The sequence below is a fragment of the Ornithodoros turicata genome, chromosome 5, assembly GCF_037126465.1.
Source record: "Ornithodoros turicata isolate Travis chromosome 5, ASM3712646v1, whole genome shotgun sequence".
Lineage (NCBI taxonomy): Eukaryota > Metazoa > Arthropoda > Arachnida > Ixodida > Argasidae > Ornithodoros > Ornithodoros turicata.
In genome coordinates, this window is record NC_088205.1 from 34,407,185 (window position 1) to 34,551,363 (window position 144,179).

The 144,179-nt window shown below is 45.9% G+C and overlaps 3 protein-coding genes, 2 long non-coding RNA genes and 1 pseudogene across 5 annotated transcripts; 3 read left to right on the forward strand and 3 right to left on the reverse strand.

Annotated features, from left to right (window-relative positions):
* Positions 1-7,519: 7,519 nt before the first annotated feature.
* LOC135394338 (uncharacterized) lies at positions 7,520-7,968 on the reverse strand. Its single transcript, XR_010422849.1, has 2 exons — positions 7,898-7,968; positions 7,520-7,842 (listed from the first exon to the last, which is right to left on the reverse strand). It is a non-coding gene; the product is annotated as an uncharacterized LOC135394338 (long non-coding RNA).
* Positions 7,969-8,257: 289 nt separating this feature from the next.
* On the forward strand, positions 8,258-78,405 carry LOC135394336 (lysine-specific histone demethylase 2-like). The gene is made up of 15 exons (XM_064625030.1): positions 8,258-8,573; positions 8,854-9,084; positions 15,019-15,108; positions 15,160-15,391; positions 18,996-19,167; positions 23,382-23,557; positions 23,652-23,882; positions 26,538-26,722; positions 37,315-37,505; positions 50,245-50,303; positions 54,657-54,857; positions 63,351-63,548; positions 69,683-69,823; positions 70,653-70,928; positions 78,255-78,405. Exons 2-15 carry the CDS (start codon positions 8,900-8,902, stop codon positions 78,351-78,353), a joined length of 2,436 nt encoding a protein of 811 aa, XP_064481100.1. The 5' UTR covers positions 8,258-8,573; positions 8,854-8,899; the 3' UTR covers positions 78,354-78,405.
* LOC135394337 (uncharacterized) lies at positions 63,997-66,201 on the reverse strand (annotated as a pseudogene).
* A 1,405-nt stretch (positions 78,406-79,810) lies between the features above and the next one.
* LOC135394340 (biogenesis of lysosome-related organelles complex 1 subunit 5-like) lies at positions 79,811-84,152 on the reverse strand. The gene is made up of 4 exons (XM_064625032.1): positions 83,999-84,152; positions 83,771-83,853; positions 83,520-83,708; positions 79,811-83,451 (listed from the first exon to the last, which is right to left on the reverse strand). The coding sequence occupies exons 1-4, from the start codon at positions 84,021-84,023 to the stop codon at positions 83,278-83,280; spliced, it is 471 nt and encodes a 156-aa protein (XP_064481102.1). The 5' UTR covers positions 84,024-84,152; the 3' UTR covers positions 79,811-83,277.
* A 3-nt stretch (positions 84,153-84,155) lies between these two features.
* LOC135394339 (small ribosomal subunit protein eS8-like) lies at positions 84,156-93,826 on the forward strand. Its single transcript, XM_064625031.1, has 6 exons — positions 84,156-84,257; positions 84,708-84,814; positions 91,035-91,134; positions 91,195-91,370; positions 93,466-93,595; positions 93,679-93,826. Exons 1-6 carry the CDS (start codon positions 84,254-84,256, stop codon positions 93,786-93,788), a joined length of 627 nt encoding a protein of 208 aa, XP_064481101.1. The 5' UTR covers positions 84,156-84,253; the 3' UTR covers positions 93,789-93,826.
* A 44,688-nt stretch (positions 93,827-138,514) lies between these two features.
* LOC135395499 (uncharacterized) lies at positions 138,515-139,763 on the forward strand. Its single transcript, XR_010423125.1, has 3 exons — positions 138,515-138,598; positions 139,175-139,235; positions 139,622-139,763. It is a non-coding gene; the product is annotated as an uncharacterized LOC135395499 (long non-coding RNA).
* Positions 139,764-144,179: the final 4,416 nt, after the last annotated feature.

The following is a 144,179-nucleotide window of genomic DNA, read 5'->3' on the forward strand; positions in this document are numbered from 1 at the left end:
GTCGTAAGCACCAAACATCCCTTGGGCCCTCGGCTTGAGGAGTGACCGAGAGAGCAGCAGCGGCGAAGAGAGAAGAAGAGACGCGCGAAGACCGCGTGTGTACGTTGATGTGTAATGTGCCTGAAATAAAAGTTAACTCGATCCACTACGCCCTCAACCCCTACCATCACGGCCTCACATCTGGCACAGTCGACACCAACATGCGGAAGACACCCAGCCCCCGCCACATATATAGCCGCCTTCCAAAGCCTTCGGTGAGTTCTGACGTTACGCCTAAGCCTAACCAAGCGCCATGTCTCTTTTCAACTGGCCGGGAGCCACTCCCGACGAACTGCACGCCTTGACAGCCGATTACTTGAAGACGGAGCTGGATCGTAGAGGATTCCAGACGACGGGTTCCAAAGACGAAATAGTGGAGCGTCTACATCGAGCAATCGAGTCTGAGCGGACACATCAAGTAGACACCACCGACATCCCACAAGTGTCGACGCTTCCCATTACCGCTTCATCGCAACGGATACTACAGCACTTTTAGCGGCCTGCATTCAGCAAAACGCCGAGCTCATCGAAATGCTGCAGGGCTCTGGACGTCAACAGCCCATGCAAGTGGCAACACTACCAGACTTGTCAGCGTCCATTTCTACGTTTGAAGACAGTAGGAACGCATCCTCTAAGCGATGGGTGGAGGAATTAGAAAAAAACTCAACAACTTGCAGCATGGCAGGATTCGACTGTACGTGCCATCGCCATCAGTAAACTACGCGGCACCGCAAAAAACTGGCACCTCGCAGCCGGACACAATTTCGGCACGTGGGAAACCTGGAAAGCCGCCTTCCAGACGCAGTTTAGCGACGCGATGACGATCGTGGAATGGCAAGCCAAAGTTGCAGAACGCATACAGGGACCGCAAGAGACTCTTCATCAGTATAGCTTTTCTAAGCTAAGGGTTCTAGAACGCAGTCCTGTACCCCTGACGGATCAACACAAGATTGAGTATCTTCTGCAGGGAATAAAAGACATAGCGCTAGCGACGTCGATATCAGCGCAACGTCCAAAAACCATCGACGAGTTCATCGAAATTGCGACACAGTTGGACAACACACTTGCTCACATAAAAACGCGGCCTACAACCTCCCAGCTTCAGACAGTGAGTCGTTCTCCGACGAGCGTGCTTCCTGCAGGTGGTGCAACTGGGCGACAAACATTCCCACGCACTGATGGACTACAACAACCGAGACATGATAAACGCCGCATCACAACACTGCCTGAGGAACAGCAGGAAGTTCGCTACACAACCATCACTGAAAAGTATGGGGCGCCAGCTTTTCGCCGGGGACAAGATATTCGTGATGCCACCTGCTACAAATGCAAACAAAAAGGGCACTTAGCAGCACACTGCCCAAGCCAGACTACAGCAGCGCAGCGAGAGACCAAACCTCAGCTACCCGCTCTCCCAGCTTGCCACAGTCACCTATTGGAGGGATCGCAACTAATGTGCCCCATGTTGTCAGCAGCAATTGACGGATATGGGCCTCTTTACGCATTCCCTGACAGCGGTTCTAAGATGACCATAATCTCAGACAAAATTGCTGAAAAACGAGAAGTCATTCCATCGAAAGGACCGGCTCTGTCGGTCGTGGGAGGAGGACAGGTCACCCCCGTGGGAACATCACAGATCGCTGTTACCATCGCCGGGATTAAAGGAAGTGTATGGGCAGCCATCCTTTGCCGGAACGTTCTACCATTCATCCTTGGTGAGGACTGGTTCCTTGCAGCTCAAGCTGAGCTCCACGTAAAACCGCCTTACCCCTCTGAAATCCGCCATCCCACGTCCGGCACCACGGTATACTGCGAAGAGCGCCTGGTCCCGCAGATGCTTGATGCCGTTATCCTTCAGTCACCTGGATTGAGTGCGTTCATCAACTCATCAGTTCAAAGCAGTGGTCTACAATCCGACCCTGTTTTCGCAGACGAAAAGAGCCACTGGACAGCGCTGGAATGCCCAAAAGACAAGTCACAATCACAGGCCAACTCGCCAGCAGAGCCTCCTGCAGAGCCTTTTCTTTCTGACATCACACTGGGCCCTCAATTAACAGAGCCCGAACGGTCACAGCTCAGACAAGTTATTGACCAGCATGCTAACGCTTTTGCCAGAAATGAACATGATCTTGGATATTATACAGCTACTCAGCATGAAATCCAACTATAGTAGAGGGAGCACAACCTTACAGCCGACAGTCTTACCACTATTCCCAAGACGACCGCCGTTATCTAGAAGCTGAAACCACTCGACTCCTGACCACGTGTATCATCGAAAGATCAGCAAGTGCCTGGGCATTTCCCGCTGTAGTAGTAACTCGTAACAACAAAAAGAGACTCTGTGTCAACTACATTCATCTAAACCGTCTCACAGTACCAGTTGCTCAACCCCTGCCAAGAGCCGAAGACCTCATGCAGGACGTCAGCGGATGTGCGTTGTTTGGCACACTAGACCTCAAATGTGCCTACTGGCAGATAGGCCTCAAGAAGGAGGATCAACACAAGACATCGTTTATGACTCACAACGGAACTTATCAGTGGACACGTATGCCGTTTGGCCTTCGTAACGCGCCAGCAACCTTTCAGAAGGCTATGTCAAAGATCTTGGAGGACCTAGAACCCCGCCACCCAAAGTGCGGTGTTCGAGTGTATCTGGATGACATCCTGTTGTTTGCACAAAATGTTCAAGAATTCCTCCAGCTCCTTCGGGAAGTGCTGACGCTGATACTGAAAAATGGACTAAAAATATCGCCAACTAAATGTTGCCTCGCCGTGACATCTATTAAATTTCTTGGCTACATAATATCTGGCACTGGGAAATCTCCTGATCCTGCCAAAGTTGAAGTACTTTTACACACCCCTGCACCTACAACAACCAAGGCAGTTCTCTCTTGGATTCAGACTGCTGGATTTTATAGAAGGTTCATTCCAGGATTTGCCAAAATAGTCTACCCGTTGCAAGCCATCGTCAGATCTGGAGAATACAAGTGGACTGAGGAATGCGAACAGGCCTTCCAGACAATTCGCAAGTCACTGACCAGTGCACCGGTCCTGGGACATTTCAACCCCAAATCGCCCAAAACAGTGGCTACAGATGCCTCCGGCATTGCGCTAGGCGCTGTGCTTTCCCAACAGCAACAGGGAAAAGAAGTAGTTTTAGAGTACGCCAGCCGGTCATTGACACAGCATGAAAAACACTTGCACAGCAACGTACTTGAATGTTTGGCTGTACACTGGGCCGTAACCCTTAAGTTCCGGTCATACCTACTGACAATCAAATTCTGCATACTAATCGACAATTGGACAGTTGCATGCCTCACTTCAAGCATGAAGCCGTCCAGACGATTTACATCCATGCTTATGGATCTCACGGAATTTGACTTTACAGTACAGCACCGTCCCGGCCGTATGAACGCTGTAGCAGACCTCTTGTCTCGACTATCCTGTGCCACTTTAACACCTACTACTTTGAGTCAAGCGCAACAAGCAGACCCCGAACTTAAGCAGATCATGTCAGATCTTCAACACTCATCAGAGAGCGACAGCTCATTCGTTGTAATTGAGGACATCTTGTATCGTCGAATGAACTCTGGTTCACTCGCCATTGTGCTTCCAAGGGGCATGCGACAGGCTGCTTTGGAGTTAACCCATGACGGAAACGGTCACATGAATCATGAGCGCACGCTCGCAAAAGTAAAAGCTCGTTACTGGTGGCCACAAATGCGAGCAACTGTGAAGGACTATGTAACCGCTTGCCACACCTGCCAGGTATACAACAGACCAGCCAAAAAGTCTGTGGGCCTGATGGGCAAAATGCCCACATCAGAAGTTCCATTTAGCATTATAGCCATGGACCATATAACGATGTCCGAGGATAACAACTCATGCTATATATTGAATCTGGTGGATTTCGCCACAAGGTACATCGTGCCAGCGCCCGTGCCCAACACTTCAACGAAAGCTGTAATTGCTCATTTACACTTCGTGTTCTACCAATTTGGAACGCCAGACCACGTTCTCACAGACCATGCCAAGTGTTTCGAATCCAAGGACTTCACAAACTTCTTGAAGCACCACGGCATTGTACTGCACCACTCAGTGGCATACCGTGCAGCAAGCAACGGCATGGTGGAACGCAGCAATGCTACACTAGTCGCCGTATTGAGGAAACTTTGCCAGCAACACCCTCACGAGTGGGAGAAACATGTGCGAGAGGCAGCATTTGCCATTAACACGTCAGTGAACGCCTCCATGGGATTTTCACCCTTTCAATTGCTCCATGGATTTACCCCTAAGCTTCCACAACAACGTGTACGACCCAGAGATGAGAGTACCCTCGAGGAACGTCTCAGCCAACTAAGTGAGAACCGGGCATACAGCGCTCGCGACATCTGAAGTAGCCAGTGACGCCCGCAAGGACCGTTACGACCGCACTCACCGCCCCAAGGAAGTCTCCGTTGGTGACATCGTCTGGCTACAACGCCAGGAGCCAGTACTGGACATGTGTACTAAGTTTGCCCCTCGATTTAAAGGCCTGTACAGAGTAACTGAGAAGAAAACCCCTTCTACGTACAAAGTTACTCGGCTCAATACAAATTCACTTCGTCATACGCCTGACGAACGTGTCGTGCATATAAGTCAGGTAAAACCATACCGGCCGCCGTATCAAGACCCTTTACTGTTCAGTCAACATGACCCATCATCAAACTATCACGGGAGCGAACCACTAGCTGATACTGCCGCGGACACGCCTACCCCTTCGTGCGAGACACCCGCACCACCGGAACATGGAGCACCATACACCTCCCGAGAATCCTGCGCCTGTGCAACCACGGCGAGTGATTAAAATTCCGCGCCGTTTTCAAGACTACGAACTGTCCAGTGACTGAACATTATTAGTTTTGTTAGAGTTCCTAGCACTAAGCATTGCGTAATTCATTGTAATGTAATCCATTGTCAAACGCACCTCCAGCCCGAGAGGACTCGGCAATTTAAAGTGACAGTCTGGTCGAAAACATAGGTCTGGGAAGCACCGCCTTATGATTTCTAATGCTCCTCACAACAACTGTGCAAAATATTTCAGAAGAAATCGTATCGCACGATTTATAATCGACATTTTTCTATGCCGCAGTTGGTCCCGAGTAAAGGCCGCAGCGAGGTCTCGCGTGACGTGCATAAGAGCAATGCCGCACGTGACTTGCGCATGCCTGTTTGCGCGATAGTTGATTGTTGCGTGCTAGCATTTGTCCATTATGATGTTTTTGAGTAGCAATCACGCGTTATGTAGACTAAAATGCAGAGTAGCGTCAATGTAAACACAGGTATCACGACGTAGCCTTCTGTTCAGTACACTCATAGACAAAAACACCTCTCTGCATTCCCAGCAACGGCGCAGTCCTCCGCTCCACTTTGTCCATTGGGGACGTCATACTCACGTGACGGCTGACGTACATAGAGTATCCTTGGGGCAAGGAGTATTCGAGGGAGAAAAACGAAACCGGATGTTTTGAGATGAGTCTTTTTTATTTGATATCTCGAAAACCACGCCGTTTTGTGAGCTGAAACTTTCCACCCAGCATGTAAGCTTCCGTGACAGTTGGAAAAAATCAACTTCCGGTTTTCCCGGACTGTCCCTTTAAGGGAAGGTGGGATGTGAGGAACAGGCGCCACGTGTCATAAGCGCCAAACATCCCTTGGGCCCTCGGCTTGAGGAGTGACCGAGAGAGCAGCAGCGGCGAAGAGAGAAGAAGAGACGCGCGAAGACCGCGTGTGTACGTTGATGTGTAATGTGCCTGAAATAAAAGTTAACTCGATCCACTACGCCCTCAACCCCTAGCATCACGGCCTCACATACGAAAGCCATTTGAACAGCATGATTCGCCACTTCCGCGTTCCCAGTCCGCCATCTCCGTATGTGCCTTCGCCTTCGTCTCCCTGACCTTGCTCATGCAAGCTGCAAGCCGCGGGGACTCCCCTGGTTCGCCGCGTTCTTATTGGTCAGATTCCCTGTGACGTTGCTAAAGATTCTCAGCAGGGAGTTCCGCTTGACGACCGCATCCGTCGTCTGCTGTAGCGCCGCTTACACACGAATTATGCAAAAAGTATTCCGTCGATCGGAATGGGACTTTCAGAGTCATGGTCAGTGAAGGACGGGGAATCTCATTTCACTGTGGTTTCGGAATCGATCTGTGGTCGATGCGACTTGATCGGATAGATTGCTGCATAGAGTTTCTTGTTTCGTCGGGCTGCCTCAGTTCAAAAGCAAACAAATAAAAAAGCAGTGGAGGCCAGCCGCGGTGATACCTGCAACAAAACAACTGATAACGAGTGACTCGTGTCCTTGTCTCCGTATCGCATCCCAAGCACTGACATTAATAGCGTCCTCGATAAACTTGCTCCGGAATTGCCCCGAAACCACAGTGCTGCGTGGCGCTCTACACCGGCGGTGCCCTGGGCGGAGGCATTATCGAACATGAACCTGCACTGCACTGGTGGATCTGATGGATACTAGCATGCGCTAACTAGAGATCTGTACTCGTTGTGGTTCGTAGGCTGCACGACCCGTATAGCGAGAGGCACCTGGCGAGCGGCACCGATCGAATGCGATGCTGACGATGACTGTCTGCTACTACTTGCCCGGCTACACCTGGCTACTTGCCGCTTCCGCCTTCCTCCGTGCTTCCGGCAATCGCGATGCTTCTTGGGATTGCACCCTGGCGCTCGGCCGATTTCCTCGGTGTGGGTTCGGGGCAACTCAGTGCTGCACTGAACGGGTGCACTCCTTTAATCGAGGACGTTGAGTGCGCAACAGTGCAGTTTATCGAGGATGGCAAGCCGCACCAGGTCGCACCGGGGCGCACTGGTGCAGTTTATCGAGGACGCTATAAGTGTCTTCGATTGGGCTGCACTTTTTGAATGGTGCAAGTAGTTGCATTCTTTTCGCTTGCACCTCCTGCACCAGATCTGAACTGGATTATTTGCGTGCTGCACTTTCCTGTTGAAAAGAAAGGTATTACTAATAAAGTTCCTTTCAGCTGGAAAGTGCAGCTCCCGAAAACCCGTCTTGCGTGGAGTTCAAGGTAGTGCAGTCCAGTGCAAGTGAAAAGAATGCGCTTAGTGCAACTTCTGCCGTTCGGTTCGGCGAAGGTGCAGCCTTTGCACTACACTTTCTCATTCGATTCAAAAAAGTGCCGCAGGAGTGCAGGAAAATGTTGCACCTCCTCATACCACCGTGCAGCCCCAGGCAAAAATCTGGAGTGGGACCACTTCAAAGTGGTTTATTGGACAGGTCCCACTTTGAGTGTGGGACCACTTAGTGACTGGGACCAGTTGAAAGTGGAACCAGCTTCACGATGGTCCCACTTGAAGTGGAACCAGTGGAATTGATCTAGTGGTCTCTGCTAAGTGGTCCGGGATCCGACCACTTAGCAGCTGGGACCACTGAATGCATGACCGAAAATAATGCGTAGAAATGCACATATTGCTCAAGTAATTACCGTTTATTCTGCTAAAAGCATACACTGAGCAGAAAGAAATAATCAATACATCTCTACATTTACATACCATGTAGTATAAGTATAAGTCTGATCACTCACTGTGTCTAGACAAAGCATATGCCTGACTGTGCTATGCACTCACGGACCACAGGGAGCTTTCGTTCGTTGGCCACCTCACATCTTGTATTTTCTTAGAGAAGATGACACGACACTCCTGTTTTCCATGCAGGTCGCGACATACACCCCATTCCTCTTCACCGCACGTTCGGAATCTTATCCTGTTTCTCTTCAAGTTCCCCCGAAGTTTCTAAAATGAAACATCTAATTAATAGTAATCAAAACGTCACGGTCATCACTCATACCTGCAAACATTCGCGACGTGCAGTCCGATTGGCGTTTCACAGTGCGTTCTTGCCCCTACACCGTTTACGTCTTCTTGGCGCCAAAACTCTTCCGGGAAATTGACAATGTGTTGCACACGAACCATTGTCATCGCATTGTCTTACAAAGCGCACTGAAACACACGTAAATACTGCCGATACGTAAATACACGAAAACTTGCCGATTGGCACACCCGTATTTCTAGCCCACCATACTGGCAGCTTCCCAGAGCTTAAGGCCGTATCTAACTTACGGCCATTTCTTAATGACAAAACTTTAAAGGCCGTATATGTGCCCGTCTGACAGAGGTATAACCACTGGGTATAACGTGAAGCGGCAACCTCTCCGCTCTCCGGAACAACTACTGTGCAACAGCCAATCCAATCCAATCTTTGAGTAGCCAATATGGCGACGCCCAATGTGTTGATCGGACGCCGTTGTGTTGTTAAGCGTCGAAGTACTGGGAGCTAAATTTCGAGCTCACCACACCAAAAAGTTTCACCAAATCGTTATTTGGACGGTGACATCTGCTTGCGGCATGTGAACACGTATTTCAAGCAGTTGTAAGAACACGAGGAGCAAGACTTTAACAATTGAACGCTGTCATAACTTCCGTACTGAACAAAACCAGTTTATATTTCCTGTTCTTCGCCTCAGGTAAGAAATTTGCTGTTTTACTGATGTGGAATGTGTGAGTTGTCCTCGTTCTCCTCACTCTATCTCAACAAACGCGCACGTCAGAGCAATTGAGGATGTCCACCTGTCAGGACGGCGGTGATTCTGTGACAGGTGACGGCGTTGCTAAGAAACACAGTTCGGGAAAATGGGATATCTTGAAATGGATGCGTAGGGCCAAATTGGGGACCACGGAGTTGGTATTCTAGAGCGGGCTACACACAGTGCAGTACAATTTCATCGTGACATGCGCACTGCGCAGGCGTCCTTGGCTGCAGACAAAGAAGGCGAAATCTGCTGCCGGAGGGATGCCGAAGCGACGCCACAGCGGCAGCGGCACTCCAGACTCGCAGGGCTCGAGAACTTCGAGTCGTGTGGCTAAGCGCCAGTCGACGGACTCCAAGTCCGGTGAGAACAATGTCGCACTGCGGAGATGTGAGAAGGCCCACTGTGGGGAGCCAAGGCCCGTCTGCTTTGCTAGGACATCAAAGAGGTATTGTGTAAATTGCATTTTTGGTAATATGCCACAGTCATGCATCTGTTGACATATCTGGAGTTTGATACAAATTGCTTGGTATGACATGTGACATATGATTTTGTCTACTTTTAAAGAGCACTTTGATATGTCCTTACCATACCACAGGTATCATGTTTAAAGTACATCCCACCAGAGCACCTCACTGTTGTTGTTTGCTCAGTTATTCAGTTCCGCCGCTTTAATATAATCCTGTTGTGTGCAAAATCAAAGGTTCCTCCAGTGCTGTGCTCACGCATTCAACAATCCATTAGCTCAACCTGATGGTGATGGAGGTGATAATCTTTTAGGCTTCACCGTCTTGTATTCAGTGAACTAATTCACGCAGCTCTTTTTAAAATCATTCCATTTGCTGCTCGCTCCTGACTGCTACACTTCAAATACTCATTGTTATTGAGTTATTATGCATCAAAAAATGAATTATTAAGCTGTAGGATTCTAATTTTAAACTGTGTAATTATAATCTTTCTGTAGTAACCCTGCTTAGGGCCCATTCCACTTTTCGTGCTAATTCGGCAACCGTGATCACGTATTGTTTATGATAAATGTGTCCGTTTAATAGTCCGTATAAATAGTTTTCAGTCTAGTCTTGATCTACATATACCCAAAGGAATGAATTTCAAAATAAAGAAAGAGAAAGTGACTTTCTTGCAACTGAGGTGTCTTATTGACCCTTCTGGGAAATCATGTCAGCAGTGTGTTGGCATTGTACCATCTATGAGGAATGTGATCATCCATACTGCCCTACATTCAACAAAGGAGACACTGAGAGGTGACACTTTTTCAGTTTTGTTTTAAGACCTGTTGAGGCAAAAATGCTTTGTGGTATTTTATGCTTACATATCTTAATATGATATGCCTCATAATAGGAAACAAAAACAGAGAAGAAACACTGTCAAGGAGCCCGCGATGAGGGAATCACACACGTAACATAAAAACGGTTAGGAGCAACTGCTGGCTCCTAACCGTTTTTATGTTACGTATGATATGCCTCCTTAAAGGAACATGGAAAGGAGAGTTGATTGGCTGGAAACCGTTTTTAATTTGTCAAGCTGTGTGTAAAAATCATTCTCGTAATATATTTCAGCTGAAAAATGTTTTGTTACTGTGCAATTCAATTTGTAAAATCGCTCCAGTGGCAGGAGACTTGTGCGCTCGAGCCACAAGCCACACCCGATTGACTGTGACGTCAGATGTTAAAAGTGCTCTCATTCGCTATGGAAAATTTGTCTGCTTCGGACGTGGCATGCTCCTTGTTGGCAGTTATTCATCATGTTCTGTTGGTTTGAGGCATAAAACAGAGGTGCAAATGAACAATAAAACATTACGCTCATACTGGTAATGCGATCGTGTGTCTTATAGTCATTGTTTATTTTTATTTAAGTAACGAAGACTGCCAGCATCTCACATGAGGTGACAGGCAATGTGGCGGTTTGTGCTGTTCGCGAAATGATGCAACGTGACGAGGCCCTCCTCGTATTCGTTCCTGGAAAACAAGACAAAGTGTGTGCTGCAGCTTATTGAACGATCATAGTTCAACGATCGCAACTTTCATTCACACTGCACCTGTACATCTCCATTCCCTTTTGGAGGAGTGCTGACCTCAATCCACATGAGTTCTCGGTTTCGTAGCACCATGTATTCCTGTCGTGCAACCGGAATGAACCGGAGAAGGTTCATTCAGGTGGCAGTAGACTGATCAGGCGACCAAGTTTCCAACACCATGTTTAGTAAAAAAAAATGCAGCCGTCTCTGATGCACATACGTCTAGCAGCAAAATAACGCGCGCGAAAGGCGATCTGCAGTCGGCCGCCGCCACCTTGACAGGTGTCGGTGTGCAGCAGAGGTCACTTGCGAGCCCTAGGAGTGGACGCAACGTCACATCGTGACGTAAGTGCCCATCATTTGTCACGTGTCTTCTACAAGAGTAGGAGAGAGCTCTCTGCATTCGTAAGAATTAATCGACTGCTGCGTGAGATATTTTTCTGGTACGCACATATTTCTTTGAACATATTTCTTGCGTGAAAGTGCTATTTAGTGGTCGGACATTCCATCACGATCAAAAACTTTTTTTTTCTAGGCCTTAGACTGATCCTTTAAAGGTGAATAGAAAGGGCTTGGGAAAAGACAAATTTCACGAGTAGTAGAAATTAGGATTACAAGCCCCAGGATACATATTTGCACAAAAAGTGTGAGTGCAGTGCACAATCCAGGTGCACAAGAGAGCTTTCAGTCTCGCGGGTCGGAAAAAGCTACCTCCTTCAGCCTCCAGCCTGAGACGTCATGTCCTCTGCCCCATAGTGAGATGCGCACCTCCTTTTTTCTTTCTTTATTGTTACGCTTGTATGTGGCACTGCTGCCCGTGTCTGACGCAGAGCAGTTGACCGGTCCCCCCCTCGCTGTGGCGGACTATTCTCGGCAGCCAATAGAATGCTCGATGATTACAACACACACGTCACAGCACGCTGGTAGGAGCTGGGAGAGATCGCCACCGCTACGCATATTCTCGTAAATTACGAGGGGTGTTCAAGTCAAACAGGGACTTTTCATTTTTTGCAAAAGTAAAATGAACTTACAGGCAAGAAATTAGAGTTATTTTTCAATGTAATCTCCAGCTGCACTAATGCACTTGTCCCAGCGTTTCACGAAGGCTTGGATGCCAGCAGTGTAGAAATCCTTACCGGCGCGTAGCCGCCATGATCGAACCGCATTCTTGAGCTTGTCGTCGCAGCTGAAGTGGCGGCCCCCAAGGAACGCGTTCAGTGGCCCGAAGAGATGGAAATCGCTGGGAGCGAGGTCTGGACTGTAAGGGGGATGTGGCAGCTACTCCCAGCCAAGTTCCTGTAAGGTGCGTGTCGGGAGATGCGTGGTATGCGGGCATGCATTGTCCTGTAGGAGGAGGACTCCTGTGATGATGAGGCCCAGCCGCTTTTGCTTCAGCACCTTATGCAGATCCCTGAGAACCTGCCAGTAATATGCACTATTGATGGTGGTACCACTGAGCAGAAAATCAACATGAACAACACCAGCCCTGTCCCAAAAAACTGTGACCATGACCTTACCCGCAGACAGGGTGCTTCGGAACTTCTTGGGAGCTGGCGAGCCCGGTAGCTTCCACTGTTTTGATGCGCGTTTAGACTCAGGAGCGAAACAGTGCACCCACGTTTCGTCGCACGTGATGATCCGATCAAGGAACGGCTGTCCTTCAGTGTCGAAACGGTACCTTAGCTCTTGGGAGACTCTCCAGTCTTCTTGGCCGGTCAAACACGGAGAGCTGCCTCGGGACACAACGGGCACTAACTTTCCGAAACTGGAGATGTTCCTGAGTGATAGTGTTCAACGTTCCCACGGAAAGGTCCGTCTTTCGAGCCAGTTCGAGACATGTCATCCGCCGGTCCTTGTGGATCAGGCGCTCCACAAGTTGGATGTTCTCAGGAACTCTGACACTGGGCTCTGAGCCGCCCTGGCCTGGATTGCCCTGCACTGAGGTATGGCCATCTCGGAACCGTTTGCACCACTGAAACGCTTTGCTGCGGCTAAGTGTATCGTGGCCGTACTGAACCTGAAGTCTTCTGTGAATTTCAGATGACTTTACGCCTTCATTCACGAGAAACTTCATGACACTTCGCAGTTCGATGTGCACGCTCACCTCGTTGTTGGCCATCTTGTCTAGCACGTGTCTTCTGTTTTGCACAAACTTTGGACCACCACGTGGTGAACGCGGAGGCCTGTCCCGTGTGAAAATGACGAAAAAGAAGTAGCGCGAGCCATTTGTACACTCAGGAGACAGAAAGTCCCGGTTTGACTTGAACGCTCCTCGTAATTCCTCATGAATGAAGCTCTTCCTTAAGGAAATATTTTGCGTGGCAGTTGCTGAAGGTAGTATGTACCATGCGGTAAAAAAAAATATTTGCTATATGTTCGAGGTGCCTTCATGCCCCTTTAGGTAAACTTCAAGGTATAGTGAGCTTCTCCTACAACTTCTTGATGATTGCTATGGGATACTCTGCTTCACATTCTATTGGTTTCGGCTTCCACAAAGTCTGCTTGGGTAAAACGAGATCAAGTGATATTCCTCACTATCATTCCTCAGTGATCCCACGGTTAATGGGCCACCAGGACCACCTTCATTAGTTCTCAGTTAATATATGCGTATGAAGATAAATAGTTGTAAATGCCTCACTTCAGGATGTACCTTCCCCGAAGTTAGGAAGAACCTGATAGGTAGGGTGAGGAAAGTGAAAACTTCACATTCCTGCCATTTGTTCACTCAATTTGTGGCCCAACACACAGCCTGTGGGATTTTTATGTCATTACAGCGAGAGTCCAGGCCAAACGAAGACTAAACAAACTGTCACATGCTTTCTTGCTGGGCTCAGCAAAATATTTTAATTAAATTGCCAATTATTTATAATTGAATTTGATAGCCAGTGCGTTTACTGGCATTGAAAATTGTTAAAAATTGGGCTGTTCGGTGTAGCATGCTTTAAAAGCGTCAACAACAAGTCAAAGGATGACACAACACACAAGCACAGACTGACGAACAAGGATTTTTAGGATTCAAGGATGAAATACCCATTTTTTGGAAGCCTAGAAATGGGGGTTTTGGTAGAAACGTTTTCTGTTATGTCTTGCGTATGGCGAGCACATTAATGAAAGTTTGAACTGGTTTAGATTAGGGATGGGCCAACTGAAACCTAGGCGAATCCCAGTGCCCAAAGTGGTGAATCGAATCTTTGGAATCCAATCCAGCAACCATGTTTGTTTGTTTCTTTTTAAAATTGGCGCCTCCAGATTTCAGAGCATGTGGAGTCACTATATGCTCAGTTGATGACCCCCATCTGGCAGCAGTGAGGGCAGTTGCACTTTGTCTGGTGAAGACAAAATCAATGCCTACTTGTCAGAATCACTGCTTCCGCCCTGTGCAGACATCTTCAAGTACTGGAAGGACAACCAAAAATATCCCGATTTGAGGAAACTGTCGAAAAAGTTCCTGATCACACCCCCATCGACAGTAATGTGAAACAGAGTGTTCAGCACATCGGGTGTCATAGCTGATAAAAAAACGCAGCAGGCTAGACCCTGAGCGGGTGAGAATGTTGGTGTTTTTGAACAAAAATATGCATTAATTTAAAACTTTCAGCTGTGTTGTCTTCTTTGTTTGTTTATAATGCTCTGGACTGGAAGAGTTCGGGCAGGAACTCTCGCATTACAAGTTTAAAAGTTACATGGTTTTGCTTTTGATTGGTTCTTAGTTTTATGGAAAGAATTCAGGCTCGAGAGTTTATGTATTTCCTGTAGTCGATGAACAACATGTTAAATAAATTACATTTAAGAAGTATGTGGGTAAGTTTTCTCCTGAAAGTGAACTATTATTTAATTAGCTTTTCATTAAACAAATACTATATCAAATTCTGCTTCGAAACACTTTTCAGTAGAAGCGTTTTTTTTCCCTGTCTTTTTCAAACTCTTTTTTAAGAAAGGATTCAAAAGATTCGCGGATTCGCAGAACCTTCCTTTGATTCGGATTCGGAAAATTCTGGATTCGTCCCATCTCTAGTTTATATCATAACAAGTAAGATAAACACATCTAGAACCAGAATTTGTTGTAGGACATTTTGATATACATATTGAGAAACTCACATGATGTGGCAAATTTCCTCCACACATCGTCTCTAGCTCCCTGCCAGGATTCATTATCATTACGTTGTCCGAAAAGCAACCACTGGAAACGCTTGTTTTACAGAGTCCCACTTGATGCTAAACGGCATTGTAGGGCTGTAGGAATGCAGTCAATCTGAAATATGAGCGGCAAACTTAGAGCGTAAGATGAAATGTGTGCTTCTAAATGCTCTTCTTCCATCAACTGGTAATCCAAGTATTTGTGTATAGGTGCTGCGGAGATGGCTACACATCACGGTGGTACCACGTGTCATCTGGAGAACATTTCTGCAATGAATGTTTTGAATACTACTACAGAAGGTGTGGCCACTGTGTGTGTGCGTCACTTATCTAACGAAAGTAGCATTTCAGCTCCAAGCCTGGTTACACAGAGTACCTCAAGTGGCGAGAACATTGGACACACCATGCAAGGTCCGACGCTTCACTCCGCAACTTTATGGGAGACCAGATCTTGCCCTTTTGGGTGCAGTGCACATCATGTCAGAAGTGGCGTCGCCTTCCCAAGGGGGATGTGCTCACCCCGGAGGTGGTGGACACCTTCACCTGTTCAGACATTCCTTCCTACGATGAAGACGATGCCCAGGTAGTGTTTCATTTTCGTGCAGAATCTGGGAGTGACAAAAAAAAAACGTTGTGTGTAGTCTCTGTGGTTGTTCTTCTTTTTCTTTTTTTTCTATGGTTCTCGATCGTCCAGAGATCGACAAGTTGACTTAAAATTGTTGACAATCTGGGTTTGTGCAAAACAGCCTGTGTTTGCGATGCATGCGAGATTGGCTAAATGCTGATTTTATTTGTTTGAATATCCACTAAGTATTTCTCTTTCATTCTACTGTATACTAGGCATTGTAGAAGTCACTAAGAAGAGAAGCTCTCGTTATTCAGGCAAAATTTTAGTCTGAATAGTTACATTGTAAGTAGGTGTAAAATCAAATCTGAAATTTCTAACCTAGTTTGTAAAAGCAAGGAGGTGCATTGAAAATGTAGCAAATTTTCACGAGCACACTCCACACATTTTGGACGACACATGATGTAACGAGGCAACTTCTATGTAGAAGTTATGGTGCATTCTATGCATTTACTCACTTGCTTGGGCCGTGCTCGGAGCGAAATGTATGCTTATGAGCTTCATCATTGAAGTGAAGGACAATTCAGGCCTAGATGAGCTTCAGCCATCACTATTGTTGAGAAACAATGTGAGCAGCAAATCTCTCGCTCTTGTGGAGAATGAGGTCACCTTTCTGCGAAGGGATTTGGTGCCTCAGCCTGGGTAGGATGTCTTCGTAATAAACGTTACTTGAAGTTGAACGTCTGTGTTCCTGTCGCATTCACTATGTTTCACCTAAATCAATGCGCTCTACTAGTCCTTTCGAGAAATGAATAAATTGGAAGCAGATTAGCCGCAGGCCAAATACCACGGGTGACATAAACCCGCAATTTTAGTAACTACCCCCAAGCGGATGCTTCGGTGCTGCGGGTCTTGTCATCCTTACGTGTGTTCTCCCTGCATGGAGAGCATTGTCGTCACAATGCCCCATCGGTGGAGTCTCCTCCATGTCCTCAGGCTTGAGGTGCAGAATGTGGGTTGTTTGTAATGCAGGAGGTATTCAGTCGAAGTAGATTGCAGGATTCTACTTGGTAATTGATGTTGGAAATTCTGAGAACAACTTTGTGCAGTACTGAATGTACAGTACAGTATAATACCATAAATGTACAACAATGTACATCCAGCTGGAAGCTTCACAAAGGATCATTATGGTAGGAGGAGGCAAGCTAGCTGATATAGACATAAGCAACACAACATCAGTGCTTCATCTGTGTAGGGCCCCCCTGCACTGAGGGTTTTTATCGCTTTTAGCAACACAATATTTCTCTGCATACAAGGAAAAACTGGGCTGTGTACGGTGCAGATTCAAAACCTTTGAGAGATGTCTGCAATGGTCTGTTGAGGTTGAAGGATGACGAGAGCCCATTTACAGATTTTTACGTATTTGTGGTTGTAGAATGCTTTGCGCCTAGCGTGCATTTCCATGCATGACAACTGGACACGCATGACTTCGTGTTGCGTGCGGGAGGCACAGTGATTTGCAAAGTACATCGAAATTATACTTGAAGTTAAGTCCCTGGTACCGTTGGTACTTGAAGTACAGTAGAAAGCACCAAATTGCCGATCGACGTAAAGGGATGGTTGCATCTGTTCCAGTCGATTTCGAAACTATAGTGTCATTTTATTCCTTCTGGACCATGGTATCGAAAACCCCACGCGAAATAGTGGCGTGGCGTAGTTTAACTGTTATGCGATGGAATAAATGGCAAGAGCAGATGACGGATGTTGAGAGTATTCCGGAATTTCCTCTCTGGAAAAACGAGAAAACGTAGCTCCCTAAGAACCAATGAGGGTGCGACCTTGAGAAAAGTAATGCCGTGGGTGGCGTCTCATAGAGTTGTGGGCCGTCTGGACGGCGCCTTTCCTCCTCTGAGTGCCACACTCTCACTCTCCGCTTAGAGAGTGCTTTCACGCCGTCAGAACTTCTGTGGCCGTGGAAGCAGCGCTGATATTTAAAATTTGCTTATTTAACCCCTTCATGTCACATTGTTGTTCAGAAAATTACCTGAAAATGCCAAATTTTTAATTGCATAGTTCGATTCCTAGTACATAAAAATCACTGTTTGCAAAAGCTTCTGCGTGATACAACCAAAATTTCCATATAAAATATGTGTGCAGTCATGTCTCGCTTATCTGGAGTTCAGGTATCCGGAAAATTCCTTATCTGGACTACATTGCTGGGAACAAACCAGCTACCATTGGATTTTGTCTCTGTTATCCGTATCCGGACAGCAAGTACGGGGGCCAATCTTTCTTCTTTAGCCAATCTTCCAGGACCTATGTCATTCTGATTCGCTTATCCGGAAAAGTGTCAACGTCCATTGTCCTTCGCATGTACTGTGTTCGCATTATTCCGGAAAAGGGTCACATCTCACCGGGACATTCTGTACTGTTTGACTCCCCTTTCCTCAGAGGTCACTCACTTTGGTGTGTGCGAGCACATGGTAGAGATGGTAGATGATAAGCGGAAGAGGTGCCCTGTATCAACCAGGCGCAAGAAATCCATGTGTGGACGTCATTGTCCAGGCTGTCCGAAAGCATTGCCTGTCTTTTGGCCTATGCCAAAGACATTCGCAAAAAAACAAAAGCATGTGCGCGGGACCAACTTTCTGTGACATTACCCTTCTTTGAACAGCAGGGTGACGCAGCGGGTGCCATGGCTGTGACGAAAATTCTGTCACACGCGTGCCTACTAATTTCAAGCAGCTCACTTCGCATGAATGTTTGAAGTAATGATCTTTCCCTTGTTTCTTTTTCTGGAGCTATAAAGAGGTCTTCCAAATTTTTTGGGTTTCCCCGGAAATTCGTTATCCAGATGGAAAGGGACGACTCCCGAGGTGTCCGGATAATCGAGACATGACTGTCTATAAGTATATAACCAGACCAATAAAACCAAATGTGTGCATGTTATATGACCAAAACAATATATATCACCAAAAATGGCATAACAAAAATGATATAACCAAGAAAAATCAGGATGGGTAGCCAAAAACGGTAAGCGAGGCGGATGTGGCGGTGGGTTATTTGTGGCCGACAATGGCGAGGCATTCCATCACCAGTAGCAGGTCATGCTGAAGACTTGGAGGTGGTGGGTTCGAATCCTACTACCAGCTGCGCTGTCTGAGGGTTTCCTTGGGTTTTCCGAAGACTTTCCAGACGAATGTCGGCGCAGTTTCACCAGAAGTCGGCCCAGGAATTATACTACCCCCCCACTCCTTCCTGCTGTCCTCTCCATCTGTCCATGTCTGTACGCCGCTCATAGCCACAGTTGCTTCGCGACACTAACACACACACAAAATATCTGCAGTTTCAAAATTTTGCCCCACCTTGTCTGTTCAGGAGATAACAGGGTAGTTACTGGTCTCTATGCTAAATTGTACTATTAGAACTCACCTTAAAGGGTTTGTCAAAGGTGTGACAAAATCAAGTTATCAGGTGATCAAAACATAGGATATTCAAACATGAGGAATATCACAAGGATGGGCAGTGATTTCTTTACAAGTAATAAGGTACCTTTAGAATTGGCAGCATTACAAATTGTTATTTGTAAAGTCTCACCTCGTAATTCATTCTTATTTTACAGGATCCATGCACAGTTCCTCAGGATCCCCAGGCAGCTGCTGCCGTGCAGCCCGAGTGGATCTGCACTCTAGCACAGCCTCCTTTCATGGTACACTCACCTGCCCAGCAGTTCCTGGGGGATTATTATGCTGATGGTGTGGGTCTCAGTCCAGCAACCCTCAACGGAGATTCAGGTCAGCCATTTGCAGTCTGTCAACTATTCCTCGTGTGTCTGTACTTGACTCAGGGATTTTCCCAACATCCTCCCACGCCCCGCCAAAGACCTTTCATCATGTGACAGAAGGGTCAAGAAGCCCCAAAGAACCAGCAGATTCCTCCTACGCAATGCCAACAATCGGCCTCCGAGATGAAGATCCAGCAAAAATCCTTGAATTGACCTGCCTGAATTGAGAGGCAGGCTGGTTTGTCGGCTGTTTGTCAGCAGTGAGCCTTTGTTTTTTGGGGGGTCTGTCCCTGGCACGCAGCTTCCTTCTTCAACAGCACTTTGAGTCCGCTTCAAGTTCAGTCATTCTCAGTCACTTTTAGTCTGTTCTGTAATGTCTAACTAAGGTTCTCAAATACAGTAAAAGCTCGTTAATGCGAATCCCGCGGGGATGTGAAAAAAGTTGGAAATTAATGAAGTTTAAACTAACGAAAGACAAAGAAAAAGACACGCGAGGCCACGAGTGCATGAGGAACAGTCAAAAAATTTATTTGCGAAAGAAATCAGTTATTGACTTTTGTCTTTGGCCGTTAAAAATAAGCACAGTCAATAGAGCTGTGCGAATATTCAAAATTTCGAATATGAAACGGATATAAGATGATATTCGAATGCTATTCGCAACCTATTTTGAGTATTCAAAATTTTTTGAATATTTTTCGCATAGTACTGAAGCCAGGTATCGTTATCGCCATTCTGCAGGTGGGCTTCGCCTCACTGCATCCAAGAGTTAGGTCAAGCCCTCTTTACGTTACTGCCATTGCTCTTTTGGGTGCAGCACCATTCTGCCAGTCGGCTTCACCTCATTAGTCTCGAGCGTTAGGTGAAGCCCGCTTTACACTGTTTACAATCAGTAAAGACGCTAGTGTCACCAAAGTCTACAAGTTTTGTGAGCTCATGGTCAACACTATAATCTGAGCATTGCATGTTCCAGTAAATGTACTCCCAACTTTGAGAGTTATGCTCAGAAACTCATGGAAATATGTGCAGTTTCTAAAAAAAAGTACAGGAAATCCACAGTGTAAAAATAGAGATAAGGAGATGCACACAGAGCAGGCTGCATGAAACATGTTGTCTAACTCTCAATGCAGTTCATCCCACTAATGCGGTCTACCATACACAACGCAGAGGGACCCTTCTCTCACGATATGTTATGCTGGTTGAAAATGCTCGCATGTTTGGAGCAGAACATCATCTAATGAGCGTGACACCACAAAATATTTCACCGTTACGTATTCGAAATTATTTGAATAGACGAGTTCAGAAAATCCCAGTGCTCCTTGTCGTGCATCCCAGTGCTCCACGTCGGAACAGCATGGAGGCCACCCGTTTCTTTCGTATTAGTAAACTCCCACAGTTCAAAGCGACGCTAAGCACTCTGGGATTTTCTGAACTCGTCTATTTCATCTTTTTTTATTATTGGAATTCGATTAGTCATCGGAAGAAATTATTCGAATTCGATACATCATGTGAAGATATTATTCGGATTCAATTTGCAGTGTAACTGAAATATTCATAAACTATTTGCACAACTCTAAGCTTTGTTTAAATGCACGCACGTGCCATAGTGCTTCGTCTTGGCCTTCCTTGAGGCTGAAGAAAAGGCGCGTGATGTTCAGTGCCATGACCTCCATTTTTAACGGCACTGGTTTGCCTCCGACGGAGATGTGTGCAATTATCTCCTCGTCCATTAAAGTCCCGCAAACCGCTGTGGAACTGTCTGCATCAACGTAGTCTGCGAAGCTAATATCTTGAAGCACGTCACTCACGGCTGCAGGAACTATCTCTTCTCGGGGTTGGACTCCTGTAGGCTGTCTTCATCCACGCTTGCGGAACTTGGGGCAACAAATCCACAGTGGCAAAAACAGTTCCCAATCGTAGCTGAAGTGACCTGTTCCCACATGCGCACCAGCGTGTGCAACGCGGTTGTGTGTTGTGTGCAACGCGGCCTTGTTGTCTTATTGTCTTGCCTAGACAGGCAAGACATAGGAAGGCCGGACCTGGGCTTAAGAATGCGGCCCGTGCAGTGCTCTAGTGCAAGGCCTCTCTAGAAGCTTTGCTTTTTGTGGCAGGTTGTACGAGGGATGTTCAAGTCAAACTGGGACTTTTCATTTTTCGCAAAAGTAAAATGAACTTACAGGCGAGAAATCAGTTTTATTTTTCAACGTAATCTCCAGCTGCACTAATGCACTTGTCCCAGCGTTTCACGAGGGCTTGGGTGCCAGCAGCGTAGAAATCCTTACCGGCGCGTAGCAGCAATGATCGGACCGCATTGAAATTGAAATTTTTTGTTTTATTGGTGCCCAAGAACAGCCTCATAGGCCTTAGTATTGGCGCCCAGAAAACCGTGGCCATGACCATACCCGCAGACGTGGTGCTTCAGAACTTCATAGGAGCTGGCGAGCCCGGATGCTTCCACTGTTTTGATACGCGTTTAGACTCAGGAGTGAAATGGTGCATCCACGTTTCATCGCACGTGATGATCCGATCAAGGAATGGCTGTCCTTCAGTGTCGAAACGGTACCTGAGCTCTTGGGAGATTTCCAGTCTTCTCTGCCGGTCAAACACGGAGGGCTGCCTCGGGACTCAACGGGCACTAACTTTCCGAAACTGGAGATGTTCATGAATGATAGTGTTCAACGTTCCTACAGAAAGGTCCGTCTTTCGAGCCAGTTCAAGGCATGATATCCGTCGGTCCTTGAGGATGAGGCGCTCCACAAGTTGGATGTTCTCTGGAACTCTGACACTGGGCTCTGAGCCGCCCCGGCCGGGATCGTCCTGCACTGATGTACGGCCGTCTCGGAACCGTTTGCACCACTCAAACGCTTTGCTGCGGCTAAGTGTGTCGTGGCCATACTGAGCCTGATGTCTTCTGTGAATTTCAGATGACATTACGCCTTCATTCACGAGAAACTTCATGACAATTCGCTGTTCGATGTGCACGCTCACCTCGTTGTCGGCCATCTTGTCCAGCACGTCTCTTCTGTTTTGCACAAACTTTGGACCACCCCGTGGTGAACGCGGAGGCCTGTTGCACGTGAAAATGACGAAAAAGATGTAGCGGGAGCCATTTGTACACTCAGGAGACAGAAAGTCCCGGTTTGACTTGAACACCTCTCGTATAATGTGTAGTTGCACAAGAACGATTATCATAGCTGATGTTTAGTGTATCAGTGGAATCTGATCTGCACATGCTCCAGAAGCCCTTAAGCATCTTCAAAGAGCCCGTAGGAGAATGAGTGAGGTTGTTGTCAAGGGGATGAGCACCCGACGGGAGAACCAATCGGGTGGCTCGCCCACCCAGAGCAGGATGTGCCTACAAGGTCAAGCCGCTTCCAACATGGCTTCAGCGTGGAAAAACACCATTTGGGAAATATATCCTGCATTGTCACTCCTTATGGACTGCTCGGCTAACTAAGCAGACGTAAATTGGGTTTGTTCATCTGTGTGTGAATGTGAGCGTGTATGGGAGAAAATATAAAAGAGAATGGGCCAGAGAGTGAATGTGTACGTAGTGTAATTGGTCTCACACCAGACCAGAAGTCAGAAAGATGTGGGTTCAAGTCATAGAACTCTTATAATAACTAGAAACCAAGCCAGCGAAGGAGGGCATCTCAACATGTGAGCCGCCATGCTCAATACAGTAGGCCTAGCGTGTTACGAACAGCATCTCCTACGAGTTCTGTGCGTTGTTCTTTCATGTCACAGCACAAGGTTTACACCGTACAATACTCGTTCCCTAAGGAATCCAAGCGCACAGGTGATGGCAGACAAAACAAACACACTTTGCACACAGCATGGCACACGGAGCCCAGCGGAAGCGGAAGCGACTTGCATTGGATTGGATACCATTTTGCCGAATGTACTTAGTCTTCACACGTGGAAAGTCTGTGGCCGAATCCGGCCGAATCCAGAATATCGATCATGGCACCTCCCAGACTTGGACATTGGGAGAGGGCCTTGCCTCTGTACAACTCCTTTGCTCTCCCTCATCACACTCTCTCCCAGCTTTTCTTCTAGCCTCTCTCCTTACGATTTCTATGGTTCAAGTACCACCACCAGCACTCGCTGACTTTTCATCAGCTGCCACATTTCAGATAACCAAGCAGAGTTTAGAGTGATTCTATAGTGTACTGCTCCTTTAATTGCACACACTGGAAGTCTCACCAGTAATAATGAATTTTATAGGGAAGGTTCCAAAGGAGTATCAAGAGGAGGACGACTCTTATGTGGATTCAGAATCCCTAGTGCGGCTACTGCAGCCCTTCTACCGACCGGGAGAGCAAGGAAAGGCGCTCTGCTTTCATCCAGACATTATGGAGTCCTATGAAATGGACGCTTTTCCAGAGTATGCCAGAGAGCAGGTGAACTTTGATTTTGCAGTTGCTGACCTTCTTTTCTATAGTGGTGACACGTTACATTCATCTTGTATTTTAACTGGTGGCCAATCACGAGCAGGTGATGTACTTGGGGGTACGCAACGTCGTGGTAGCTCTGTGGGCTCAGCATCGGTCTCAGTGGCTGGACATCGCACATATTTCACGTCACCTTCTATGCCGTGGCCTAGCACGCATTCGCTGCCTCCTGGAGGCCAAGAGGATATTGCACATGTTCACCCTGCGAGGTATCGTCAATGTTGGAGCCATCTCCCCTCCCAAAGGCCCACTCCTGCCACCTGTGTGCAGACAGGTGAGCCTCAGATGGTTTTTCATATCCAGTAGAACCTTTGCATAGTGACCCTGCATATAGTGAAGTTATGGATGTAGAGTCGAGCCCGTTTATAACAATATTGACGGGAATGCAAAATCCAATCTTTATATCAGAGTTATCGTTATATACGAGCTTTCGCGAAATCGCCGGTCGAGATCGCGTCAGTGAAGTAGAACGGCACAAGTTGAATGCCACTGGACTTGTACGTTTGTGGAGAGCGCAACAGGGTTTTATCAAACTCTAAATTGACAAAGTTTTGTATCAAGAGCTTTTCCAAGGTCAACGTAACCGCCGATATCAAGTGATGCTCCAAACCTTCTGAGATAGATGATTTCGTCCATTGGTTGTCATCCAGTGTCGTAGTCATCATCATTCTCACTTATTGGAACTACATTGTCCATTAGAACGTGCCTTGTCCACGTGTAATTCGTTGGCGGGTGTTTAGACGACGACACGCAACTGCCTGCCAACCCACATTTTGGAAGGCACGGTACTTCGCAATGAGGTTTTCCACCAGTGCAAAATCTGTCGTGCACGTGCAACTTCGAATTGTTCTATGTGCCTTTACTCATCTAAACGCGTCCCGGAAGCGTTGACACCATTGTAGCACCCAGCAAGCCAAAAGAAAACTTGAGGACGAGAGAACGATGTGGAGAAGGAGCAACCTGCTCTACTTCCTGCGAGCCCCTTCGAAGTCTCGTGCCTGGCAACGCGCGCATCTAATCCCTGTCAGTCATGCGCGGATAAACACACTGCGTTCTCACTTTGCCAAGGCTCTTGAAAATGCTACCTTAATTTGTTTTCAATGAAAAAGTTGAATCTTCCTTCTCGATTTTCACAAGTTTTACCGGCTGCCGGGAAAATTCTGATTGCTATATGTGAGCAAACACTTTCACGACGATCGCTATATCGAAGTCTCGCTTACATGCACTTGAATGGACCAGCTGACGGGAACCAACAATTCGATCGTAATATTGGAGTTATCGTTATATCGGAGATCACAATAAACGGGCTCAACTGTAGTGAAGTAAACCCCCATGTTTTGAAACCCCAACCATGATGTAGTGAAGTTTTTTAGCAGTTCAACAAAGATCACTAGATCCTACTAAAGAGGTGCTTTTCTTGCGCATATCTGGTTCATGACTTGAGAATTGAGTATAGTGTGTGTGTGAGTGAGAGGGAGGGGAACATTAACATTGAACAACCGTGATGACTGCTTTTCATGACCCTACAGTTGTGTGGCAGAGAATGTGACAATAGCTGCGTTCTTTTTGTCTGCACATCTTGAACTAGTCCAGAGATTGCAACACTTTTGCATTCTTTTTGGGATGCCGCCACACTACAATTTCACATCCCCATTATTTTTGAGGAGCATTAAGCTTAATCTGCACCAATTCCCCCCCCCCCCAATTTCCTTGCACCGTGTATACCCGTGGTGCAATGGAAAGTGTAGACGAAGGTGCACTTAGCATATCTACCACAGCTACCTCACTGATAGCCTGGCTGGTGCTGTCGCATACCGGCGAACATGTGATGAATGATGGGGAATATCTCTGCGTAGCATCAAGTAGACATATAACTGGCAAAAGGTGACTGTGACAAAAAGCAATATTTCCTATCAGTTAGTGCTTGTCACATGTTACAAAAAACCCAGATGTTAAAAAAGTTCGGAACATAATAATGCTTGTGGTTATGCAATTCCAGTAGTGCAGGAACAGGCACTGCCATGGCTGTCAGCCTAAACTGTGCACAGTATCGAATGACACTTTCTTCATTTTGCACTTTCTCCCTTTCTTTTGAGATGGCACTAGTGTAGCACCACCTGAAGTAGGTGTACACCTCCGCTGCACGACAGTGCAGGTGCAGAACTGGTACTGCATTCTGCGTGCTTAAAAGAATGTACTTAATATAATTTGGAGAATGGCATACCTATTTGGGACCTTAATTGCATAGTGTGCCATAGATGTGTTCACCAGCCTCAAACCCCAGTACAGCTTCTTTGCATTCCATTTGTCCTCATTGAGCACAGTTCAGATCTCGCTTGTTACTCTTGTGTTCCTGTTATTGTTATTTTCAGATTGCTTGTATGTAATGGTGGTCTGTCCCTATTCCCCTCTGTTCTCCCATGAATGTCCTTAACAGCACCACAGGACAAACTTTTCTACAGATGTTGATGGTACGCTTACCGGGCGTATGGTATGCCATGACCTTTCCAAATCCACTGTTTCCATAATCTGAATATCATCTCCAATACCTATGCATAACTAATTTGGAAGAAATGCTTTTTGTTTGAAATGTTCTTGTTCTTCTATTCAGTCTTTTCCACTTCTAAACCCTGTACTTGGATATTTGTACCTGGGCAATGCATTTGCAGCATTATGTACCCTGCATGTCCATCTGTCAAAATCAGTGGGTTGGCAATGCTGTTGCAGCATTATGTACACTGCATGCCCACCTGTCAAAATCAATGGGTTGGCAATGCAGTTGCAGAAAAGGTTGACTTTGTGCAACTGTTCTGTGCTTCTGCTGGTGTCTTTGTGTTGACAGCATTGTTTGGTTATTATACAATACACCAGCTATGTGACATGAATGTTCTAATAGGTTGTCATTTAATGAGACTGTGATGCTTTCCAGAAAAGAGTGATAGTGGTGGGAGCTGGCCCAGCAGGTCTGGCAGCGGCACGTCACCTCTACAACGTGGGACTGCAAGTAACCGTGCTTGAAGCACAGGACACACTTGGGGGCCGAGTGCAAGATGATCGTTCTTTAGGTGTTACGTTGGGCATGGGTGCCCACATTGTGACGGGAGTCACTAATAGGTGAGACATCAGTATGGCACAATTGCCCTTGCAGAGATTTTGGCAAATTTTGGATTGCGAGGAATATCCCAAAGCAGTTTATGGAGGAAAACACTGAATGATTATAAAATGAAGGTTTCAGAACCATATGTCCCCAAATAGCTCACCTGCAACGATTCTTCTTTTAGCTAGAGGTGTGCGTATACTCAAAATTTTGAATATTTGAGTTTCTTCTTGTTCTTTTTTTTTTCGAATATCATATCAGCTTACTACAGTGGAACCTCGTTAACGCGTCCCAGTATGTAAAGTACGTACAAAGCAGTCCTCTGTCATAACCGCAAACACTAATTATGTTACTCATCGTCACGAGAAACAAAAAAAAAAAACACAAACCGAGATGGACATAACGAAATCACAATCTTTATTTCACGCTGAACCGCAGAAGTCGGTGATTTTTGTTTGGCGATACACCGACCTCGCGGCGAGGAGACCAGCCTCAAAGTCCTTCCAGCTTGGCGCCAACTGTTCCGCCAAACCGTGCTTTTTCACACGCAATCTACGTACACAAAATGTTTTCATGTTGGACGCTGCTGCACTTTAGAAGCTTTGCTCTCGAGTTCCATATCCCGCACACTGTAGTCAGGGGCAAGCCTTTTTCACGGGCAAGCACTGCCTTCTTGGCTCCTCTTTCAATGTTCCGGATGATGTCTAACTTCTCCTTCACGCTCAAAATGCAAGGCTTGGCCATTCTCCGATGATCTTGCAGAAGGACTGAACAAGCAACGCACAACCACAGTCGAAAGCAGAAATTCTTAACGTATTGCAGCGTGCAGAAGTAACACGTAATGATATGCTTAAGGCCCCCGGGTTTTCCGCGACTCCGCAAAATATCACGGAATCCGGAATTCATCACGGAAACCTTGGTTTGGCTCGAAATTTCGCGGAATTCTTGGTTTTGCACGGAATTTCGCCGATGCGAAGGACGCGATTGTTTGATGTGGACGATTACTACAACATGCAGCGTCTCAGGAGAAGTATTGCATGCTAACACAAAAGAGCGTCAGATAAAAGCGCGTGCTGTGCACGCTCCCAACTGCTCCAAGGTGCACGTGACCCCGGAGAACTGACAAAATTTATGTTGATAACAGTGCTGCGTGTGTGACCCGACCTTAGTACTTTTGTTTTGCACAGACAGCCCGTGTATCTTGTGCCGCGCGTTCCCAATACATGTGATTCTGGTGGACAGAGGGGACTGAAGCAGTGCAATGTCCAAGCGCTCTCACTTGGGGAATAAAGATGCCTAACAGAACAGAGAGTGCGTGAGTGTGGCACACGAAACTTCTACGCGGACGGTGGACTTCCCTTTTGCCATTGGTGTGCCAAATCCATCGATCGACAGTGAAAGTCTACAATAGATGACCATATTAGGAGCTGCAGTCACCGGGAAAATGCAGAGAAAGCAAAGGTTGATCCCACAGTGTCCGGATCACGGCTCCAAAAGCAGGCCAGGCTGCAAACTCTGGAGACAGTCCTGACAGCAAAGAGGGTGAGGGATGACTTGGTTCTGAAGTTCTCGATATGTTTGTGTTCGCTAATATACCGATTGAAAACGCAGATCACCCGATAGTCCGGAGTTTCCTGAAAACGCGAGTCACAAACGGGGGATCAGTGCCTGTGTCTGACACACTGCGTGAGAAACTTCCTGAATGGTTCGCAAGGCACCACTCCGTATTGAAGGACAAGTTTAAAGGTGCCACTGTCTCGGTAGTTGTACACGAAACTACAGATGACAGAGTAAAATTGGTGGTGAATGTACTGTTTGTAAAAGAGTCATCGACGGACGATTCACTACAACCAGTCCTTGTGGATGTGGTGTTCACGAACGAAGTAAACTCCGCAGCAAGCGGCAAGATCGTCATCAAAGCGTTTACCACCTATGGAGTAGAGTTCGAGAACGTGGTAGCACTTGTGACTGACAGGGCATCCTACATGAAGAAGGCATTCCGGGAGTGCATTAAACCGCTGTGCAGGTACAGTCAGTCGAATAGTATCAACCTGATCGGTGCTACTATGTACAAATCGTTTCCCGTTTTCGACAAGTTCATCGCACACACGAAAAAAGTCTTCCATCTATCAAGTGGAAAACATGCACATTTCAATGCTCACCTTGAAGTATGCAGTGTTGCGAACCCGAAAGCACAGTGTGCTAGAGCCTTGCACTGGCCGACTTTTCTGGGCCCGACCCAGCCCGGGTGCATCGAAAAATGGCCTGCCTTGACTCGTTCCCGGACCTTCATGCGGCACACGCGGGCATGGGTGTTATCATTACACTGTCAAGGTTTTGCGGAGGTAGAGGATGCTGTCGACAAACTCCTTCTCCCAGTCCCTACCCCTCTCACCAAGCTTGCCAACGTGATTGTGAAATACGTGAGGAGTGAGAAGCAATGTGAAGTGGCTCTGAGAATGTTCTAGAGGGTCAAATCATGCGCATAATGCAGTGTCCTTTGCTTGTCTTTGCAAATATATGCACAGGAATGATGCAAGCACGTGATGATATGAACTAATAGTCTTACATTGTGTGGAATTAGCTGTGGAACATTAGTGGACATTAGTGGAATTACCCGGCCGAGCCTGACTCTCGGAAACATGTTTGTCAGCCCGGGCCGCAGTGGTGGCGTATTTTGCCAGCCCGGGCTTGGCCCGGCCCGGAGCACACAGCCAATAAGAAAGCCCGGGCCCGGCCACAGGCCGTGTCAGGGGCCCGGGCCCATGCAGGGCTCTACCACATGTGCCTGTAATGACTAGGTGGAATTCCTGGGAAGAAGCAGTCGAACTCCACTTTAAGTACTTCGATCTCTATACCTCTCTCCTTGAATGAGTACGCAAGAGGTATGGAGATGCGGCTGGGGTGGACATTCTTGTTTCTGTGATAGGTGAGCATTACATAGAGCTCAAGTATTCTACCCGTTGCGTAGCAGTATTCGGCAAAACGGTTGCGAGTCTACCGAGGGCAGCTGAGGGTCAGCAAGTTGCTTCCCACAAGGTGTTCAATGCCATGTTTGCATTATGGGGCTATCTGAAAGCCGCAAATTATGTTGCCCTAATGAGGGGAATGATTAGAAGAGGAAGAAGCTAACCGCGTGGGAGAAAAGCTGAAAAGAGGCATGCAGCAGGCAGCTCAGAAAGCGCAAGAGATCCTTGGAAAACAGTGAAAGCCGGCAGTTCTTCTAGAGCATGAGGGGATTGGACCCACTACAGGTCAAGTCTCTGTCACGTGAACTCACTGAATTCAAGAACATTCCAGCCATAGAAACAGAAGGTTCAAACCTCCTGGTGGAATGGCTAGTTTATCTGCAGACAGCCAAGGACCTGAAGTCTGTGGACCGTGACTTGGCTCCATCAGTGTCTAAGCAGATCAGGCCACCTCCTCAAGCCTTCCACATAATTGGGTTTTGGAACGGAATGAGGGTGCTTGCTCCAAACTTAGCGTCTATTGCAATCAATGGTAGGACGACGATAACGCTGACGAATCATTTGAAACTTCACTCACTGTTGTTACAGATGACAGCAAGACCTCTGTGGCTTAGATGCAATGAAAGAAGAGCTGAACCCGAACGTCACGGAAACAATCACGCGTGATAAGCACTGCCATATGGCATCATCTGTGATCACATTTTTATAGTGCTAATGAATGAGGCTGTTCCAAACAATGTATTACTGCAGCAACGATGGTCACATATGTGCCAGTACAGTGAGACCATACAGTTTCTTGCCTACACGGCAAATGCGGAAGGCATTGCAAAGTGCAAGAAGAGAGCACTTGCTTCTTTCGTTTTCCTTCTTGATAACCTGTGAGCTGAGATGTTCTCACCAGTAAACCATCCCACATTCCGAACATGCCATTGCTCATTACTTTCATTCTGTCTGTCTGTTTCGCCAGCAATTACAATGCTAACGCAGATGTTCAGTGTTCTGAAAGATTTTTGAAGTGAAAGTTGTTTTTACGGTTTTCAGTTTGCCTCATGAGAACAGCACATTGTTTCATTGTCAAAATAATTTGACTGCACATGTGCAGATAAGCAAAAACATGTATGTCTTATGTAAAGCCAATGCATTACAGTCTCAGACCAATTTTTTGGACTTGAAGGAGCCAGAAAACAGTCTGAATATTTTTAGAAAGGCCTAAATCTGCAATGTTTAAAAAAACCTTATTTGAGCACTCACACTGGCTTAAAATGAGTGTCGAAACGAGTTCGCTTTGCGCATGGACACGTGATAATGCATCGTGGCAAATGTCTACTAGCGTGACCTTGTCGTGACATATGTCCATGAGCGTAGTAATGACCGTAATGATCACCGCGGTTAACGGGGTCACAACGGCAACCTCTTCGTCACTGCCACTGTCATCTGCACCAGTCTGAACCTTCCAGCGGCAGATTGAGAGCCTGGTCAATGATGATGTCGTTAGGTAGTTCTGAGAAAAAAATGGCATTGTTGTTCACTTCTGATCATCTTCACTAGATGACATTCTGTCAGCTATCCTGAAGTTTTGGAACGCGTCTGAAACGGAGACAAAGCCACGGACACACTACGAATAGAGCCTGAAGTTTTAGGGTTTTACCCGATTCTTTCCCGAATTTGCACCCCGAATTGAAGGTTGCCTCTTTAGGGTGAAACCCGATTTTTACCAGGCAAATTGCCCTCTCTGGGATGTCTGTAGCGATGCACCAACTTACTTGTTTGGCAGAAAAATGCAGTTACATCACCGTTTGTACCAAACCGCTACAGTTAGTTTGAATAACTGAGCCTGATTTCCCCCCGATTTTAGCGTAATGAAAGTCTTTTCACCCGAATTCGCATGAATTTAGTGCACATGTTCATTTACCCTATTTTTACCACCCGAATTTAGAAAAAAATATTTCCCGAAAACTTCAGGCTCTAACTACGATGCTCCACCTTAGCGCACGCTGGTTGGCGCGCTTTCCTTTGTGGCACGGTCTGAAATATCGAGTCCCAAAACATAGTGTAGTGCACCTGTTTTGTCTCTTGGAAGACGAAAAGTCCGAAAAAATAGGCGTGCTCGGAGCGAAATGAGTACGAAAAACCGAGCGGTCCATCCGAGACACAGTTCGAAATGTTGAAAGTGGAAATACATTGGCTCTGTGGGGCGTTTGACGGTGCCGGGAGCTTTGTCTGAAAAATTGGAAAGTCCAAATTTTTGGACTGAAATATTGGTTGGCGACTGTAATACATATCCCTTATTAGCCCTTTTCAAGTACTACGTGTCCTGGGGCATTTTTCTAAGGATCAGCATCACACAACTTGACCATGCTAGTTTCCAGGGCTGAAGTATTACTCTTAGAAGCCTTTATCCCATGATGTGATATTCGAAATTCAGTTCAATATTCGAAAGGCAGTTTTACAGGTAGTCGTATTAGATCCCTATTCGAAAATTTCAATATTCGCACACCTCTACTTTTAAGCAAAATTTGAACCCTTATGTGATGTCAAAGTCCACACAGGGAAGAGCAAAGCCTTTGCACTTTGTGGCAAGTACACTGCTATGTTTCAGGTGATGGGCACATGCTACAGTTACAGGGCATATGATGCAAGGATGTCTTCCCCGAATGAGAATGTTGCTTGTGGTGGATTGGTCAATTTCCTCGGTGTCATGCAAACAGGCACAGTTGCAGGAACAGCTTACATGTGTAAAGCTGGCATTGGTGTTATTTGCATTTCTGCACTGCTGCTTGTTACTAAATGCAGGGAGCAGCACAGATGAATGTGCACTTGTAACCTTTGTATCAGCGTCATTTATGCATACAGTGATGAACCTGAACGTTCAGGTCATACGTTGATCACACAGATTAATCAGTATGATATAAATTAGGCTCACCTTAAGGCTTCTGAATAGGGCTCTGATGAATGAAGAACTCTGAAAGTACACCATATTTTACTGCACAACTCGTTCTATAAAGCGCAACAGATTTTCCTAAATTTGAGGAGAATTGTTCCGTAGAACATTTGTGCGTCCCTGTCTTACGTTCTGGAAGCTGCCACTGTGATATTGTTACTGGTCATGATGCCTGAGGATGTTGAGACAATCCACTTCATGTTATACAGTTGAACCTCGATATAGCGAACGTCGATTTAACAAAATCCTCTATTTAACGTATGATTTCTGTTGGACATACACTTCTCCATAGAGGCCAATGCATTTCTGTGCTCGATTTAATGAAGTGTCTTCATTCGGCATGTTCTATTTAACGAAGCCTGCAACACAATATGCTCGACAAGACTTATTACAGCAGCACACGCAATGGCATGCGCCGGTCCCCAAGCCAGAGAGAGAGGTGAGGGAGGAGTGCCGCACATTGGCCCCACCCCATGTGAAGAAGAGAGGAGTAACGTCAACATCACAGTGCATTGTTATTGTCACGTGGGATGACTAGATCGACAGATCGCGCCGACGATTGGGCATTGATCTCATCACCTTTGCTGCGGGAACCACGTGGTCGCTCCGGTGTCATTTTCGTGTTTTGATCTGTTTCCTGTTGTCGTTTGCGATTAGTGTAGTCTGAAAACTAGTGGTTTTACCAGTTGATGAGAAACTTCTGATAATTGATGCCACGTGTAAGGACGAAAAGAAAAACGACATTTCTATTCGTGAGTTACGAACGTTCTGTGATTGCATCAGAAAGAATGGTTCAGGCAAAGGTTACGTTTTTGTACACTCATGAATGGCACCATAAGTACGGCGATGACGTTTCTTTTGGCTGACTTTTTGATGACTTTCTTTTTGTGCTCTATAAAACTTGCATGATATTAAAAAATAAAAGCGCTGTTCGTATTTTAAAGCCAGTCTTATGACACAACCATGTATGCTACAATTGACTGCGTGGGTCAGCTTGGACAATTTTTTCTTGACAAGTTCAATTTAACGAATTATTCTATTAACGAACTAGTGGTCGTTTGCAATCTCGTTATATAGAGATTTAACTGTATTGGATACGTGCAGTGATAGGCAGTACTTGAAGTACCAAGTACTCAAGTACTACTTTAAGTACATTTCTGAGTACAGTAGAACCTCGCTAATTCGATCTCGCTTAATTCGAAATCCCGGTTAATTCGAAGAGTTGCAGCGGTCCCGTCTTCGCGCATTGCAATCTGACCACATAATTTGAAGAAAACGGGCCCGTATCCCGCGTAAGTTCCCTCCCGAATGTCATCATCTTCCAATGGCTTCCAACCCACGCAATGATGACCTGTCATAAAAACCACATGCTTGCTCCCTTGCTGACTTCCCTTTCCCAGCCGCCAATCCCGCGGCGCAACCTCCTCGCTCTTCCTTGCCGGCCAGTGTCCCAGCTGTGCTGCCATTACAGATTATGCGAACGTGTTTTGGCTTGCTTTCGTTTCGTGCTTGTGTTGAGATCCACTTCTGAGTTCACTTCTTGCCTGTGGGCTGTGGGGACAGCCCACGGCTGAAGTACCTGACGCTGACGATGAAAGAAAAAGTGGCGATCATCACAGCCGTGAGACATTGTGCTGTAAGCTCCTGCCGACGATGCAAGCTCTGCGGAGGGCTTCGCGTGTTTCAAAGAGTATGCCAGGATAGAAGACACAGAACAGACCTGTGCCACAAGTCTCACGGGGGCATCATTCTGAACACGGCTCGGGCAAATGAACAGAGTGACGACTGCGACGGCATTGAATCTGTGCGCGCACAGCGAAATGGTGGATTTCGTAGCCCATCTTGAAATAACGCTGATGTGCAATGTCATTTTCGCAAAGTGGCAGATGAAGAGAAGTGAGTTCTTCGGCAAATAAATATATTTCCCTTCACCATGTGCCCAGGTTCGCTTAGTTCGAATGCCCGCTAAATATGAAATTTTTTTGCCGTCCAGACGGCTTTAAATTAACGAGGTTCTACTGTACTTTTACTTTACTTTAAGTACATTTCCAATTGTGCACTTTGTACTGTACGTTGTAACTTTTGTCTAGTGGTAATGGTGCTGAAAGGGCTCGCCGTTGTCGTCCTCACAGAGGTGGGCAACGTCATGACTAATGCCCTTGGGGAATGTGTGTCCTGGGCTGACTTCTAAGGGAACTGTGCTGATAAATGTCTGAAAGTGTCTGAAGATAACCTAGGAAAAACCCCAGACAGCTCAGCCGGAACCGGGATTCGAACCCGGGTAACTCCCAGTCTCGACGTGACATGGCCAGCACGCTAACCACTGAGCCACGCGAGCTGGTCTTTTGTCTAGTACTTTCCCATCAAGTACCCACTGATAATGCAAAGACACAAAAATGGAAAATATCAATGTTGTGCCTAGAAGCAGCATTTTTGAACAAGAAAGTGCAGTGTTATCCTTTTTCATAGTATCGTGTGGCCAGGGACCAAGCAATTTTGAGAGATAGGGGGTGAGAGCTCTCAAAACTCAAAGCTCTCTTCACCTTTCTTGATACCATAGAACTACGATCTTTATTGTGAAGGGGCTCATTATTTCATTCCCCACATCACCACCAGCAATGGGGTAGAGTATCGCCCCTGGCGATGAAACTCCCCATTCGTCATCTCTCAATAAAGTTGTTGTTGTCATAGTATACTGAGAGATGCAAGGAGGAATAAATCAGGAAATAAAAATTTTCCACTAGCACAGCTGGTTGCGTGAGCAGCTGTAAACGGAAATTATGCCATCTGTTACAATTTCTACTCATGGGCAAGCACAACTACAGCTGAGCTTCAGAACTAGCATTTGCAACCAAAATAAAATTAAAAAATGCTTACATTGGTATTTAGCAACACATTTGCAAGCACAAATTCACAATTCAAACCGTTCCTTACTCCTGTTTTTTGCATGCACTTATATTGCAAGTTTTCCTCTTCAAGATGTATCAACTTGCCTATATATTACTGCCTTCTCAGTTGCAGTGTACTTGGCGCGTACTTTAAAGTACAATTCCCAGTACTTTGTACTTTACTTTAAATGTATTTAAGATGTGGTACTTTGTACTGTAGAGGTCGTGAAAACAATAGAAAACTTGCATAATTCGCTGTAACTGATTATACCTCATTTATAGCTTTCAGTAACAAGTGGCTGCAAACTGACTTCTTAACTCTTTTGCTTCTATTAGTGGCATCCTGCTGGCGGCTAGAGTTGACCAATCATTGTTACTTTCAATGTGCAAAGTACTGTTCTAGATTTTGTGATGCATAATGTTATCACTGCCGGTGATTGATTTCATGTGTCCTGTAGCTCTGAACCAAGCTAGAAAAGAAACTCTACCTAAAGCAGTACTGTTTACTTCCAAGTGCATGCATCACGATCGATAACTTGCGTTTTGAGGTAGAAAAAGTCTGCTCCACTATAAAGCGCTTCATATGCCATTTAATCGTACCATATTAGGGCATAGCCTTGAGTCATATCATGTTCCACGAAATAAGAGAGTTTCGGATTTTGATTGGATTAGCCCCAGTGGCGCACACATTGGAACCCAAACTTCGCCAAATTTAGCCTGTAGAAACCGCAACTGCCAGATGTGCACACCGTTACAATGAGTGATGAATGACTCGAATATTGAATACAAGGTTGCTGTACTCGACTCGGATATCGAATAGGTACTTCAAATATTCGCACAGCCCTATTCATAGGTGGATCTAGGGCAGTGGTCCGGATGTCTTGCCCCCCCCCCAATTTCTGGCATAGAGTTTCAATTGACCTTATGTAGTGTAGTAGGAAACTGTCCAAGGCAGGACCCCCAATCCTTGCCCCCCCCCCCCCCCCCCCCCCCCAAAAAAAAAATCCTAGATCCACCTCTGGCCCTATTGAATATAAGGCACGGTCAAGAAGGGCCAAGCAGCCAGTGTAGACTTCTCAATTCTCAATAGTGTTTGGACATTTTATAGTAATTTTAATTGCTGCTATGTCTCCTCTCCTCTAAATGAATTTTGAAAACCTTACTTCACAGATAAAGTGCAGCTTTATGCGTGCAGAAATAATACTGTTTAAAAGTAACAATTAAAATTGTGTGTTACCTACACAATTTGTGTAGTATTAATACAAACACTCTTCAGTATCATAGAAATCAGATCCCATTGACGGTTTTCATTGTTGTATTTGAATTCAGCACATCAACACCATTAAGAAATGGCACATTTCATTTCTGAAACATCTGCTCTTTGGTGTAGCCGAGGTCGTGCCGAAGACGGGAAGGTGGTAGGTTGGAATGCTACCACCAGCTGTACTGTCTGAGGTTTTCCCTGGGTTTTCCGACACAGTTTCCCCTAAAGTCTGCCCAGGACACACACTAACCCCTCTGTTACTCATAGCCACAGTCACTTTGCAGTGCTAACGCAGAATTTTAAAAGATGCCGAAACAGAAAATTTTTCAAAATTTGCAGGCCTGTGTAGTTTGTCTGCTTTCTCCTGCTACACAATACAAATTTCGGACACTTTGCATTGGATTCAGAATTATTTTCTTGGGATTCTTACGTAATTCAAAAATAAAAATTCTGTGTTTGATGTGCAAAACCCTTGAAACGAACCTGCAATTACTGACAGTCTCTGGAGTGTTTGTGCATATGATACATACCATGTGTATTCCTGCAGCCCCTTGACAACATTGTGCATCCAGATGGGGCGAGGAATGCGCATCATCCGGGACCAGTGTGACCTCTACACTACGCAAGGCACCCTGGTGCCTACGCAAACTGACAAACATGTGGAATTCCATTTTAACGCTATGCTGGATGCTGTGGCCCAGTGGAGGTTAAATCGGGACGAGGACGTCTGCCTCTATGGTAGGAAGAAGCTTCATTTTTGTACCATACGCAACTTACAGTAACGCACGTATTTCTATTGGCAGTTTATTCTGTACTGCACATCGATTACATGTGCAACTTTGCAGTACAGTCAAACTCCTTTATAACGAACTTCAGGAGACCGCGGAAAATCTTCGTTGTAAAGGTAACTTCGTTAAAACGGATGTTTCAAAGGAAAAATGCCTTAAAATGCTAGCAATCTTATTTATTGGTAGAATTTCGTTGCTCTGATCAAAACGCACCTCAGACATTCAACCTGCAATAAACATGGAACCTTATCTCTGTTTTGACCTTCTTACCCCACTGACAACAATAAACCTGTGCTGTGTGCGGAAAAATGAAGCTGTGTGCGGAAATTTCTGGCCGCGAAAACAGCGGCCAGAACACGTGGAGGGACCATATCAGGACAGCTTCTGGCAACATTACACGTCACCATTTCGCAAGTCTGCTTCACCTAATGCCTGTGTGCTTTAGGGGAAGCTCGCTTTACGAGCCCGCGACTCGCGGATAGAAAGCACGTGCTGGGCCTTCTGAATCATCTGGCGAATTTTGGCAGCATAGGCCAATAACGAAGACACAAAAGCTTTAGGGCCGCCCTCTTTCACTGACAGTAAGGGAAAATGAACAGTCACTGTCTATTTTCTTGCCTCAAATTTTAATTTGGTTTAATTCTTTTGATACGAATTTCGGATGATACAAATTTTTTCCGAGACTGTCCTTGCTTTTGCTGTCCAAAAGTGAGGGAGGCTCCACCTCCTGAATGCCAGCCAATATGAGGACACGGAGGGCAGGCACTTCCCGAGACTCTGCTCTCGCCTAAGAAATGGCGCATTACCGTTGTTTTGAGTGTCGGACCTCGTACGCTCCATACAGCCTGCCCACAAGAAGCAGGTCGCACAGTCGAGGTCCACGAATCCCGACTACGCCCCACCCACGTGAACAAATCATCCGGTTGGACAAATGCCAGGAGGATGAACACCTGTTCTGTCTCCCTGCCTTTTGTGACCCCCGCAGAACTGTCGTCTGTGGTGCCAAGCGCGCTGCATCAGAATGAGAAACAATTCGACATTTGCTTGCAAAACTTTGTTGTAAAGGTCGCAAATTTCGCCATACCGACTTCAAGTCACTTCGTTATAAAGGAATTCGTTATAAATGTCCGAAGTATACATTGAATCCTATGGCTACCTGACCAGACTGCGGAAAACGTTCGTTATAACGGTTTTTTCATTATAAAGGCGTTCGTTGTAAAGGAGTTTGACTGTATTGTGTCTTGTCTATCAATAATTATCGTAGTGTCGCAAAAATAACATTTAAATTAAAATGCTATTAGTAGCAGCTGCTGTAAAATTTAATTGTGCAACAAAGAGGCACTTTGAACAGTGCCTTTTGTGCATTTTCAGGCCTTAGTTACAGTCTGGGAGCACCAGCAAATGCACAGAATTTAGATGTATAGCATGCGTAGCTTCATAGCTTCATGTAGTAAAAATCTATGCATGGTATGTGCGTGAATGTGTGAAAAATTTCACAGTGCATAAACCTTGGACACTATTCAGTGGATGACATATGTAATTGTTGTAATTGGACGTAGTTGCTGTGCTCCGTAACAAAATGATTTGTCAGGAGGTTGGTGGTGGTGCTGATGGCGTGAACAGCGTGTGCCGTTTTTGGCCTCAGAATTGTCCACAGTGTCACGGTTGTGTCTGAAGGATGAGAGGGAATGATGTGAGAAGATGAGGGTATGAAGGAAGGCAGTTAAAGGCACGGTTGCATCTGTAGCGGCCAGTGGACAACGACGAGGATGGACACGCGCCTGGAGCACCCGCTTCTCAGTTCCACCGGCGCGGCCATGGAGGTAGCCCACCGTCATCGCCTCTCCGTGGCATACCATCACCGCCGGTCGGTACTCGTGTAGGGGAACACCACCTCCTCTACACATCCTTCCCAGTCAATTTCAAAACTGTGGTGTCATTTTATTCCTCGTTGACTGCTGACCACCGTGGTAGATATGGTCAGGTGAACTGACGCTGCGCCTCCTCCACGCAGCCAGTGCGCACTAGATCTGTCCACATTTCCCGCCGTTGCCACGAGATGGTGGCACCGGTATGGGTGACTGGCGCGGCCTCTTTCACGCACTCCCCCGCGCTTAGTTTCAAACGGCGTTTCGCGAGCTCGCAGTCCAAGTTGTCTAATTAATTGTCGAGTAAACTATGAAGCTGTGGGAGTAGTGAAGCAAGAATGGGGAAAACATGCTTTGTCCTGTGGTGTAACTCCGGATATAGAACCTGCACTGAGAAGGTCTCCCTGTTTCGCACTCCCAAGGATGAAGATCGCTTGAAAATTTTGAGACATGCAATTACACGTAAGGACCGCGTTCTTCAACATAAAGACTATGTTTGCGAAAAACACTTCAAAGCAAGGTTTGTCAAGAAAACTTGGGAAGCGACATACAATGGCCACGTCCTGATGAGTGCTCCTCAAAAGCCAACTCTGGCGAAGGACACTGTGCCTACAAAGTTTCCTGGGTGTCCTGCGTACATGTCAAAGGAAGGCAGAAAAAGAAAGGCACCTGCTAGGTGCCAACAGGAGGCTATCCCCACGAAACGGATCCGTAGGACGGACAACTGTCAAAACAACTTGGGTGACCAACCTGCAGCGGAAGATAATGTGCATCATCTCCTGGACCGTCGCGAGGGTGTGGTTCGCCTGGTCAAGGTGTTACAGCAAGTGACACCGAAGCTGACAAGAATGTTTTCGGCGCACTTTTTGACAGCATGCAGAGTGTCGTTCTCCCCTTCTGATGCATGGGCATTTCATAAGGTTGACGTTGACGGCGCACGAACAATGCTGTTGTCTGAAGTACAAGTGCTTGGGAAAGCAAAGGAATTCACTGTTGAGCATGGAAGTGGCGATGGCTACTACGATTTTCCTCAGAGTCCTATCATTACAAGACTGAAGACTTGAAAATCATCATTGCTTTGCTGGGAAAGCGAGTGCGGCTTGACTTTCTACATCTGCCCAGCAGCATCAACTGCATGGAGGACATTGCAAAGCTGCTAACCAGCGTACACAAGCTGCGCTTGTGCACTGGTGGTTCCAGCATTAAAGAGCACCCGAAAGCTCAGCCAGCAAGCGCAGTTAGAGACGTGACAGGGCACTGGCGGCACAAGCAGTGCACAATTCTTCTGAAAAGCGAGGGAAATGTATGCTCACATTGCCAACGACTCCCAGCAACGCTTCGAGTGCATGAGAGGAGGCTGACAGAGAAGACAAAAGGCCAACGATGCTCCCGCTATATTCGCCTCAGCACAGCGCAGAGCCCAGATAACGTAGCAGCGTTCAGAAGGGCGCGCTATGCACTGAAGAAATCAGTTAACCGCCTTACAAAAAAGATAGGCACACTGACCAGCCAGCTCAAGAGTGCTCAGGAACAGCTGTCTTTAGTCTCTGAAGAAGCTCTAGATGAAAAACTTTGCGACCTCCGTTTCCCTGAAGGACAAGCAGCCGCCATCAGAGAGTGCATCGCAGCAGCTAAATGCAAAAACAAAAAGAGCAGGAGGTATACTGAGCAGTGGTTGCTCCTCTGCATGCTTCTCCATATTCGAAGCCCAGCCGCGTACTCTTTCTTGAGAGAAAGTGACATCCTGCCACTTCCGTGCATATCGACTGTGAGAAGGTACTTATCCATGGTCCGTGTCAACTGTGGCTTTGATGATCGTTTCTTTTCTGTTTTCAAGCGCCGACTCTCTGGAACAGATGTCTTCCAAAGGCACGGAATCCTTATATTTGATGAGATGCACGTTAGAAAAGAGATGCGAGTGAACGCAAAGACAATGACGTATGCAGGTTACGGTGATTTCGGCACCAAATGAATTGGCGGATCACGGACTCGTTTTTGCATTCGGTGTTTTCGGTGCGAACTATACGCAGCCCATCGCTGTGTTTGCCAGTCGTGGACCCGCAAAGGGGACTGTGTTAGCTCAACTGATAACGAAGGCAATCCTCTTGCTAGAGGACGCAGGAGCACTCGTGGATGCAATCGTTTGCGATGGAGCTACAACAAATCGATCACTATGGACGCAGTTCGGCGTAACAGGAAACCTAGAAACTCCACAAAATACTTTTGTCAACCCTTCGTGTGACACGCGAAGCGTCTTCGTCCTTTCCGATGCGCTACATCTCATCAAGTGCGTGCGAAATCGTCTTCTACAGCAGAAGGTTCTTCAAGTGGACGGCGCTCAAGTGCGATGGTCTCACTACGACAAGCTTTATGTTGCTGACACGAAAGATGAAGGCCGACTTAGAGTCTGTCCAGAGCTCTCATTCTCTCACTTGAACCTTTCAAACACAGAAAAAATGAGGGTGAAACTCGCAACCCAGTTATTCAGCCTCAGTGTAGCAAAGGGCCTCGAATTTTATGCTCAGAGGGGAACTCCAGGACTTGAAGATGTACAGGACACTATCAGCTTCACCGTCAGGATGAACGACCTCTTCGATGCTTTGAACCGCAAGCATACCAAAGAAGGCCTCCGCTTGGTCGGAAAAGACATGAACGTCCTCGAGTCTTCTCTCCAGTGGCTGAATAACTGGGAGAAAGAACTGAAGACTGGAAAAATCGAGCACCACAGCTTCCTGACTGAGTCGACCGCTGAGGGCTTAAGGGTGACCCTGCTCTCTACCATCCAGCTTTCTAAGTACCTCTTGGAAAAATGTGAATTAAGTATGTATTGACAGCCAAGTTTAATCAAGACGTCCTTGAGAAGTTTTTCGGTGTGATACGCCAAGCAGCAACCAGCTGAAGCACAATGAATCGACCAAAACGCGGAATCTCCGCAAGCTTTCAAAGCTAGTTTAATCGTCTATTGCACGTCGTGAATGTGCATCAACAACTGGAATGTTGCCGCTCAGTGGCTTTCACTTGTCACCTCGATAGCGACCCACTCTTGTTCACTACTTGGCTTTCTGCCTTTCTTATTTCGTGAGGCTGTGTTATATTTATTAAGTGCATTATGTAAGGACATAAGTGCTTTGTATTACATTATGTGTTGCTTATCAGCCACCAATACATATTTATAGTGTGATTCATGGCCGTGCCTGTTAATCCTTGCCCTCCCCTATACAACTAGCAGAGACAGAACTGGAAGGCGTATCGTAAGTTCATGGTCAGCTTCTCGCCTTGTCTTGACAACATATTCAAGTACGGCAATATATCAATGTAAATTGACTTGCGCTTGACAACGGGAATGCGCAGTCAGTCATACCGGAACAGCGATGCGGGATGATGGATCGTTTGCTCAGGCTTGCACGAGAGGCCACCGTGCTTAGTTGTAGTCACACTTCACACGTATGCTGAATAATAATCGCTTGAATGTGTTTAAACATTACTAGCACATCGGATTCAACGCTTTCAAGGCATATTCCCACCGGTGGGAGGCATTCCCTACTCCATTTAGCATATGACGCCGCGCAGCTCGGCGGGCCATCCACGGCCATCTATACGGCTGCGCCACCCCGTGGCGAGCGTTCGAAGCGCGGGCAGAATTTCTCCAGCTCCGCGGCTGCCGTTACTCCACCTGACTATATCTACCACCGTGCTGCTGACCATGGTATCGATAATCCCATACAAAATAGTGGCGCAGTTTGACTGCTATTTGATGGAATACATGACGAGCAGATGCCGGATGTTGAGAGTATGCCGGAATTCCCTCTCTGGAAAAAGGCAAACACGTCATTCCCTGCACCATCAATCAGAGCATGACCTTGCGAAAGGGGATGTCGCGATAGTGCAGGCATCTGAACAACGCTTTTCTCCTCCAAGCGAGGCCCTCTCACTCCTCCTGTTAGGGAGTGATATCACGCTGATCTCGTTGTCGCCGGAGCCTCCCCAACTGCGGAAGCAACGCTGGTACTCGAAAATATTTTTTTAGTATATATGCACTTTTCGGACGAAAAAATTAGCCGAGTCGATTGTCAGCCGATGCCGAATGTAGCGGTGTCTGTTTCATGGATGGGTTTCTGAATGCGATATTCCCTTTAACAAAGAGCCAGCGAGAGCTGGTGGTACAGATCTAATCCACAGCTCTCTGATTGCTGCTCAGGTGTGCTACCATTACACTTTCGTCGACGTACGATGTCAGTGTAGTATAATGGCGGTGGATTTGACTGGCTATCAGAGAGCTGTAGGTTCGACTTCCAACACTGTTGACCTTTTGTCAACTGCCACCCTTGAGATCATTGCTTGGATGTTGGTGAGACTTTTAACAACAACTTTATTGAAGTGATAATGAGTGGGAGTTTCATCACCAGTAGCAATAACCTGCCCCATTGCTGGCAGTAATGAGGTGAAATGTAATATTGAGTCTCCCCACAGCGACGACCAAAGTCGTGCAGTGAGGCTTAAAGGACAACGGAAGCGAAATTTGTCCATTGCAAAAAAGGGCATGAACAAGGTGTAGATGTATCACGAAGAATTATGGTGTCACTAGTATTTTGCAAGTACGCTGTACGGATGGGGATATTTTTGACAATTACGAGCACGCTGGGCCGTCCACCCGACACGGTCGCCCATGGAGCGCACCCCGCTGCCGCAAAGCATTGCGGGAAAAGCTGTGGAGCGCATGACGTCAAATACCTCTCGAGCTCCATGTGCGGCTGCCCGGTGAACAGGATAAACATGGCGAATTCCGAATAACGCCTGAAGATGTTCGATTCTGAGATATCGTGGAAGTCTGAAGGCGATATATCCTATGACAGATGGGTTCGTACCTACCCTTCTTCGCCTCCGTTTTTTCCCTGTAGCGGGAATCAGACGTACGCCGGAACGCAAAGTGGAGGTAAAGATTTGTGCCTTCCGTTTTCGTGAAAATACAGAAGGGGCCGCTCCTTCTTTCAGCCTGATGTACTTCGTTGACAAGCCAAGGCTAGTGAGCACCTCTATATTTGTTTTGAACCATTCGTCAACGATATGTCTGCGCACGACATGTCTTGTTTCACCTGTCTGCAAGTAGGCATACAGTCGAGCCCGTTTATAACAATATTGACGGGAACACGAATTTCAATTGTTATATTAGAGTATTGTCATATGCGAGTTTTCGCGAAATAGTCGCGCAGTATGTGGTACAATCGGGAAACATGCGAGAACAACAGTAATGCAGATTAGCCATACCTGATTTATTGCAAAAATAAAAACAACGTCGTTTGCTTCAGCCTTGGACCGCTGTTGCAAACACTCTTTTCTAGTTTATCCAAGCACAAAAAAAAGTTTTGGTCGAGGCCGCGTGCAGCCACGAACTTCCTGAGGTCCGTGATAGCCTCCACAGTGCGCTGCACCGTGACTGGGCGGTCGTCTTCATCATCGTTTTCACTTTCACTGTGTTCATCGTTTTGGGTTGGGCACACCTCCTGGATGATGGACGCACCTGTCGCTTCCTCACGCGTTGATGCGCAGCTGTCTGCGTTCAGGAAGTCCTCGAGGGTCACGTCGTCTAAGGGCGCTCTCACGCTGCCTCCACTTCTCCCTGGATTGAGGCTGCCTCCACATCCTCGTCAGGAACGCATATTCCAGCTTTAACAAAACAGTTCTGCACTGTCTGGCGCTTCACTTCATGCCAGGCAGCGTACATAATTTGTACGGCCATGCTTAGGGTAATCTTCATCACGGGAGTGGTATGGGCCGCCGGGTTGGGTCTGAGGTCGTGAAGGATCCGTTCGATCACTCTCCGCTTGTAGCAAACCTTAAAGTTTGCAATGATTCCCATGTCAAGCGGCTGAGTTTTGCAGGTGCTGTTTGGAGGTAGAAACAGTAGCTCCACATTAGACAGCCAGGAATTGACGCGATGTGCACTGCAGTTGTCTAGCAGGAGGAGGATCTTCCTGCCTTTCCTTGCCATTTCTTGATCGAGCTCGACAAGCCACTAGGCGAACAGCACCTTCGTCATCCATGCTTTTGAGTTGCTCCTGTAAATCGGATGCCGTGTCTCTCTTTAAAGAGGTGCAGCCAACCGTTTCCATGACTGAACCCCTCGTGCTCCATCAGAAAGGCCAGTTGCTTCGCTTTCGCTGTGACAATGGCACCACTTGCGGGGATATTCCAGCCATGGACTTCCAGAAACCACTTGTAGAGAGCGGCCTCGACGTCCGGGAGTGCTGCTCCCTGCATTCTCTTTCGTTTCCCGGACGCACTGTCCAGTGTCGCGGACGCAAGGATCTTGTCCCGCTTCCTGATGATTGTAGAAACAGTCGGCTGCGAAAGACCATACTTTGTAACCAAGATCTTCACTGGAATCCCGGAACGATGGTCGTCGAGGATGCTGTGCTTCGTCTCGAGGCTGATAGCTTTTCTCTTCAGCTGACTTCCCGACGATGCGGACACCATGGTTGCGAGTGCAGTCGAATATTCACGTGCCTACGATCTGCAATGTGTGCTGTCGGCTCAGCAGGCACTCCCGGTGTCGAAGTGGAGGAGAAAAGGGGAAAGAGGAAATCGTCTCTGCGCCACCCTCTCCGAGGTCGCGTGCGTTAGCTGCGGTTACGCAGTTTTGTCCCGTGACTCACTAATCCCTCTGCTCGGGCGTCTAATCCCCAAGGACGCAAAGTGGCCTCAAAAGTGTTCCAAGAAACCTAGCCTGCATTGCTGAACGAATGGAACCCTATTCTTTAGGTCTTTCCCATTCTTATACACGAGCAAGGCATTCCTATGACCATTGTACAAACAAAGTTTTGTTTGCACGTGTGTCAATGGGCTTGCTGACGGGATCCTACAATTTCATTGTATTATCAGAGTTATTGTTATATTGAAGATTATAATAAACGGGCTCGACTGGTATACGGATTTGCCTCGAGAATAAGATTCCTGTTTTTCGGAAACAATTGAAATATGACAGTCATCAAAAGAGCCAGACATTGGCGGAATTTGAACTTCGCATCTCTCGATTGCCAGTCGAGCGCCAATGGCCAATACGGCCACAGAAACAACCACAGACTGGTAGAGCGTGTTTGTTTCAAAACATATCCTGGCCGAACGCAAGGTAAGACACCCAGCAATGTAAGCAGCAAGACTCTCACCCCTAGAGAGAACGAGATCACCTTCCTTCGGATGTATTTTGGGGGCCAGCCTCGGTAGTGTTGGCGATGTTTGACGCTATGTTTGTGCTGTCTATCCATGTGTCGTTCGTGTAAGGAACACCATGTCCTCGCGTTGCTGAAAGGAAGTCGGCAACATGCTGTAGCACTGCCAGGAAAGACTTCACAAGCATGCACAATTTTTCTTGTCGCGAAAATCAACCTTCGCAACCGATCGCAAAACAACCACGAAATGAAAGTCAGGAACTCCAACAGGAGAGACAACGTGCGTCACCTCCGTGGTCTGCTACGGCGGCGCGGCGACGCTCACCAAGGGCTCAGAGTGTTCCGCTGCCAAATTTTATATCGAGATTATGGCGGCATTTCAACTAATATACATAAATCTATGTGGAATTCCGGATTGTTTTGGTACACATCGCAATATGAGGCAAACAGCTTTGCAGCTTATTTTCGCTTCCGTCGTCCTTTAACTGTTGTGTTTGCCTTAATTGTTCCTTCAGCCTCTGCAATTTACGTGACTATCCGAGATGAGGGTAGGAGGCGAAGATCAATACAAATGTGTTCCGAGTTTGTAAAGTTGTACCATATTTTCTGGTGTATAACGCGCACCGATGGGTAACGCACACCACAATCCCGAAGATCCGAACGCTGTACTAATGAGCAGAAACCAAGTTCTACATTGCCCGTAATGTAGGCAGTAGGCAGTGAACCCGTGCTTTGAGTAGAAGTCGTTTATTGTGTCTTAGGCACAATCGAACCTGTCCCTGACCCTAGGCCGACTCATGCATGCCATGTCACCTTCAGTCAGAGGAAAGGTCACTTTCGTCACTATCCATACAGGGCCTGGGAAGCCCAATACCCCATTGTTTATCTGAGGTCAACCCCCTCATAATCTCCTAAGAGATTGCCTTATTGGACCCCACACGAGAGGCTATACTAATGGCGAATTTGGGTTTTCGTTTCGTGACAAAATGGCCTAGCTCTCCGAAATTCCTAATCTGGCGCCCGCACTGAATCATGTGATCATTGCCACCCGAGCTTGAGTGCCAGGAACCTAGCGGTTTTAGTTGCTTGGATCACGTTAGGGGCATCGCAGTCACCCGTCTTTGGGTTCTATCGTCTGCTAACCCACAGGAACTTCTAAATGCTGCCATTGCGGGCCCTCACCACCCTCTCAGTGTGGATGTGACAACACCAGATAAAGTTGGACAACCAACTGCCGAGTTGTTTCCAGGTCAGGCGAAAAAAGTGCTAGCTGGCAAATTCCTGGTGCTCAGAAAGCACTACGTGAAGATGCGACATTGCTGCGATTTGACCAAGCGGACATGACTGCTCGGGATCTGGCAAAAAAAGTTGCCACAAAATCACCACCTGAATTCATGATGAGTTTACAGGTCACCCGGTATCCTCCTGGGAAAACTCTGATGTATAAATTTAGAGTCTGAAGTTTTAGGGTTTTACCCGATTCTTCCCCGAACTTGCACCTCCAGTTGAAGGTCGACTCTTTAGGGTAAACCCGATTTTTACCCGGCAAATTCCCCTCACTGGGATGTCTGTAGGAATGCACTAACATACTTGTTTGGCAGCAAATGCAGTTACATCACTGTTTGTACCAAGCCTGAACAGTTACTATATGAGTAACTGAGCCCAATTTCTCCCCGAATTTAGCATACAGGACGTTTTTCCACCTGAATTCACATGAATTTAGAGCACATGTTTATTTACCCGATTTTTGCCCCCCGAATTTAGAAAAAATATTTCCCGAAAACTTCAGGCTGTATGTATAATGTGCACCAGTAGATAACCGCAGTGCCCCTTCGAACATTTTTTTCAATACGCCTGTGTACACATTTTTTCTAGCACTAAATTGTCAAAGCTTTGTCTAAAGTGTTCCAAGCATAACACAACTGCTGATATCACGTGAGGCTCTGCACCTCTTGAGATCGACAGTTCTATCCGTTGCTCATCATCCAGTGCCGTAGTCACCGTCATTCTCACTATCGGAACTACATTGTCGTTTAGAACGTGCCTCACCTACGGGTAATTCATCGATGCATGTTGGGGGGGCACGGTACTTCTCAACAAGTTTTTGCACTGGTACAAAATCCGTCGAGCACGTGCAGTCGAGTAATGTCGAGCCATGAGCCTTTCCTCATCAAAACTCATCCTGGAAGCGCAGATGCCATCGTAGCACCCAGCAAACCAGAAGAAAACTTGAAGGCGAGAAAAAGATGTGGAGAGGGAGCAACCTCCTCTACTTCCTGCGACCCCCTTGGCAGTCGCGTGCCTTGCAATGCACGCATCTAATCCTCGTCATTCATGTGCGGATAAACGCATCGCATTCTCACTCTAATGCCTACAGATGCTAAGGCTCTTGAAAATGCTACCTTAATTTGTTCTCAATGAAAAGATAGAATCTTGTGTCTCGATTTTCACACATTTTACTGGCCGCCAGGAAAATTCTGATTGCTATACGCGAGCAAACGCTTTCACGGCGATTGTTATAACAATGTCTTGTTTACAAGTACTTCAATGGGTTAGCTGACAGGAACCAGAAATGTGATAGTAATATCGAAGTTATCGTTATATCAAAGATCATAATAAATGGGCTCGACTATGTTTCTACCCCACAGTGATGCAGCCAATGCCAATTGTTTATACACAGTTTTCCAGCCAGCCTCACACCCATTGCTTTTGCAGCCAGCACAAGCCAGAGAGGAGGAAGGTGATTCCAGTGAGGAAGCACATGGCCCGTGTGCTTTCTTTTGTCTGGCTTGTGCGGTAAACTGTTTTCAAAATGCTCCCCTGGCTAGACAGCGTTGCGCTTTCCATATGGTGGCGTCCACGAGAAAATAGGGTCTATATGTTGAAATTGCTGGAACACATTGTTAAAAAAATACTGCATGTCTGCAAAGTACATGTACATCAATGTCATTTGCCTCATCTGCATTCTCATAGGCACCGCCTGCATCATCAGGTCCACCCATTTGCGTGCTTTGTGCACTTGTGAAATGTTTCACTTTTTCTTCTTCTGCTTTTATGGTTCTATGTAACCTCTTACACATGTATCGCCAGTCGTGCTCCTATGTCAGTGGCTACACTTTTGTACTTTTCTGATTAGAGAATCACCCAATCATCTTTGAATATTGGAAGTGATCAGATTGTAAGCAACATTCACGCTTCAGATTCCAAATAAATCTTTATACACACACACACACACACTTCAATTCGTTTAACAAAATATTAACATAATATCGTGATAGAGTGTACACTACAGTAATACCACAACATAGTACTATTACAGTACTGTGGAGCCTTTTCAATTCAAACCCCTGATGTTTGTCAATTTTTTGCTGTGACTGTAATGATAAATATTGTGTAATTAGGGAAATTGACTAATATAATAAATGATGCTTTAGATTCCGGTGATTTTGCTGTACCAACAGATGTTATTTTTTTAGCTTGTCATAGCAAGATAGTTCTCACCCACAAAGAAGCAAAGCGCTTTTCCAGGTACAATGAGGGGATACTAACCTTTGTAATCGTTTTGCATGTTCATGTACAGTTTCTCTTGTTATATTTGTGAGCCTGATGTAGGGTGACTTGCTAGAATGAAAGTGTCTTTTTTTCATTGTTTCAGATAAATTGGTACAGATGCATCAGAATTTCATAGAAGATACTAAGTTAAATTTTACTACGGTAAGTCAAGCACGATTAATGTGATTTTACTCAAGGTCACGGCACCACTTTGAATTCTACTGAATTCTCTCTGAATTCTGGATTGGAAATGCCCCTAGCTCTGACCACGTCGACCGCCATTGACATGCTGCGCTTCTTGTGAACGGCACGCTGCTTTATGTAACATCCACAAAATCTTGGCCGTCAAGTCGTCTATAAACGCTATCTTGACGTTGAGTGATAGAAAATTAATTCCTCTATCATGGATTAAAATTTCACGCTCATATCTTATTTGCGTGGGAGCTATCGTTCGAAATCTGGACTCCAGTGACGTTTTACAGCGTCAGCTGAAAACATGCATCACGTGACCCCGCAGGATGTAGCCCAGGTAAAGATAAAACCCTTGAGGTAAAAAATAAAACTCTGGAGATCTCTGGCAAAAAAACGTTGCCTTCACTTGGCAAAATTTCGAGTTTAGTTCTGACAATTAAACTTGCCGTGAAAAAAATCTAATTACACTAAAACCAGTGCAAGTTGTAGCAAAAGTTCCCACAAGGTAAATACCATTTACCGCATCTTTTTGGGACGAGTAGATGCTTGGAGGGTTTTCGGGTTTTACCCTAAGTGACCATGATGCAAATCGGGGGGGGGAGTAAAAACGGGTTTTACTGGGTATGATCCTAAAACAAAGGGCCCTTTATGTACGTGTTCATAAAAAGGCTATAAAAAAAGATATATCCGGAAAACATATGCCAGTAAAAAATGTAAAGTAATTCAGATGCCGTATTTATAAATTTAGTTTATTAATATAAATAAATAAATAAATTGCACACCCGTAGTCTGGCACAGAAACTGCACAGAAAAGAAAAAAAATCTTGCATCCTGAGTTTTGTGTGCAGGAATCTGGCCCAGCGCCTCTTAACAACTGCGGCGATTGGTTTCCACTTACCTTGTGGTTCGCCTTCTGCATGTGCTCTCAGTGCTGCCGAAGTTACTGCTCAATTCATTCTCAATTTCAATTTTATTATTGGTTATTCCATACACAGTATACAGTGGGGGCCCCGTAGCATAGCTAGAGATGGGGCCTCCCGGAAACAATCTGAATATCTTACGTGGCGACAACATCAGAACAAGTCATGAAATATAAGAGTGCACATTATATGGAAGGTTATAAACTGTCACGGTACGGGAGAAAGCACAAGAGGGCAAAAGAAAGAAAAACAAACAAACAAAATAAATAAATAAATAAATAAATATAAGAAACAAAAACAACTGAGACTCAGCAAAGCACTGCTGTGCTTTTGTTTGGTTTTTTCCCTGCGTTTGGATAGTGGCTGACTGACGTGATGGACAATACTGCCACTCAAACTACCAAACAAGCGTGGAAGCAAACACTGGACAGACACGCCATAAACTTCCAACTCGACGTGGTGATATTGGCGAACATAGCATGCTTTTGATTGTCGCAGCTCCCAGCGGTGGCTACCAGCAGCGTTGCAGCATCTCGCTGTATTTCACCAGAACGATGAGCAGTAACGGGCCCAATATTTTGCTTCCCGACCGTGCTGACTGTCACCGGTTGCCCTGTAGGCCAGTACTTCTTTCTAGGGATGTGCGAATATTCGAGTTTTCGACTTCAAATCGAATATAAAACACTCGAACTCTTCGATTCGCGAATCGAATATCCAATATTCGTTTTGGGGAACTTGACAACGAAACTGGGACAGCGTACCATGGGAGTAACTAATCCCTTCAGAAGCACCATGTTGCGGGATTGCCTGTCATAACACCGTTAGATAGCAAGCGAGCTGGCACATTGTTTCAGTCTCTAACAACGTTGGTTTCAATGCGCATTATGCGACCTTGTTTTCGCGAAACAAGCGAAATTCACTTCCGCAATTGCCAAAGTAAGTTTTGCTTCCCTTTCTTTTTCTTTTTCTTTTTTTGTTCAGACTTGCATTTTGTGCTTTGCCCATTGCATTTATATTCCATGCGAAGAACTTATGTGGTCATCCAAGCAAAATTCGTGTGATGCCCTATTTGTTCTATTTTGTGTCAAGCTTCCTAAGCTACTGGAAAAGAATTGCTGATTACGTATTTCTATGTAATCTTGGTATGATATTTTCAAGTGGGATTGGATTCTTGTTGGCTTTATCATGTTATGCAATTTTTCGGCACAACATAGCCATCCAGAATGTCTTCACTCCCGTCACCTCCGTAACAAGCTGCTCCCCTCTATGCTTACTCGATCAGAGTGTACCATGCGTTCCCAAACCTACTCTACGGGCTAGCTACTCGAGGTGAAGGTCACATGGTACAACCCAGTCACGTGATCTACTCTACTCAGGAAAAAGAACGCAGCCTAAATGAGGCAGAAAAAAAGATTGGTTCTCTTAAATAGCAAGGAGAAACATATACAGTAAAACCTCGTTAATTCGACCCCCGATAATTCGGAAATTGGGATAGTTTGGAATGCCCGCGCTGTCCCGGCAATCATGCATACAAGAGTATAGGAATGGACGCTCGATAATTTGTAAGCATTTGGAGCAATTACAAATAATTCGGTGCTCCCGATATTCGCTCGCGGGGTTACGGTGCGAAGTTGCGCGAACGTGACAAGACCATTCAAGTGGTGACACCAGTAAACAGCAGCAAAGCGAACTGACGAAGCTCCCATCACTATGATCATTGGCGTCACGTGTCATCTGTCCTTCGGCATTCGGCATAAAGACCACCAACACGTGTTTGGTCTCCGTCGTCTCATGAAACTGCTTTCGGCACTGCGGTTTTGTGGACTGAGTGAGCAGCGAGGTGTGGGGGGAAAAGGCCGGCATGGACGAGGACGGCAATCGCCATTTTGATAGCGTCGTGCCGGCTGCGGTGCAGCTTTCTGATTACTTTGCAATTGACGAGGGTGTTGCCGTAGCCGGACTGTTGACGGAGGACGAAATTGTCGATGACGCGCTGGGCATCAACGCACCAGACACTGCATGAGGCACCGAATGTGAGTGGGAGAAACAGAACGTTCCACCCAGACGCACCGTCAAAGAAGCCGCAGAGGCTCTTGCCGTCCTCGAGGAATTTTGCAACGGCACACCCAACAGCATTCAGGCGCATGAGCACCTATCCGCGACAGGTGTTTTCAACGTGTAGATGTTGTCCTGGAAGCAAACAATGATTACGCAGTTTTTCTCTAAATAAGCCTGTGTTCACATAGGCAAATATAACTGGCATTTTGTTGTCCTTTCATTATTTCGACATTCTGATAATTCGGACGTTGGTCGTACGTCCCGTGAGATCCGAATTAACGAGGTTTTACTGTATTTGTATTCTGTTTGTTTGAATTCAATAAATGATTCATGCTATTCAATTATTCAATAAATGGTCTGTACCAAAATGTAGCAGCAGACACAGAGTTCCAAGTTCTGGTCAGGGAATTCACTTGAAATAGTCAGTGAAAACGTGGAAAAGTCAGGGAATTTGTTGGCTACAGTTTAGTAAACACCCTGGTTCTTGTGCAATTTGCATGCACCCTTCTTTTCAGACTTTTTTCTTTGTTTGTTTTCAAAAAGTACACAAATTACGAGAGTAAATATGGTATACACGTATCAGAAAAACTCTGCTTTGGTAGGTTTCAGTAATTGAGAGCTCAGCCCATGCCCTGATGACTGGTTGACTGTATTCCCCACATCATGGCTTACCAGACCCTACGACTTGAAACACTGGCTCTCTTGACCTAAATCCACTGTGCAGCAGTCTTTCACTTAATAATGCACAAAGCATTCATGTAATGTAATTCATAAATTGCATCCTTGCATAGAGGTACCTCGACAGTGGAGTCATTGGACACTGTACCTGTTTTAGTGACTCTAGTAGACGTGGAGGCATCTTGAGGTCATCTTGAACATTTCCTAGGTCTACATCAAAAATGTCCCATGCCTGGGATTTTCCTTCCCCTTTTTTTTTTCTGTGAATGATGCTTCCCCTGCTGTGATTCATGCTTCGAATATGAAATTTTGGAATATGAATACGACTTGAATATCAAATATTTTATCAAAATTTGAAAATTCAAAATATTCAATATTTGCTCCTGTATTCATTAGTGAATTGTTTTAAATAGAGGTTTTCAGGCAAATGTGAGACAGCAGAATTGGAAGCAGCACAATACTGTCACGAAACTCTGAAGCTGCAGCAAAATACCTCAAATTTTTATGAGTGTATTGCTTTGGAGTTAATATGGGGAGGGGGATAATGCTTTGATGAATGGCAAAAGGGGTACATGGAGGAAAAAAGGTAGAGAACCACTGCCCTAGAGGCTATTGTCTTTGTTCAGGCACAACAAGCCATCAATTGATTGCCATCAATGTGGTGCAGGAGGAAGAGAACGTGCTGCAGTTTCACCTGGGGAACCTGGAGTACGCATGTGGAGCACACCTGCGCTACGTATCTGCCCTCCAGTGGGACCAAAATGAGCGATTTCCCCAGTTCAGTGGTCAACATGCTTTGGTGCCAGATGGTTTTGGAGCCCTTCTTCAGGGCATTGCCCAGGGACTTGATGTCCGTTTCTCTCACCAGGTAGGACTTTGAGCATCTCTTGAATACTGCTTACACTATTGATAACATTCCTTACAGTAACTTTCCATCCAGTAAGTAAGCTTCTGTCTGTAATGCTTCCACCTTTTTTTTAATAGTTAATGTGCTAGTTTCATAGTGTTTGCAACGCAAATAATTTATTTAATATCCAGATACAGAAATTTGTAGCACTTAGAAATTTTCTACACGTTTCAGACATGACCTCTGCTGGAATTCGTATGAATTGCATGGTTCCCACTGGTCCTTGAAACCATTTAATGTCCTGGAATTCAAAAATGCAAGGAATTTTTTTTACAGTCCTTGAAAACCCTTGATTTTGCATCTTTTTCTTGTTCTCATGGAGCTGCTTGTGGAAATTACGCTTTAGGAACCAGCAGTAAGGAATGAACTGCACCCTCTATTCTACTCATAAATTTTTCTTTCTGTATGATAATCTTGTGAAAGGTCTGTTAACCATGGAACTCAGAATTATCCACATATCAGAGGGGGAAAAAAATAGAATGAGTTCTTTGTGATGCCAACTATGAAGAGATCATTCGAAATGGCAGCATTTACTCATCATGTTCCTCCAGCATTGGTACAAAAAATGAGATTCTTTTCTTTTTAATGCAGCCAGCTGAGCTATGCTGCATTTTTCTGGGCTGTTTTACATGCCTTGTTTCTTTTGCTTTCCCAAATATAATATAGTGTACAATGCGCCTTCAGGCAGTGGAGGGAAGTAGCACCCGAGTGGAAGCACACATGTTATGCTTAGAGTTTCGGGTTTTCTGAGTTTATTTCTAGGCGTTACCGGAGGGTGTCTTTCGGAGTTTATTGGTCTTTCAAAAAACTGAGTTTTTCGGAGTTTATGATTTACAGCTCAGTTAATATCCGAAATTCTGAGAAAGCTTGACGACGCACGCACAGTTATGCAGCGAAAATGCAGTTGTCAGATTTATTGCTTCAATACTAAAGAGACACAAGCTGGACAATACATTTCGTGCGACGCATACTGGGGTGTTACGCAATTCCCAATGCACCCTTTCCGCGTGCAGTGTTCACTGTTATGCCGCAGTACTTACATATGACAACCTCTGCATCGCGATCGTGGGACGATGTGAACTCCTCAAAATCAGGGTACCCCTTCATGTAGTCGCAGGGCAGCTTTTGCTTGTGTCCCATCTTGTCGTCAGCACTGCAACTAGTTGCTTTCTCAAAAAGACCACTCCATATGACTTCGGTTCGATGCTTATTTTAGTGCTTAGGTCACGTGTAGGACAAGGAAATCGGGAAACAGACTGGGGAAAACCCCGGGCGGTGAACCCTCAAGTGGTCGAGATAACCGTCCAAGAAAATGCTAGATCACGAAAACTACAGTAAAATCTCATTAACTCAAACACCCACCATCCAGTCCAGTTAGTTTGACTTAAGCAGTATTTTGACTTATCAAACAACTGCCAAATTCTGATAAAAATTGTCCCCAAAGCTGTTGCATAGTCGACAAATGGATCAATATCACCTTTATTTGTAGTTATAACTTAACTCACATAATACTCTGCAGATGTACAGGGTTCGCCAAGATAAACTTCGGGGTTTGTAACGAAGATAAAACAAATAAGAACAGTGTCGGAAAGCTAAAGTAGATGTTAGAGGACGTATTATGCCCCCAAATTTTATGTCCATAATGCCGCCTAGCCTGTTACTCTGCGGATAAATCGCGAAAATTAAAAAACCGCAGCTGCCTAATTGGCTATACCTGTGTTCCAGTTATTTTCCTCAGATAGCGTCACGGTGGAAAGCGGCGTCGCAGAGAACTAGTCTGCATTCAGTTCCACATGTTCGATGTCGTCTGCAACACCGCGCTCGACTGCTTCGCCATCTGACGGAAAGGAGCTGAACCACAGTTTGTGTTTCAGTTCCTTTCCGTCACCTGGGACGAACCATTTGTTCGGCTTAGCCATGATTTCGACTTAAACGATTTCGACTAAAGCAGGTATTATTTACATTACGGGAATACAGGCTATGCACGGGACATCGTGGGCGTTCGACTTAAGCTTAATTTTGTTCTTAACCGGTGTTTGACTTAATGAGATTTTACTGTATTGTTATGTTGTGGTGGGGCCGATATCCGTGGCCAAAAAAGACCCAGGACACAAAAGGAGTCCGCGAACAATAGCCCAGTAACCAAGGCAAAGCATCTCCGAAGCGGAGTTTTTCGGATTAATCCGAATTGCTTAAAATTTTACCGGAGTACGTTTTTCAGATTTTTTCGGATAAATCCGAAGACCCGGAACCCTAGTTATGCTGTCATGGTATCGGAGTGTGTGTGCACTGCAGAGGTCAGATCAGTGTAAAAAAGCTCAGCGATTCAGAGGTCTCTAGTATGACTGACAAAAGCTTTAAGTAGGGCTGCGCGAATATTCGACATTTCGAATACGAAAGGAATATTTCCAGTATATTCGTATTCACCTTGATTCAAGGATTTTATATTCGTGGCTTTGGAATAAATCGAATATCTTCAAATATTCTAGATTTCCCAAATTCACGAGCCTTACGTGCTAGACCCATGCAGCGTTTTCCCAACAGGAATGCTCCGTAGCAGTGCTCGCCAGTCCGGCAGGATGTGTATCATCCGGATCCGCTCTTGGTAACGAGCATCCACTAGTGAAACGCACGCAATAGATTGCTGAAATTTTATGTGAGAAACCCATATGGAATGCATCAGCACACGAATAAACTTCTACGATACATAACTGTGCAACAGCTGTGTGTGCAGGTTGCATGCATATGTGCAATCGTTATCGGGAATTGGTTTCGTTACGCTGTTCTTGTGCCTGGGTTTGTGTTGTGCATCGCCTCTCCTCGTCTGATTGAGATATTCGAATGCTGCACCTGAACAAGGAGTCAGTGTCAAGGTTGTTCAGTGACATGCACACAAAAGGCTGCATGTGCGTTATGCAGCGTGTAAACATCCAGACTGCCAGTTGGCGAAGCCGCACAGGAGGGAGCACTGAACGCGCAAATCGCCGGTGACTGTGGAAATGCTTGCCATCAAATTCTCCAAATGCCAGAAAAACTCTGCATCTGTGCTGCATGACCACATTGAACTACACCCCAGTATCTTGAGCGAGTTACTTAGAAGCGGTAGTTGTGAACATGACGGGTGGTGTCCCAGCCGTCACATTTGTCATAAAGCGAAAGCAACAGAGGTCATGTGAGAGATGAGCAGTTTTGACACGAAAGATAGCTGGAATGATAGTACTTTGTGTGCGTCCTTTTAGCACCGAGGAAGTGGAGATTTAAAGCTCCAGTGAGTGCAACGGTGCCTGAGTACAATTAGCGAACAAGGACGTCATTTTCGAGAAATGTTGTGCGATTTACATGCCATTTAGCCATGTTGTGCCTACTACCTGCCACGACATATAAGAGAGTAGGTTTAAGCTGACGGGGCCAGCATGATAGCATCGCAGGTGATACGTGGACGTTGTGAGCAAACCATAGCATTTTGAGTCTGGCCTGCTACCTTCTCACATCCACCATTGAGCTCAAGATGTTGCTGCTAAGCTGGGCACCACACTGCATCCACCACACTGCATCAAATACGCTGCCTGCCTTTGAGGGCGACAACAACAACAACAACTTTACTTTACTTTTTACTTTTACTTTTTTTTTTACCTTGGAGAGTGGGGAGTTTCATCGCCACAGGTATGAGGAACTCTACAGTGAACTCATTTACACTGAAGTTTCAGGTGTATACCATTATAGTGGGGTACACCTGAAGCTGTAGCAGTGTTAATCACTGTCTTGTGGGAGTGGTAACCTTTTCCTCATCCTTTCATAGTTGATGCTTCCCTACATATTTCTGTGGTTATTAAAATGTGGTTGTATGTGCTGTACGTGCACATTGCAGTAAACAGGGCTGCTTGAAGTCTATTATCCAATTTGATATTCGAAGTCCAATATTTCCAATATTCGAATTCTGGAATATAGAATTGTCTGAAGCCATTGCCGCCCTTCAGCAACTATAGTCGTGTCAACGCCGCCACTCTCGCCATGGAGATGTTGGCATGATATCTTATGACGACCTTTAAATCGCATCAGCCAACCATTTGAATAATGGAACTCGGAAGGCACGCCTAAAATATAAGAAAAGCTACATGAGTACAGAGACAAAGGCTGGCAGAAGAAAAAAAGGTGCATTCGATAAAAAAATAGTCACAGAAGACTTGCCTTGGAGTGAACCAAGCAGACGTGCCTTTTCTATGAACATCTTGTCGCTGATCACGGCTTTGCACTCTGTCATACCTTCAACCCAAAGCATCAAAGGCCACTCAAGTGTTTCCACTGCCGGCAACCTTTTCTTCAGTGATGAAGCGTTCGCTGAAGAAACTCGAAGCCATAGGTCGGAGTCTTGGAGAATAACAGACAACGTTGACTTTGCAATCCGTAGTCCCCTGGAACCGCAAGATGTTTCCATCTCAGAGACGTGGTCCAAACTGAGAACCTGTCTGGCTGTCAATGCCCGAATCATCCTTCCTAGGAAATGGTGAATCATCTTTATGTAACGTGGGGGATGTGGGACACTGCATGTTTGACCTTCATTCTTTGGTAATCTCTGTTGACACACTTCTGTTGTTTTCTCGTCCATTGACCTATCCCCTGGACAGCTCTGCTGGCCCCGTTCAAAAATCGAGGTCAGAACAGCTTTGGTACTCGAGGTCCATTCCCTGGTAATTCGTTCATAGTTCGGATATTGAGGGTTCATAAAATGATGGCAAAATACACGGGAAAAGCTTCGTTCTTTGTGGTGGCACTCATAAACCGAGGGAATTCGTAAATCTAGGGTTTGTAAAACGAGGTTTGGCTGTATAGGCATCTGTTGGGACCGCACGAGTAGTCGAATTATCCAAGTTTTACTATAACCTGTTTTGTGTTGAGGAACTGTCTTGTTGGCATTGAGAAAGCCAAAAGGCTTTCGCAGGTGTGTCAACATCCTAAACCTGACCAACTAGTGCAAACCTTTTCACTAAATGTGTGTGAATATTTAAACTTTTGAATACAAATGTCTGAAAAATTTTCCTTTAAATATCGAATTCAATTTCGAATACTACATCATAGGATAGGGTACTAACAGTAACAATTAAGCCCCAGTAAACTAACATCATCACAGTTGTGTGCTGCTGATACTTAGAAAAATGCCCCAGGGCACACACTTGAAAAGGGCTAATAAGGAATATGTATTAGTGTATTGACATAACACAGGTCATACATGCTCATCAGCACATATACAGTCAAATTATTTTTGCAACGAAATAATGTGTTGTTCTGATTAGATATATTGAAAACAGTAAAAACAATTTGCACTTCGAAAATCCTTCATGGACAATGATAACCTTTGTTGGCATTGTAAGTGCTGGTGAAACAGACAGAGACAGAATGGAACTAAAGAGTAATGGAAGTAATGTCACGTTCAAAATGTGGTATTATTTACTGATGCGCACATGTCGGCTCACAGGATATCAAGATGCTCCATTTGCTGTTCATTCTCTGTCTTCTGGTTCCTTATGGGAGAACTCTGGTGAATACTTTGTCTGCAGAAGGGGCAGCATCCCTCCCACGCGCACTTTAGCGGTACAGGCGGGGGATTTTGATTTGATGTCTGGGAGGCTGCTTTTAAAACGTTAAGGCTCTTAAATATTGCCTGCAGCCCAGGAACAAAAAGGGTGTCTTAAAGACACCCCTTACATTCAAAATTTTAGCAATACAACATCCCCAGGCGAGACACACACTCTCCAGCAAAGAATTTAAAGGATGCTCATGACACAGCTGAGGTAGGATGCCAATTTTTTTGCTTCACAAGTGACCTGAGGATGTTCAGAAACAATTGCTGCCTCATCTGTATAGCATGTGACTGCCTGGCATAAAATTTTGAAATCAAGATATTTACCCCTGTTAAGTGTAGACTCACCTGAAAAGCAGGAAGCACTATCATGCAAAATTAAAGAGTAGGGGCTTGCCACAGAGGAATTGCGTGTCTCTCTCGTGACAGTTAATGCCCGAAAAATTACGCTAAAGCCATGGCCTACAAATCGCAATCTTTTAGTGCAAAAGGCACATATTGTAAACTTTGCACGAATATTGGATTTGGTATTCAACATTTTTTTCCCCATTTGATTCAATATTCGATTCGAACTCAAATATTGGGATTCGCACACCCCTATCTCTAAGAGTAACAAGTAAGCCCTGGGAACCAGAGTTGTCGCAGTTGTGTGCTGCTGATCCTCAGAAAAATGCCCCAGGGCATGCACTTGAAAAGGGCTAATAAAGAATATGGAATTATGCGCTTCACATAAGGCATACATGCTTACCTGCACATGTACAGTCAAATTATTTTTGCAATGAAACAATGTGTGCCTCATTGTTGTTGCCTCATTGTTGTGCCTCAATGTGTTCTCATGAGGCAAGCTGAAAACCATAAAAGCAACTTGCACTTCGAAAATCCAACAACAACAACAACTTTATTTTCGGCCTTGGAGAGTGGGGAGTTTCATCGCAACAGGCGATACTCTACCCCAGTGCTTGGTGGAATGGGGGGAATAAATTAACGAGCCCCTTTACAATAACGATCGAAGTCCGATGGTGTCCAGAAATGCATAGTAAGCATAGTAAGCGTTGGCATAGTAAGAGCTTGTGAAATAGACAGACAGAGTGGAAGTAATGACATATTCAGAATTTGGGATTTGGGGTTTACTGATGAGCATAGCTAAGCTCACAGGTTAACAGACAGGTTAAGAAGGATAACAAAAGTAACAAGTGCTCTTTTCTTGCACTGCAATGCCTTCCATATTTTTTGTGTTGGTGGGAAACGGTAGGGTTTCACTGCGTTCTCACGCACCCATTCCCCTGTTATCGTTGTCATCACATGCGTCCATAGCTCGATTATATATCGCAGATGACTGGGAAGCGTATTGCGGTTTTGCATACATATTCAAGCGCACAACCCACAACAACTTGGTAGTAAGCTGGTATGATATTTGAAAAAATTTGAATATTCAAAAAAGTTCAAATATCAAATTTTTTTAATACAAATCGAGTATCGCAAATATTCGATTCATATTTCAAATTTCTAATATTCGCACACCTCCACTAATAAATGAATCATTTTATTGTGCATTGGGAGCTTCGGTCTGGGTGGGTTTTTCTGATTGGGGGACGAACCATGCCCCTCACTGAAGGAGAACAGCATTAAATAGTGTGCACTATGTAGTCACTACTAAAGTGGTTCTCATGTGTAATACATTCAATGAAATATTGGAAGCCTCTCCCTGCATTCAGCCTGCAAACTGACTAAACTGTGCATATTTTATGTGCTAGTGCTAGCCATTAGTGTTTGTAATGGTTATTTGAATCTGCAAGGATCATCCAACTCAAGCAATGTGTTTTCCATGAGTCAGTTTGGCTATTACTATGGATAAAGCCCTCTGCTTTCTGCTGCGGCAAATTCAAAATTCCGCGGCACTGACTTGTAAATTCCGCGATTTTCCGCGGCGAGCAGTCAACAGCTGCATGAAATGGGAGACACTTTATTTTCTTGGATAATGTGGGAACAAAAAAATGTTATAAAATTAGTTTCAAAGCACTGTTGTGGCTCAGCATTACATTCATGATATCTTGTGTTCTCATCTGCTGCGGCCTGTCGCCTAAAATCATTTTATACCTCCTGAAAGATCTTTCAGCATGTACAGAGTTCATAGGAACTTTATAGGAAGGAGTTTACAATACATGCCCTGGGGAAGTTACATTTTTAGCACACCCCTTTTTGTTCTTGGACTGTAGCCATTATTTAAAAGTCTTAAGTTCTTGAAGGCAACCTCCCAGATATCAAATCAAAATCCCCCACTGCTACCGCTAAAGTGCATACGGGAAGGACGCCGCATCTTCCTCATGTGAAGTATACACAATAAACTTGGGCTAATGCTATCCTAAGCTAAACTACAATCTGTCTGTTTTGTCCTGCAGCATAAACAATTTCGTAAAGCAGACTTCAATTTTGTAGGGCCGGCTTCACCTCATGCAGGGAAGCGTCAGGTGAAGCCCACTTTTGCGAGGTGTCGTTTGTATTCGGCGAATACCCAAATTATCCGAAAACTCGAATATTGAGTATTTTGATTCGCGAATCGGATACTTCGAGTGATTGATATTAGATTCGAATTTGATAACTCCCCTTAAAAATAAAAGATTCCGTGAAACTCTGTGCCAAACGAAAGATTCCGCGATTAATTCCGAATTTCGCGGAAAACGAAGGGCATTAACTATGGAGTAAGAGCAAGGTTTCAGTGTAGTCAGTACTGACCATATCAAGATAATGTTATCTTCAGTCTGCTTGTTTAAGCCTCACTGTCCTGCAAATGTGTCTTCTGAATTTGTTTTTGTAACATTCATTTTTTTTGAAGCAAGAAACTGAGTGCATAACGGATACACTATTGGCAACCACAGGTGACTCGTGTGGACTACAGCTGTGAGGATGAAGATGTGCGTGTCTGGACCCAAGAAGACGAGAAGCTATCAGCTGACTTTGTGCTGGTGACAGTTCCCCTGGCACTGATGCAGGAGGGTGTCATCACCTTTGAACCCCCATTGCCCCCGAACAAGATTTCGGCCCTTGAGCAATTGGGAGCAGGCATCATTGAGAAGGTACATTTCAGCATCCCCAATATGATAAACAGAATACACGTTTCTGCAGAGTTGCACGTTTCTATTTTTTATTACTTATTTCAAGATGGGTTACTACTTACAACATAATACTGTATAAGTGGTTAAATTTACGGGCTCAGTAATTCACAAATTTGTGAGAAGCCAGGATCAGGCAATTATTCGAGGAACCTTAAATTCGCGGTGCGTTGACCGGGGCCCTCCACTTTGAACTTCCTGGAAGAAGCTAATAAAAGGTATCACAACTGGGTAACTCGTTCAATTTGTCTTCCTTTTGAGCAGTTCTGACTGAAAGGGCTGCGATGATGGGGTCCTACTTGGCTTGTATCTGTGCCATTGCTAAGGCCACCCATTTTCTGCTGCGGCAGATCCTGAATTCCGCGGCAGAGGATCGTGAATTCTGCGTTTTTCTGCGGTGCATGCTCAACAGTGTTGAGTTCAAACAGAAAGATCTTTATTGGGCCCCCAAGATACAGAAAGAAGCTACAGCATTAAAAAGCTGTTGTGGCTAAGCATGAGATGGTACTTCGTATTCTCATCTGACAGAGAATGACGTTTATCACTGACAATCATCTTATATCTGCTGAATGATCTCTCTGCATCAACAGAGTTTATGGGTACACACAGGTACTTGACTGCAATTGATGCCAGTGCCGGCGTCAGTGTCTTCATGCCATCCCAAAAGCCAATGATGTCAAAGGGCTGTGGCGGTGGGTCGACTTGCTTCGAGGCAGATGGGGCCAGGTCACGGTCAGAAGACTTGCAGTCTTTTGCAGTGTTGATATACAGCAACCACTCAGCTGCTAGGTTTCCAGCATCTCTTCCTATACCCGGGATGTTCTCATAGTCACAAAGTTCATGTGACATTGACTTTAGTTGCAGCGGGTCTAGGGCCCTCATACTCTTGAAAAATTTCCAGGTGTCACTTTTTTCCAAGAGCTCTTGTGCTTTGCGGGCAGCCTGGCACATTCCGCTTCTTATTTGTTCTCCTACATAAGCAGCTTCATCATCTTGCACACCCTCTTGCCTCATAAGGGCGCCGTAATCTTCCAAAGATGCTGCTTTAAGGTATCCCCAGAGTGCAAACAAGGCATTGTACACCTTGTGTGCAGCCACTTCCTGACCTTCTGCAGCCTTCAACAGGCTGGCCACCTTTTTGCCAAAAATGGCAATACACCGAGTGGTGTACTTAAGCTCTGTATATATTTCTTGCATCATGGAAACTAAACTGTCTACTCCAGCAGCATCTCCATACCTTTCTTGTACTTTTTCCAAAAGAGAGGGGTAGTGCTCAAAGTACTCAGAGTGGAGCTCCACAGCCTCAATCCATGAATTCCATCTGGTTTTCACAGGGGCTGGTGGCGCCCTGGGGTTTTCCACACCACATTCTTGCAGATGAGCCTTGAACAGTGCGCGCTTTCCGCTAGAAAGTCGAAAAGCCTTCTTCATATCCCCCAACGTACTTGTCCACGAGGGGAAATGATTTGTACATAGTCGCGCCGATCAGATTGACACCATGCGCGACACACGTCACGTGGACGGCGTTGGAGCACAGTGGTTGGATACATTCGCGAAATGCTTTCTTCATATATGACGCGCTGTCGGTGACAAGCGCGGTTACGTCTTCGAACTCAACACCGTACGTCGTGAGTGCCTTGACGACGATCCGGCCGATTACTGCGGCGTTCACCTCATTTGTGAACGTCACGTCCACAAGGACTGGTTGCAAAGAGTCGCCAGTTGATGACGCCTTAACGAACAGTACGTTCACAACGGATTTCGCTCGATCGTCGGTCGTTTCGTCGATGACGACCGATACAGTGGCACCGCTGAACATGCCTTTTAGTGCCGACTGATGTTTAGCGAAAAGTTCTGGAAGCCTGTTCCGAAGATTTTTGGCCAAAGGGACTGATCCCCCATTTGTAACCCGCTTCTGCAAGAACGTGCGCACTTTCGGATGGTCAGTCTTTTCTATTGGAATGTTGGCCGACACAAGCATGTCCAAGAATTCGAGCACCAGGTCCTCCCTTGCCTCTTTTGCCGTTAAAACGGTTTCTAAAGTTTGCAGCCTGGTCCGTTTTTGCAGCCCCGATCCAGACGCCGTTGGGTCTACTTTTGCTTTTCCGACATTTTTCCGGTGGCTGCTGCTTCTGATGTGGTCGTCAATCGTAGACTTGCGTTGGTGGTCAATAGTTTTCGCGCAAGGCCGGCAGAAAAGTAAACCGCCGTCTTCGTAAAAGTCCTCCGTGCCGTACTCACGTACCCGTTGTTTGGCATCTTTGTTTCCCAGATGGGACCGCTTAGACATTCCCACACTTCGCACTCGAAAACAACAGAGCGAGATGGCAGAAACGAAAGTAAAGTTTCGTCGATGTACCGCGCGCGCCGCCGGTGTTGCTCCTTGCCCCTTGCCACCGCGGGCGCGCGCAGGCACGCGTTTTGAATTCCGGGAACATTTGTGGCGTTCATTTTCTGAAGTTAAGACAAAAAATGGCGCAGGATGCGGGAAGTCGATCCGGCTGAAATCGAATTTACGGCAAAAAAGCGGAATTCCGCGGGATTTCACGCGGAATCTTGTATTCCGCGGCAAAGTCGCAATTCCGCGCATTTTCGCGGAATCGCGGAAAACGGGTGGCCTTAGCCATTGCCGAATTGCCCTGTCTCCCGTCATTCTTGTCATTGCATCGAGCAGGTGCGATTGGCACTCGATAGCGATGCGACAACTTTTACAAATACAATTACAAATATAATTACTCTGCGGGTGGCAGAGTGCATACACGCTTGCTGGATGATCCAGGCTTACAAGGAAATGAAATCGCGGGACGCCTACATCTGCGCGGGATTCGTACATGAAGGCGAGGCTACTGTCTCCAGTTGCAGCGGCGAACTGAACACTTTGCAAAGCCTTTCCGTCATAGCGTAAGAAACCCCGTGTACATAAGTTGCCTCCGCATCCTGGGTCGAATTTCTTACATATTTCGTTCACCTATTTTTCTGTCATTGGTTTGAATATTTCGCGGGACTTTAAATTCGCAAAAAAAAGGGCGTTCGCGAATTTCGCGAAAAATAGGTCCTCGCGAAAATTACTACTTATACAGTAATTAGCTAGTAGAGGTGTGCGAATATCGAAATTTTCAAATACGAATCGAATACGAATATCTGCGAAATCGCCCTTCGAATTTCGAATTGAATTTCAAATATCACATCATAGGATAAAGACTTCTAAGCGTAACAGTTAAGCCCCGATAATCTAACATCGTCACGGATATGTGCTGCTGATCCTTAGAAAACTGCCCTAGGACACACACTTGAAAAGGGCTAATAAGTAGGGTTCCAAGTTTTCAGAGTTTTCATTTCGGAAAATTCGGAGGCTGTCTATCTGAGTTTTCAACTTTTCCGAAATTCGGAGTTCTCGGAGAAATAAAAAGTCGGAAAAATGAACGACGCCGATTTCGGAGTATTTCGGAGTAGTCATCACAGAGACAATGCAAGGAAAGAAGTGCAAGAGTGACTGAGGCCACACGATATAGCGAAAATATTTTACTACCCAGATCTATTGAAGTACAAACGAATTCTGAATGGTGCCAGGCTCAAAATGAGTAGCAGCTGTGACGAACACAGAACTGTTCTGTGCCAAACTAACCCAGTGCCCAGGCTCAAGTACGATCACGAGGGTCGAGGATGCATAGAACAGATGGGACAAGTGTGCATACTATCCTCCTTTTGGGCCATTCATGCTTCCAGCGACCCTGAAGGAGGCTGCTACTAGTACTTCTGACCCGTTTTTCATTTTTCTTTTGATCAGTTCGAAGTCGAAAAGTAGGTGTGGAAGAAGGGGCACAAAGAAAGAAGGGAAAATAACCTGTAAGGCCGCCATGTGGGCCTTGGAAACATCTGAGTTTATCAGATAAATCCGATTTTTCTCAAAAAAACATCGGATGGAGTTTATTGGAGTTTGCCGGGGTGGGGGGGGGGGGGGTAATACCAGAGAGAATTGGGTAAGAATTGGTATAGTGGGGAAGTTACATACCTGCTTATATGCACATGTACACTAAAATTATTTTTACAATGAAACAATGTGCTCTTTTCATGAGGCAAGCTAGAAGCTGTAAAAAAAACCTCCACTTCAAAAATCTTTCATGAACAGTGAACACCTGTGTTGGCATTGTTAGTGGAGGTGAAACAGACAGAATGGAAGTAAGGGGCAATGACATGTTCAGAAAGTGGGATGGTTTAGTGATGAGCACATCTCAGAAGGAAAGCGAAGGTGGCAAAGAGTTAGAGAAACTATGTTGAAATATCGCCACGTCCCACTCCTCGATTATGGCTATCATCGCACGTAGCCATGACTCTATCATATATTGCTGACTACCAGAAATCAAAACCGAAAAAAAAAAAAAAAAAACACGTTCAAGATGCATGTTTTGGCTGTGCATGCAGTGGCACGGCTCAACGCCAACAAAATTTAGATATTTAACCGGAATTTCACCGAACTGTAGGCCTCATACGAGTGTTCAGAGATCGTTGGCAATCCACTAAAGCCGCGACTGTGCTGACGATGCATGAAGCATACTGCAGTTTAGCGTTTGGTTGGGGGGGACTTTAAAATGGTGGCTGCACACAACTGTGTACTAGTTTCAGTTTCGGTTACCAAACGTGTAGTTTGGTAACGCATTCGCAGATGAGCGTAACTCGGAAGCTCCGTGCGTCACTTTGCAGCTGTTCTACTATACATGTTCTTCGCTGTTACCGAAATGTACAAATTCCAGCTCGCAACAGTTTTGTAATAAGCTGCTATGATATTTCGAGAAAAATAAAATATTCAAACTTTTACGAATATTTGAAAACTTCAAATATGAAATTTTTGAATACAAATTGAATATCGCAAATACTTGATTCGTATTTGGAATTTTGAATATTCGCGCACCTCTAGTTCTACAGGAACTTTACACCAGGGTGTCGAACCGAAACGTTTTTCGTTCCGGTTTTCGTTCCGGTTCTATCGTAAACGGTCCGGTACCGGTTCTGCTCCGGAGCAAAAAAATAACGGTTCATACTGGTTTTAACCGGTTCCGCTTCTGGTGGGCATATTCATTCCCAGAAAAAAAAAATCGAAGTTGCAAAATGTAAACCCGTTTATTCAGCATACATGGTATTTAATATCAATAGGCAGCTGTGAAATTGGTAGCTCCTGGTTCCTGTAGGTGACTGTCTGTTCAAATAACCATTCTCCCTTCTTGAAGCGCATGATACAGACGGACTTGTTTGTTTTGATGTCATACATAAAGTACTTTCTTGCTGGATTGGTGCGATCGCGTCCCATCCGAATGTCTGTTGCTGCTTCCTCGCCAGCAAGCACCACCGCACGAGTATGACGCAAATCGAGGAACACCTTCACTCACAAACGCGCTTGTCGGCTTCGTTTTCTTTTCTTCGTGTCCTGTCCACAAAAGAGGCGCCACTTCGCACGCGCTTGCATCGTGGATACGTAAATGCATTCAACTTCACTGTTCCCAAACAAGGGACACGTTGCGCGACATTACCGATAGAGAAGCCGTTTCGTAGCCCCTTGGGTCGCTGTTTAGTTGAGGAGAGTTTGGGCAGATGAAATTAAAACGAACACTACGGCACATTGGCAGAGAGTCACAACCAGTCACATGTATATCTAAGTCTATGTGTGCGAACGATATAACGTTACAAAGGGAGCCTAAGGCTCACAGTATGCCGACATACATTGCACCGTAACCGTAACCCTCGTAAAGTATCCATGACATGACTTCAAAACACACGACAATAGTTTCATTCGCCTACTCGTAGTCCAAACCGGCGAAGTTTTTGTTTGGACCGAAAACCGTTAAATAAATTTTTCGGTTTCACTCCTGAGCGAAAAAAACGTATACGGTTTCGATTTGGTTCCGGTTCGCACCAAAATAGTGTTTTTTTCGGTTTTCGGTTCCGGTTTTCAATTCGCTCCGACACCCTGCTTTACACAGGGAAGAGGGTATACCCTCTTTTTCCCTCTCTCAAATGCACGACCAAGGGTGCAATTTGGGGGGAGGGTGTTGAACCCCGTGCTACTAAAATGGCATGTGAAAAAAATCTTGGGTGTATTTCAGGTAGCCCTCAAGTTCAGCAAGCCCTTCTGGGCAAGTAAAGTACGGTCAGCCGACTTCTTTGGTCATGTGCCGTCATCAGCTGAACAGCGGGGCCTCTTCAGCGTCTTCTTCGACCTCAGCCCACGAGTGCAGCCAAAGAAGGTACTTCAAGTTACTGTTAAGTTACTGTTACAATCGCTGAGAGATATTTGTACTCCAAAGATTAGGACTTTCCAATTTTTCTAACAAAATTACTAGCTTCATCAAATGCCCCACAGAACCAATCCAATTCTTCCAGTTCTTCGGACGGATTTGTAAAAGGAGAGCTCGATTTTTCACTCGCATTTTGCCCTGAGCTTGCGTAATTTTTAGGATCTCCAAAAGTCAGAAGCACTGCAAAACTGCACTTCGGAGCCTGATATTTTGGACTGCTTCACCGAAGGATTTGCTCATGCGGTGCATGCGCAGGCGGTGCTTATGTGGGCACTCTGAACTTCAAACGGGTGGAACGCTCGGGTAACGACAGCAGTAACGAGGATATGTGATGTGCACCACAGTCAACCGCAACAGTCCTTGCAGATGTCAATGCGCTCGTGAATATGTACAGTGAGAGTGCAACGCCAGCAGAAATTCGCCACAATGTGTTGTCCCATGTTCATGCAGTCAAGCAAATGCACATGGGCAGTTTTCTCAAGTCACTTTGAGTTTTCTGAATAAATACTTCAGCAACAAAGTGGATTTTTGCCACTGACTAAAAATTCGGAGTGCTCAATAATTCGGACTTATTCCGTGGCTCCTAAAAGTGCAAAAAATTGGTTGTACATCTACATGTTCCACAAATATGGGACCTTCAGTATATAACTTTACAGGTACCATATTTTTGGTATGTCACAGCATTGCAGCCCCATTGTCCTTTACTTTTTGTCCCCTACTGTAATGTCGCATAGGAGATCCATGTTAACCATACTAACTTTAACCATCTTGCATGTAGAACCCAAGCTACATCCTGATGACATATGTGAGTGGGGATGCGGTGGAGTTGATCAGGAGCAAATCTGATGATGAAGTGGTGTCAATGTGTATGGAGGTGCTGCGTGGCATCTTTGTTGACCAGAAGGTGCCCAACCCCACGGGGAGCTTGGTTACACGGTGGCGTGACCGTCCCCATGCCCGCATGGTATACAGCTACGTACGTTGTGGTGGATCGGGTGAAGCTTACGATGCTCTTGCGCAGCCTCTTCACGGCAAGCTCTTCTTTGCTGGCGAGGTAAATGCCACTTTTTCTTTACCTTTGCTGTGCTCAGCTCTTTATGCAAATGTAATGTGAGGGATGTGCTGGTTAAAGGAGCAATGAACGTCCCCCTTCGTGAATTTTTGGCTGTGGCGGGTTGATCGAGAAACAACCAGCGTTCTCAGGGCAAAAAAATTATTGTAGGTGGCCTGTAGCATCAGATAGAGGTGTGTTTGCCAGGGTGTCTACCAAACTGGAAAGCCTGGGAATTGTCAGGGAATTTTGATGCGATTGGAAAAGTTAAGGAATTTGCCAAAAAGCAGCTGAAGTCACTGAAAGTCACAGACAAGTGCAGATCAGTGACTGAGTAGCAACGCCACGGCAAAGTTGCCGCGAGTAGCCGTTCGATAATATGACAAGCTCAGAGGCATAAAAGTAGGGCAGCCTCACTAATGAGTGTGTACAGCCTCACTTGTGTTTTAGAGTAAGACCCATTTTTACTTCCCTGATGCATCATCCTTATGTAGGAAAGAACCCAAAAGGGGTTTTTCCTACGTGAGGAGTTTTCCACGTTGAGGAGTGCAGGAAGGAGAACCCCCCCTGGCATTCGCAGTTTATTTGTCCGTAGCTCAGTGCCAACTGCAGTCAACTCCACCACTTCATAGTATGAGGCCTTCCGAAGTGGCCCCGCGGGAGGCACCGGCTTCGGCTGGTGTTCGGTGAGTGGTGTCACCACGTACCCCATCCCCAAGTCTCAAGGTGTTACCTACCGTGAAGAGGGGATGAAAGGTGAAGGGATAGAAACGTTGTATGGTGGCGGTCAGGGTCTTAGTCAAGCTCTGGCCGACGGGTTATCACAACTCCGAGACCTTCCCGTATGTACGAGTATGAACTGCGGGTGACATATAGGAATGCTCATTTCGTCAAACCTGCAGACAAACAGTGCAGACACTGAAAAAGACAAAAGCTTACTGTTGGGAAAAATGTCACCCTTTTTCATCGAACTTTTTCGGTGGCACCTCTGTCCAAAAATATTGTTGAAATCAAACGTGTAAGATCTGGTGACCTGATTTTAAAATGCACAAATGAAAAAGACTGCGAACATACAGTGGAGACCGCTTATAACGTATGTCACGGGGCCGCTTGTGGTGTGCACCCACCTTTCTGTTACCGTATACAATGTTGTGCACCAGACTGAACAGCTCGGAGGTTTCTTGCAGAGAAAACAATTTATTCAACGTTCTCGCGGAGCCTGGAAAAATGCTGCGATTTTTGTCTGGCGTAGTTTCCTGACCGTGTCTTGCACGTGCGTCCCCAACAGCGGTGCGGCAACTGAATGCCTCGTCGCTCAGTCCATTCTAGGTACAGAAGTCCCTTGGTTTGTGCACACACACACTATCGCCTCTTTGCGGGACCGCTGCCACAAAGTCCCGATCATCATCCGAGTCGTTTTCCAGCATGCACGCCTCACAGTCCCGGACGGCTTGCACTATCGCTTCATCGGTGGCTGTTCGCTCGTAGATGCAGACATCGGTGCCCGTCAAAAGTGTTCGCTGAAGAAACAAAGTCGTTCTCTACAAGATCGTTTGATAAGTTTTGTGCATTGATCATGACTCAGATGGCACGGGTGACATAATGCGAAAAGAAGGCAGAAGCTTTCCCGGCGGCGAACCTCCTCGCAAGACACCCTCACCTGCCTCGTCACGAGGAGATAACACAAGCATTCTCCGTGATGGGTGATTCACACTTCGGAATTCGCTGACAAATGCGCTCTGTCCTTTGGTGACCACACTACAACAGGTATCCCGTGTCAGGATGGACCAGCGGTATTCCTATACATTATGTTCTATTATTGGGGGTCGGCAAAAGCCGCATTATAAGCGGTCCTGCACTGTAAGTGGTTACGTTATAAGTGGTCTCCACTGTATAATGAACAGTCTCGAAATGATGGGAAAAAGGATTTCAGCTTCCTTGCACAATACACTAAACACTTGCACGGGCGTCATCTCAGTTTCTGAGCTGTTTGACACGCCAGCTGAAGAGACCTTGATGGAACTTCAGGATCAGGACGTCATAGATGTACGTCAGGTTAAAATACATAAAAATGGGGAGTACATCACTATACAAAATGTAGCACTGACTTTCGACAGGCCCACACTTCCAGGAAAGCTAAAAGTAGGCTACCTCTCGGCAGATGTCTGACCCTGCATACCGAACCCGTTGTGCTGTTTTTGGTGCAACAGGTCTGGACATGCTGCAGACGCGTGCCGTGACTCTGCTTGTTGCGCACGGTGTGGCCAGTCTGACCATGAGACTAAAGAATGTAAAGGGCCAGACTGCTCGTCTGACTACACGTCTTACTCCAGATCCTGTGCAAAGTGGAAATACGAAAAAGAGGTCTTTGATGTTAATGTGACACAAAAGATCAGTTATCGAGAAGCCAGGAAAAAAGTCTCTCCCATCCCCTTTGAGAAATCATTTGCAACAGCAGTGAAACACAAAGTAAAACTAGTCACACAGTACACACAGACCGAACTAATAATAAGCCTTCAGTCGAGCACGAGTGAAGACGAAAGAGGTAAAGGTCCACCTCGAACACCCCAAACTTCTGTGCCATCACTGTCACCAACGCCACTTCTGTCATTGCACTCCATGAAGATGACCTCCATGGAGTGTGATGATGAGACGAGCTCCGAGCACTTCTTTGCGAGCACGCTCTCCCAGTCACAAAAAAAGACTACAGCTGGTCTGGGAGTGGGTGTCTCCCCGATATAACTGACAAGGAGCTCGCTGCTGCCCGAAAGAGGCCCCTGTGGCAACGAATCACTCCCCCCAAGAATAGATCATGAAATCTCTTCATAGTCAACAAAAGTTAGCAATACAGTCGAACCCACATATTTGGAATTATTGTGTACATCGAACAACCAAAAAACCCCTTGAAAATTACATGTAAAAGTATAGCACGGGTGTACGGGTGCAGCACGGGAACTTCGGTACCGCGGTTACCCGATATACCAAACGTCGAGATGCTGAAAAGGCCACCTCTTCTGGGCCGGCGATCTCGCACCCTCAAAGAGGAGGAAAGGGCGAAAGAGGGCAGCGGAGGAGAAAGCACGTGGGCAGAAAAGACGAAAATACAGACGAGGAAACGCCAGGGGAGCTCCACGCCCTGACGTGACGTTGCTTGCGCATGGCACACTGTGTTCCTGTGGGGTGGAGCACAGAAGCAGAAGTGGTTGAAGCACGTGAGAGTGTTTGGACACGGCACTTCGTGAACTCTCTGTTTCCGGGCATCGTTCTCCCATGCGGGAACGCTACGGACTACTCGGGTGTAGACGATGCCACGGAAGCTGTTGCGGAACGTACGTACGTGGACACTGTTGCGGACATAGCCGGTGCCGATGAAGCAGATAGCACCGACGACGATGAAGAACCACAGCCATTGCCGACAGCCACTGAGCTCATCTCAGCTTTTCAAGTGATTTGTTGCTGCTGCATAGATGTGGAAAGCTCCAGCCTTACAAACGGGGAGCATCTTGACAAGATCGAGATGCGTGTGCTTAAAGGGGCATGGAAATGATCGGAATAAAATATGACGCAAGAAGCAGAAATTACGATTCTGAGCCCTGCGATACATATTCGCACAAAAAGTTTGAGCGTGGCGCGCAATCCTGGAGCACGAGGGAGCTTTGAATCTCGCGGCAGAAATGCCCCCTCACTCGGCTGCCAGCCGCTGACGTCGTATGGCCGCGCCGTCTTCTTCTTTCTTTTTTGCGATTTCTTCCACGTCGCGGCGCTGGCAAGCCGACCGAGCAGGAAACGTTGTTGTTCATAGGATGTCGTGGAAAGGACAGGTGATGAACTGAACACTCTTTAGGCGACACATCTGCTCTTCTTGACAAAACGTTTTATGGAGTTGGAGCCTAAGCTCTGCCAGCTTCGATTTCGCCACACGAATTTACCGGAGGCTGGTAAGTGATGCTGCTAAGTGTGAACGAACATTCGGATCGAAATATAGTGCTTCGTCTTGGTTACAAATCGATTGTCATGAAACGCAGTGCAGTAACCAGTGTTTTCACTAGAAGAGGTCGTCGACCATCATGACTTCTCCGTGTTGTGGTCAACACTATGGGCTCTGAACCGCATGGACACTGGCATCTCCGAGGCGAAGGAGGAGACCGATGAATGCATAGCTGTGTAACATTGCGCTTACCATATCTTACTGATACCAGGAGCGCAACGTCTCCAAAAGCACAACAACATGGACACCAAAATAGTCAGTAGAGTTCATCTGTTCGCGATCTGTGGGAAACCCCAAAACATATGGCCAAATAAGCATTTTCATTTTTTGAATGGTCATACGCAGCATACAACAATGGCACATGGAATAAATCTCCAACTGACAGGAATGTATTTAGTCGTATCATATATATGCTGCACACACAGGCACAATACTGTTCACTAATTAACGACACCTCAGCACAATCGGAACAGAAACCACAACCGCATACCATCCACCTCAACTCGGGCCGTCACAGCAACACAGAGGCCTAGCCGCACCTTTTACACTGCCCGCAGTCTTGTTCTATGCAAAACGTACGAGACAAATCACGTAAGAACGCAAGTGAATGTCAAATGCAAATAAATAGCAACAGCGTCTTAGTCGGTAAGTTGCCACGATTCCGGAGCTAGCAGACGATTCTGGCGGGGAGCGGACACTTCCGGCAGCCAATGAAGTGATTGGCCGCCTGACGTCACCACACGCCAGACTCGACTTGGGGGAGGCTGCCCGCAGTCTTGTTCTATGCAAAACGTACGAGAAAAATCACGTAAGAATGCAAGTGAATGTCAAATGCAAATAAATAGCAACAGCGTCTCAGTCGGTAAGTTGCCACGATTCCGGAGCTAGCAGACGATTCTGGCGGGGAGCGGACACTTCCAGCAGCCAATGAAGTGATCGGCCGCCTGACATCACCACACGCCAGACTCAGCTTGGGGGAGACTGTCGCCGCGGAGCGCATTCTTGCAAACTAATTTTCTCAGGAAATTCGCGCTTTTCGAAGGAAATTTTTTGCGTGACAGTTTATGAAGGTAGTATGTTCATATCAAGCGGTGAAAAAATATGTGTTCGAAATTATTTCCATGCTCCTTTAACCTCTTTGCCCGCAACAAGATGCAAGCTGAGGTCACCGATTTTTTTGCTGTAAAATATGTGTTTTCGCTACTTTCGACATCTGTCATGACTGCGGTGGGGATTAGTGTTAAGCACGGGTGCTTTGGTCGCTGCTAATGTAGCAGAGCTGATACAGCGAATTATGGATATATCAAACTATTTTGCGATCCCCTTCGAGTTTGATATATGCAAGTTCGACTGTACACATCCTTCTTCATGGTACTGCCATCTTTATGGGCCAGAAGATCCTACAGTGGAATTGTCGTGGTCTGCTGTCTAGTTTAGATGATATAGTCGACGTTTTCGACAAGCACAGTCCGGCATTTTTCTGCCTTCAAGAAACACATTTAGACAAACATACACCAGATCCACTGCGCAGACATAATGTTTTTCAAAACGATTGCTCGGACACAGTCCGAGCATCTTGTGGTGTAGCGGTTGTTACACAAGGATCTCAGCCAGTACTCATGGACAGGGTTGTCACCATCTGCCCAGTTTACCTGCTACCACCAGAAAATGTTACACAAAAGGAAATAGAAGTTCTATGCACTCAACTTCCAACTTCTTTTATTCTGTCATGTGATTTTAATGCCCATAGTCCACTTTGGGGCAGTACGAGAACTGACACTCTAGGGAAAATGTTGGAGAAATTCCTGTTATCATCATCCATCTGTCTTTTAAACACAGGGGCACCCACATACAGTAGCCAACCAATTTTTCGGACTTGAAAATTCGGACTTCCCAATTTTTCGGACAAAACTGTTGCTACCGACAAATGCCCCATAGCATCAATATATTTCCACGTCCAGTAATTCAGACCGCTCCTCGGACAACGTGCTCGATTATTCTTGCCCATCTTGCTCCAAACCAGCATGGTGTTTGGGATTTACCGTATAATGAGTGTCCAAAATACGGTAGAACAATGTTCTCCCGTGCCTGATATTTCGTAGTGCTATTACGAAACGAAAAGGCCATTCACCATTTCCGGCGTGACGAATGCGTAGAAGCGTGGCACGCGCGTGTGGTAAGGTGAAGCTTATTTGCGTGCGACCGCAACTGAACACTCCACTTCAGACATGTTACAAGAGCTTATGGCTTATCTTTCAATACACATGTCCTCGACTACAGTCAAACTCCTTTATAGCGAACACCTTTTTAACGAAAATACCTTTGCTGCAAATTTTTTTTGCTGTCCCCTGAGTTTTGTTGTAAAGGAGTTTGACTGTACGAGTTTCTTTGAGTATCGGAAATACTGCAATGTCAACCTCAGCTTCAAGGGAGGATGTCAGTGATTTTACAGCGACCAACATGTTTCGTAGAGGCAAAGACTCAAATTCATCGACGATTTAGACTAATATGACATTGCCGTATGACATTTCAGCAGCATTAGCATAACCGTCATCTTCGGCACCGACAACATAAAAAAGGTGAAAACGGCGGCAGTGACATGGAGTTTGTTGATGCATGCCTGTCAACAGCGGCAATCCTTGCTGCGTGACTCCAGTGATGAACGCGTACAAGGGTAGTACAACCCTCACTGGAATTTGCCCCAATACGTTGTTGTGTGTTCACGCAGTGAAGCAGACACGTATAGGTTCTCTTTTTTTTTTTTTTTTTTTCATGTTACTTTGATTGTTCTGAGTGAAGGCTTTTGAAGTAGATTTATGCTATCCACTAAAAATTCGTACTGCCTGATAATGCAGATTGATTTCGTGGCTCCTAGTAGTCTGAAAAATGGGTTGGCGGCTGTATGTGCTACAGACGCTCACAGGCAGTGCCCACCTACAATGGCCGAGTTCAGCCAGTCATTGTCACACAAACTGTGTTGGTGAATTCGTTAATATGGCTATAAACTCGGTGCTTACCAGCACTTTGTGGAACTTCTTGAGATGATTATCTTGGTGACGGGTATATATGTAGTTTGATCTAGCACGAGGAACAGGCATACAGAGTCTTGTGCTACCACACCACGAAGTCATGGCATTGCATCTTCTTGCTTTACCCAATACTGTAGCATCCAAAGTTTAATCAGTTGTGATTATTATGTAGCGATGCCTCATATCACGCAGCTCCAACTGTTAGTAAGGTCTGAATGTAAGCTGAGTGTAAATATGTTTCTAAACGTTGTTTGGTGTTACCATTTGAGACGTGTGAAACAAAATGTAATATGAGGCTAATTGTTTATGCAGGGAACCAACCGCATGTTTCCTCAAACAGTGAGCGGTGCCTACATGAGTGGTCTAAGGGAAGCATGGAATATACTGTCCAAGGTGGAGAATGGCATGTAGGACTTGTGCAGTGCTGTCAGCAACATCTGTAAATAAAATGTCATCTGTGTTACCTTTTGAATCTTTTTCTTGAAAAGGGAGTCACGAGGAAGCCAGCATAGCAAGAAGAGTAGTGCTGTGTGACAGACAACACATATTGATACCGTTACAGTCAGCCTGGACATATTGACAAGGCCAAGTGAGCTATACCACAAACATTTATTGTGACCAACTGTTCAGCTGTAAGTAGAAGAACTGAGAAAGTATTTACCAGAAGGAGGGTGCATGGCACCAAATAACGGGGCAGGCAACTGACTGTCTCCTATCTGCCTTGGTACCTTAAGTCATTTATTCAGATGCAGCTCCTTTTTTAATGTGTCACGCAGCTTTTTTAAATTATGCACTAGGCCGTACACGTACCTGTAGGCCGGGGGCTTTGTTCTAACAAACAACGGGAAATTAGCCGAGGCGGGCTACAAACAAGCTTGATGCTAAATTTTTTGTTATTCTATACTGTGCGATAAATACATCGCTTGTCTCTGATTCGTCACAGGCTCCCACATGATAACCAGTCATTATGTTTATTGCCGACAACGGCGAGCCTTTGCGAGCCGGCGAGCAGAGGCGGACTGGGCCCGGGCTGCAAATCTATAGACGACATCGGGCCCAGGCTGGGTGCGGGCCATAGCAGCCGTGCCTGGGCGGGGCATGGGCCTGAAAATTAGGCCTGTGCAGTGCTCTAGTGCATATGTCGTATACCTCCTTCCACAGTTACTTATCATGAAACTCCTCACTGACAGTGTAGTGTACATAGTTTGGATGTCATTGATACAAAGCCGAATATAGGGAAGGACTTAAAGGTGCTACCTGCAACATCTTTGGAATGAGGTGCATTTTCAGGTACATTGCAGACATTCTCAAGTACCCAAATTTTACTTATGATTGTGAAGTTTTGTGAACCTGCGTGGGGTAATTCAGCATAATGTGTAGTAGAAACCCACTCCAACGATGTGAAAATGAAATTGGTGCATACCATATCTGTTGTGCTGGAGGTGGCATGCAAAGGTTCTTATATACAACAATCTTATTCATACATCACATACAGACACAGCACATAGTATTTATCACATAACTGATCTACTGTACAGGCTAAAAGTGGCATTGACTAGACATGTTGAGAGGAGCAAATAATTTTCTATCTCTTAGGTTATGCAATGCATGTCATATTATGCGAAGGATGTTCCAAAATTTACATAACTGACAGGGGGCACAATAATTACCTCGTTAATGTTGATGTTATATACAAAGCCCCAACCTTGACTTATAGGAATACTTCGCCCAGGTCATGTTACCTGATAACCCCCTTATGACAGGCTCCAACTGTTGCCCTTCAAAAATTTGGGATAGGATAGATCCAGGCCGCTACCGCTAGGTTTTTCTGCAAATACGTCTTGCATGGGACACTGAAACGACAGGGATCGGTTCACAAGTGTGAATTTATTTCACAGATATATCATGATGATCTCTTCAAAGCTAATGTTAGAATCAACATTCCCAGACAACAGAACGTATACATAACAGCTAACACACCACAGTTACAATCACATCTGTGAACGATCTGCACTACACTCACTTAGCTCTTACACACTAGCTTGTGTAACATTGGAGGACGATAGCCGACGTATTACGTAAGAAATCAACCATTGAAATCAACCAACTCAGAAAAGGCATGCCAACTCCGAGGGTGGATCAAATATAAACGAGACTTTTGTTGTATAGCGTGTTCTATCAATTGGCGCGCGCTGCCGCTTGTGCACGTGCTAGGTAGGTGGGTCAGTGATTACGTGAGAAGCCGACCAATCTCGTTACATTTCCTCAGTAGTTCGTCATACGATGTTTAAGAAAAAGGTACACCTGTCGATTGTGCAACGTATTATTATAAAGTTCCTTGCTCATGAGGGTGTAAAACCGACTGAAATTCTGCACAGATTGACGGCACAGTTCAGGAATCAAACACTGTCAAGGCCGTGTGTGTTTGCTGGCATAAGAAATTTGTGGAAGGCCGTGACAAGGTTGAAAACGAAGGCCCCTGTCAAAGCCAAGACTCAGCTGTCAGCTGGCAAGGCGCTTGCAACTGTTTTTTGGGACCAGCGCAGCATTTTGCACATTGATTTCTTGCACGATAGTCGCACCGTCAACGCTGCATATTACTGTGAACCTTTGAGTGAGGTTAAACTTGCTTATCACAGAAAAACGCGTGACCAACCAACACGTAAAGCGATTCTTCTCTGTGACAACGCCAGACCCCACACTGCATCCGTCACATGTGCAAAATTAAGGGAAATGGGCTGGACGCCACTGGAACACCCTCCCTATAGCCCTGACTTATCACCTTATGACTTTAACCTGTTTCGGCCACTCAAACAAGCACTGGGAGGCCAACAATTTGGCAATGACAATGCAGTGTAGGAGTTTGTGCGCAACTGGCCACGACCCATTTCTTTTTATGAAGAGGGGATAAAAAAGCTATCGACCCATAGGGAAAAATGCATTTCTACATTGGGAGATAATGTAAAAAAATAATGCACACTTTGTTTACTTCTTATGACAAATAAAAAAAATATAAAATGAAAGTCTCATTTATATTTGATCCACCCTCGTACATAAGGTAGGCATATGGAGGTAGGTAGGTGAGGGTAAGGTAGGCGTATGAAAGTCATGCTGCAGTGCAACAATATGCAACAATACTCAATTAAATGATCACATGTCATCAACAAACCTTACAAGAACAGCAGTGGGAGAAAGATGACAAAATGGAGAGTACTGCAGAATCTATAACGCTTATATAAATCTGACAAAATTGTGGATATAGCAGAACAAACTTTTCTGGCTGACCAAATCACCACTCTTACAATTTGTGCCGTAAGAAAATTGAGTGATGTTTTATTCTCCGATGTCTCAAAAAGTATTTCCTCCTTCCAACTGTATTGTAATCCCCTATTACCACAAAGTGTATCATAACTTACTTTTTGCAGGAAGTTCAATCTTTGTTTAGTTTTTAACAATGATTTTTGTTTGGACACGCTCACCCCCTTTGAGAAGACAGTTGTTTACGAAATACCCATGTCCTGTGGGTTCTGTGACATCGGACAAAGCAAAAGATGCTTAAATGATAGTTGAGCATATTGATGAGTGTAGAACTTGTGCTGCACTTTTCCCAATTCAGAGGTCGAGTGTAGTGCAAAAGCTCCACCTCCGCTGAATCGAATGCGGGAACTTGCACAGCTTGCACTAATTCACAAAATGCAGCCCAAAAGAAGAGAGCTTTTGACAGTGTGCCTCTGCATATGACAGGAGGCAAACAGAAGAGACGCCGTGTGACTGGTGAAATAAAAGTGGCAACCTGTCAAAGACATCGTCATTGATTGGGTATACTGCTTTGTTAGCTTAGTCCCCCTACTGTCACCAATGCTGAGACAATGCAGAGAAAGACATGGCCCAATCTGAAGCCCAATCAATGAGATAACAGTCCTCACAAACGAGGAAAGCAGGAAGCTTTTGGCAGGGATATTCCCAGGATTTTCATTTTGTGGAAGAAAGGGGGTGATGCCCATATCTGCTGCTTTTGTGGCGTTTTGTGCCACTCTGGCCAATATTTTCTTTTTTTTTAGGGGGGGGGGGGGGGGGTCTGGGAAAATACCTGGCTTGAGGGATGCACAGTGTACTGTACGCCAGTGCACGCATTGAGGTCTTGTGATTCGTATGTGATCTGCATATCTGAATGTTGCTTGGCCAACCCTGGTGATGCGAGAGTTACCCCACTGTGCTCCATCATTCTTTTCATCAACTGCTTTTCTTTAAATCACCAATATCAAAACAGGCATAGCACCCTGCGTACTTGACATGAAAACAGGTTGTAATGATGTGGTATAGCCAACAGAGTGGTTTCATTGTCTCAAGTGTGGCACCTATGAATTTCCTATCCGGTTACGTCTATTTTGGACAGCCTTTTTGGTAGCAGAAGAAAAGATTTGGGATGGTCTCACCATAAGCAGATGCACAAGGTTGTAAAAAAAGAATGATGCTGAGACTACTCAGTGCACCAGACTACAATTTGCTTTTAATCTTTCATTTGTTAGAACTTCACACTTCCCCAAAGGGTACGACAAAATGCTCTCTAAAGGAGATGCATCCTCTATCTGATAAATTATAAACCCTCGCACTGTTGCTTTTCATAGGAATGATTCCTAGCATCATGGATATTACAGAAATGAAGAGACTGCTTGGGCGATTTTCCTTCTCTTTTGTATGGATCTGTTGCTTGTAGAAAAAATAACCTTGATGCTGAATGAATGGCCTACATGACGAGACATTGTTCTGTCATGTAGCTATTGCACAGGATGTTTTGGGAACTTCCATTACGTTTAATATACCTTGTTGAGGCATTTGACTGTAATATTGACATTTGTCTTGGGCAGATTTTTGTTGACAGCAGTTAATACTGAAAAAAATATTCATCTTCAGTGGTTGACATATGGACAGCCTTGTGACCCCAACACAACTGTACCTCATAGTCCCTAATGTACAGCCTCTAAGCCATGCCTGTTTCCCATGGGCCCTGTGATGAGTCACAGTGCTATCTTGCATGTTCTAGCTTTAGCTCCCGTGTATGGGCTACCACTAGGTAGTGTCACCGTGGTGAATAGCAGTGGCGGATCCAGGGAAAGGGGAGTGCGCCCCCCACACCATACCAATGCATTAGGTTAGACATTACGTTTCCTATTCAGCCCCGCCCCGCTATGTGCTTTGATATAGAAATCGCCCTCCAAAGTGTGGGTCTGGATCTGCCCCTGGTGAATAGTGAGTGTGCATGATAACGTAACAATAGCATAGCAAAATACAATGACATAGTGTTCCTATGTTTTGCTTTACACCTTTATGAAATTTATGCAACATGCTTGGATTCAAGCTTTTCCTGTAGGCTGCGGTAACAGTCAATGATTTGCTTTTCCTTGTCCTGGAATGCCTGGTCCACCAACGCAGTTTTGTTGTGCATTTCTTTTGAGAAGTTGTTCCACTCCCTTTGACGTTGCTGTCTCCTTTCTGAGAGATCTTCGGCCTGTAACATTACTCTGGCTAAGAATGTACCCACCAAACACCATCACTTCCTTAGCATACAATACTTACGACGTTAATTTTGTCTTCCGCGGCGAGGATCTTGTTGCACATGCTCATAGCAACCTCTAAGTTCCCTGTAAGAGCGCAAAGGTGCTGATCGGATATTCGGCAAACGCGATCCACCTGGGTCTCCCTTATAGTTGTGACGCTTTCTAGTATCTCGAACAGCCGCTGTATTTCTCGGTCACTTCGCTTTCCCTTGAATACGAAAAACAAGAAAGATGCATGGTGATAAAGACAACGGATCATCGCGCAGTTACCTCGAACTCTTTGACAAAGTACTTGATTTCTCCCTGAAGGAAGGGTCTGTGATCAAGCAGTCTGGTGTAAACTTCTCCAATGTCTGTGTTTGGGGAAATCAAATAAGTATTTAAAGAGATTGAAACATTTATTCTACTGAAAAACAAGCTTTCGGACGGAGTCTGTCCTTCATCAGGTGCAATCAGTAAAGGTACCGAGTGTGTTCGCTTACAAGAACGTTGCATTACCTTTTACTCCAGTCATAAGTGCCATTTTACAAGATACAGCAGCACATTTAGGAGCAGAGAGGTTCAGGTTCAGGCTCGCCAAGTCCCTTTTAAAACAGGGCAGGTGTCTCAAGACGAGCAGACAGCATGAACGAGGGCGCTGGCATTCATATATTTCTTAAGCCACATATAACACCGATCCAATCCAATTCAATCCGGAAAGACATATCCCGTCATGCTTTGCACCTGCTTTTTCTTTCCGGTAAAGGCGCCAGCATGGGTAAGGAATGATTTTCATCAATGTTTGTAATCCTGTTAAATCATTGTGAATTTAACTCATAAAATCTATTTGTGAGTTTGTACACGTCTTCTTACAACATGTACTGGTTTATTTAACTGGCTTGGTGTTTCTTGGTGTAAATTTTATGGTGAATATTCGAGACTTTATGGTGGTGGTGTAGTTTGTGCCCTGTACTGTTTGATGCACGGTCGGAAGACAGAAGAAATATGTTCATGATGTTGCTGGTGGGATTGTTTTTAAGTAGAGCTAGTTTTGAGTGCAAATGCGTTGACACCAGTCGCTCTGCTGTGTTTGCTGTGATGATATATCAATACCATCTTTCGGCTGACATTACGTGCTGAGAGAACGAAACCCTGATACCAGGGTGGGGGCTTTCGCACTGTAGTTTTTCTTTCACCGTACTAACCAGTTTATCGTCTGTCGTCGTAGGTATCTCCCGTGACCATTGGCACAAGCGCAGGAAGACTGGGGGCAAGCGCAAACCTCTGCGTAAGAAGAGGAAGTTTGAACTCGGGCGACCTGCCGCCAACACAAAGGTAATATTACCCCACAGACACTGCATGCTACGTACTCAATCTAGTTGTGCCACTGGAAAACAGACAGGTAGTTACCAGTGTAACGTACGGGGAGAGCTGGAAGCTCTTGTCATTGCAAAGTTATCTGACGTTAAATGACTGCTCTAAACCACGTATTGTAGACACTCTCCTTAACTAAATGCCATAAATCCAGGTCTAAATGTCGTACTTGGCGAGATATAAACCTTTCAACACGCGTACTTGTCGAGCTCTGACATCAGAGCTCCGGCCATTCTCGTTGGTAGTTGTAAGCGTGTAAAGTCTCTTCCTCACTGGTGGAGACACCTACTGTGACATCAGAGCCGCATGAGTTTCGGTATTTGCGGTTTCGTTTTCCACACGTCTATTACCCCCCTTCGTTGTAAAACTTTGAATGCACGTCTACATCTTTGCAAATAAACAACTTTATTTACTTGAGATGAAGTGTCTCAACCCCTTTAAGATAGAGCTGCAGCAGTCCAGCAACACCTTCCTCGAGGTGGAAGCTGAGTGGAGTTCCAATGTGTTGAAGCTCCCTGCGGCATTTGTCTATGCGACTGGGATTTGAAGTACGAGCATCGTGATTGGAGAATGTACAGGTGTTGCACTTTGGTCTAGCATATATTTGGAGAATGTGTTCTCTCGTGAGCTGCTAGAATCCACTAGAAAGTAGCAAAGAAGGTGCTGGCACCTTTTTCGTACTTGGGGGGACAAAATTCGCATCTTCCAGCACCTAAAGGTAAAGTTTTTTATTTTACATTTTGAAATGTAAAATTGCATTTTTTCTGTGGCCCTCTAAGCACTCTGTACAGTAGATTTAGATATACCTTGGATCTTCTAGTCCCAGTGAATGATTTCCGGCTCCTTTTCTCACTAGATTTTACCATTTTGTCACTACAAGACATGCATAATAGCCTCCTTGTGGTAGTGATGTGGAAGTAAACTGAATCACAGATGTAATCTAAAATTCGAGGGGAAATGTACAGGAGTTTTTTGTTTTTTTTTCAATATGTTTTGTAATAATGTTACCACTTTTCAATGCTGAAATGCTTGCTCCTGAGACAAAAGCTGCCATAACAAGAAAACGAATCCCCTTGAGAAGACTGAACCTCGTGGGTTAATAAAGCATGACCTTTGGAGCAACACCTGTGCATAATCGAAAATTTGACCGTACCATGTATTCCCCCTTAAATTGCTGGTGCAATAGGCAGCCTTCAGTTCGATGCATGTAACAGAGAGCAGATTATTATGTTGCCTGCAGATCTGGCATTAGCATGCACAGGAAGCTTCTTGCATCTGTTACTGCAACTATAATGTTCCACACGAAAGTGGAATGCATGCAAGGTGGTGTAGATGCAAGTAAGGTAACATTTCCTTGAGATTGAGGGAGCAGAGAGACTCAAGATGGCACACAAAGGATGCAGTCTTGCAGAGTTTTATGTAGTCTGCATTATACAATAAAGCCCTGTTAAACCGTACCTGGCAGGGACGCGGAAAAACTATGTACAGAGTGGAGATGGGTAGAAATCCAGCGAACCGGTAGAATGTAGGAAGGGAGTTGCCTCAGGACAGAAGCCGGCTTCTGTCCTGAGGCAACTCCCTTCCTATGTACAGAGTGGTACTATGGCATATCCGAAAATGAGATAAGCACCTACCTTTGTAGCAATTCAACAGTTTTTTGCAAGAAAGAGCGCATAACGATTTAATTCACCGAGATGGTCAGAAATCTGTGAATCTTCACTTGTTGGTGCACCAACCTCGCAGAGGCAACTCCATCTTCAAAGTCCTTCAAAGATATGTTAGCGCCAGAAAATTGCAAATCAAACTCACTCAAAAGTCCTTCAAAGCAGGAGCCAGCTGCTCCATCAGTCCTTTCTTCCACAGTTTCTCCCTGCAGCTCCAGACTGTGGTGAAGGGCAAACCTTTCTCGCAAGCTAGTGCTGTCTTTGCTCATTGGCTGGACTTAATCCTAGCCACTCCTTTCCGCTTAAAACGTGGTGTTTCAGCTGTTGTTTCACTGCAAGAATGGCTGGCTTGCTTGTGGTTCTTTTGGGTCATGCAATGACCACAGTGATTGTGGGCTTCTAACGAGGTGCTTGCATATTACAGCGCAGCCCTGTTAGCTTTCCCCCTTTTTTGTTTCTGGTGGTTGTGTCTACAGTATAGACACGCTTTTCCCCCATTCATTTCACGCTGGCCATTGGCTTTGAGTAGTCACGTGGTGGGAAGAGCCGTGGGCGCTGTCATCTTGGGGCTATTGTTGCGTAAAAGCAGCACCGCCAAAGCCCATATAAAGTGTACAGATTTCCTCTTGGAAACGAGGACTAACATTGGACCTGCGTGGCTCCACGTTGTGTATTGCAAATCCTTTTCTTTTCTACAGAAGTCCTGCCGAGTGTTTGAAAACCCTGATGTAAAATGACATGGACATAGTATACGCTCACTGAAGCTTCAAACCCAGTAACGCTTAATATCGGCCACACGGCGCTCTTCAGTGGGTATCCCATTCAGTGTTCATTGAAAATCGCATATGTGATGCCATCCCTCCCGGGGGATAGAGAGTCAAATGGTAGTGCACATTATTTTTGCAGTGTTGGTGGTTTTTCAATGTGTGTTTGGTTTACTGGCCGTTCAAAAGCACCGTGTGACTGCCATATGAGCAGTCAAATACTACACGCACAAGCAGAAAAGTTGTTCCATGCACTGCAGACTAATTGAGATAAATAGTAGTAAATAGTATGAATTAGTAGTATAAATAACGGAAACAGAGTAAATTGTATTTGTCTGTATGGTACAGTGTTTGCGTACGCTTATTAAAGTTCTAACATCAACACTCGTGTTTTTCATGGCAGCTTAATAGCTCAGTAAAAATTAGGTTATATCAGCTGGTCGTGTGTGCACACAACATAGTGGAATTCGGTAACTTGAAATTTGACATACAGAAAGAGCGGCGTAATGTTCGCGCGGAATGGTGATAGCTGCAATATACTTAGACAAATTTCAATGTCGTGACGATTTCTTACGACGATTGAACACTTAAAGTAGCACAGAAGTCATTTTTAACACCCAGTTTTCTTCCTATAAAACTGTTAAGTTTGCCAGTAAGATGCACCTTGCGAAGTAATTTACACCACAGAGTCATAATTATCGCAGAAATTGAATTTAAAATACGCCGCAAAAAGCGACCTTGCGCGCAACGGTGGTGAAGAGCAGTACCAGCCTGTGATCTGCCTGGAACCTCGCACTGACGCTATAAGGAGAACGCTCGCTGATTGGCCTAGAGAAATGTTGTCTGCTACTCCTCTGTCGTCTGCTACTCGGCTGTTCGGGGTTCTGATAAAGCCTTTCTCCTTGCTCGGTAATGCTTCGGCCGCTCCTTCTGTCCCCAGTTCTCCGGGAAAACTGGCAAAACAGGTTTACGGTGGCAAAGGGACAATGCGCTGACCCCCACTGACCAGCAAACCAGAACGAGTCTCCTTATGCCGTCATCGGTGACGTGCCATCATACCGCCTCATCCTCGTTATAGCTGGAGTGGCGAGTTAAGGGTGAAGGCGCGGAGCTATGTTTATGTGAGTTTTTTTCTGGGAAACAAATTGCACACATCAATACCTTTCGCGCTATTTGGTATAATGACACACACTCATCAGATATCTTAATCTGAAATTTTTTTGGATGGCCCTCTGTACTCCTTTAACTTTTGCCGTAAGCATTTTCAGCATTAAACAAAGCCTAATACACAGGTCACAGCATTGCATATGAGTAACGGACTTCCTACGCAAAGCAACGAAATTTAGTACAGTCACCGCACAGCAGACCGAAACGGGAACTCTGCCGGGAGTCGTACGCTACAAAATGGCCACCGTGTTTGCCCACGTTCCTCAGTGACGTTACTGTAAGCGTAGTGACTGTAGTTGTGACCTCATAGGCTGGGCTATGGGAGGAATTTTCCAGGCACACCTAGTGCGCTACCCTGTGTCTCCACACAATGGAAACTCTCCTTTCTCTGTGACTGAGTTCAGAGATTATCGAAAGGATGACAGCAGGGGACTTTGCGCTCGCGCAGAATGAACTGTGACGCTACCAGTGTTGGTATTTGAAATCTCGGATTTGGTTTAAATCCACAAAAGAGACTGGTAGATTTCATTTGGATTTGATTGGTGGCTGCATTATGAACAGGATTTGGATTGAATCACACTTTTGCTCAGGGATTTGGATTGAATCACGTTTTTTCTCGAAGATTTCAGTTTTGATTCGGATTTACATAATTTGCCATGAAATTCAGCCTGTATGACTGAGCGATGCGCAATGCTTGCTCTGGCTCCCTCTGCTATGCTTTGTAATGTAATGCTGGCAGTAAATGTAATACACTTCAATATTTGGCAAATCGGCCACTGCGAAAACCTCTGACTCTTCATAGGACAAAAGGGTTGCTCTTCGGTGGTACTACCCGAACGCGACAGTTTTCTATGCTGGTTACATGAATTTATGCACTATACTTCACGCGGGGGGAAATAAAAGCGCTAGGACCCATCTTTCTACTCCCCACCGATTTTTGCAGCGTTGTATCATTATGCTGCTCTACCATCTCTTTATTTCATGCATTCGGTCGTGCACAGCAACATAAGTATCGTGTGGCAGGTGTACTGTACCAAGACCAGCAACAAGGAAGTAATAAGCACGGCGCACAATATTCGTCCTGCAATCAAGTTCCTTTTTTTTTTTTTTTTTTTTTTCCTGCAGTTTATGCTCATGGGGCTCCACTGAAGTAGGTGTCTTCCATATGTTTTGCCTCTTTTTCTTAGTTACGCAGCTGTTAGAAATTCGTGTTAGTGACTAGGTATTCTATGTAAAAACCCGAGTTTTGGAAACTGCAGTCAATTCTGAAACCATTCTGCAGCTGTTCAGCAGTGTTACTTCCTCTTCCGGATTTGTGATGGATTTAAAAAGGGATTTGATTTGGCGTGCTGAAAATAAATCCGGATTTAAAGTGATTTGATTTACTCGTATAAATTTAAATCCGGACTTGATTTAAATCTGATTTGTTTTCTCAAATCCCTAACACTGAACGCTACGTATAATCTGAAAGGTACGCGAAAAACCACTGCTGTTTAAGAGGATATAAGCTGCATTAAGCTTTATGGTTATTTGCTCGGGGATCCAATTCAAGTACTGTTAAAGGGACTATCGCATCCGGAAAGGTGTGTATGAGACCGATACGGTAATGTTCAGCGTGGTTTCACAGTCTACTTGGCCAAGTTTCTCTTTCAAAAACGGCTTACTTATTAAATAGGCGAGTGTTAAAGATTCACACTTCGTCTGCAGCTAAGCCAGAGTGACATAAGCCCGAATGGGAGCGCAGCTCAGGTGATTGTCTCCGAGGTAGTCTGCTTCGCGTTCGCACTGCAATATACCAAGTGAAAAGACTTGTAAATATGCCGGATTTCGCCTACCGGTGTGAGTGCTGACGGACGTGACCATGTTCTGTGGAACACAGTGTTACGCTCTTGGCTGTACCAACAAGTACTACGCTAACCAGAAACAGCATTTCACAAGCCGATCTCAGACTTCTCAGCGACCTACAGACGCCATCACTCCCACCCGGTGGTCAGATGCCAAGGTCTCTCTGATGCTCCCTGATTGGCCTTGTCCAAGTGGTGTTTACAGAGAGGGAATTCCGGAATGCTCTCAACATCCGTCATCTGCTGTTGCCATGCGTTACATCAAATTGTGCAGAAACAGCTCCACTAATTTGCGTCGGATTTTCTGCATCATTATTGGTGAACAAGCAGTAAAATGGCACTGTAGTTCCGGAATTGACCGCGATGGATGCAATAGTCCCTTCAAACCGAAACTACGGCTTAAGCGGGTGCGTTGTCTTTTCCATCGATATCGAGGAAATGTTACCTTATGTTGTGTTCCCGACCATCCCTTGTTGGCTGTGGAAACTTTGATACCGGTCCTGTGGCTAATGCTTGGAGGAAGGCAGGCAAAAGTGAGACAGTGTAACTGCGTCCTTTTTCCCCCTGCTCTAATGATGCTACAGTCACGTGCACAGCATCCGTTTGGACTCCGTTCCAAGGTTCTCAAGTTTTAGGTTCTGGCTCCGCAAGGGTCTCAAATTGAATGGTTGTTGTATATGTAGTCTCCTTAGTCTTGAGGTGTAGAACGACGCAAGCTAAAAGTGTCTGTCTACAATTCCAGCTTGGCCCCAAGCGCATCCACACAGTTCGGACGAGGGGTGGTAACAGCAAGTACCGTGCCCTAAGGCTTGACAGTGGCAATTTCTCCTGGGCCTCTGAACGTAAGTAGCTCCTAATCTATCCTTACCACTTTTTTGTTACATGAATCGCGTTTCTTTCAGACTGCACGCGCAAGACTCGTATCATTGATGTAGTGTACAATGCCAGCAACAACGAGCTGGTGCGGACAAAGACGTTGGTCAAGAATGCCATTGTGCTGATTGACGCCACTCCGTTCCGGCAGTGGTACGAGTCGCACTACGCCCTTCCCTTGGGACGCAAGAAGGGTGCTAAGTTGGTGGGTCCATAGCTATGGCTTCTGTTGCACTTGTGGCTTCGAGTGTGAGTGCCCTGCGGGCAGTTTTAGCGGGGGAAGTACTCCGTAGTGCCACGATGAAACATTCTTGATCATGGTGCATTCATAATCGTGAATTTGTGTCCGGATACGTGTCAGTGTGAATGAAGCCGTGGTTATCACTGTCGCTTTAGAGTGAAACCTATCGTTTAAAGCCTGTGACCCCTCCATAGCTCATATCGGTGGTTGAAATTTTTATTCGCCAAATATGTTGCCAGAACAATGCATTGAGGCTTGCAAGTTCATTTTCACAAATTAACATACGCAAGATGCACAGTTGCAGACCGATTTGTTAGGCTTCTAGGTGCCAGAGAATTAGTATAGGTTATCGAGGAGTCTGAACATTGTGTTCCTCCTGTGGGAACTTGCAGAATCTTTGCTCCAAAATGGCTTAGAAAACTGTGTCTGCTCAGTAGCACAGGAATGACGCGTTAGGAATATCTGCTAGTGTAGTGTATCGCTGTATGCGTTGACAAGTGTGCTGGCTACTGCATCTGTCCCAATTGTTAAAGGGGGCGCAACAATATCTTTGCTGTTTTCTGACCCTCCCGCTGGTAAAACAAGCACTTTACAAACTATTTCATCAGCTCTTAATTTGGTGCAAAATTTGATGCAGATGTCAACAGTAGTGTGTGTATTGTTTGCATGAAGGTCTTCTGCTCAAGCTGACCGTGAAGTGAGGGTCACAGCCATTGGAGTTTGTTTTCAGGAGATAGCGTGGACTGGTACTGGAAGCTGTAATACATTGCCTCTACGGGCGGTTGACTGTGCCAGTAGTTTTTTCTGAAAGAATTGGAAATTGTGAAACATCTGTCAGTGACTGTGTGTACATTAACGTAGATAAGAATTAAATCCCATTTCTGGGTAGCAAGCCTCATGCGGGGAAGTATGGTGCCTAGTTTATGAGGGTGCAAAAGATAAGTGTTCCAGAACAAATTGCAGAATAGTTACGGTTGTGTAACCCGAATATTCAGCGACGGTGCTGTCAGCATTGGGCAGTCATTTTCGCCGTCCAATTCTAGTAGAAGCAGTGCATGACAAGTCAGCGGCAGTGCTGTGAGATCATCCTTGAACCACAAGCGATCGCACACCGAGCAACTGTACAAAATTGGTTCTCCATGAATTGCCTAGTGAAGTCCTTCGTGGATCTTTGGGCTTTCGCTTGCCTCTGACACCTCTCTGCCTCCACTAGAGTGGCACGTACTGCAGGGTCGTTCGGCGGCATGCACATTGGGATCCTCGGGTGCTCGACGAGCTGGGTGTGCACGAGCCCTGTACTTCTGTCGTGTTCTCGTGCCCGCAGCAGAGCTTGTGCGTCAGCAGGACCTGGTATCTCCATGGCGTCTGAAGCAGAATCACTAATCTGTTTTTGTCAAGCTCTATGCTAACATTGTCCTCCTCGTCGTCACTAATACTGTGTGCGCTGAGCTGGCTTCCCAGACAAATGTCTGCACAATTTAACCCTGAAGTCTGTGACTAAACTCCTCTGTCCCTCACTCCTTCTTGCTGTCCATGTCCGTACGCTGCTCATAGCCACAGTTGCTTCGCGACACCAGCACAAAATTAATACTGTGATCACTTTTCCTTTTGCGCATGACGCCGATACCGCTATCTCGGGGAAACGAGGCACTAACAGGTGTCGCTGTAAACTTTAGCCAGGAAGGTTGTAGATATAGAATCCTGACTGGTACATAACAGTTACTCCTACCGTAGAAGTATTGCGGCAGGAGCTGTTGAAAGTGATATAATTGAATATTTCAGAAAGATACCAAGATGTGGCCACTTCATTATGATTACCATGATTTTGATCAGTGTTTCAGTAGTGATGCACGATGGGTGCTCTATCTGGGTGTCAATGCTGATTGCTCTGCTACTACTTGTAATTGGGTGTCTGGCATAGTACATTGACATGATGACTCAATCATACCATCTTTCGGCTGACTTGTGTGCTGCTGAACAATCTTAGTCCTGATGTGTGTGCCATAGTTGCAAGTGGAACTGACCTGAAGGCAGGGACTAAAGGCAATTTGTTTTTAAGGCTGACATCGAGGGTGGTGCTTTGGTGAAGAAACGTAGCAAAAAAGCTGAGAAAAAGATCAAGGAGCGACAGAAGCTGGCTAAGGTTGACCCACTCCTGGAGGAGCAGTTCATGACAGGTCGAGTGAAGGGTGAGAGTGTCCTAGATTACTTCTTTGTTGGAGTTTCCTACATCTTTGAAATTCTAAATGTGTTGCTCACATTTGTTTGGCAGCATGCCTTGCTTCTCGCCCAGGCCAGTGTGGCAGGGCAGACGGCTACATTCTGGAGGGCAAGGAGCTCGAGTTCTACACCAAGAAGATTAAGTCTAAGAAGGGCAAATAATTTGGTTTCCTCATAATAAAGGGGAAGTCTAACAAAGAGTTGTATATTGTCTGTTTTGGGTGGGTTTGTAGCTCTAGTGTTTGCTCTTTACTGCCTGAAATGTGCCACTTTTTTAAAAGGTGTTTATCGTGGATAGATTTGGAGGTGCTGCCTCCTTTTGGCATTCAAGTCCCAGGGCTGTGGCAGGTGAGAGCTCCTTTAGTCTACCCCTTTGCCGTGAAATAGATGATGATAGCAATGTCTGTGAGAATGCAATTGGAGCAGCCGTCTTGGCAGCACCAGCGTTTGTGTGATCCACGCATCATAGTTACTCTGACTGGTGTTTTTAATCACCTTGTTGGTCAGAAGTTGTGGCATTAGCTGATATGGGGACTTCTTTTCAGGTACTCAAGTCTTGCTGCCGCAGCCTGGGGCGTTCAATGGAAGTAGAGGCACAAAGCAACCATCCAGACAGACGTGTACTGGTTGACAGTATTTAGATCTATTTTATAATCTGGGTCGCAGTCACGTCTGCTAATTCTCTGCACCACCTGTCGCTTCCGGAGGCTTTGGCTCATGCTACCTTCAGCTGGACTTCTGTACAAACTGTCACATGGCCAGCATTGCTTACTAGTGTTTTGTTGCATCCAATGCACCCACTCTGCATACCTTGTTTTATTGAGTAAATCTCGTGAAGCTGATTATCTAGACCAAAGGTGTTAGTGGTTTGGATTTGATTCCTTAATCCGTGCACCAGCCGTAATTCTTCACTCGGTAAGTTCGTGCTTTTGGTTAATTTTAAGGGGGGATGTGGCTCTTAAAATGGTGGAAAACTATTTAAAAAAATTAATAAAACTAATTAAAAATTAATTTTAAAAAAGTTAATCTGAACTACGAATTCACGAAATCTTTAGCAAAAAATTTATCCCAGAATGTTAATGAAAGCGATATGTGTGTCCGCTTGAGGTACCATGCTCTAAGTCCCCTACCTTCTAGCGTCCAAACGAAGTAATTCACTGCTGCCATGTTAGTTGCATCTGAAAGCTTGATTTTTCATCTTTCAGCCAGCACTTGAGTGATTCTAATGCGATTGGTACTGTTACATTCGTGACTAAATCGTCCAGGGGTTGATGCTATTTTATTCAGTTTCAGTGTGCAATCTGCTCTGCTTAGCAGAAATACGTAACTATGCACTTGTTTTGAGGTTTTTTTTTTCACGTGCCACTAAAAAATTTTTGTGTGTGAAGGAAAAAAAGCATTCGCCCCTGGAGTAGCCTTATAGCTATCTGAAAATCGTATTATCAGGATGATTACATGCTGCTGTTTACATATGTTATCCCAATTAACCTAGCCAAACACACTCGCAATCTGGGAGCTGCAGGACACGACGGCAATTAAAAGGGACCAAACAGTGCTGTTCACTTATCTGTTTTAGGTGTCTTCGTCTTTTTGCCCTCGGTATGGTATATATTTTTCTTCTAACATCATTGTACGTATCGCGTTAAAGTAATTGCGTTACGGGTAATCAATTACTTTTTTGAGTATGTGTTTTGTGAGCAAGTAATCTGCTGACAGTTTTCTAGGGCTGTGGGAATAGTGCAATTTCGGTTTGAATAATATTTATTCGAGTAATAACGGATCGAATACATTCGAGTATTGCCACATGTACTACTACATTGAAAGCTACGGCACTTCATAACTCTTCTCCTTCCATTAGTGACTTTCCGCTGGCGGCTAGAGTTGACCAATCAACTTGTTACAAGGTATTTGTACTGAGTTATGTGATCACTTCCGGTAATTGCTTTCAGGTTTCCTCTAGCTCTGAACCAAAATGCACGTTTGAAATAACGCACGTCGTCACGACTAGAGATGAGTGCGGGTATACGAATTCTTACACGCGGGAGCACAACCCGTATCCGCACATGCCGACGCTTTATCTTTAATAAACATATCCCCCCCCCCCCCCCCCCCCCCCACCCCCCCCCACCCCCCACCCCCCCCCCCCCCCCCCCCCCCCCCCCCCCCCCCCCCCCCCCCCCCCCCCCCCCCCCCCCCCCCCGAATCCATAACAAGCGACACGCGGCAGATACGCGCGAGAGGTGACAAAATCGACGTCACTGTCGCCACGCGAGCGTCAAAAATAAAGCTCTATAGCCCGAATCCCATAAGCGACACGCGGCAGATACACGCGAGAAGCGACAAAATCGACGTCACTGCCGCCACACGAGCGTCAAAAAAGCTTTGTCGCGGCTCAATATTTCTGCATCTACTCCCAGTAGATATTTGTAGCATGTCGCTGAGTTCGTTGCCTGTTGTTTGACAAAACCAGCTAGATTTGGCGGCGTGAAACAAGAACTGAACGCGTGGGCAAGGGAGAGGCTGGAGAGGGCAACCAACAAAACTATCAGACGAAGAAGTGGGCGGGGCGCTGGGTACTTCAACCGCAGCGCCACTGCGTTACGGCGAATATTACATAGCAACTTCATTACAATTTCTCCTCGTTTATACGAATGAAATACTATTTTTGGTATATTTATGGCAATTTACAACTTAGCTCGAATAAAATAAGCATTGCTTCTCCAAAAACATCATTTCTCGGTGACGAAATGTCGCTGCTCAAATGGACCAGGAAGTCGCGCCATGACCAGACGCGACAGCGACAAATTCTGCAGCGTGTCGCTTGTTATGGGGTCCGCGCTTATCGCGGCTCAATATTTCTGCATCTACTCCCAGTAGGTATCTGTAGCGCCAAGACCGTTGCCCGGCGCGTGTCCAAATCAGCTAGATTTTGCGGTACGTGACTGAAGTGAATGATAGAGTACAGAGATGTGGGGGCCACGGCGTGGCAAGTCTACTTTATTACAATGACATTTCGAGCTTGTAGGCTGGAAACAAGCGAACTTTCGAAAGTAAAAATGGCGGAACAAGGAAAAAAAAAAAACATACAAGAAGACTAAAGCGAGGGAACCGCAGGCGAACTTCTCGTCGTGAGGTGTTAAGTTGTGAAATGCATATTTTCTTTCCTGCAACGTTGTTTAGCTGCTCGGTTTTGTCACCTCTCAAATGGGTCGGGAAACAGCAGCACTGGCACCCGCGACAGCGACAAAATCTGTAGCATGTCGCCTGTTATGGGGTCCGCGCTTTATACGAACACACTTGTTATCTAGGTGGTGCTAACGTTAGGCCTTGTTAAGACCGTGATCCCAATAAACTAGCAAGGAGGACGACCCTTATACTTAGGATTTTGCATTATATAACTGAATGGGGAATATTGAATGGAATATAATGAAGGTGGCGGTCAGCCTGCTCTGTAGTGGCGGCTCGGTGCACCCAGAACGTTTATGGATCACGTGTGTGGGCAACTAACCACAATGCCATGTGCGCGCGGGTCAGCACGCCCACTTGCATTGGGAGAGGCGCTTAGGGAATTTTTCCTCCAAGCACAGGGGTGACGTAACGCCATTGTTGTGACTTCCCTCAAGCGGGTGCTTTTCGCAAAACTGCAAGCTTGTACAAGTGTACGAAGTTGGGGTAGGTGGTATCTTGACATATTGTTGAATGGCAGCAATAAACAACACAAGGAAGACACGAAGTTGACGCCACGGCTGCTTACTCACAGCTGACAGAATATGTATTTCAGGACGGACAAGTAAGTGAGCAAGCAGCCGTGGCGTCAACTTCGTGTCTTCCTTGTGTTGTTTATTGCTGCATTCAACAATATGCCAGTTTGTCCTGGTCACGCGTCATTTTGAGGTCATGTGACTTTGTTTACATGTCGTAGCGCTTACCGGCATATTCCGATCGGCATAAAGCCAATAAACCTTTACCCGAGAATCGTCATCATGACGTTGGAGACAGACCGAAACAGATGGCAAGGGGAGAGCTGAGTTCCACGAATGGGCAATTGTTCGCTGCCTCCTATCGAAAGAAAAGTAGGACTCCCCTCAAGACCGTGGCTTTCAGGCGCAACCTTGTTCGCTACTAGCTTTGTTTGAACGTAGTTCAACTCTACCAAATTCGTGGCGCTGTCGAACACTGACGTCATTTGTTTACAAACAGGTAGAGGTCTATAGATGAACGTACGTATTTTGCCAGCGTAAACTATACGGTGCTTGTTCTGCGATATGGTATTACATTTCTCCTCAGTTTACGTAAATCGCAGCGGCTCAGTATGTCATAATGCCGGGTCGTCATCGCATCTTTGGAAGTGGTCAACAGTACGAGTCCTCATGTACAAAACTGCGCATTTAGTGCGAGATTATCGGATGAAAATGATTACCGAGATCGAAAGACGCCCGAAACGGGGCACAGAAGTAGTAACGCGTGTGTGTTGACGTTTGCTGTCATGTGCGACCAGGACCTGTCCAGAGTGCATTGCGTTCGCCCAGCATGCTTTCGTCTACGGAGCAATACATCGGATGCCACCCGGCCTTGTGCTGGCACGCCAGTCGCAATGGGAAACGGTCGCAAGGGCCGCTCCTGTGTTTCCTTTCTCCATGCTGCTATTGATATGTTTTCTGAAAAATAAAGCATATACGCAGCCACCCAAAATAGTATTGGGATCACTACAGTAATTTTCGTGGCTTCTGTTCAGTCCTTCTCGTTGCGCGTCTCCAACTGCACTCTAAATACAGAGCTTCACCGCATGGCACGCTGTGCGCCAACCACTGCCACGAATGATAGGGTTACCGCCCGGGAGGGCGTACGCCTTTTTGTGGCAATTTGGCTATATGGTAATTGCCACAAAAAGGCGTACGCCTCCCTGTCTCCTCTAATCAAAAGCGATAACCCTATCATTCCCGGCAATGGTTGGCGTTCAGCGTGCAATGCGGTCAAGTTATGTTTTTAGAGTGTGGGGACCTGCGTCTGGTCTTGTTGATAGTAAATTGACTATGGATACTATCTATAGTTTTTCAAAACTATCGATAGTGTCGGAAAACTCTATAGTTTTACGATGTGACTATCGATAGTACTGTCCTTTGGTTTTTCTTTACTATCGATAGCTAAGGTTTTCGCGCTCAATGTGGTAACTCGTTTTAATCCCATGGTCACTGAATTTAATCCTATAGCCTATCAGTTTATTCCTATGGTCAACGAAATTAATCCGGCCCATATCATTGCATCTAGAGTTCGAGGTAACTCGTTACTGTAACTAAGTTGCTTTTTTTGGGAAACTTGTAACCTAACTCTGTTCTTTTGCGCCGTGGTAACTTTCAGAGGAACTCGTTCCTTTTTCAGGTAACTTTGCCAAAGTAACTTAAAGGGGCCGTAAACAGGTACAAAAGGTGCACATTTCTTTGTGTTATATTATTGGAACTTATGCAGTGAAAACTCCTTGCAATTACTAACGCTCAAAACAAAAGGCGCTTGCATACGGATGAAATATTCATTGCACTCTTTCGCATTTTATCTCCGCCCCGCGCTCTAACTTTGTCATTTTGACGTAGCGCTTTCCCCACCAATTACGATTGAGTGTTCCACGTACGATTTCATTTCAAATGCGGAATTGGACTAGATGTTCATCTAGTCCAATTCCGCATTTCTCTTCTATTCAATACGCAATCTCTTCTATTCAAAATCTAAACAGTTACAGCCTCAAACTGAGAAAGAAATGCGTTTAATTTAGGTATCATACGCGCACTACGTTTTCTGGGCAGTAGCACGCAGCACACCACGAGCGCGAATGAATATCCGGGACTACAGTTCCGGAATCTTAGGTAGGTGCTACTGTAGGTGCCACTATGGAACATCTTCGTCATCTTCGAATGGTTCGACAAACTGGGCTGCCGTACTTTGGTTTGAGCCACGCGGCATCGCGTCACCAGCTCGCGTGGTACAGTGGATAGCGTGCTGGCCATGTCACGTCGTGACTGGAGGAACCCGGGTTCGAATCGCGTCATGTGATAGCAGCCCCAGCTGTTGCCCAAGCAGCAAAATGTACTGAAAGTAGAGTGCGATAGGGGTGGCCGGGTAGGTGGAAGTCCTTGAACAGACTCGTGAAACTAAAGAACACTGATAAGACACATACCGTCCACCTCTATTGCACTCGACTTTCAGTACATTGTGCTGCTTGGGTGACGTTTGCGCCAGCCGGAGATGTTGAAGATGTCATGACGTTGAATTTCGGAACCACGGATCGCGAAACATCGTTTCACACAAATAAACTGAGCGCTCCGGCTCACAGCTGATAACGAAGTATGTTTATTGGCTGGTAATTGAAACGTCATGTGCGCAGCTCGGCCCCCCGATCGGACGGCAAAACGCTACGTAGCCATGTGACGTATGCGTTGTGGAGAGAGGCTCGCTGGTTACTCGTCTTTGAAAGCTGTTATACGGGTCAATGAGCTGGCACGAGCCGAACGAAATGTATATTTGGGTATTATGAGCTGGGTTCTTTCATGGGGGTATCATTATTTCAGAAATGTTTAGTGGCCTGTTTAGGGCCCCTCTAAGTTCCAAGTTACTTTTAAGTCGCTTTTCACTCACGTCCACATATTTTCTTCCTTTCTCTCCCGTTCCTTCATGTCATTTTTTGACATAAAACGTGATATTCAATCATTGACAGTATTATTATTCAGGAAGTAAGAACCGCTGCCATTGAAATATGAAGCTGAATCATTGTGCGCCACAGGGAGTAACATGCAAAGCGTTCGAATAGACCTCTACCAGAGAAACGTCATCTTGACATTCGTAGACAGTGAAATCGGAAGGAGAGGGCTGGGTTCCACGAACGGGCACTTATTCGCTGCCTCCCATGTAAAAGTGGAACCGAGGGTCGCATCTCTTTAAGGGATCATATCGGAGTCTCCTCAAGACCGTGGCATTCGGGCCCGACCTTGTTCACCTCCAGCTTCGAGCGTAGTTCAATTCTACCAAATTTGTGGCGCTGTCAAACACTATGACGTCATTTGTTTACAAACAGGGAGAGGTCTGTCGTTGGATATAAACGAACTAAGCGTGTTGCACTCCTCCGCAGGCAACTCAAGGTCTAACTCAACTGCTCACGCGCGCTGCACCTGCGTAATGCTATTTTGTGTCCGAAGTAACTTGGAAGTAACTCGTTCTTTTTTTAAGTAACTCAGTGACTGCGAGTTACATTTCAGGCTGAAGAACTTAGTTATTAACTTAGTTACATTTTGCACACGATAACTTGTGAAGAGTTCTTTTTGACGGGTAAATTCTCAAGCTATGATTGCATCTGCCGCCTTTGGAATCAGTATAACCTAGTAATTTGACTACTGCTGCACGATAAGGAGATAAATTGCGAGTACTTGGTCATTTATACATTTGTATAGCGTCATGAGTTATGGCCATGCGGGACTTTACGATGATTTCATGACTATAACCTATATTATAGGCCATGACTTGACTATTTCGGACCACCCTTGTCGAGAATGGTATAATGACATGAATTATGACTATGCGGGATTTTATGAGCTTTTCATGACTATAACATGTAGTATAGGCCATGACTGGACTATTTTGGAGTAACCTCATTGCTGAGTATAATACCATGATCTATGACTATGTGGGATTTTGAGCTTTTCACGACTAAAAACCTGCATTGTATACGATTGGCTGACCTATTTCGGACTACTCTTGTTGGAAATTGACTAATGTCAATCCTTATCACTATGCGGGATTTTATGAGCTTTTATGACTATAGCCTACATTATAGACTATGACTGGGCTATTTCGGACTGCCCTTGTCGGAAATGGTATTGTGATGCACCCGCCTGCTCGTGTTGCATCCACATTAATGTTGAACACAACCAAAACGGGTGGGCCCACGCTGAGGCGAGGAAAAACGAGACGAGACCGCTTTACAGTTATAGCATCTTTACTTTCCTAGCCGTACAACATCGCATCATGTGTGACAGGCTCACCCTTTCGACGTGGCTTGCAGGCTGTTCTGGCTGACAGGCCTTCGTTGACGACGGCACCCTGGACGATGGTCTCGGTCGCACCACGTTGGTGTTCAGTTCAGATTCGGGGACGCAGACATGTCCGCGATGACGCAATGCCTGGTCGGCGTTGTTCCGGGAGGCGGTTAGTGTCAACAGGCGATCTCGGAGCTTCCAATCGTCAGGAGATGTTTTCTCGTTGGTTGTCGGGTCTCCTCTGTCCACCGTCAAAGCTCTTCCTTAACGCGAAGGCTCGGTCCCTTTGTTTCTCGCTCGCCTGCTTGTTTCCCTTCGAACACCCCGCACATATGGTTTTCATTCGGCTCGAAGTACGCGCCAGTTTGATGCCGCCGTCAGGTGCCACCGTGTCGCCGGAGGTGATGGGGTCCTCTAATTGCTCCCAGACGCGGAGCCTTGTCGCGTCGCTTGCTCCTTTGTACGTCACCTGGTCTGCATTACCTGACCCATCCAGGATATTGTTCATGTCCCACGTTCACCAGAAGGGTTCGTCACAAGATAATGACATGAATTATGACTATGCGGGACTTTGAGCTTTTCATGACTATAACCTGTATTTAGGGTTCCGGGTTTTCGGATTAATCCGAAAAACTCCGCTTGGCAGATGTTTTCCCTGATGACCGGCCTCTTTTTGTGTCCTCGGTTTCTTTTGACCTCGGATACCGGCCCCACCGCAATATACGTTACCCACCGTTTTCTTCGGCGGACCACTTGACGATTCACCGCCCTGGTTTTCCCCCAGTCTGTTTATGTGACCTAAGCACTAAAATGAGTATCGAACGGAGGTCATACGGAGTGGTCTCTTTGAAAGGGCAACTAGTTGCAGTGCTGACGACAAGATAGGACGCAAGCGAAAGCTGCCCTGCGACTACGTCAAGGAGTACCCTGATTTCGAGGAGTTCACATCGTCCCGCGATCGCGAGCAGAGGTTATATCCTGTCTCATAACAGTGAGCACTGCACACGGAAAGGGTGCATTTGGAAATGTGGAACATCTCAGTGTGCGTCGCACGAAATGTATTGTTAAGCTTGTGTCTCTTTTGTGATGAAGCAATAGATGTGAGAACTGCGTTTTCGCTGCACAACTGTGCGTGCGTCGTCAGATTTTCTCAATTTCGGATATTAACTTAGCTGTAAACCATACACTCCGAAAAACTCCGTTTTTTTAAACAACAAGCTCCGAAAAACATCCTCCGGTAATGCCCAGAAATAAACTCCGGAACCCTACCTATATATTGACATATTTCGGACCACCTGCGGCACGTGCAACATGTCGCCACACTGCGCAGACAAACCTTACGTGTAACATCACGGTACCATTATTATTGTCGGAAATGGATTACGACAACGATGAACAACAACTTTATTTCTGGCTTTGGAGAGTGGGGAGGTTCATCGCCACAGGCGATACTCTACAACGATGAAAAACGTCAGCAGAACGCAGGAATGAGTGTTTTACCGACTATTTTTAGAATATTTTCCGCAGTTAATTTGACGAAACGAAGCAAGGAAACAGCCTCTCAACGACCACCATAACTGGCCTCCTGCACACAAAACGCATGCTGTTGGGTCAAGCTGCTTCGCCTTCGCCGTTGACAATTGGGATTTGATCCGTCGATCACAAAACTGGCAGGGCTTGCCGGAGGAGAAGGACGTCCACAGCGACTGAACCATTTGCGAGCCTCAACGCTAAATCAGTTTCTTTGCTAAATCAGTATTTGTGTGCGCGTTACCAGCTTGTCTTAGGCTTGACTGGCTTTGCAGTGAAACCACAACGTTTATAATTCGTGTCACGCATGTACGCTTGCATTATGCTTGTAGAAATAATATATCGAGCTTTGTTTTTGTGGTCCATTGCGATCCTCGCTCAGCGCTATGATGGTGGAAGGAGCGAGCGAAATGTTTCTACTACACCCGATGCGTTATTCTTGTATTGGAGACAGTCGGGATTTAGGGAGGGGTAAGCGGGGCGTGTGCCCTGGGGCCCCCACCACTGCAGTATTTTTATTTTATTTTTTTTCTAAAAGGTAGTCGTTCTATAAATAGAGGTTCTGCCCGAAGTGACGCGTACAAGAGGCTCAAGATGTACAAGAGAAGAGATTAAGGTACAAGATGCTCCTGCAGAGCAGATGCGGTGGGAGCATTATTCAATGACTATACTTCTTTTTTTCTTAAAAGCGCTGGATGATATTGCCTAGTCCTCCATGTATTACACCAGGCGTGAAAGCTCCCAAGAAAAAGCTGTGCCGCACTTAGTTCGTTTATCTGCCACATTGGCGCTTCCTACATGGCCCAAAAGGCTGCTAAGCAGACCGCGATCCGCTATGAGGAAAAGGCTATACTACACCACCACCTTCGCTCATGGTACAGCGCGCAGCAGCTTCCTCCACGGATTGTGGCGGTTGTGCGCTCTACTCACGAATGAATTACTGTCCCCGTGTGTTAGAATAAACGTTTGTCCAGAAAACTTTTGACCAAGAGCATCGATTTCGGTGTGGACCGTGTGCCCGGCGCATTCGGGACTAGCAGACGACAACCATCGTTATCACACAAGTTCCTCAGTTATAAGAGCTGTAATTGCTGTAATTGATTTTTTTCGAGACCTAGCCTGCGAAATCACGTGCGTAGTCTTCTGACGAAATGCTCACGGAGTTGAAAATGTATTTTTCGCAGAAGATCAGTGGTCATAAGCTAGCCCTGCCGCCTCCTCACTCGAGAGAGAGAGAGAAAAAGTCGAGTTTGGGAGTTTGAGGTATGAAGAGAAAGGGAAGAGTCTTGCTTCTGCCATTTCCCTTTCGTTCATTATGATGACAAGATCCACAAGCGAAATCGATTCGCATTGTTCAAAAATCCTCACGCATAGTTCTCTCTCTCTTCCGAGCAGGCACACAACATAGACACACTCACAGTACCAAATCATCGTCGTTGACAAGTTCCCACACGACACATTTCCCAGAGCCCAGAACTGTGCCGAAGCTCTGAAACCTGGCAAGGTCCCAATAGCATCGCCATCCTGGGCCATGTAGCGAGCGCCATATGGCAGATAAGTGAACTAAGTCCGGCACACGTTTCAATCGCGAGGCTTTCAGGCCTGGTGTAATACGTGGATGCCTAGATATTGCTAACAATGAAGATGGAACTAGTGAAACGCGCTTCAAGGCCAGCGGCTTCGCTGACAGAATGACTAGGCTTGAAACAGAAATTGATGCCGCGTTTTGGTTCGATATTTTAGACCGGGTAGATAAGGCCAGTAAAAGATAGCAAAGTCCAAAGATTGATCTGAACAGCGCGGTTTCGTTATTGATGTCGCTCAAATACCTCGTTGCCACTAAGTGTGAAGCATTCGAGCACTACCACGTGATTGGGGAAGATTTAACAGCGGTTAGTCGCGTAAAAAATTTTTTTTTTTGATTGCGTGTTAGTGCCGCGAAGCAACTGTGACTATGAGCCGCGAACAGATGTGGCCAGAGGAAAGAGGGCAGCGGGAAGGAGTGGGGGACAGGGGCGTTAGTTTGCGTCGTGGGCAGACTTCAGGGGGAACTGTGCCGACATTCGTCTGGAAAGACTTCGGAAAACCCAGCCGGTGGTAGGATTTGAACCTACCAGTCTTCAGCACGACCTTGGCTATCACCAACGAGGGGACTACAAAGAACTGTCGTCCAGGTTTGGCCTATTTGGTGAGCTCCATAACCTTCACACCGAAGAGATCAGGAACACTGCGTGTTGTCTATCGTTTTCCTGAGGAGATGGTACAATTCCGTAACTTTGCACGTGCATTTTTCCAAGATGAGGTGGGCAGCCGGGAACTGTTTCTTTACACGCTCATAATTGAGAAGGGTGTAAAGGAAGTTCTTATTTCGAATGTAAAGATGGTCCTAGCTTCGTATGTACATCTCCATGATGGTCAGCAACAGTTCTTGTGAGCGCGCGCATTCTCCAAATTGAAGTTCATAAAGAACAGTCATCGGACAGCCCTGACGCACAGCAGATTGAATACTTTGTCACTGCTATGCATAGAAAGGGACATTGTTTGAGAACTTGAGTTTACAGGACTCGTCACTGATTTTTCGGTTAACAAGGAAGAGTCCCGATTTACGCTACTAGCATAATTACTCTTGACCACCAAAATACATTTCTTGATAACAGAAAGATAATAAAAGAACCAACCACTGTACGTGGAATGTTTTCATCTATATCACAGGCAGTATAGTTGCACCATGACAAAGCACTTTTGTAGAGGGCACCACAATTCTCCCCTATGAACGCCCACGAACCATTATCAGAAGGCACAGGGGCCCCTACCGAGCAGCCTGCCCCGGACCCCCACCACTGTAAATCCGGCACTGATTGGAGCGCAACAGCTGATGTGAATACACGTGTCAGAGTATTAAAAGCTACGTGCGGTGGCACTTTTTTGTGATTGTAGCGGACTTAAAGTAGCACAGAAGTCATTTTTAACGCCCTGTTTTCTTCCTATAAAACTGTTAAGTAGGCCAGTAAGATGCACCATGCGAAGTAATTCACACCACATAGTCATAATTATCGCAGAAATTGAAATTAAAATACACGTACGCCGCAAAAAGTGACCGTGCGCAACGGCGGTGGACAGCAGTACCAGCCTGTGATCTGCCTTGGACCTCGCGCTGACTCTACAAGGATCACGCTCGCTGATTGGTCCAGAGAAATGTTGTCAGCTACTCCGCTGTCGTCTGCTACTCGGCTGTTTGGGGTTCTGAAAGAGCATTGCTCCTGGCTCGGTCATGATTCGGCTTCTCCTTCAATCCCCGATTCCCTAGGAGAACTGGCAAAACTGGTTTACGGCGGCATAGGGATAAGGCGCTGACCCCCACTGACCGGCGAACCAGAACGAGTTCTCCCTGTAACGTCATCGGTGACGTAGCATCATACCTTCTCCTCCTCGTTATACCCGGTTTGACGCGCGGAGTCATGTTTATGTGAGTTTTTTTAAACAAATTGCACACACCAAAACGTTTCGCGCTATTCGGTAAAATGGCACACACATTTTCATCATACGTCTTAATTACCAGTTCTAACAAATGGTACTTACCTGAAGTTAGAGCTGGAATTATACGATGTATAGGGAGACACTTACTATCAGGGTTAACAATTGCTTTCCCCCTTTTTTCGTAGTTAGATGTCAAATTCAAAGCAAAGGTTAACTTTTATAACTCCAGATGGCGCCGCTGTCCCTATATAACGCGTCGATCCCCCATCCCTACTCGTCTTTCCGAATAGTGACGGGGCAGTTACGCTTAAAGGGACTATCGCATTCATCTCAGTCGATTCCGAAACTGTGGCGCCGTTTTACTCCGCGTTCATCACTGATAATAACGCCGAAAACCCGACGCGAGTTGGCAGCGTTGTTCCTGTGTAGTTTGATATAAAACCTCGCAAGAGCAGACGACGCATTCCGGGGTTCCCTCTCCGGAAACGTCACACGGACGAGGCCAATCACTGCGCGCCCTATGACATGGAGAATACCAATCACGGAGCGGCCGGAGGGACCTTGGTAGCCTTGGCAACCATGGAGGTAAGAAACTAAGGAGATGCCCTAAGCGCCTCTCCCAATGCAAGCGAGCGTGCTGTGACCCGCGCATGGCATTGTGGTTAGTTGCCCACACACGTGACCCATAAACGTCACGGCAAGACGTCTTAAAACATGGCGTCCTCCATGTCCGCGGAGTATCTCACCTGAATACAGAGACGAGCTGCGGTCGAATAACTTGTTTCCGCTTTCATAACATCATCACACCCGTTGAAACACAAGATAGATCATCTCAGTGTGGAAGCAATGGATCACAAATCGCTAGAAGACGTACGTACGTCATCGTGACATTGCCTGGCTTCTCTTCTGTTTTGTTCAACTTTTGCTGTGATTTATCACGCGGCAAATGTTGAAACAACCCATAACCTTCAAAGTATTGTTCGAATGGACTCCTTGAAGGTAAGACGTTTGCTGAAGATGAGGTTTGCTAAACTTCCAATCCTCCGAGCAGACCGCCATAACGCCGAAACATGTGGGGATCACGTGACCGGGCAACTAGATGGGCGTGGTATTGCCAGGAGCGACCGCTAGAGGGGTCCCACGGCCTTCCGATCTTATAGCCCTCTCCTTAGTTTCTTACCTCCATGTTGGCAACTGACAGACAGGCGGCCGGGCGGGCGAGCGAGGCGGAATGCTAGGGAACGGCGTCTTCTCTGTTACCGGCTCGCAGAACGTTGTTTCTGGTTAGTGTCGAACGTGTTCGTACAGTCAGGAGCGTAACGCCTTGTTGCACGTAACATGGTTACGTCTGCACTCGCACTGGTAAGCGAAAGCCAGCGTATTTACCGAGGACTTTTCACTTAGTATAGTGCGATGCGAACGCCAAGCAGACGATCTCGGAGAGAATCGCCTGCGCTGCGCTCCTATTCGTGTGCCTGGCTTACGTCATCATCGTGTTGGCTGCAGATGGAATGCAGACCTTTAAAACTCGATTACTTAATATTTAAGCTGTTTTCGGAAGAGAAATTTGCAAAGTTGACTCTGAAACGGTGACGAACATTATCCTATCGGTATCATACATACGTTCCCGGATGCGATAGCCCCTTTAAAGTGGGTGTACACGAGAGTAAACACATTCTGGACCTCTGCCACAACCCACGGAGGGCGAGACAACAGGAACAATAAATGAGACAAATAAACCTAAATAGGACACTGGGTGAGGGTTCCCCTAAAAAGGGTGGGCGTACCCCCTGATAGTAAGTGTCTCCCTATACATCGTATAATTCCAGCTCTAACTTCAGGTAAGTACCATTCGTTAGAACTGGTAATTATACTTCTGCATATGTCGCCACTTACTATCAGAATTAACATCTGCTTGTTCAAAGCTCCGTGTACACCCGAGAAATAAAGCACACGTACACAAAAGTCTGCTCTCGTGCTAGAATTCTGACTCTAATATTATGAAAATTATGTCCATAGGACAGTCCACAAAAGTTTAGCTATGAGGGACAATTATCTTGCACATGGAAGTAGTTGGTCCCTTGGCTGCTCCTCTAGTGGAATGTGCCTCGAAGGTACTGGTGTCGAAGCCAGCTAGCTCTATCGATGCGCTATGCAGCTTTCTTTGGAGTCTCGAGACGCTAGCATGAAAGAATTTTGAGTTGATAATATCAGAGTAACCAGCACAGTCAGGGAAAGTACACGAGATGTATGACTAAAGATAACGCAAGAGAAGCGGCTCTTGAGGTAGACCTGGGTCAAAGACTGATGGCCAGGGCTTGAGATCCGAGAAGTCTTCTGATGATCGACCATCAACCCCCTACCCGACTCCTTACGTTCAATGCTCGTCAGGACCAACAAAATAAGGTCTGCTAGGCGGCCCGCCGTACTCAAGGCAGAGTACTCTTGTAAGACTCTTCTCTTACATTGGACGCGAACATTAGTCCCTAAGGGGGAACGAACAATGTAACCTGTTGTGTGTTCTCTGGTGTGTAACTGCTGCAGGCAGAGGGTCATGCAGAGGTTAGCTTTCGCAGTGTCGATAGTCCGCGCCAAGCTGACCGATAACAACCAATTGTCCTGTCAGTCAGCGTCTCAGTGAAATGAACGCGGGCTAGGAAATTCCTGTGTCAGAATAGGAGAAAAGTATTACTGGTCCTTGCACTGCACCAGCTAACACCCCTCCGCCAGCAAGAGTCGTATGCAGTCTATGTGCCCTTGGTACACAGTGATAAGCTTCCACTGAAAGACCTGCGCCTGAAGTTGATTCGTGTGCGAATTTCATACTGCCAGTTGATGCCCATGCCCTACCAGTGGCTGAACTAGGTTGTGAGTATGGAAACAGGACTGGAAAGGGTGGAATCACTCCAAGCTCTTTGCAGGCCAGTCGCAAGAGGTATAGCTTGGCTGGGGTGGTCAAATCCCGGCTACCAATATGAGAGAGCTCATCGACCCGCACACTTTCCATAGACCGAACGCGGGAAACGCGCACCGACCTGGCCCTGCTCAGTCCTGGCTGAGGGCATCCAGTCCTCTGTATGGTTTGTTTCGAACGGAAATAGTGTGGCACCTGGTAATAAAAGATCTGCCAGGGGGACCCGTTTGTAATGGTCCCCACAGCCTGTCTATCTTCTTAAAAAGTTGTGTGCAGTTTCCAGCTGCTGCTGTCGGGCTGATAGAGTGACGCCCTGTCTGCCACCACCTTCCAATTGCCTGGGATAGGTTGCGCTCGCACTGTGAGGCACCCCTACCACACCGTGACCACAATTATTGAGGCGAATGGACCGAGTGCTCCTCATTCCAATGGTATCTGCAACTGCTCTCCTGTTGGGGAGGAGTCGCAGCCACCAACTCCAACTTGTGTATGTAGAGCTCGGGCCCGATGCTTAACTCGCCACGCGCCCGGATGTGAAAGATGTTTTGGTAGGTCAAGATTCCCAACAATGTTATGATTGGACTTCGCGCTGGAGCTCGTGGTGATTATTGAGCGAGTGATGCATTAACCGATGGATTAATGAAAAGTACAGCTTCGTGGGCCCTGGGCATGCTCCTTGGACCACTGACGTTCGATTACATAGCCCCGAGACTAGGTCCTCCAACCTTGGAGCGGCCTGTCCGTCTGAATATCCTGTATATACTACCGGACTTTCGAACTCAAGCCGGCCGGGAGTGACAAAAGAACCTTGCTGTGCACTCCAGGTCTTCCTTTGCCTCCGATGTGAGCGTAACCGCATGCTCTCGTAAGAACCCTGATTCAAAGCTCGGTTTACGAGAGGTTTGGGAGACATGAGGTGACCGTCCTGTCACTTCACCAGCTGCCTCACGCACATCCTCTGCCTCAATAAGGTGTCCAAATACTAGCTGTAGTAGCAGTTTATCCAGAATCGCAAGCACACAGAGGGGAGTGGGGCTTAAATAGAATGAAGGTGGGCATTATTACAGTTTTGTTGCGACAGCTTCGTGCATCATTGGCGAGATGTGTCTAAAGACCCCCTGTACGGGGAGCCCAGGAAAGAAGGCAGGAGTGTCGCCAAATATTTGGGGGAGTGTTGGTGGGGGGGGAGGGATCTGGATAAATCACTGTGCCATGCTCTGCTCTTTGGGAAGACCAACTGCCAAAGACGTGATAATCTCGAGACCAAAGAAAATGAGCTTCTGAAGTGGAACGAAGTGAGGGTTCGTTTTAATGGCAATGAAGCTCAGTGAGTGCAAGAAGTTTACTACGGATTGCATAGAAGTCATCAGACAACAAGGGGCTGGTCTTAACTGCAAGTCCTTCTCGGGGAGCACACACACACACACAACTGAAGGGCAAAGCGTGATGTGTGCACTGGATTGGAACATATACCTCATTATTCCTGCGGCTCCTCTGTTATTACTTTGGCTGCATAGACGTGCGCCTGAGTCTGACCTAACGGATATCGTTCCTCGTCCACTTTGTCAAGAAAAGGTTGAACGAATAGTTGGGACGCCATTTCGTCCTCTGGATATGTTTCTTTTGTGACCATGCTGGGACAGTTCTGGGACAACGCGAGAAAACAGACTCTCTACGTTCGCTGCAGAGACATGCAATCCGTTTGTAAAGGTTGGACAGGGCGGTCGCTATTTGGTCGGCAATGAGCTGTCGTTCCATCCTTCCAGGCCGCCTGTACTTTGTGGCATCCTCTGTTGCATTGGAGAACTCCAGTCCCGAGTTTGTACAACGTTGCAGCAGTGACACCGAAGAGCTGACAGCAGCACCGCCGTGGCCTATTCTCATAGGACAGTTCCTCTATTGTCCTAGTTCCCTCCCCGTTACAACGTTAGCGTCAGTTTCTTGAATCCGGAGGCTTCCCGTTCCAGAGCCTTCAACTCGAAACTGACATCGGGAACAACTATAGTCAGTGACAACACAAGTCATACACTTGACCCTGCCCCCACACAAGAATTGCTCCGCGCGCGCGAATGTAGTGCGGCGCGGCCAAGCAAGTGGGGACTGGGGGGAGGGGGAGAGAGCCGGCACTACATCGCGAAGCGGGGGCGTCGTACAAAGGCTGGTAGCCAATCGCAGGATCCTTCCACGGATGAGTGGGCGGTCCCAAATGTAGGACTCAAGTTGTCACCGACTATAGGAACTAGGAAGGTTAATTTCAGACGGCGAGAATCGGCCAGAGCCGTTCCAATGCCTCGTTCCAATACCTCGCGCCCGCGAAGTCGCCTGACTAGGCAGCTGAGTAGACCCCTTTGCTTGTCACTATTGGAGCAGGCTTGCCTAGCCGAGGCGCCTGTGGCGCCATCCCGTTGCTCACGCAAGAAATGCGTACGGCGCAAGCGCAGCAGGACTCTAATGCGCTAAGTTTGTAGGACATCGTGCATAAACTGTCACCTTCACAACTAAACATGTGTTGCAACTCTCTACGCAGTTTTAAAAAACATACCACTATGTGCAACTTTACATTTAAAGCCAGCAGAAACAGCGGGCACGCTGGTACCGTCAACGCGCGTCTCCGTCCCGGCTGTCAGATGGCCAGGCGTATAACTAGACTGCATCGATGCGCACTAGGCGGTACCACTGATCTCGATTGTAAAAGGCTGGATCGCGGATAGGGAGCGCGAGCGTGAAGAAACCGGCCGCCATCTTACGGTGCCCACAACAGTCGCCGCAGCGATCATGGCAACTTCTTGCAATTACGGTCGTACCAACCGTACTGGCAAGGTTACAGGACCTAAACTTATACAGGTGAGTCACTCTTCATCACGGAATAAATAGGCGTCCATTCTGTACATTTGTTTGACCATTATGAAGTGTTTTTTTGCCCAAAACGAGCACTGGATGCAGGTTGCTTGATCGCCCTTCCGACGTTCAATCGAGCACACTTGCATTTTACCCGGCGGCAAATACAGTTTGAGTGCATAATATGCTTGAAAGAACATGTTACACTACACAGGTAGTGTTGTCATCAATATATGTGCGAGCACTCGAGCGCTTTTTTGCATGCATTGCTAGCATGGTACACGGTGTTCTCTGCGGAAGCAAGTGCCACATTCATTTCTTTGAATTACCTTCGCGCACAAGTTCGGTATTACGTCATAATAAGACCACGATTGTCACATTTTTTCATGTATTGGTATTGTTTTGTGCCTTGGTTTGATTTGTGACAAAGAATCCTACGTAACGGTGGTGTGGCGCGACTTGAATAACGCCTTTGTGTCTGAGCTGTATCGTCAGCTTGTTACGATAGTAATAATTTGTAGCGTGTCGTGCTATTTGTAGCAGTTTTAAGGCAAAAGTGGTCTCTCAATACAGGTTTCGTCATGAGGGCTGCCCAGTGAATAATCTGTGCAGCGTGATACGGCTGGGTGTACAGGTAAGTATCACGTTCCTCATACACTGGTTTCTACTTTACAGGAAGGAACCACCTCCAGTGCACGCACTGTGCCTTTCTCAATTTTGCACATTTTCTAACATGGTCACATCTGACACACATCTTATACACCTTAGGCTCCTTCACCCAGCAATATAATAATTATAGTTCTTTTTAGAATAGTTTTTAATCTTTTCAATTTTTAGAAGATACAGGGATTGTAAACCCTGTTTTAAACTGATGTTTTAACATTTGTCCAATGCATTTATTAAACGTATTTATTTTTAACTAGTTGCACCCAAACCAATGTTCTGATGTATTATTTCCTTTGTTGTCGATGCACCATAAAAATTGGAATAATCATCATCAATGCAGGTTACTTCACAGCTGCCTCGACATACTCAAGAAATGGGTGCAGAATCTGCGTAATGCCCACAAACTTTGATTACCACAGCACCTCCAGAAAGTATGTGTCACATGGGATTTTTAAATGTATTCACAGTATATAATACCTTGTATTAACTGTTGTAGATCTAAGCCGTCTCTACAGTACACTCTCAGAAATTAAAACCGTGAGAACCGTGATAATTGTTTCAGTTAATAGGCATGCACATATATGCTATAAGAAGAAAATTATTTCTTGAGAATGAACTTCTCTGGCTACTGGTGTTGTTTACATCTACTGTTGATCACATATTATATTCTTATATATATTATTATATTAACACATATTTGATCACATTAAATTCAAAATTCATCATATATAAGAAAATACCAGGAGGGAAGTTGCTATTCATTGCTCATTCTAACCTAAAATTGAGTGCTACAAATTTAGAGAGAGTACCTGTCCATTGTCATTCCTAAAATATATATTGTCATTGTAGCAAGGTCATAAAACAATAAATGTAGTCTTTTGTGACCTCCCTGCATGTTCATTGTATCCTGAAACGCATAAGTGCAAGAAATAACTTGAATAAACTTGATGTTGTATAAACTTGATATAAAATGTTGAATAATATAATGTATGATATAAAATGTTGAATAATATAATGTATGATATAAAATGTTGAATAAACTTGAACTTGTATATTCTCTTTACTCACCGTCAGTGACCTTCTTTACAAAAGCATATCGTGTTAGATTTTTTTTTTGTTTACGTTTCACAGACGGGGTACACGAGGGCCAAAATGATAAAATCACAACTGTTTCAAGCTCCAAATCGTCCTGCTGCAATTATCCTGTTGCAGACCATACGTGTGTAGTGCAAGAAGGCCCTTGCACATCAAAATGTAAGATGGGAATCACAGTTAATGCAAAGTGGTTCCTATGAGAGACTTCGATGCTGAACAAAATTGTGCAAACTGCGGAAGGTGCCATAGAAGATATTCAGAAAGCGTGTCTGGTCTCACAACGGTGCTACGACGCTCTCTTTTAGATGACGATGATACTCATTGGAGTTTCAGATGTGCAGCTGCATTTTTTCGAACGTGCTCCACATAACAAGCATGACAAAGTCAGCACTGGATAGCAGGCTCCCGTTCCTAAGCAGCTTTGCTCACGCTGCAGTTGTATTCAGCAAAAGCATGTGAGTACTCGAGAAGGACATTCAGTTTGGCACAACCGCGCCTGCAAATAATCAGAACAAATGAAGGAAGAAACAAACAAACATAGAAGGGCTGTACTTCAAAAAAATTCCAGAACGCAGCACGGGATATTCGGTTGTTAACCTCACATCGTTTCTTGTTGAAATATTGGCTGGGAAACGTACTGTAGTACAATCCCCAGCGCTGCACTGCTGTGACGGTCTAGTTTCGGAATGCAAAACATAACGTAATTAAGAATCGAACAGCAGGACACCTGTGAAACACTGTTAGGATACATCAGTATACTGGCACCTTACAAAATTGTGTGATGACAAGCAACGATCAACGCCTGCAGCGCTATAAATACTCACAATCTCCGTAGCCTCCCATTGTTTTCTATGGGCGCACACTGCGCTTTAGGGCCTCCCAACATGGCGGCCCGAATGCACGCCTCTCCCCCGCGAGACCCTCTCCCATGCGCCATCCAGCCTTTATAGATAGAGATCAGTGGGCGGTACCGACTGAATAGCGGACTTCGCGAGATTTGGAACGAGACTTAACATGGCGGCACTTCCGGTTAGATCGCTAGGCAGTCGACTAACCGGGGTATTGGAACGCAGCCATAATCTGAATTATACTTCTGTATATGTCGCCACTTACTATCAGGGTTTACAAGTGCTTTTTCCCATTTTCCGTGCGTCGGAGCTCAAGTTCAAAGCCAAAAGATTGAAATCTGGGATCCCGATGGCGCTCCCACTCCCATCATATATAGTGTCACTTCCCTAATCCCTACCCGTCTTTCCTCTTTTGACCTCCGTCGGAGACAAGTTTGCCTCTTTGTTCCTCCGTTAGCTTCAGTTTCTTTTTGTTTCTTACTTAGATTAATTATCTTGCGTCTCTCAGTTTCCTTTTTACCCCTGCTCGGTACAGATAAGTTACCTTACTCGTTGAAATAACCTGTTGGGCAGAGATAACTTTGGAGGGACGTGCGTCGCCGCCACTTTCGGTTCGCTCTGGAAAACGCCGGCTGCACCTTTTGTAACTTGGCTGGACGGTCATATAAGTCTGCAGTTATTTGTTGGTGCTTGCAATAGTCTAAACTAGTGCTGCTTACGACTTAGGCTGGACGGCCATATAAGTCTGCAGTTTTCTGTTTGCGCTTGCAATAGTCTACATTAGTACTGCTTGCGACTTAGGCTGGACGGCCATATAAGTCTGCAATTACCTGTCTGCGCTTGCAGTAGCCTACACTAGTGCTACTGCTTGCGACTTAGGCTGGACGGCCATATAAGTCTGCAATTACATGTCTGGGTTTGCAATAGTCTACACTAGTGCTGTTTGCGACTTAGGCTGGACGGCCATACAAGTCTGCAACTACCTGTTTGAGTCCGCGAGTCTTGCTATGTGCGACTTAGGCTGGACGGCCATGTAAGTCTGCCGTTACCTGTTCGACCTTTAAGAATGCAATCTGCTACAATAGCGCTGCTTACGACTTTTTACGATTGCCTGCTCGAGTTAGTTAAGCATTCTGCTCGTTAGCACACCACAGAGGGCTGGTCAACCATGCAAGTCCGCAGTCGTCGACCGAAGCAGGAGGGCTTCGTAGCGGGCTCAATAAATCTTATTTAATACCCTCTTCTCGCAGATCATGGCTACCCCAAACAAGGAGGTGTCAGAGTTGCTGGCCATGGTGGAATCGCTGGCAGCCACTGTGGCCACGCTGGCGGACCGGCTCCCTCCCCTCGCAATGGAGGAGGTCGACATCCAGGATGGTTCTGCTGATGAGGACCCCCCTCCCCAGCAGTCCTATTCTCCCTAGGGCTGAAGAACATGGCCCCTCAGAGACGGCGCCCCAAGAGGACTGGCTGGCGGGCCTAGCCGGTGTGGGTCCTCGGGAGGTGCCCCCTTCTATCGCACAATTCGTTAGAGCCCATTGGGGCTCGGAGGGGCGACAGGAGAGGTGCCGGAAGGCCCTCTCGGACTTCCCACGCCAGAGACTTTCGTTTCTGGTGGTACTAGAATGAAATGGTGAAATGAGGTCTCTGGTGCGGGGGGCACCAAGGGACGGCCCTCCTGTCGCCGGACGGTGACAACGACCACAGCAGCGCCACTCAGAGGGACCAGGCCCTCCGAGACGCACAGGCCTCGGTGGTCTCATCAATCAGCCCGCTTGTGGCCCTCCTTGAGCGTTGTGCGGACCAGGAACCCACGGCGCAGGATGATATCCCCAGATGCCAAGTGGAGAGACGGGTCATTGCTGACCACCTGGCGGCGACCATTTCCCACCTCGGCCGCCTCTTCACCTCCCCAGGCAATGAACGGCGGGACAACATCCTGGGGCGCATTGCTCCGGACCTGCGTTCCCTCGGGTCTAAGGACCCCCAATCCGAGGACGAGGGGACGTCACAGCTGTTTGGGCAGCGCTTCCTGGATCAACTTCGCACCCGGAATGAAACTTTCCGGGTGTTGAAAGAGGCCCGCCAGGAACCCACACGCCAGCCGATGCAGGAACCGGCAGCCAAACGTCCCAGAACAGCAGGCGGCGGCCCCAGTACCTTTCGGCGCCAGCCCATACCCTTTCCAGGGAGGCTTTTCCCGGGGGGCTTCCAGGGAAGGGCGCCACCAGGCCCAAGAGGTAAGTCCTGTAATTCAGTCACCCTTGACGGCAGGCAGGACCAGTCATTGTGTTCAGGCTTGGGCTCAGCTATCTCGCGACGCGTGGGTCCTCAAGACAATAAGGGGGTACCACCTGGAGTTCTCACAGAGACCGCCGTATCAGTCCCTCCACAGCAACACTCAGGTTGCGTGTCCTTCGGTTGCCACCGGGGGAGCGATCCAGGAACTACAGCAGAAAGGGGCAATATCTGCCATCCCCTTGAAGGATGCACGTTTTCTGACCCCATTCTTTCTGGTCCCCAAGAAAGATTTGCTGTTGAGACCCATCTTGAACCTGAAAGAGCTAAACCGTTTCATTGCTCGCGAACATTTCAATACGGAGGGCTGGGACACTGTAAGGGGCCTGCTCCTCCAGGGAGATTTTCTTGTTCGAATAGACCTCAAGGACGCTTACCTATCCATACCGATCAGCAGTTCCGATCGTCCATGGCTTTGCTTCCTCTATCACGGGACCTGCTACCAATGGAATGTGCTCCCTTTCGGCTTAACGTCTGCACCACGGGTGTTCACCAAATTGATGATAATGATTGACATTTTGATCATGGATCAGTCTCCTTGTCATCTACTTGCCACCACGAGCTTTGTAGTAGATTTCTTGCATGCCCTGGGTTTCATCGTGAACCAATCCAAATCCCACCTCGTACCAACTCGGAAACTACTCTTTCTGGGGTTCGAAGTTTCAACCTCCCCGGAACCCACACTTGGCTTACCCCTGGGCAAGGGTCAGACCATCATCCAGGAGCTCGGGCCCTTCTTCAGGGCCCAAGGCAGGCGAGACATTTAGCAAGAGTCATTGGCCTATTGAGTGCAACATCCCTAGCAATCCTGGAAGCTCCAATCTCTGAGTCATCAGACCTTGAAGCGGGGTTCGTACGAGAGCACAATTACGCTCACCGTGGAGGCCACCAAGGACCTGCAGTGGTGGAGCAAGAAACTCTTGTCATGCCCCACTCGGCCATTGCGCGAGAAATCTGTAGTACAGATTATTCAGTTGGACAGCTCCCTGAGGGGCTGGGGAGCGAGCTCCGAGGGTTCTGTAGTGGGCCAACAATGGACCAGCGACCAGGCTCGCCTGCACATAAAGGAGTTAGAACTGGTAGCTGCCCTCTTGGGGCTCAAAGCTCTAGTGAAAGCGCCACCTCAAGGGCGGATCCTTCTCCAGCTAGACAACAGGGCAGCAGTGGCCATCAAACGGATGGGGAGCACCCGTTCCTCACGCCTCAATGAGGTAGCACTCAAGCTGTCCTTGGTGTCTCAATCGTGGCCTGACAGTGCAGGCGCACTGCATTCCAGGGAGTCTGAATGTGGTGGCGGACCGAGCCTCACGTTTCAGGTTCCACAGCAGCAGCTGGAGACTGCATCCCTTAGTATTCCGCAAAGTCGTGAAGCTGTGGGGACCAATTCTCGTAGACATGTTTGCAGACCTATAGAACTTCCAGGTGCTACACTACTTCAGTTGGAAACCGAATCCAGGGTCAGCAGGTGTGGACGCCTTCAGCCAGCCCTGGTCGGGATCAGGTCTCTATGCTTTCCCCCCCTTCAGCCTAATAAGCCGTTGCCTTCAGAAAATGTGCGAGTCACAATCCACTCTCGTCCTAGTAACCTCGATCTGGCCCTCTCAGCCATGGTATCCTTCCCTCCTGCGTCTTTCATGCGAGGAGCCTCGTCTAATTCCTCCACTTCCAGACCTTCTACGGAACTCCCAGGGTGTAGCTCATCCACTGTTGGAACAGGGCCTTCGCCTGGCGGTATGGAAAATGACCAGCGACCATTCACAGACCCAGGCCTTTCGGGAGAACCTGCCGAGCTTATCTCAGCATCATGGCGTAGGGGCACAAAGCTTGTTTACAGCGCTTGCTGGCGAAAGTGGGACAGCTGGTGCAGTACAAGGTCGATGGATTCCCTTTCTCCCTCTATAACAGCAGTCCTGAATTTTTTGGCCCATCTCCACTTCAACGAACGTCTAGCTTATAGAACGATCAACTGCTATCGGTCCGTCCTGTCCCAGATTATCGGTAGCTGCGAAGGGTATCCTTTAGGCGAGCACCCTTCTGTGTCTCGTCTGCTTAGGGGAGTCTTTAATCTTAATCCCCCTCTCCCAAAATATACCACTACTTGGCCTGTGGAAGTGGTCACCTCTTACATCTCTTCCCTCGGCTCAAACAGCTCCCTCCCCCTTACGCCTTTTAACTTACAAATTGACCATGTTCCTAGCCCTCGCTACGGCTGGCCGCTCGGCAGACCTACGTTTGTTGTCTACAGAGGGTATAAGACGACAAGTTTTGGGCTGGGATATAGCTCTCAATGGGTTACGGAAAACATCCAGGCCCTCGGGGGCTGCACCTTCCCTTTTTATTCCTGCCCTGCCACAGGAACCTCTTCTTTGTCCTGTGCTCTGCCTGCAATCTTATATAGCACGCACCCTCCCTCATCGGAACAGCTGTCCTCAGCTCCTTCTGACAACCTAGAAGCCGTATAAGACTGCCTCACGCGATACTAATGCAAATTGGCTAAAACGGGTCCTGAATCTTGCGGGTATTGACACCCGCATCTTCCAAGCGCACTCTACTAGGGATGCAGCAACATCCAAAGCACTAGATAGGGGGGGGGGGGGGGGTTCCTGTCTCTGAGATACTCAAAGTTGCTGACTGGTCTTCTGACACCTCGTTCAATCGTTTATACAGGCGTGAGGCTCGCTCAAGGGCTAGCTTCGGGGTTCAGACGCTATCTCAGGTGTGCACACAGCTTTGAACCAGCAGTTGTAAACCCTGATAGTAAGTGGCGACATATACAGAAGTATAATTATCAGTTCTGACGAATGGTACTTACCTGAAGTTAGAGCAGGAATTATACGATGTGTAGGGAGACACTTACTATCAGGAGGTGTGCCCTCCCGTGGTTACGTGTCCCACCCTTACACACCCTTTTTACTCATACATTTGTATTATTCTCTCCTGACAGGTCGAGGCAGAGTATGACCTTAGGCCATCAGTCTAATCAACCTCGTTCCTATGGCCAATAAATGTAGTTGTGCACACCCTCGTACTGTCTCTCGTATGTACCTCCATCCCCTCCTCAGTCGGCAAGAGGAAAGACGGGTAGGGATTAGAGAAGTGACACTATATATGATGGGAGTGGCAGCGCCATCTGGGATCCCAGATTTCAATCTTTTGGCTTTGAACTTGAGCTCCGACGCATGGAAAATGGGAAAAAGAAGTTGTAAACCCTGATAGTAAGTGTCTCCCTATACATCGTATAATTCCTGCTCTAACTTCAGGTAAGTACCATTCGTCAGAACTGGTAATTAGCAACGCTTTGTTGCTCGCGCTCCTTTCTCTGCTTTTATGCTTTTCCAAAGTCATTTACTCTTAAAATGTGAGCACCAGTGCGGGAACAACGTTTTGTTAACATGTTCTTACCGCGGTTGCGGCTTCCATTCAACAGAAATCAGCTCTGTCACGGGAATAACACTTCATTCGTAAGTACATACTGGATCGGTTGATCGGTCTGTGTGAGTCATCTTGAATCGTTCCTTTACAAACGGGCGCTGTGCTACAGTCGCAGATTCATTTGATTTCCTTCATTGTTGTACAAGTTTGATTAGTGGTGTTAGGGTGAACTTATGCTTTATTTTTAAACGAGCACATGGTTACAGAATACACCTGCGTGCGCCATCTTGTCTTTCTTGATGTCGCTCTCACTCTTGCTTCCGCCTGTAGGCTGTTGCCCTAACATGCCCACTACAGCGCTGAATTGTCCTCAATTCAATTCTCACTGAGGTGGTAGTTCTTCAAGTGTTGGGGAATTTTTCGTTGGCATGGGGTTCTTATAATCCCGCTGGCTGGAGGGATGGTTGGTGGTACCCGTTCTGCATCCTTGATGTCTGTGCATTCTTCGAAGTTGGCATCTGTACCTGTCATCTCTGGTGATGTCGGCTGTTCTGATTCCATATCTCTAATGGGCGTGCAGTCCTCGAAGCTGGAGTTCGTACCTGCTGTCTCCGGTGGTTTTGCAGGTTCCAACCCCCCAGGGAACACATGGTAGTCTACTAGACGTCCAGACCTGTTCTAACCCTAGACTTTAGGGATAGTGCCCAAACTAGACGTTGACTAGACGTCTAAAAGTCTTACCATTATTTAGACGTCTAAAATTAGTGATTTACTAGACATCGGGTAGACATTTAGTAATTGACGTCTAATTGTAGACGTCTTGTAGCTGGCCTTGTATATACCACATATTAGAAATCATCAAGCTTTTGTCTTATTAGGTTTTTAAGAGGTGTGAACACATTCACACATCAAATAGAGTCACTAAATTATAAGAGGTGGTTCTAAGCTTAGCCTTCAGGCTTACAAAACCGAACTTCAATCACAAAACATATGCAGGAAGCCGGATATTCTTTCTTGATGGCAGAGTTAACATAATTGCGTTGTTCAAGTTGTCCGTGAACCGACCTTGGTGGCTGAGTCTGTAGTGTGTTCACCTTCTGATCCCGAGATCGCCGGTTCGAACCCGGCCAAAAGCATCAGCAACATAGTGTCAGGATACAAGTTGCTTAGACATGCCATCTTCCGCAAGGAACATTAAATACGGTGTGTTGTGTGGTGAGCTTTCATTGCACATTTAAGGACACTCAGGTGGACTATCCACAGACCGACTGCTGTGGCGTCGCTCATGATCTCAGTTGTCTCGCAATGTAAACCCCAATTATTATTAAGTCTTCCATGCTGGTATCTGACCACAAGAGTCACCACAAGAAATCTAAAAAATGTAGCCAAATGCAGAAAGAGAACTGGAATTAGGAGGGTCATCCAAAAATAAGTTTCCCGATATTTGTTATTCAAACGAAACACCACTAGGACAAACTGAATGGTGTAGTAGTTGGGTGTAACATCCCGGCACTGCAGACGTTGGTTAATGGAGTGCCGTTCACCTATGTGTCAGGCATTCAAGCATGGATGTAATATTTCTGAGTACGTCTGACTATCCTAGTAAGTAAGAGTTATCCTACTTTTCGTCAAAGAAAAAAAAAAGAGTGCTTTAGAGAATATCCATTGACAGTTAACACCTGTTTATACAAAACACTTTACAGGCATTGAAATGGTGTGTCCTCTGTACAGGGTCGTGAAAATCTGCACAATAAAAAGTACAGTGGGAGATCAGCTATAACACCACGAAACAACGTTTCTTTTCTGAAATTCCGAGAATTGTTAACAGAGACTAGCGGGTCACTGGTACTGCACTCTGATACTAATGGGAACAAATTTCCTTCAGCTTGGTCATCGAAAGTTATGCGCGATGGGGGCCACATTTGCTCGGTTCGTAAAGAGCAACGAATGAATGCAGCTTGCATTTTCCTTCAATGGTATCAAGGCGGTCAAGATGAATTTCTTGGAACAATTATTATTAATGAAACGTGGGTGCATTATGCAAGTGCTGTGACAAAATACCATAGGAAGTCATGGTGGGTGCCCGGTGAAAGCATTCTGAAGGAGGTCAAACTCGCGTTTTCGTCTGGAAAGGCTATGCCGACAGTGTTTTAGGACTATCGTTGTGTGCAACTTGTAGATTATCTCACACGCGCAGTCACAGTAAGTGCAGATGTACTGCGAGATCCTGGGTAAGCTTCAAACTACAATGAAACAAAAACGCACAGGACTTGGAAGGGTGTGGCGTACCACGTCAACGCTGTCTGCACTCGTCTTGAAAGACTCGGGATTTGTTCCAGAAATTCATCTGGAAATTTGCCAAAGAGAGAAAAAGTTCACAAGCGAGCTGGTACAACATTGAAGTAGGAAGCATCACCTTGAGCATCAGGAGAATGATGTATACAGGAGACACACAAGTTTCCTTTTCGTGAGATTCCTGTATACTTCGTTCTCCTCATGCTCAAGGTGATGCTTCCTACTTCAATAAAAATTTGCCCAATTTGCTGTTCCATCTTCCTCTCAAAGCGCCCCTCAGCAGTCACCAATTCGCAAGTGATCATGCAACACAAATTGATTTTTTTATTGCGTGTTAGCGCCGCGAAGCAACTGTGGCTATGAGCAGCGTACAGATGTGGACAGACGGAGAGAGGACAGCAGGAAGGAGTGGGGGATTAGTATGCGTCCTGGGCCGACTTCAGGGGGAACTGTGCCGACATTCGTCTGGAAAGTCTTCGGAAAACACAAATTGATCAGGTGAAATGCAAAGTGAATGCCTCACTTTGTACACAGGACATAGCATGGCACAGACAATACAGTATTGAATACTTGATATCACAGTACCGAAAATGTTCAGCTAAATAAAGTGACTATATTAGGCAGTAACGTTGAGCTCTAACCTGTACATGAATGTTTTCAATGTTATGCTATAGATTTATTATTTTGTTCACAGCAGAGGAACATTTGTTGGATGATCCTCATACATGAAGGAAATTCCTTATTCTGTTACTTTCCATCACACATGTGTGAAGCTGCAAGTACAATCTGTTTGCAAATGATCATACTGAGGTAATAAAACTGGTCTCTGTAACAACTTTCAGAAACTATGCACGAATGGAGCACATTAACTTTGTCCAATTATATTATGACCAAATGGATAGTATGTAGTCTTTCATGCTATGTGAGTTGTATGCCCATATATTGTAACAAAAGATCAGTCAGATGAAGGCAGTCTGACTCAGGTACGTAGATAATTTAAATAATGTTCATACATATGATGATCCGATGTTTATAAGTCCCAAACGTCGCCACACCAGCATTGGACAGCTGTTTCGGCCTTATTGGGCCTTCATCAGCAATGCGTAGGTGGGCGACGTTTGAGCAGGCGGCGTCGGAAGGTCACGTGGAACGTGATGTCCTCCCGTCAGGGTGAGTGACTCACCTCTGAAAGCCCAGTGCGAAGCCAGTAAAGTATTAAATGAAGAAAAATAGCATACGCTCTTTGGCTGCACGTTGAACATATGTTTATAAGTCCCAAACGAGTCACTCACTTGTCACTCACTTTATGACTCACTCACCCTGACGGGAGGACATCACGTTCCACGTGACGATCGCGTTCACGTCCCACCATAGCGCGCGATGACTTTTTGAGCGCAATCGCTCTCAGTGCGACGAAAGGAGGTTCCGAAGCCAGCCCACAGAGTGATAGGGTGCGTTCCAAAACCTACTCTAGTCAACTCGGGAGTAGCGCTCTACCCGAAGCGCCGTTCCAAAACCGGGTCGAGTAACTCGATGACGTCACTACCCGCGTTCCAAAACAAGGTAGAGTAAGGAGAGAGTTAACTCGATTCAACTCTCCTCCGAAGGCCGGTCAGTGAAGGTTCGCCCGAGTAATGACGTCATGCTTTTGTCGTCTGCTCTTTTCCGCGAAAGCGCGGCATCGAAACCAGCTGAACGTGTGGTTGTCAAAAAGCCTCGACCTCCACACAACGGGACACCGAAATGGCGAGGAGGAGGAGTGTCGTTGGGAGGAATCCGAGAGGTCTGCCTGCCTGATTAGGCGGCATGTTTCTCGGGAAGGTGGTGGAGAGGAAAGGGTGAAGTGGGAAGACCGAGCGGAATCCGCTCGGGGGGAGGATAGCTGCGTCCATGGGCCGACTTCAGGGGAACTGTGCCGGCATACGCCTATTACACATCTGAGGGAAACCCAGGAAAAACCCCAGACGGCACAGCCGACCCGCGGATTCGAACCGCGGACCTCCCAGTCTCCAAGCGCACGCGTTACCGCTGCGCCACCGGAGCTGGTCACCGAAATTGCAACACTCTTCCTATGCGGATTGTGCGACAGGGTTTTTGAGGACCAGGCGAACGCCCGAAGACATGCGAGCCGGATACATTTCCCAGGAAAAAGTGAGTCTCGCTGGTGCGCTTTTCTATTTTGTCTCCATGTACGTTGCTTTTCCATTATCTATTTAGCATATGTTCACTAACAGCTGCCCTGCAATGTTTATTTCTTTCACTGCCTTGTAGTCACGTGGTCCTTGTAAAGGCGGAGCTCTATGTGAAACGTTCAAAACTATATTAGGAGCAAGGGCTATTACTGTCCAGCATTATTATTATTATTACTTTTGTGTGCGTGTGTTGGAAATGGGATTTTAAATGAAATTTTACTTTTCTTCCTTTACCTTCACAGTTGTAAGATGGTTTGTCGGTACGTTCGTGTGAACAGGTTTCAGATAAAATATGTACTACGTAGGCGCAGGCTAGCTGGTGGATAAATGCTTGGGTGGAACTTGGCTAAATTCTGAGCTGTGGAAGGAAGGGACAACATGACAGAACTCTGTCACGAATTTCCCGTCTTTTCGCCCAAGCTCAGACTTCTTTCAAGATAAATGAAGCATGAGGCGTTTGCGCGCTCCGCGATACGTGTGCTATCAGAACCGCTTCATCGCGCTCTGATTACATCCCAAGCAGCACGATGTACTGAAAGTCGAGTGCAATGGGGGTGGACGGTATGTGTCTTATCTTATCAACTTTATTTAGTTTCACGAGTCTGTTCAAGGCCTTCCACCTACCCCTCCACCCCTATTGCACTTGACTTTCAGTACATTGTGCTGCCTGGGATGTTTTGCTTCAGCCGTTCAGCTCACATTCGACTCCGACGCCGCGGACATTTCCGTGACCCAAACCACGTCTGCCCCACTACCTCAGTTCCTGGATTCCAATCAGCAGCTTCCACCTTTTGTATTTTTCATCTTCTGTCGTCATGGTGTTACCATTTCTCTTTTTTTTTATTCCTTTTGACTACGAAATGCAACGGGATGTATCCACTTTATACATTTGGGGTAGCTAATAGTACGTGAAAACTCCCATCCCACAAAAAATTAACAAATAAATCACGACAATGTCAGTTGCTTTTCCCTTTCATTCTCCAGTAGAGGGGCTTAAGAATAATTCTGCAGTGTCTTGGAAGAAATAGTACCAGACAAGGAATCTCTGAGTGTAACTGCAACAAGTAATTAACTATACATACACAAAGTGCTGAAAAAGCCAAATGCCCACTGGGCCGACAAGACAGAGTGCAACTATGTCTGACGGGGCATGGTGACTCCCGTAAACAGCTCACAATACATTCCGAGTCGTCGTTATCGTCGTCTCTGTAAAATAAATCTGACGCGCGCGAGATGAGAGCGATGATGACACCGGCCTCCATCTTAACTCGGTCGGTGTCCCCCATGCGTTCCCAAAGCTACTCGACCGGGTGCGTACTCTGTGGTCACATGGTACAACTCGGTCATGTGACCTACTCGACTCGAGGGTTTGTTTTGGAACGCATCCATAGTAGAAAAAGTAACAGTTCCTAAAATTGGGAGAGGGAAAGCATTATTCCAGCGAAAGTCGGACGTGACAAGTCGTGCCTGTTTTATCTCTTTCTGCGATGTCGGAGAGGGCTGGGTTTCCAACCTCCTTTCGTCGGACTGACAAAGATTGCGCTGAAAAATTCATCGTGCGCTATTCTGTGCGACCTCCGTAGAGCATGATGTTCGGCTATTTTTTCCAATGGGATAGCTCCTGAATACCCCTGTCAATTATCATTAAATTGACTAAATTAGACACGCTCTTCACATTGGTGGGGTAAAAAAGTGACCTTTACTAGGCAAATTTCCGACTTAAGCTCGCAAAAATTTACATAATTAAACTTACGTTGCACAACATTCACATGAGGAGGTGGCAAAAACCCAGTAAGAAGAAACGCCATTGACCGCAGGACTCTAGGTGATGTAGTTTTTTTATGACACGTTTTCTGGGACACCCTGTATATATAGCATCCACAACTAAAGACATTACCAGAATCTAAGTGCTGTGAAGTAATATTTTATTTTACTGAATATATATCTTTTTTTCTTAACGAAAGCCCGCATTTGTTCGGGGCAATGTTTCTTGAACTAGCGTTCCTGATGGCGTTACCGTTGCTGGTAAATGTAAATCTTGTACGTCAGTAGCTCCCCTGCAGAATACTACGCTACACCAACCTAAAAAAGTCAGCAACTAAATTATCGAATCACATAAATGTCAATAAAAAAGTCGACGACTCCGACGAATCGTTCAGCGCAGCTCTATAAACCATTGCTCCATAAGCACAGAAGCACTTTGCACGTACTGTGGGCAGCAGATGGCAGATGTTTGTTTACTGCACTGCACATAACATTTTCCCACAAGCGACACAGCTGCAGCAGTAAAATGGAATCTGACGTGACTCAGGGATTTCAGGACCCTTCAAAAAATTTTGAAACTGCCCATGGTATCTCTTTGAAACTGCTGAACAGGCAGTACGGTATAGACACACCTGCAGCTCAGTAGCAAAGGCACTGATAAAATGTTTGCAGAAAGAACAGCGATTTTCAACACACGCAGCACCAAAATACGACACTCGTCGCTGCAACGACGATGGCTTGATGATGGTGATGATGATAGTGGGGGCTATACCCTTTGAATCGGGCGGATAGCGCATTTGACCACGCGCTTCCTAGCCAAAAAAAAAATAAAGTACAGATCACCTAATGTTAGTAAAAGAATACGGCGGTGGCATAATGATGATGATGTTGGTGTCACTTCCGCTGGATTGGCATATGTGTTATTTAACATTTAACCTCCGCCACCCAATTACAATGAATGGCCACGGAAATTAAAGAATATTACAAAAAATAAGTACTCGATAAGCACGAGGTAAAGCAATGTCAATGACGTCTGCCCGTCTACCCAATCACCATCCATCATCTATCCATCCAACCAGTTCGAAACTGTTCCAGTTTCAACCGTTGAAACTGGAACAGTTTCGAACTGGTTGGATGGATAGATGATGGATGGTGATTGGGTAGACGGGCAGACGTCATTGACATTGCTTTAAAAATTGTTGAAACTTCAAATTGTTGAAACTTCAAAATTTCCGGACGCGCAACGGGTAGCAGTTGGGTCTTGGCGGCTGCACTCCACTGGTTGTTATACGAAAATCTTTCTAAGTTCTAATCTCCCGCACGTTTTGTCTTGCAATTTTTTAGCATAGCGAGAACGTACGCCGGAACAACATGGAAATTGCTTGGATATTCTACAAATCCCAGAGTGACAAGTTTGAAACACCAGATATATGGTGAGTATAATATGGGTAGCAGCTTGGCTGAGATCTACAATATGGGAGCCGATGGCAGCAAATATGCCTGCTAGCGACAGTGGCGGTCTCCTGTGGATGACGTCATGTGAATAAACCTTATAATATTTGACGTGGTGATACAGCTCTTGCGTTGTATTGTCTTTTATAATATACACAGTCTTTATTTTTATCCTGTACAGAATTTTTGCACCAAAGTTATGAGAGCAGCACAGTTGTTGTTTTAGCGTAATGCAGTGATGGAAGTGCCGCGCCAATCATGGAGTGCTTCGCAGTCGCCTGCTCGACCAGGTAAGGTCGTGCATCACGAGAAAACGCCTGTCACATTGATGTACTTTCACCAGGTGTCTTTCACAGCGACAGCTGTTACATCCTCGTTTCCCTGAGATCCTGGCAGCTGGGGCTGCTCGGCCCCAAACAATATAGTCAGGTGACAAAGGCACTTGCTCAGTTTCTGCGGTCCTGTGGCCTTCTGGGTGAACTGTGACCAGTTTTGTGTTTGTTTTCCTCTTTGCTCTTTTGTTTTTCTTTTTGTTTATTTGTTTTTTCTTTTGTTTATTTGTTTTCCTTTGTTTGTTTCCCCTTTTTCTTTGTTTTTTGTTTGCCTTTTATTTTCTTTCCTTCATGGGAATAGCAAGCCGCCATAGCGGTGGCTAACCTTTCCCTCTTATTTTTTTTAATATAATAAACATATCCCCCCCCCCCACATCAGGTAGTCACGCAAAAACAGATTTTCAGCTGTTGCTGCAATTCGTGTTGTGTAGCTGTAACAGTCCTGTGATTTTCGTACGGGCAGCTTCTTTTCTTTGCGTCTCTCAGATGAGTGTTGATACAGTTTTTGCTTTTATGTGGCCAGACAAGCATCCCGTGAAAGAGTGTGCATATAGCCACTAAACAAACTAGTTAGAACTAGCAGGCTACATAATGCTTTCTGACATGTTTTGTTCTATTTTCTAGCCACAGTGAGCCATTGGAGGCAGTGCTGCAGCACCAACAATCACTCATTGGAGGAAAGGAATGAGGTGGCCATCAACACCCTGCTGCCAGTTCAACACTCCTCAGTCAAAACACAAGACGCCTGCTTGGCAGCAAAGTCAATCCAGTTTTAGACTGAGTTTTGTACCGTAGACTTCGTGTGTGGTTTACTGTGAATAAATGTTCATGCTGAGATCCATGTTGCTATCAGTTAGATCACATTTCTGCATGAATGCATGCCAGGACGGTAGCAGGACTAGTCATGGTCTAAAGTACGTCTAAGGGTGGCTAAAGTAAGGTACAGGAAATGTATAATCCTAGACCTGTCGCCTGAATGGAGGGATAAAATTGGTCTAGCTGTAGACTTCATGTCTAATACATGGTTAAGTGTCTGACCCTGTTCCAGACATCAGGTCAAAAGAATGTCTAAATCTCGGCTAGGTGCATAGACATCGGATGTCTAGGGCTAGATGACTAGGAGGCGTAACGTTAGACGTGTTATTTGACGTCTAGTGGACGGATACTTGACATTTGGTCTAGTGCCTAGATATTCTATAGACATTCCTTATCTCTTTTTTTAGACGTCATTTAGACGTCTACTAGCCCACCATGTGCTCCCTGGCAGAGGTGGGGAAATTACTTTTATTTTGTAATGCATTGCCATTACTCATTACTTTTATGAAAAGCTAATGCATTACATTACTCATTACTTTTTCGAGGTTAGTAATGCATTAGTAATGGCATTACTCTGGCATTACATTTACGTTTTAAGGCATAATCCTCGAACATGCATGAGTTTTCTTCCTTGTTTTTTTTAAAAATATATATATATAGGCAATAGCCACCGAAGTATCCCCCAAATCGGTGCCACTAAATCCCTGCAGAAACGAGGCTGATAGGCGAAAACTATAGATAAGATTTATTGTAGCGTAGTAGCAGTTGATGCTCAAAGTTGTCATCCGCTAGCCTTGCCTGCTTCGGTGACAGGACGGAAGCGGATGACGGAATTTCCGTTGTACTGCACGAGCAGTCTCTTGATTTTCGTGAACCCATCTAACGATTCTAGGCTACGATCCTTATAACTTGCACCGAACCGTAAAATGTATCCCATCGCAACTAAGTGGAACGATATACACACTAAATTCGGCCCACGAATGGGACAAGTCTTCACCCGCCGGCTCCATGATGCCTTTTCGCTATGCCCAGTTCTACAATTCTGTCCTGGCAGAAAAACGACCTCTGAGAGCACAAGAGAAACTAACACGGTACGATACCAAAAGAGCGAATCACTAGTGGACTTGTTATTACCCTCATAGAAGCTAAGTTTCGGTTTCGTTGATTCTCCTCTACTCCAAATGCGCACAGGAGAAAATCAGTGATATCATCATGTGGACACACAGCCGACTGTTGAACTCTTGCAGAATTCCCCAGGCTGGGCCCTTCTCTTTCTTTGTTGCCCTGAGCTCATTGTTAAAGGCGGGTTGAAAAAACCTGGATGTTCCCAACCTTCACGTGGCGCAATGAACATTCGACAAAAGTAATGAGTAATGCTATCCTGCATTACTCAGTCGAAATGTAATGCATTACCATTACTCATTACTTGCTGGCAAAATGTAATTCATTACCATTACTCATTACTTGCTGGCAAAATGTAATTCATTACCATTACTCATTACTCAGAAGTAATGCGTTACTCCCCACCTCTGCATCCCTGGGCCGCTTGCTCCAGAACTCTGCCTATAATTGTGTCTGTCAGTTCAGGCGCATCAATATCGCGTTCAAAGCAGTGCTTCATCTGCTCCAGGTTCACGAGCCTTGTTTCACCTCGTCCAGGGGAAGACACAATTCTCTTCACTGTTGCAGTATTTTCGGATTGAAAACTCACAATCTCAAATGGACCTTCAAAGTATGGGTCCAGTGAACAGCTTCTTCCTCCTATGGCGCAGTAGACGAAGCCTCCCACCCTGAAGCAAGGGCGTTTCCTACAGCTATCATACCGAGATTTGGCTGTGTCTTGGCTCGCCGACAGACGCCCTGTGCATCACAACGGTCTTTTGCCAATTGGTGCAGTCGGTCTGCTTCACTCAAATCCTCAGAGACTGTCCCGATGTTGAGCTCTCCGGACAACCTTGGATGGTGCCCATGCATTAACCAAAAAGCACTGAGGCGTGAAGATTTCTGTGTACTTGTGCTGATCGCAAATATGGCTGCAGGAAGTACAGAATCCCAGTTACGCTCGCTGCTAACTGTTTTCCTGATTACTTGCTTCACAGTGGCCACCATCCTTTCAATGAGGCCACTGGCCTGTGGCCAATACGGTGGCGTCGTCATGTGAGTGATCCCTAGTCTATGATGGATAGCAGCTGTCCTCTTGTTGATGAACCCACGTGCTTGCGGTCTGTGATCACGACCTCTGGCACACCAAAACGTGGTATCCAACGAATTTGCAGGAAGTTAATGTAGTGCTCTGCAGATGTGGTCGGTACTGGGACACCATCGAGGTACCTTGTGGCATGATCAATGCAGAGCAGCACATGACTGTTGCCGTTTCGCTCGTTAAGGGGTCCAAAATGGTCGGGGGAGACAACAGTGTTCGGTGTCTCTGGCACACGATGTGGCATAAGGAGCCCTTCTCGCAGTACCGTCGGTCTGTTCACTTTCTGACAAGTGTGGCACGAGCGAACAAAGTTTCGAATGTCTATGGACATCTGTGGCCACCAATATCGTCTTTTAACTTGTTTGGTTGTTTTCTCTACATCCATGTGGCCTGTCTTGATGGCACATGATCATAACAGTTTTTTGAAGTACTCTAGGTACAACGATCCTGGGCACCTTTCTTTCATCAAGGTTCATGAGTCGAACCAGAATTCCGTGTTGCACGTCATAGGGGCTGTCGTCGTCGTCCGCCAAGGAAAGGAGTTTCTGGCACGTTTCGTCACTTTCTTGAAGGCTGCGTAGACGCGAGTCATTGCTTACGATGACTGCTAAGCATAGCTGAGGAGCCTGCCCCGCTGGTATCATTTTGATGTCCTCCTGGACTCCAGCGACAGAGGACTGACAGAGGACTGACAGAGCGTCAGCGGCTCCGTTCAGTTTCCCGGCACGGTAGGCAATGTCGAACTCGTATTCTGAATGGTCGAGAGTCCATCGTGCAAATCTTCGGTTCGTTATGCCGTACCTGCATGGCAAGGTAAGTCAGTGCTATGTTGTCTGTAATGACAGTAAATCTTGGACCGCCTTTGAGATAGATTGGAAACTTCTCAGTGATGGCCCAGTGTACGGCCATGCATTCCAACATGTTGGAATGTAGCATTGAATCGTGCGCATTCAGAGCCTTGCTAGCATACTCTGTGACCCTTTCACTGTCATCGTGTTTCTGTTTCAACACAGCACCAAGTCCTGATTGACTGGCATCGACGTACACGAGCGTCTGGAGACCGTTAGTGTAGTTTGCAAGAAAGGGAGGGCTTTGCAGTGTCTGTGTGAGGTCGTTGACAATTTTCTGATGGTTATCAGACCATGTGAACGCCTGGTCTAATTTTAGCAACTGGCGTAGTGGGGCCGTGATTATCGAGAAGTTCTTCATGAATCTTCGAAAGTGGTTGGCGAACTGCAGGAACGAGTAAAGATGTTTTCGGTCTTTCGATGGCTGGAATTTGTTCACTGCTGAGACACGTTCAGGATCGGGAATCCGTCCTCCCTTCGTTATTACCTAGCCAAGAAATGAAATCTTGGATCGAATGAACTGACATTTTCTAAGGTCCATGCGTAGACCATTTGTCACAACATGTTGCAGTGCCTGTTCGAGTAAACAGAGTCTCGTTAACTGAGGAGGCACCTTGGCAAACATCGTCCATATACGTGGCTGTCCGTGGGAGTCCGTCGAAGCTTCTACGCATCACAGATTGCATGGTTTGCGGTGCCTCGCAGAATCCAAATGACATGCGTTTGTACTCGTATTTGCCATCTGGTCTAACAAAGGCAGTCTTGTGTATGTCGTCGTCCTTGATCCTGATGGTGAGGAAAGCAGATTTGACATCCATGACAGTGAAGTATACTGTTCCATTTCGCATGACATCATCAATCACATCCTCCATCACAGGCATAGGGTACGGAGTGCTAATCGCCTTTGCATTTAAAGTAGCAGGGCGATTCCACGCGAAATCATCCAGCGGACCTGCTCGGCCCTCACAAAACTATCGCGAATTTTTACGAATTTTTTTTCAGCAGTCCCTAATAGTGCAAAACGACACACCACGAAACATTTCTTCCCAAATCTCAATGTGGCGGGTGCTAGACACGAGCTAACTTCGCAGCGCTGGCGAAAACCGTGCCTGGCGTGAACGGCAGCTGCGGCTCATAGAAAGCACCTAGAACTGTGCGGTTTTCTTTTGCGTATAGAGGAATCCATGCTTTACACAGCGTCCAAATCCCGGTTGTCGTGCTGTAATCGGTGCTGGTATACAAAGGCCGGAAGTTTCGCAATTTTCCTCCTACTTCGCGATTTTTTTGTGGAAAATCAAACCATTAAATTTTAATGAATATTTTTTCCTGACAAGGCCTCGTGGAATACTTCATTGCAGGAAAAAAAGAGGAAGTATGCGATTTTTCCAAATTCGCTACAATCGAGCGTAAAACTCGTCTCGTTCACCACGTCCATCAATTCTTGACCTAGTTCTTGTCAATGATACTACCATTCTTCCATTCCTTCTACCATTTCCGCCTTTTCGCGATATCGAGAGGTCTCCAGATCCTATACCATGGCTATACGTAGGGCCAAAAAGGATTTTTTACTCGGTCCAGCTCCCCGGTATGCTTTCTGGGAACCCTCGTAAGTTTTGGAGAGCCATATGTCCCCCTCGTACAGAGTCTGTATCTCTGACGGGAACAGATGGCTCTAACCTTACTGACGCTGACTGCGCGGTTTGATTTAACGAAGCCTTTGCGAGTGTTTTCACGCAGGATGCACGATTAGCACACTTACGCGTCACCAACTTGCACAGCATCTCCGCTCCAATGGGTATGATTGTGGTCACGCAGGCAGGGGTGATAAAAATCATTGAGCGTTTGAAGCTGTCATCCTCATGCGGGCTCGATCTCATCAATTCTAAAGTTCTTAAAAACACGAAAGATGCGTCCTCATTATACCTGTGTGCCATTTTTTCGCAATCCCTCGAGCTTGGGGAAGCCCCGAGTGACTGGCGGCAGGCGAAGGTCATTCCGGTTTTTAAGTGCGGAAACAGATCATCACCCCTGAATTACCGACCCATTTCACTAACAAGTATATGCTGCAGGATACTCGAACATATTATTTATTCTGCACTCTCACATCATTTGGAATCTAACAACTACTTCTTCCCATTCCAACACGGGTTTCGTAAAGGTTTTTCCTGTGAAACGCAATCCGCCTTTTCAAAAAGAGCTGGCGCCACCGCGCGGCTAACCCGCAAAATAAAGTGGTAGGCAAGAGTGCAGCGTGTGAGCATGCTCTCTTCGTATCCACGATGGACATGGAAGGCTATTTTCGTTCTGATATCAAGACTGCTGAGCCCCAGGAACCAACATAGATTACTCTGTGGCTCATCTCATAGAGTCAACCATGCAACAATAGACTACTTAGGACACTCACTGTTTCAATACAAGCTGGAGGAAGATCGTAAGCAGTTTGCTGTGGCGCAGCAGCGAGCAAATACAGGACTTCTTACGTGCACAGGATCTGCTACGCGCACGTCAAGCGAAAAAACGAAGGGAGGAACACAGTTGCAACATTGATGTCAGTAAACTGCGAGACAAGTTTTGTGCAACTTTTTAAAGCACGTCACCTTTTATGCCTGTCACTGCTGAGGAAATGCATGAACCGTACGTTGCCATTAAGATATGAAGAAATGATGTTGACCGTGCACTACGATTTTTATGGTGCTGCGCTGCTAGGATATACAATTATCTTTACAGTTTATTAGCGTTGGGGGAGAAGAAACGTTGTTCGACCTGCTGCAGTTTTGCATGATTAGTGAGTTTTAGTGTATCGTACGCTGGTCGCCTTTGCGTACGTAAGAGATAGCGTTGCTGGTTCTGCGCACGCGCAAAACATAAAGAGAGCTTCGCGTATTGCACAGAACCATAATGCTATCTCCTGCGTACGTATAGGTGATAGCGTACGATGCACTAAAACTCTCTATTGTTGTTGTGTGCTGGGAGGTTTTCAGTCCCGAAAGAAAAAAAAGGGGGGAGGGGACAGAGCACAAGGTAATCAAAGGTGTTTCGTGTCAGTATGCGAAAAAATGTTATTTTGTCTATTTTCACGTGTTGTCGTCTGATATATCATAATATGTGTATGTATCGCCAGAAAATAAAAGTTAAAGTCCGTACTGCCTTTGTGCTGCTGAATTAGTGCTGCTGAGTAAGATACCGCAGCAGTTGAAAAAGATCTGTTGAAAAAGCTGTTTCACGCGTAAAATTTGTGTACCAAACTGCGAAACAAAAATGTGCAACAAAGAGTTGCGGCGAAAGTTGAGAAAAGTGTCGTGGGTCCGGAACGCACAGTCCGCGCCCAAAGGCAAAAGAACTAGGATCATATGGATAATCCAGTCTGCAGGCTCCGGGTTTTCTGGTGTGGAGCACGTTCCCAGATTTAACAAAAATAAATAAAAAATCAGCGCGTGACCCTGATCTTTATACTAGAGTCACTAAATAAGCTACGCTTCAGAGTATCGACACTGAGCCGCCATGTTGTTTCGGATGACCTCCAGCGCCATCCATTTAGCGCTCTTCGAAGTGTTGTCTTCTTCCACTGCTGAACTTCACCTTCTTCTATTTCTACTGCCAAAATAGAGGTGGGGCTGGAGGTCATCCGAAACAACATGGCGGCTCAGTGTCGATACTCTGAAGCGTAGCTTATTTAGTGACTCTACTTTATACCAGTGCTGTCCATTGCAGCGCCCTATTGACACTACATCGAATGCTGCTTCACTTGCCTTCGTGCTTCGCTACACCGGCAAAACAGAGCCGCGAGCTGCCCCGTGCCTACCAGATCATTTCGGCATTCTGCCGCGCGGAGCGCAGCGGTCTTGCGCATGCGCTGTACACATTTTTTGAAAAGGCGGATTAGCCTCATTTATCTTTGATATCACATCTCAGATGGATAACTCTACGCAGACGGACTCCATCTTTCTTGATTTCCGAAAAGCTTTCGACTCTGTGTCTCACGCGGGTCTCATTCATAAGCTTTCTCTCCTTAATATCTACCCTGATGTCTTTCGCTGGATCCAGAGTTACCTATCCAACCGGTCCCAGGCTGAGAGAACTGGAGAACTGGCAAAACAGGTTTACGGCGGCAAACGGACAAGGCGCTGACCCCCACTGACCGGCGAACCAGAACGAGTTCTCCTTATACCGTCATCGGTGACGTGGCATCATACCTCCTCATCCTCGTTATAGCTCGCGGAGCCAGCGGAGCTACGTTTATGTGAGTTTTTTTCTGGGAAACAAATTGCACACATCAAAACATTTCGCGCTATTCGGTATAATGACACACACATTTTCATCAGATGTCTTAATCTGAAATTTTTTTGGATGGCCCTCTGTTCTCCTTTAAGCGTCTGTAATCGTGGACCATACGTCTTGGGTTTGTTGGGTGCTGAGGTAGATCAACAACGATGGTGGGAGCGGCGTATTCGCATTTCACTTACTTGTATAATGTCCTTGTTTAAGTACTCCTGTACCTGTGATCTGATGAAGTCTCGATCAGCCGTGCTGCATCTGTCCCTGAGTTCTATGGAATTCTCTGTGTGAGGACATGCACCAACGCTGTCTTCGGTCGTTACAAATGCTTCGTGGTGGGTCGTCAATAGTTCTCTTAGTCTGTTTTGTTCTTCTTCTGTCGCGTCGGGTGTCATATGATCCACTGGTTTGTTGATCTCAGACTGAACAGCAGGATCAGGAGCGTTGCGTTTGTGTTGTATACTGACAGTATTAGTGTCCGATGACGAGTGCATTGGCAATTCACGACTGCAGAAGGAGGCTACCAAAGCCTGGGCGGTTTTAGACTGACGAAGTTCACCTTTACTGGATGGGGAGTCACAAATTGATGTCGCAGCACCGTCTTCCAGCAAATGCACAATAGTTACGTCGTTTGAGTTATGGAATGTTACGTCAACAGTAGCAAGTTGACGCCAGTCTGGTCCCAAAAGGGGGTCAACGTTGTCAGGGAGAGGTGAGACGATAATATTGGGGAGGCATGTTTTCGTCGTACCCACAATGATGTCCAGTTCAGTCACTTTGTCTGGGATTAGTTCTTTGTCGATCACGGTTACACGTTCTTGACTTGACCATGGGGATGTCGCCACATTTGGGGTGTACCCTGTTACCCACTCTTAATAATAAAACTTTTGAAATCCACGCTAAGAAATCCACCCTTCAAATTCCAATCCTTTGAAATCCAAGCTGTCAAAATAAATCACAATAGGTCTATGCAGTCCAGTGTTAAGCGTGGTTTTACATGAGAAAATCAGTGTTTAAAGGGACTCTGACCAGAAGTTCGACAAATATTTCGTTTGCATCTATTACGAAGGTATAATATGCCTCCAAGCCACACGCGAAATATTTTGGCCAGGTCCCCCAAGGTCGCCATTTTCCCATGTATTTGTTCCTATCCCGATGCGTGCAATGCCGGAGGCCGCCCTTAGATACCCCATTGTTACCAGACGTTGGCTTGCGTTTGATTGTAGCGCGCTAAAGATCCAGTTGAAGCACAGTTCAAGCCAGGCCAAGTCACCGAAGGAGAAATGGACGAGTGCGCCTGCGGCGCCAGTGGCGGCGCCTGGTATGACGGGTACGCTATGTGATGCACGCAGCCGTGCACTTGATCCTTTCGATCGCTCAACACGTTTAAAAACGGGACGAAAACGTGAAACACGACACAGAAAGTTGTTATACGCGTTTTATTTGGACATATAGAGGCTAGATTCATTCGCAGAAACAACAAAAACATTTTGCCGCTAAACTTAGCGCGCTGAAGTGATCCGGAACGGCAACAGTGGGGTATCTAGTGGCGGCCTTCTTCGTTCCCACTGATCTCGATTGTAAAAGGCTGGATGGCGGATAGGGAGCGCGAGCGTGAAGAAACCGGCCGCCATCTTACTGTACCCACAACAGTCGCCGCAGCGATCATGGCAACTTCTTGCAATTACGGTCGTACCAACCGTACTGGCAAGGTTACAGGGCCTAAATTTATACAGGTGAGTCACTCTTTATCGAGGAATAAATAGGCGTCCATTCTGTATATTTAGTTGCCCATTATGAAGTGTTTTTTTGCCCAAAACGAGCACTGGATGCAGGTTGCTTGATCGCTCTTCCGACGTTCAATCGAGCACACTTGCATTTTACCCGGCGGCAAATACAGTTTGAGTGCATAATATGCTTGAAAGAACACGTTACACTACACAGGTAGCGTTGTCATCAATATATGTGCGAGCACTCGAGCGCTTTTTTGCATGCATTGCTAGCATGGTACACCGTGTTCTCTGCGGAAGCAAGTGGCCAAGTGCCACATTCATTTCTTTGAATTACCTTCACGCACAAGTTCGGTATTACGTCATAATGAGACCACGATTGGCACCTTTTTTCATGTATTGGTATTGTTTTGTGCCTTGGTTTGATTTGTGACAAAGAATCCTACGTAACGGTGGTGTGGCGCGACTTGAATAACGCCTTTGTGTCTGAGCTGTATCGTCAGCTTGTTACGATAGTAATAATTTGTAGCGTGTCGTGCTATTTGTAGCAGTTTTTAAGGCAAAAGTGGTCTCTCAGTACAGGTTTTGTCATGAGGGCTACCCAGTGAATTATCTGTGCAGTGTGATACGGCTGGGTGTACAGGTATAAGTATCACGTTCCTCATCCACTGGTTTCTACTTTACAGGAAGGAACAACCTCAGTGCACGCACTGTGGTTAGCCTCTCTCAGTTCTGCATATTTTCTTACATGTTCGCATCAGAAACACACCTTAGACTTTAGGCTCCTTCACCCAGCAATAAAATAATTAGAGATTGTACTTCTTCTTAGAATAGTTTTTAATCTTTTTAATTTTTAGAAGGTACAGGGATTGTAAACCATGTTTTAAACTGATGTTTTAACATTTGTCCAATGCATTTATTAAACAACATATTCATTTTTAACTGGTTGCACCCAAACCAATGTTCTGATGTATTATTTCTTTTGTTGTCGATGCACCATAAAAATTGGAATAATCATCATCAATGCAGGTTACTTCACAGCTGCCTCAACATACTCAAGAAATGGGTGCAGAACCTGCGTAATGCCCACAAACTTTGACTACCACAGCACCTCCATAAAGTAAAGGCATGTGTGTCACATGGGATTTTTAAAGGCATTCACAGTATATAATACCTTGTATGAGCTGTTGTTGATCTAAGCAGCCTCTACAGTACACTCTCAGAAATTAAAACTTGTCAGGGAACTGTGATAATTGTTCCATTTAATAGGCATGCATATGTACGCTATAAGAAGAAAATTATTTATTGAGAATGCACTACTGTTGATCACACTCGTGCAGCTGTAGGTTTACCTTCGGCCTCTTGGAACTCTTTTTTTTAGTTGCCTTAGCTGCAGGAGGAGTGTCATCGAGCATGTCAACTACTTGCAGATATATTGACGTATTTAAGATTATGACACAGTTTGAAGGGTTTCAATTCAGGAAATTTGCAGTGGCAGGGCCTGCCAGAGTGAAACCTACTGAATATTTTATGGTGTCGAAGTGGCAGTTCCTCCAGGATAGGAATATCTTAGATGGGAGCAAAAAGCTTGAAATTAACAAAGTGTTGTTTGCATTAAGCAATTTGTAATACACTGAACACATAGGCAGCAAAACAAAAAATTAAAATTCAGCATGTATGAAAATTGGGTGCAACAAATTTGCATAGTGTACGTGTACATTGTCATTCCTGAGATATATATTGTCATTGCAGGGAGGTCACAAAACAATAAATGTATTGTTTTGTCACTTCCCTGCACATTCATTGTATCTTGAAATGCGTATATGCCAGAATAAATGTTGAACTTGAAAAATGTATATTCTCTTCATTCATAGAGCATAACATCACTTATCTTCTTTACAAAAGCATATCGTGTTACATCTTTGTCACGCAGAACGCACAACCAAGAAAGCCATCTTCCATTAAACATCACGTTTCAGACATGATTCAGTTGGTATCATTTCATAGACAGGGTACACCAGGGCTCGAGTTTCAAGCTCCAAATCGTCATGTTGTAGTTTGGAAACCGTATATGTGTAGTGCAAGAGAGCCCTCGCACATTAAAATGTAAGATGGGAGTCACCGTTACTGAAAAGTAACTCCTATGAGAGAGTCTGACGCTGCAGAAAAGTGTGCAAACTGCGGAAAGTGTCATAGAAGATCTTCAGAAATCGTGCCTGGTTTCACGGAAGTGCTACCACACTCCCTTTTAGATGACGATGATAATGATTGGAGTTTCAGATGTGCAGCTGCATTTTTTGCAACGTGCTCCTCCTGCTTCTCTGGCTACTCATGTTGTTTACATCTACTGTTGATCACATTCATTTATCACATATTATATTCTTATATATTATTGTTATATTATCACATATTCGATCACATTAAATTTAAAATTTAGCATATATGAGAAAATATCAGGATGGAAGTTGCTATTCATTGCTAATTCCAACCTAAAATTGAGTGCTACAAATTTAGAGAGCGTACCTGATCATTGTCATTCCTAAAATATATATTGCCATTGTAGCAAGGTCACAAAACAATAAATGTAGCCTTTTGCGACCTCCCTGCACGTTCATTGTATCCTGAAACGCATAAGTGCAAGAAATAAATCTTGAACTTGAATAAACTTGATGTTGTATAAACTTGACATAAGACGTTGAATAATATAATGAATAATATAAAATATTGAATAAACTTGAACTCGTATATTCTCTTTACTCATCATCAGTGATCTTCATTACAAAAGCATATCGTGTTAGACTTTTTTGTTTGCGTTTCACAGACTGGGTACACGAGGGCCAAAATGACAAAATCACAACTGTTTCAAGCTCCAAATAGTCCTGTTGCAATTTGAAGACCATATGTAGAGCTGCATTTTTTCGAACATGCTCCACATAACAAGCATGACAAACTTTTCTCACGCTGCAGTTGTATCCAACAAAAGCATATGAGCGCTGGAGAAGGACATTCAGTTTGGCACAACCGCGCCTGCAAATAATCAGAACAAATAAAGGAAGAAGCAAACAAACATAGAAGGGCTGTACTTCAAAAAGAGATAAGTCCTGTGTCTCAAGGAGGTGTTACCACTTTCTAAGTAACTTAATTGATTAAGCTTACATCACTATACCTGATTAACTGTCCTAAAGAGTGTGATCTAATTGCGTGAAGTAATTATTTGGGCTGCTTCGGTGTGTCCATATTTGCGAGGCAAAGCACCGCTGTCGTTTACTAAGAGACTCGTGCTAAGGCGATGCTTGATATAAATCATACTAAACGCATACACGGCTAAAACAACGGCTGTGATTCTACAGAACGATCTCTTTCTGCCATGCGAGTATATCTCTTCCCGGACCGTTCTTTATGGAACAATTTTTGTCCAGAACGCAGTACGGGATATTATATACATGGTTGTTGTTAACCTCAAGTCGTTTCTTATTGAAATATTGGCTGGGAAACGTGCTGTAGTACAATCCCCAGCGCTGCACTGCAGTGACGGTCTAGTTTCGGAATGCAAAACATAACGTAATTAAGAATCGAACGGCAGGACACCTGTGAAACACTGTTAGGATACATCAGTATACTGGCACCTTACAAAATTGTGTGATGACAAACAACGACAAATGCTTGCAGCGCAATAAATACTCACAATCTCTGTTGCCTCCCATTGTTTTCTATGGGCGCACACAGCACTTTAGGGCCCACCAACATGGCGGCCCGAAGGCACGCCTCTCCCCCACGAGCCCCTCTCCCATGCGCGATCCAGCCTTTGTACATAGAGATCAGTGTTCGTTCCACGCTTTTCCGAGGTGAGTTTGGGGGACCTGATTTTGGCTGTGCGCGGAGGCAAAGTTTGCCAAACAGGGAGCTCAAAACCGGCTTCGCTTTTCCCCCTCAACTCGCGCAATCGGGGCCGAAATCTAGCCTCTTTGCACTGGACATCCGCCAATTTCCGTGTGTGTGACGAAGTCACGAGGGCCACGTTTCATTGGGCGCCCGGACCGGAAGTTCTGTTGTTAGTGAGTTTGTGAGAGCGCCGGCATCCGTCCGGAAAGCGATCTTCAATATGGACGTCGAAGGCAGAAATGCGGAGACTTCGAGCCCGGAACTTCTTTCTGACCTTTCTGCGATCGAGACATCGAGAAGAAAATTCTGCGTGCTGAACAGCTCGGTAGGCTTTCGAAACGTCGCCGATGCCGCGAATGCGAGACGAAGTTAGAGCTCTACGAACATCAGTTACAGATGAAGCAAACAGCATGAGTCGACTGTCTTCAGGTAAGCGATGAGCTTTTTAACGCACACTGTGATCGAACATGTAAACGTTCTCACAAATTTCGTGTTCTGATATCTAATGCGCACTTGCTGTTCATGGTGCCGGTGTGGCTGGTGTGTCATAATGCCGAAGGAGATCGAATGCTTGTGCTGCAAGGAGCTCGAAAACACTGCCGAATGACTGCAGTATGAGTGCATTACAACCCACAAAGATTTCCAACTTCTATTCTTCAATATGACTGTCCTGAAGGTCGCATATTGAACTCCGTGGGCAGCGCGAACCTATGAGCGACTGTATTCACAAGTAAGTCACATGTGTCCTTGTCGAACGATGTTAAAATTTGGGCGCCCAAAACTGGTTTGGTCCTGCAATAGAGTCGTTAAAAACTCCAGTACAGGGCGCAGCACATAAAAAGGCTATACAGTACACGACTCTGAACTGGAGAAAACCAATATAGGCAGTTTTGTAATTGTCAGTGTGCTGTGTCCTGAGTCACGTTTTTATGTATTGCCCTGTGCATAATGTTTTAGCGTAGGTTTTTAGAGATATTGAGTGTTCTTGATTGTCGATTCAGTGAAAAGCAAAACAATTTTGGGTTCTAAAAGAACACAGCGTGTGTAGTAATGTACAAGGTGTGGGCAGGTAAACTGCAGTTACTCTCAGGTACATGTAGAAATGACAATGCACACACACTGTACTGTAACCGGTTACCTATTTGCCTAAACTATATTTTATGTACATCTGTGTAGACGATGCAGATACACTGCGTATCGCCAGTTTGCAAGGTGAGTATGGCACAAGCTTGGAAAAAACAAGATCATGGTCATCCCAGCCTGTGCAGTGAAGAGGGTCTGGCAAGCCTTTCCCACAGAAAATGCCACAGGCTTCAAGTACCCAAGATCCTAACTGGGGGTACCTCTTCGCACAGCTCGTCTATCACATTTAAAATAATTCAGCATCTGTATTTAGGATGATCTATAGCTCTCAGGATGATGCATGGTTCATGAGTTCAACATGTTGTGTTGAAACACAACACTAGTCCTTTTTAATGAGCCTTGCGGAACGATAGATGAGCACTCCTTTCGTGACATTGTGTACCATTGCTACAGTGAACAATTTCTTGAGCAAGACTGATGAACGAACAAAAAATAGAGTCTTGTCTTCCAAATATGTATGTTCCTTGTAACTTCCGTATTTGTTAAGTGACCCATGTTGATGTCCCCCTTCATGTAATGCCTGCAATGGCCTTTGAGACATATTCATAAATAAATAAATATC

Excerpts from the sequence above, each read along its gene's own strand:
- LOC135394340 (XM_064625032.1), bottom strand. The coding sequence starts at position 84,023 with ATGGCACTTATGACTGGAGTAAAAG. Across the intron at positions 83,854-83,998 it reads ACTTATGACTGGAGTAAAAG|ACATTGGAGAAGTTTACACC; the intron begins GTAATGCAACGT and ends CCCCAAACACAG. Across the intron at positions 83,452-83,519 it reads CGGAAGACAAAATTAACGTC|GCCGAAGATCTCTCAGAAAG; the intron begins GTAAGTATTGTA and ends GTAATGTTACAG.
- LOC135394336 (XM_064625030.1), top strand. The coding sequence starts at position 8,900 with ATGCCGAAGCGACGCCACAGCGGCAGCGGCACTCCAGACTCGCAGGGC. Across the intron at positions 9,085-15,018 it reads TTTGCTAGGACATCAAAGAG|GTGCTGCGGAGATGGCTACA; the intron begins GTATTGTGTAAA and ends ATTTGTGTATAG. Across the intron at positions 50,304-54,656 it reads CTAAGTTAAATTTTACTACG|GAGGAAGAGAACGTGCTGCA; the intron begins GTAAGTCAAGCA and ends AATGTGGTGCAG.
- LOC135394339 (XM_064625031.1), top strand. Across the intron at positions 84,815-91,034 it reads GACCTGCCGCCAACACAAAG|CTTGGCCCCAAGCGCATCCA; the intron begins GTAATATTACCC and ends CTACAATTCCAG. Across the intron at positions 91,135-91,194 it reads TTTCTCCTGGGCCTCTGAAC|ACTGCACGCGCAAGACTCGT; the intron begins GTAAGTAGCTCC and ends CGTTTCTTTCAG.